At 47.9% G+C, this 143,041-nt stretch overlaps 1 protein-coding gene across 2 annotated transcripts; it reads left to right on the forward strand.

The window, feature by feature from the left end:
- Window positions 1-19,894: 19,894 nt before the first annotated feature.
- On the forward strand, window positions 19,895-92,468 carry NFATC2 (nuclear factor of activated T cells 2; the record flags this gene model as incomplete). 2 transcript variants are annotated; one of them, XM_082292575.1, is made up of 10 exons in its annotated part: window positions 19,895-20,051; window positions 27,735-28,761; window positions 30,038-30,206; window positions 40,749-40,951; window positions 42,934-43,106; window positions 52,468-52,608; window positions 63,725-63,780; window positions 64,744-64,870; window positions 66,407-67,099; window positions 92,413-92,468. In XM_082292575.1, 10 exons carry the CDS (start codon window positions 19,895-19,897, stop codon window positions 92,466-92,468), a joined length of 2,802 nt encoding a protein of 933 aa, XP_082148701.1. The 2 variants fall into 2 exon arrangements, with proteins under 2 accessions (XP_082148701.1, XP_082148702.1); XM_082292576.1 differs by lacking the exons at window positions 19,895-20,051; window positions 92,413-92,468 and adding an exon at window positions 88,444-88,506 and having other exon boundaries at window positions 28,265-28,761.
- Between the last annotated feature and the right edge of the window lie 50,573 nt (window positions 92,469-143,041).

Here is a 143,041-nt window from a genome sequence, read left to right on the forward strand (position 1 = left end):
CTGGAGAATCTGAGCGTGTCTGAGATTTTCCTTCCGTTGAAATGTGGTCACCCCAGTGATTTTGGAGGTATCCAGCCATTGATAAAGACAGAGAAGTGGTAGTTCTAAACGAGAGAATTTGGTTTTGTTTAGCTGTTGTGCTTCCTGTTAAAAGGAGCCGGTGATACAATAGTTTTACTCTGTATTTATTTGGGTAGGAGAAAATTATCTAAACTAAAGCAAATCCTCTTTGGAACAGAACTTTGCAGTTGATCATCCTTGAAATGTGTCAACAACGTGAGAAGAGACTCGTACTGTTCTGCAGACAATGTGGCAGACGTGTCTTGAATCCTTGGAGACTGAAAGGAGAGGTCACAGAGCTGCTACTCCTCACAGCTCCATGAAATCTGTTTCCTGTTAGTGTGAAACTGTGAGGATGAGCTGCAAATAAGCAGAGGCACTCCTAGGTGGATGTTTTAATGACATGCTCCCTGCAGAGAGGCAGTTTTTGGAACCTTGCACTTGCTCTGCTCTAAAAACCAAGCCTGAATCCCAGGAATGGGTTCATACAAAGGCACTAGGCTCGTGTGCAGAGCAAATTTATGCGGTTTGGATTTTCAGAAATTAAACTCAATGAGTTCTGTTGTTGTAATAAACTTTGGTCCACATTATAATATCATGAGGAGAGCAACATGTGCTTGGGCTTCTCAGCAGAAGGACAGAGACTTACAGGGACCTTTTAGAGTTGGGTTGATGCATCAAACACGGATGAGCTTTTAGTGGCAGCCATCCTTGTCTAAAGGCTCTTTAGTCTGTGCTAAATTAGTTGCTTGCTGTCTTCTTCCCACATCAGAGAAACCACAGGCAGAGCTGGCACTGCTTGGCGCCGTTGTTCCTTGGCTGCACAGGAGGAAAAGAGCCCAGAGCCTGAGCCCCTGTCCCAAAGCAGAGCCTGAGCTCCCTTCTCCAATCTCACGGAAGCCCTTCCAGGTCAGGTCCACCACACTGGCAAGGTGCAGAAGCTCCTGGGTCATCTCTGTGCCACGCTGAAGCTCTTGAAAGGGCTGCCAGCTCCTGCTGCCATTGCTGCAGGAGTTCCTGTGGCAAACAGCACAGAAGGTCTGATGTGAAAATCCATGGAAAATGGGAGAGTCGTTTTAAAAGAGCCTGTGTTGGCCCACAGTGCTGTGTCCTGAATTTTCACCTCTGAGGTGGCTGTGCCTCGTGTGGTCAGTGTGTGGCAGTTGCTCCAGGGAACGTTTTGCACAACCTGACCTGCCTTCCTTGCTCTCAGTTCCCGTGAATAAATATCAAAGGGATGGGGGAGCAAGTTCCAGAAGTTTTAGAGAAAAATTGGATGTGCTTTGTACCACCTGTGGCTCGGGGTGAGAGGAAGGTGCAAGGCCATGTGACCTTGTTGTTTCATGTGGTGGAAACCCTCTTGATTTAGAAAATTAGGTTTCAAAATCCTTCAGGAATAAGGACAGCAAACACTCTTTTACTCACTGGTTTTATTTTGTGCCAGTTTTCTGATAGGCTTGGGTCTGAAGCCCTGGTATGGAGCAACTGCCTACAGAAACACCCTGCTGGCTAAGGGAAGCTAATTCTTAATATTCACCTTGTCATAATGGTTTGAAAATCTGGTTCTTTCCTTATGTTTTAATTTTTTTTTTCCTAAAAGTAGAATTAATCTACATTTCTACTTATTTGACATGTTGAACAAGGCTGTGAAAGTCCAGAGATTTGTCTTGTGGAGGAAAAGCAGTCCCTGAACAGCCTGTCTGGGGCTCACAGCCTTTTGTGAATTATGCTGTTTTGCCAGAAAGATCCTTAATATTGTCTTCATCATGACTGGAATGTCGGCCATGCCACTGTTCTGGAGTCCCCAGGCAGCATTTCATAGGATCATGGAATGGTTTGGGTTGGGAGGAACTTCAAAGCCCATCCAGTGCCACCCCTGCCATGGGCAGGGACACCTCCCACTGTCCCAGGCTGCTCCCAGCCCCAGTGTCCAGCCTGGCCTTGGGCACTGCCAGGGATCCAGGGGCAGCCCCAGCTGCTCTGGGCACCCTGTGCCAGGGCCTGCCCACCCTCCCAGGAAGGAATTTCATCCCAATATCCAATCTAATCTGCTTTCAGTAGGTTTAAGTACAAGAACCAAGAATTCTTTTGGCCCCCGGTGGTGACTGAGCCCCCCAGTCCCTCTGGGCTCTGGTGCCCAGCCCTGTCCCTCTCTGCTGTGTGTTGGTAGTTCAATGTCCTGCAACAGTGCCAAGCTACTGTGTGTAAATATTTGAGACATATATATGGTAGAATTCACTGTTTCCTCAAGTCAATACAGTTTACACTGAGTGGACCATATTTGCAAACTATTAGCATACACCAAGAAAGGGAGTGAACTGTGATTTCATTTATATTTATTGAATCATAAGTTTAGTAACATATTGAGTAGAGTTGATAGTGATCTGTAGCTGTGTTTTGGGGTGTGGATTATGTTCTTTGCAGCTCGTGTTTTTGCACAAGGTAGTAAATCCAGGAAGTAATTTCTGCCTGGATATACACTACATTTTTTTCAAAGCAGTCAGAGACTAAAAAACTGCCATCTAACAAACAGCAGGAAAGAGGAATACTTCTGTTGTTCAAGTTTAGCACTTTATGTTTGCAATCCATTTCTCTTAAGTTATTTAAAAATGTTTTTAAAAGCAGAATTTAATTCATGTGTTCATATTTACTGTACATTAAAATAAATGGATTATCTGCTGGAAATTTCATCTTTTCCTCTAGTATGCTCATAATTTGTACTTTTGGGGAGTGAAGCATTGCTTTCTTCTTCTGTGTTGTATCTTGTTTGTGGCCTTAGTGTTCCTCCTGTTCTTTTATGTGTGTGGGTTCTGTGCTGTAGCAGTTCATGCGTGACTTGTGTGCTTTGGGACTGCTCCAGGTGCTGCTCCTGGGTCCCAGTGTGAGTCCCTGTGAGTCCCACTGTGCTCCTGCTTCCTGTGGCTGCCAACACTCCGTGCTGAGCTGCTTCAGGGCGAGGTTCTGTGGCACACACTGTTCTCTTCTTGCACCTCTGCAGGAACTCCAGCTGTGTCACAGCCCTCTCTATCTCCTTAACTCTGGATGTGCCCCCTCCACAGAGCTTTTCCTGTTCATCTGTGCACACAATTGTTTTGCTCAGCTCGTGGTGCAGTGGAAACCCAACGTTGTGTTCAACAGCAGCAGCTTCAGTCTGTGCAGGGTCTGATCCGACCTGGCTGAGGGGTGGTCAGGGACATCCCAGGTGTCCCCTCGGGGTGAGAGCTCTGTGCTGGGAGCTGCAGTTGTGGCTGGGCAGCACCAGAGGTGTTGTCTGTGTTCCCTGAGCTGTCCCAGCCAGACCCCGGGACAGCCTCGGCCTCTGGAGCTGCTGAGGGAAGTTGTGCTGGAGTTGAGCTGGGTTTGGCAGGGAGCCCCAGGTCAGAGGGGGAATCCCTAAAGCTTCCCTTTAGGGTTTATATGTAAGAAAGCTGCTGCAGCCTCTGCTGCACCACAACCCCCTGGCTTGCACAAGCAGGGCTCTGACCCAGGGATGTGAACCCCTACCATGTGCAGCTCAGTGTCCCGAGCTGTTCCGGTGGGATTGGGCTCATCCCAGAGCGTCTGGGGCCAGTCCAGTGCCCACTGGAGGGGCTCCTTATTTATTATTAGTTATTTCATAAGTGTTAAACTCTATGATTTGCATGAAATCCTGTGGTTCACAGCTTTGCCAATATGGTCCATTACTACTGCCTACGACAACTTGTGTACTGATATGCCTTTGAGAACATTTTTAATTGTTAAAATTGTTTTTAAAATCAATGTTAAGTTAATTTAATTTTTAATGGGCAAATGGATTCTGGTGTCAAAATGGTATTTACTGTGATGCTGATGTTTTGTACCTGTCATCCAGCTAAACAACCTGTAAATACTCCTGAGTCAAAAGAAACATGAATGCCAATTATTTATTGTTCTGTGGAGTTACATGTCGCAGATGTGTAAGAACTGAAAAGGGAATGTTGTAAAACAAGGTGGACAAAATAAATTTTATGCAACTTCTTTACTTCATCCCTGTATGATGCACCTGGTTAGTGCAGGCACGATCAGTCCCAGCTGGGCTGGGAATTGCCAGGATGTGGGGAAGCTGTACTGTGGGTCCTTAGCCTGTGCATGGGAAATGCACATCCAAGGAAGGATCAGAGCTGCTTCCCTAAATTCTTTGTAGAAGCGGTTTTGGTGTTAACGGGGATGGTCACTGCTGCTGGCAGCCACTGCTGGCAGTGAGGAGGGGATCTTTCATTGGAACACAGATATATCCTGCCCTGGGACGAGCAGTGATGCAACAGCATTAGGAACAGCTATTTTGGGAATGTTCTCATCCCTTGGACATTTGATTCAGTGAGTGGCTCGGCACGAGAGCAGTCCCAGGGCCAGGGGTCAGAAACGGGGGGAGAGGCAGGGTCTAACACTGAGCATTCTCCACAGGGGAAACGTCAATCATGTTGAGTACAAACACAGTACAGCAATTTTCTACCAAAAATGTAATAGAGCCATAAACACTCCTAAAAGAAAAAAAATTTAACATGCAGTTGGATAAAGCAAATCTCTGACTTGGGAGACTGTTTAATGAAAGCAGAGATAAACTATCCCTCGGATCAGTGAACATCTATGGGAGTTTCTTTTGGATTCTATAGGACACGGATGCCCTTTTCAATAACTTGACTTCTTTTTGGCATAGTCTATGCAAATATTAAATAAAGCATTTTTGTGATGTTTGCACACATCAAATGAATGGTGTAGACTCCAGAAATCACAGGAACAGACTTTGCTCCCAAGTGTTACCAATTTCCCACTCTAAATGAGTTACATAAGCCCTGGTTAGTGGTTCCTTTAATTTATGGACAGTTTCTTTTTAATGGTGAAATGTGTAATTAAAAAAAGCTAGAAATAGTTTTTCTAAACTCACTCTGGAAGGGAAGGAGAATTTCAGTAATTTTTTTTTTAACCCAAACATTGCATAATAGTAGAAATGTCAAAGATTTCCATGGGGTTTCGTTTCATTCTTCATGTGGCTGTGGTCATACAAGAAGTTTGAACACTCCAGGGGCTGGCAGATTTTTGGAAGATCATGCATCCTGGGGTAAGTTTTCAGCCTAGGCTTTACCAAGGAATGCCAGTGGCCTTGTTTTTCAAATTGTGGTTGTATCATGCACTGGTGTGTCTTTGTTTTTCCTTTTTTATGAGAAGAAAGAGGAGGTGCTGGCTGTAATTGGGTGTCTCGCTCTGGCCCTGAGCCTGACGGAGCTATGGAGGCTTCCCTGCACCATAAACCATTGGAGAGAGGAAAACTTCGGAGACCTGCTCTGTCTTCACCTTCTGATGGCTCAAGTCACGACACCTGCACTGCCTCTTCTCCCCTGCACTGCTGTGGCATTAAATTTTGTCTTTAATCTTCACTAGAGGGAGGGAACTGCTCCCATTCCCCTTTCCCAGGTAGGAGATGGGGCCAGAGTGAACCAGTGGTCTGGGCTGGCCCTGCAGGCAGAGCACAGAAAGCAGAAAAATATTTTTGTTTTGATGATTAGACTTTCTCAGCACCTTAAACATGGGAGTCAATCCTACAGGAAAGTTCCTTCTTCCACAGAGTATTCAGATGTCTGGTTTTAAATGAGGAGTGTGATTGCAGGCTTTAAAAACCTGTCCTTCTGATTGGGAGTTGATAAACCCCAATCCAAACATTCCAGTGGATTCTTCTGTCTCCCACCTGGAGCTGCAGATCCCAATCACATCTGTGATAAATGTTACACGTGGGAGCCTGTGGGAGCTGTGAGACTCCGAGTGGGAGCAGCAGGAAAGGCACCACTGCAACTGCACAGGAAATCAGGGGAAACCTGGAGTGTGCCAGCACTTACCAACAGCACCAGTGCTGCTCCAGCACCTGTTCAAGGGCAGTTTCAAAGCTGATGCTGTGGCTTCCTTAGGCCATGAGCATTTGCTGGCCTTAAAACTCTCTGGATGCTGTGGGGCTCTCTAGGCTACGTGGTGGATCTCTGGAATTTTGCTGCTGTAACTGAAGTTAGAGGTGATGAGCCTCTTGCAGGATCTGGCCTTGAGAAGAATGTCCTTCCCTCGGCTGCTGTTCCTCCCTTTGTGGCCCAAGACCTGAGTGGGTTACAAAAAAGGGCTTTAAAAATCTCTGTGTTCCCACTTTGAAGCCTCCCGCTCTTGGCTGGCTGGAATTGTCCACGTAAGGCAGAATGTTGTCTGCTCTTCAGATTCGCTCTCAGAAAGGAGTAGTAACAAGAACAATCTGTGCAAAAGAATTTAACGCAGTAAAGATGGGGGTAATAGTCATTCTCATTTGTCCTTTTATGTGAAACAGATTTTATTTTAAACGTACACTCTGAGGAGCTTAACCATATCCAGAAAGTTGTTTACCAGGGTAAAAGTAGAGATACCCACAGGATAAATTGAGAGCATGAGTGGAGGTGAGTGGGCTGTACTGAGGGATTGTGCTCAGCCAGCTCAGGAGTCCCCTGGGGCACATCTTGGTGGCACTGGGACACAGGGATGCCCTGGCCTTGTGCTGTTGGCAGGCAGCAGATTGACTCCTGTGCTTCACATCTGCTCCAAAAGAGCTGTGCTGGAGGTGTTGCATTTCTGTGTCTGTCCTGTGCTGCCTCTGCTGGGTCTGAACCAGGTCCCCTCAGATTGGTTCCGTACAGCTGTCACCAACCTGTGACTTGTTAAAAAGTGATGCAAATTGCTATTGATCAGGACTCCTACTAAAAATAAGAATAGATCAAATGCCTAGTAATGGTCTCACGGAAGCATTTTCCTGCTCCAACAGCAAAGGTGTCACTGCCAGGGGGAGAAACAGCACTCAAAAACACTGTGGGAAAGGCAAGGGATGGGGCCCACAGAGGCAGAACTCCTCTGCACCTTTTGTAAATCCGAGATTAAAGTTTGGAATGAAAGGCACATTTATAAGGATCAGCATTCCCTCTGCCAGATTTTAATACCTGATCTTTCCTAGAGACACTCCAGAAAACAAATTCTCTGAGTGAAATCTCGATTTGCAGCACTAAGCCCTAAGGCGAGGACCTTCCCAAAGCAGGTGGAACGTGAGCACAGCGTTGGTGCCTCGATGGAAGACCCGGGGCTGGTGTAAAGAAACACCCACCCACCCCCTCACACAATCCTTGTGTTTTGTTCGAGCCCGAGTTGAATTCTTGCCAGTGCTCATTACTGAAGTGTGGAACTAATTCTTACAGGTGCCGTGTTCTCCATAAATTGCCTTCAAAAGAAAGAAACCTCTTGTATTTCACACGTGAGTGACAACCGTTTCCTGCAGCGTCCTTGTGATCTCTCCCCATCAGGAGCCCGGGCCAGCGCTGATTTACAGAGCTCCCACTCGTCCTTCCCTCAGCTCCTGCTGCCCTTCCAGCCCTGAAGAACGGAATGCCACAAAGCCCTCAGTAAAACCGGAGCCTGCAGGAAATATCAGGTGTTAACATCCAATAAAAAGCTGACACGCTTCAGTGAGCCGGGATTGCAGGGTCCGGCCCAGGCAAGGCCTGACCTAATGCAGAGGTTTATGGTGGTGGCAGGTAAGGACTAATTACAGACCCTGCACTCCATCACGGGCTGGCCTGTCAGGTTAACTTAGGGACTGAAGTGCCTACGGTCGCACTGGGGGCTCTCTGCCCCTCTGCATAACTGCGTGCAGTTGGCTCCTAAAGAAACGTGGGGAGTAAATCTGAGGTGCTGAAAGAAATACTGCAGCAGAAATTACACTGTGGGGAAGGGTTTATACGTGTTGGGGTGAATTAATGACCGGGTTTGGGGTTTTTGGAAAGAAAAAAACACAACAAACTTTGTGCACAAATACATAGTTTAAAATAGATTCTCTTTCAAACACCAGCTATTTTAACAACAGTGTAAATCAGATTTTACAGACCACATATTTCAAGTATGAAGTTCATTAAATGTGTGAAATTCTAGATTAGCTGCCGGGTGTGGCCAGAGCCCCAGTAATGAATTCTAAATTCTGTTCAGGATATAATATCAGATTCCTTTGCCCTGGCGCTGATATGAAAGGACTAAAGCACCTTTTCAAAACAGTCATAACCTTTCTTTATTATCTTTATTTAGTTTAGCCATCATATGATATAATGAATGACTGCATCAGTGTTTCCATCCTGACCCTAATGCACAGGTGTTTAACTTGATTAATTTGTGGGTTTATTATTATTATTAAACCAACCTATGTCTCAATGTAACTGAAATTAATGCTATCAATTTATACACATTTTTGCCAGTGCCCTGACAGTGGGTGGTTGGCTGTCTTTAGGTTCAAGAATATCACTCTGAACTACAATTCCCTCTGAATTTGTGTGGAAAAAATGGATTAATTAATGATGCTGTTCTCATTCCATAAACCCTTCCGTGAGCTGGGAGCAAGGTACAAAAGGAAACAGCTCTTTCCTTGTGCTGCTGTAGCCAGTGAAATTTAGGGACAGCTCTCTGTGGTGTCCAGCTCCACTGGACAGAGCAGGCAGGACAGAAATCCGGGTGTTCTGTGCCCCAGGGATGGGCACTGGCCAGAGCAGCTCCAGGGCTGCCATAGGCTGATCCAGCAGGTGCCTGTGGACCTGCACGGCCTGGCCTTGTTGTTTCTTCTGCTCCCTTTTCCTCTTGTGCTATCCAAAGGGAAGGGGGTTCACGAGCCAGTTCTACTCCTGATATAACCAATAATGGGAATTTTCCAGGTAGCTGGGGCTGAAAATCCAGGGCTAAGTAGAAGAATTGGTATTTCCGACTCATGGCTGTTGGTTGGAGACCTCTTTCCAAAGCAGAATTTTCAATGGTAGATGAAAAGCGAGTTCTCATTTGGGGAAAACTCACTCAGTTCTGCTTCCAGACCCGGAGAGCTCTGTGTGGGTGGATTCCCTGGGCCACGTGGAGCTCACTGCAAGATCAGACACTGTAACTTCATCAAGTGGGTGAATTTGGTCTTCAGACAAGTGCATCGGCAGCAGCGAGCCTGGAGTGGTCCCATGCAGTGAGGATGCTCCGGGGCTGCTCGGGAAGGGGAGGGAGGTGCCGGAGTGCAGGACCTGGGCACAGCTGGGGCCGTGCTGAGGCCCTGGGAGCCGGGAGGTGCAGTGAGGACACAGCCCGAGTGTGGGAATCCCTGCTCAGCACGGCAGGGCCGTGCGGAGGCTGCTCCGGGAGCCTCGTGTGCGAGGGCACACCGGGGAGAGCAGTATTTACTTTGGAAGGGCGAGCAGCTTTTGTCAAAAATACTTATTGTTGCTGTGAGACTGAAATACCTTTTGCAAGTGGAAAACAGAGATGTCTCCATGAAGTCTCTGATGATAAAATCCAGGCAGCTGCCCCAATGGCCTGAGAGCACATCCTCAGGAAGCCTTGATGCCTTATCTCCTGAAGAGCATGAGAAATAAAAATAATGCTAAATGCCTGCATGGAGCCGGGCAGGGAGGCTCATCCTCCGGCAGGGCAATGCTGTGGGCGGCTGCCAGGGGAAATCAGGGACCCCCCCGGGGCCGAGACCCCCGGGACCCGGCTCCCCAGACCCCCCGAGCCCCCCGGGCCCGCTGCCGCTCCCCCGGCCGCCTGCTCTGCTCTGCTCTGCCGGGCAGGGAGCTCCTTGCTCGGCCTCCTGGGCTGCGAGCCCGGCGGTGAGGGCCGGCCGGGCTGTTCCCGGGGACAAGTTCAGCTTCCAAATCCATCCCCCGAGCCAGGGAGCTGCTCGGGGTCAGCGCCAGCAGATGCACCTCTCCCCTGTCCCCAAAGCCAGGCATCCGCTGGGCACAGCCCAGAGGGTGCCATGGGCATGGGGGGGAGCTGGGTCTGTTTTTGGGGGGTAGGGATGCAGTCCAGAATGTGCCCCTAAAAGGAAGAGGAAGTATTCTCCTAAAGAGGGAATAAATAGCTAAAAATATTAGCTATTAATAGCTCCTTACCTCCAAAAATAAAATCCCTTAGTGATACCAAAATAAGAAAGCAAAGGAAAGTCGGAGGTATTTGGCCTTCCTTTGAAAAGGGAAGCTAAAAATAACTATATATATATAAAAATCTCTCGTTTCTAGGGAAAGTCTCTGCCCCCGCATCCAGCTTGCACAGTTATATAAGACTTGAACTACATCCCCCTCTCCTCCGCGGCCGCTCACAACGCGCTGGAGCCGCGGCCAGATGGAGAAAGGTTCCGTCAGGAAAGTTTAACTCAGCGGGGAAGCTGCAGCCAGTGGAGGACACGATTCTCTCGCTGAACTCTCCAAAAGCCTTGGAAATCTGACAGTTGTGTCATATGCTGGTTTGGGGAATGCTAGTCCGGAGGCAGCCGCCAGCCCTCTTTCACTTCTTTATTTATTTATTATTTTTTTTTCGCGTTGCACTGAGTTTAATTTGGGTAGCAGGATTCAGCAGTTTTAAGTTGGAAAAAACTTAGTGGAAGAAGATATTTTAGGAAAACCCTGTCATGTGAACTAGCGGGAGCCGATCAAACCGAGCTATTAAAAGAAAGACATTGTATTTTTAAACGGTGCAGCCCAGGGCAGCCAACCTGTGTGCCCAGAACCGCGGAGCCGGGGCTGCTCCCCCGCCGCAGCTCCGCGTGGGAGGAGGCCGAGCTTTCCGTCGGGGTGGCCCATTCTCCGCTCGCTCTGGGATTCCCTTGGCACGGCCAGGTGCCCTCGGCTCCCCCAGCCTGTGGGGCCCCCGCTGCACGCGGCTGCTCGCCCCCAGTTTGCCCCTTCCCGGCTCCCCCTCGCCTGAAGCCCCTGTCCCAGCTGTTCTCTGCTCTTCCCAGTGCAATTCCAACAGGGGATGCTGGGGCGACTGGTCAGAGCTGCAGTGAGGAGCTGGGGTGGTGAGGGTAGAAGTTGGGTTAATTACTTATTTCTCCCGACTAGAAATTAATTAAAATCGTTTTGCTCTCCTCGCAAAGCGGCGGCCTCGGTCTCCTTTAACCGTTTCCAAACAGGGATCAGGTGATTCCCATTTTGCCGATGCCGCTGGTGGATGCTCAGAGCCGGCGGGGAGCTCAGGTGCGGTACCTGGGGCCAGGGCCGCTGCCGAGCAGCGCCGGGGCTTGCGGGACCTCGCTCGGGGCTTCGCAGCTGCTCGTGGAGAGGGCTGAGAATGGGAAAAGCCTCCAGGTACGAGCCTGAGGGTCAGGTGCCACTTTTCGGTGCTTCCCCGCCATCCAGGGCTCAGGCAGGAATATCCTCACGGGAGATCGGCTCAGCCCTGGGGGACGGGGAGGAAAAGGCTCCCCGAGAGCCGAGGGGTGCCAGGGGGTCTCGCTGAGGGGTTCAGGGGGAGCTGCGGCCCCCGGGGTTCCCGGGCCGGGGCTGCCCCGCTCCCCGGGGGAAGCCGGTTGCATAACGGGCCCGCGGGGCTGGGGAAGGTATTTCCGCCCCGACGTGTCCAAAGATGACAAAGGATAGGAAAGTGAGGTGCGCTGAGTTTCCCCGGGCTGCCTGCAGTTGCTAGCCTGCAGGACAACAAACCCGAGCAGCAGAAAGTTTGATTGCGATACCTCCTTCGAGTCGATTTGGGGAGCGAGGGAGTGAAAAATGGAAATGCGGGGCGGGTGCCAGGCAGCCCTCCGCGCTCACCCGGCCAAGTCCGGCTGCCGTGACTCACCCGGGGCTCCGGCTGACCCCAGCAGCGCTCCCCGAGGGGCGGCAGAGCTCCCACCCTCCCCGGAGAGTCGTTTATATATATATGTGACTTCTTCATCCCTGCTGGGAAAACTTCTGTGCAAGTGCAGCCGTAGGGAGACACAGAGCCCAGCGCCGAAGCGAGAGGCAGATGCTCCTTACACATCAGTGAAAACCATACATTGTGAGACAGCCGCAGTTCATGACATCCCCGGCTTTATTTTCCTGTTTTCTTTTGCTTTATTTTCCTGTTTATACATAGGACATGTAAACACACGCGGGTTGTCTTGGTTTCGGAGGCTTCCTTGGCTATTTCATTCTTGCTAAGCTCCACGTGTATCAGTGGAAATCCATGGGGTTGCTCCTTTCCTAAATTGATCTAAAAATAGGAACAGAGAGAGGTCTGTGAAACACCACTAAACAAATTCACCGATTTTTAATTTTTCTTTTCGTCTTTGTATGAAGAATTGAGCCAATGGTAATTAGAAGCCAAAACCTGTGCCAGTAACAAGATGGGTATTAATAGGGTGCTGGTGAATTTAAAAGACATAAATATAAGCTGGGGACTTCGCTTTTCTGAATGATTTATTCAAAGGTAAAAGCAGCAGCAGCAGCAGCCTGAGCTTGTCTCTGCTGGGAAGAAGGAAAACTTCTGCACAGAAGCCCCGTTGCTTTGAAAGGCTTTGCAGTTCCTGCAAGTTTTGTTTAAAAAGCACACACTGGGATTTTTAACATCATCCATATTTCTTTCTTACTCGCTCTCTAACTTTCTGCTCAACAATTAAGTGCTTGTGCTGCAGACTGAGAAAGCCGCAGAGCTGCCTTGGCCCGGAGCTGGGAGACGTCATGGATTCCTGAGTGTGAAGTTGCAGGAAAGCCCTCAGTTTGGGAGATGGAGGCGATCCAGGGGTTTCCATGGCACTGGGATAAACAGGAGGAAACAGTGAGGGAATCCCGTTATTTTACAGCATTCAAAGACTATAAACACTCGGAGCAGGGAAGGAAGTGGCCTTTCCCTCTCTAGTAACCCTCATCTCAGAGCAGAGAACTGACTTCACTTCAGGAACAAGCTCAGCCCAGTTCGGATCCCTCTTTGCACCTCCAAACACTTACTGAGGAGGCGAGCAAGAGGGGTTCCCTCTGTCCGGGCGGCACTGGTTGAACATGGTTTAAAGGAGATTTTCTTTTCTTTTTTTTTTTTTTTTAATTTTTTTCTGCTTTTGATTTTTTTTTTTTTTTTAAATTCCTGATGCAGCGAGAAACTGCCTGCAGGCTGGTACACTACCACCACATCATGAGGTCTATGGATCAAGGTAGGGTGTGACTGCTGCCTTTCTGTGTGCTCTGTGTGTGTCCCTGTGTCGCTCCCCTCCCGGGCTCGGCAGGTCCCTCCCCGGCCCGGGGTCCGTCCCGCGGCTCCAGCCCGCTGGCAGGCGGGGTGGGCAGGAGGGGTTCACGGCGAGAAGGGCCCTCGGGGAAAGGACTGGGCTGCCTTTAGGTTTGGGTTGGTTTGAAGCGATCCGCCACGGCGATACTAATCTGTCTGGAGCAGCCTCCTTTAAACTCCAGCCAGAGGGACTCTCCTCTTCCAAGCCATCACCCCAGGAGTCTCGCTGACTAACCCGGCCGCTTAACCCTTGCACCGCCTGCCCAGGTCGGGGGCTCGGGGCGCCGCGGCGCTGCCCCGGGCCCGGCGGAGGCTGCGGCAGCGCGGGCCGGGCCGGGCCGGGGCTCGGCGGCCGCGGCGCTCGGGGGTGCCCGGGGGTCCCGTCGGGGCCGGTGCCCGCGGGGCGGGGGTGGGGGCGCGGCCGGGCCGTGCGGCGGGCGGGGGTCGGGGCTGGGGGCGGCTTGCGGGGCTCTGGAGGAGGCAAGAGTTAAGCGCGGCGAGAGGAGGAGCCTGCCCCGCTGTCAGCCCCGTGCGCGGCCGCCCCGGCCCGAGCCATCATCCCCTCCGCAGCGCGGGTGTCCCCGCTGCCGCCCGGGCACAGGGGCAGCCTTCGGGGGATGCTGCGGCTGTCTCGGGCATCCTCCGTCCCGCCCCGCCGGGCTGCGGGCCCGGGGCAGGGCAGGGCGCGGCGTGGGAGCGGCCGGCGTGCGGAGGCGGAGGGGGTCGGGCTCGCCCGGAGCGGGGCATGGGGCGGGGGGCTCCGGGCACAGCCGTGCGGGGCTCTCCGGGTCCGGGCGGAGGATGCTCGGCGCGAGGGAAGCCCTGGCCGCCCGCAGCCCCGCTCCTGCATCGCACCCGCGGACCAGCGAGCCCGGCTGCCCCCGCCGGGCCCCGCTCCCCCGGGCGCTCGGAGCGCTGCGCCGCCGGGAGGGCGGGCGGGGGGGTGAGCTCGGCTTTGACAGCGCTGCCGGTGCGGGGAGAAGCGGCAGGAGGTGCAGAAGGGAAGGGCTCTTCCGTCGGGCCGCTCCATCCTTGATTTCCCCGCCCGCGCTGGCGGCGCCGCTCGGCCGCTGAGTCAGAGCCGGGGCCGCGGAGGCTGAGCGGGCTCCGGGGGACGAGGGAGCGCGGCAGGGCTGCCTTTGAGGGGCCCTTAGTAGCGGCTGTTTGTTTTCTCCTGCCGCAGCGAGCTCCCCGGGCACCTGCCAAAACACACTCGTTAACACCTACACCCAAAGAGGATCATCCGAGAGCTTCGATTCTCGAACAAGCCAATGGAAAGACTCTTGAGTGGCTTTATACCGTAGCCTTAGGATCAGGCCATTGCCCTGCCTCGTGTCTCCTCGGCTTTCTCCAGACAAAACTCCCTGTCTCCTGAGCGCTCCAGCTGCTCTTAGTCACTCTCAGAACAGCCCGCGGAAGTTATTTTGCTGCAAAGAGCAGCAAAGGGAATGAGGAGACTTGATGCTCCTGTCAGTGATCCTGCTCTCACCTGCTGCAGGACAGCAGTGCAGCAAAGCACAGGGCAGATCTCCAGCGGCAGCACCACAACCCCTTCCAGTGCTGTGGAGCTCTGCTTTCCCCAGAGCCCTGCAGTCACAGCCCAGAATGAAAAGCACTAATTTATTTTTTTTATTTCTAGATCGAATATTTGAGACCACAGTAGGCAGTGTAGCAGTGCACTCAGCTGCACCACAGAGCCTTGAGATGCTCCAGAAGGAACATGCTCCCGGGCTCCAGAGTGCATTTTTGCCTTATGCAAATGCTTGCTCCTGTCAGGGGTGCAGGGGTGATTGGAGCAGTCTCTGCCCCCAGCTTGCCTTTGTGTCACAAGGCTGCTCCCAACGTTTCCACAAGGAAAAAGCAGCATGGAACTGCAAGGGGTTAATAGTGCATGGCACTTTTGGGATCAGTCTCTGCCTTTGGGAGGATTCCTGCACCCACAACAAAGTGTTAGAGTCTTACTAATGCAGGGTGTGTAAATGATGATGTGTTAATAATTTTAAGCCCTCATCCCCTTTTATGATTAGAGCAGGCTCAGAATGAGGAATGAAGGCTCTGCACAAACACCCTGCCAGCAAAAAGCTGCTTTGGCTTCAGCAAGTTTCAGCCACGGCAGAGATCTTCCCCAGGTGACCACGGTCCCCGTGTCATCCTGTGGTCCCACAGCTGTTAATTCTGCCACCTGACCTTTCTCTGGGCCAGCCTGTCCTGTGGGACGCAGTTACACCAGCTACAGTCAGCAAATGATTCCAGAGTCTTTCGTGCAGGGCAGGAATCACATTCACAGATGGGACACTGTCATAACTGGAGCATTCTTTTATAATATTCCAATAGATACTCTAAGTGAAATTTCATCACTCATTTTTTAAAAAATAGCCAAGGATAATAATATCCTAGAACTTCTTTTCCACTACTGGCTTAATCTATTTTTTTTTTTTAACTATGATATGTGCATTCCTTTGGTTTGCCCAGCAGACTTCAGAACTTAATGGGAACGTGGAGATATGAGCAATTTTTCCATTGTCCTTTCTTGCCAAACCACTTTAAGCTTGAAATTGGGGGGTAATATCTCTGACTCAACCTGACCCCAAAATTGAAAAGTAGTGTGTGTGCATGTGCCTCTCAAAGGAACTACCAGATATTTCTCCCTTCTCTCTCCCTCCTTTTTTTTTCTCTAATAACACTCCCCACACTCCAGACCAAGCAACCAGTCACTCACAGTCTGAGCTCATTTTAAAGAGCTTGGATTAAGTCCATGTGCAAGTTTTAGTTGCCTGTTAAATTTCTAATGCCTGCCACATACACCATTAGAACACTTCAATTTTTAAGACAGCATTGACTCATATTTTCTTTGGGTTTTAGCAGCTAAATAGACATGCAGCTTTCTTAATCCACTTTTCTCTCCCTCTTTTTCTTTTAAAAAGTTTAACGTGAAGGTATTGCAGTATTAGAGATCCCGTGTAAATTATGTGTCGTGTGGGTCAAATAATAATTAGCACAGACACCCCATTTCTGAGAGCAAATAAAGTTTCTTCATCTCGGAGCATCCTCTGATCCCTTGAATTAGTGAAGTTATTGGTCCAGGGAATACAGTGGGGCAGTATAAGTAGAAAGTGAAAATAGTAAATGAGAAGTTACATTGGCAATGCATTTAAACACTGAGAAATAGGTTAAGTACTTCCTAACTCACAGTTTGTATTACACTAGAAGGGCTCTTTTTAGCTTTGTTTTTGGATTCCCCGTCCCCCAGTACCTAGGTAGTCCAGCATTCACATACTTTTAAAGTTTTATTAAGGTCCAGCCCTGCCAAAGGCCAGCACGGGTCCAACTATGTGGAAAAGGACTCCTTCCATTCTGCAGTTCCCTGAAATGGCAGCACAGTGTATTTCCAGTTCTGCTCTGTGTGGAGCCTGCTGCAAGCATACGTGGCTGCAATTTTTGTTAATGCTGCCAAGGACAGACTTTGCTTCAGCTCTTGAAACACCTTTTTGGCTCATGAAAACAGCTTTATAGAAAAAACCCCCGAGTTAATGCTGACTCCCAGATCTCAGTGTGGGTGCTGAGAGCCCAGGCAGAGCTGGCACCAGTCTCCATGATCCTGGATACAGGAGAAATGCATGGAGGATCCTTGGAGGAAGGAAGGGTCTGATGTGAGAAAGATTGAGATTTAGGAAAACCAACCAGTGTTTCTGTTTTTTGGACACTCTATTCCAGCCTTTCATTCCAGCCCTAATGGAAATTAAGCTTTGGGAAGCGTTTGTGACATTGTTTGGGTTATTTCTTTGATTTGGATGATGTTTCTGAGTGTATATATCGGGCTGAAGAGCCCACAGTCTACTTAAGTCTTCCCTGCCTTCCTTCATCCCTGGTTATTAATGACAGACCGTGGGCAGTACTTGTCAGTTATGTAGTTATTAACAGCTAAAACTTAAACAATTTAAAATGTTTTATTTTCATTGTGGGCTCAAGAGCCTGGTTTGGGTCTAAACTAAACTCCACTCAGCCTTTGGAAGGCTCCACAAACTACAGCTGTCACTTGAGCTCAATTCTGCAGCTGCCTGCACCTAGCAATGGCTTCATGCCTCTAATATTTAGGCCAGATCTGTATTTTGTGCATTTGCAACATTTCTGCTCTAAATAACACACTGGTAGGTTCAAACCCAGCCCACAGAGCGCTCGAACTCACATCTCCATGCACTCAGAGCATGTGGAAAATCTTATTCCTATAGGTTCTGAGTAGTGATCATATGGGACCGGTGTCCTCACTTGCCCTGAGAGCTGCAGGAGGGAGCACGAGGGACACACTCGATTAATGCCTGGTGGCTCTTGCTCCTTGACATCTGTCAAGTTGTCTGCTGGGCAAAAAACCCCGAATCCTATAAGCTGAGCTAATTCCTACATTTCTCTAACACTTATCTCATTGCTGTCTTGTCACCCTCACTCCTGGTCAGAGTCAGAACTGATGATTACACGTGTTAGCAGCGAAACTCTTTCGTATGACACGGTCCTCTTGGAAAGCAAAAGGTACATTTTCCACTTGTGGAGTACTACTAATCCTAGGAGTAGCTGAGGATAATTTTGTAACTTCAGATGCCTAATGGATTGCAGGCAAGCTGGGAAGTAAAGGATGGGACAGAGATTTAGCAGAAGTCAGGGTCGTCTCCCCCTGCCCTCCTGCCAATCACCCATATCTCACTTAAAAAGCCCAATGTTTTTGTTTGTGTCATTTCTTTCTGTGGCTAATACAATTGATGCTCTCCAATCATGCTCCGTGTCGTGTTAGCTGGGAGGATGACAGCTCTCTTTAGTGCTAAGCCAAGATCAGCAAGTATATTTTGTTTTTCTAATGAATTTTAAATAGAAGAGCCAACGATAAAAGGCCAGTGCTCAGCAAATGGTAAGGATCACTGGAGAACAGACATAAACAATCCAATTTAATAGATGTTTAAACAATTCAGAATAAACCAGGCCCTCGGAGAGAGCAGCACGGGTTCCCCAAGGGGCTGGCAGCCTCAGTAAATACCTCAGGGAACACCCTGGCACATCCTGTCTGCAGGATCACCTGCCCTCTCTGACGGCCACTTTTCCCTATCCCCTGGCACTTTCCAGTTCCAATTTAATGTCACAAGGCCTCATTCCATTGTGACTGCTGCCCACCTGGCCTGATGCAGCCTCGCAGCAGGTCTGGCTGCTCCCTGACTGCCCTTTCAGCCCCAGCCCTTGTGTGGTGTTTCTGCTCACCCAGAGGTGTCCCTGATGCACGCCAGGAGCTGTAGGGGAACCAGCCAGTACTGGGCTTCTTCAGAAACTCAGTGTAGAACCAGATTGCAAAGTGTAGGGAAAGTCTGAGTTCTTGTCCTCTGACTAGCAAAGGATGGAGCAAAAGGGTGTGATGAGAAGGCAATTTGTCATTGCTTGGCTGGACACATTAATGAGAAAGGCAGCAGGTTATAAGCCCAATTGCAGAGATTCTGGTTCATGTGTGCTTTAAAACAGCCTTTCTGTGGCCTTAGACAAGTAATGTAGGGTGGGATTTGTCTTGCAGTTAATGCCGTCGTGGTGACAGGCTTAGCAAATAAAAACAAGCTGAAGTAAACACCAAAGTACTTTTTTAATGATCTTGGTCCCTCTGCCTTTGCCTCCCTGACCTGTCTACAGTCTAGGAGCATTTTTCAAACTCACAGACCTGATGACAGCCATCTGCACACTCATAAAGGGCACCATACAAACAGGTAAGCGAGGGAGCAGCCTTCTGACCACAGATGCTCTGAGCACACAAACTCAGGGGCTCCAGTTACCCACGAGTAAAGTCACTGCTGGTTGTAGCAGCCATCCCAGGGGTAGGAGGCTGTCGGGAGGCAGTGACCAGCACCCTGTGCAGGGCCAGGGGAAGGTGGGATGAATGGAGTCAATGTGGTGGAGGTGGCTGGGGGGACCTGGGGAAGCTGGCAGCACCCAGCTGTGGTCAGCAGGGAACGTGGCGAGCGCCCATGCTCTGAAACGCTGTTTGTGAGAGAGGCAGGAGGAGAACAGAGGCCTTGTGCACGATGAACCTGATGCCTCTAAAGGTGCTCCAGCTGGGGGAGGCTGTCCTGTGCTTACAGACACCCGCCTGCTGCCGCAGCCTGCCACAGGAGCGAGAGCACATGGCGTGGGATGTGTGAAGCCTGGAGAAGGCAAGGGCAGCACCTGCGCTGCCGGGAGCTGCTGGGACCCTGGAAACCTCAGCAGAGAGGGGCCGCGCTGCTGGGGAGAAGGCGGCTGCGTGCGAGACACCCGCTCATGCCCGACCTGGGGCAACAGGGCAGGGACGCTCGCCCAAAGGGGATCATTTCGGGAGGCTCCCGTGCCGGGGCAGGCCCGCCGTTCCCAGCTTTTCCCAGCCCCGCTTTTCCCAGCCCGGCCGGCGCTCTGCCCGGGCGCGGGGCCGGTGCGGTGCTGCCGGGCCGGTGCCGGCTCCTCCCCCGGGGCGGCCCCGGCGCAGGTGGCTGCGAGGAGCAGGAAGCTGCCCCGCTGCCGCTCGGCCCCTCGTGCCGTGCCGTGCCGGGCCGTGCCGTGCCGGGCCGTGCCGTGCCGTGCCGTGCCGTGCCGGGCCGGGCCGGGCCGGGCCGTGCCGGGCCGCCCGCACAGCTCTCGGGGCACCGCGCCCGCCGCACCCTCTCTGGCCGGGGCATTTTCGGTGTTTCCTCGCTTTATTCCCTCCGTTGTCCCTGCCCTGTGAGTGCCCGGCACTCGCTGTCGGAGGCACCGCCGGGTCGCGGCCGCGGCACTCGGGGCTCCCCCGGCCCCGGGCGGGCCCCGCTCCGCCGCCGCCGCCGCCATGAGCGCTGCGGGCCCCGCGCCCGGGCCCGACCCCGACCCCGGCCCGCAGGAGGGGGACCTGGGGCACGGCCCGGGCACGGCCCGGCCGGGCAGCCCGCAGGAGGAGTTTGACTTCTCCATCCTCTTCGACTACGACTACCTGAAGCCGATCGAAGGTTGGTGAGGAGCCGCCGAGGAGCAGCGGCGGGGCCGCCCGGGCGCGGCGGAGCCCCCGGGCAGCTCCTCGGGGCACGGCGGGCACCGCCCGGGGCAGCCCGGCAGGCGGGGCCGGGCCGCTCGCGTTTGCGGGGCCGCTGTGGCGGCAGGTGCCTGCCGAGGGGCACTGCGGACGAGTGGCTCGGTCTCCGTGCCGGGATGGGGTGTCCGGGAGCGGCTGGGGGACATCGCTGCTGTCCCCAGAGTTGGGCAGCCGGGAATGGGCGCGGCTGGAAGGGCGAAGCGGAGGAGCTCAGCTCAGCTCAGCTCGGTCAGGCACTTGCTGCCCGTCAGCATCTGGCAGAGCGTGCTCTGGGAGGCTCGAAGGCAGCTGGAGCACTGGGGCGTGGAGCCCGAGGAGCTGCTGCCTGCCGTGAGCCCGAGCCTCCTGCGGGGATGGCAGCGAGCTCGGCACAGCTGGCTCCGGGAAGGGGACAAAGCCGTGAGCTTAAGTTGAAATTGAGGAAAAAAAGAAAGATTTGCAGACTGTTCTGCTTTTCTGAGCTGATGCTGTGATACTTAAAAGCGCAGTGACAAGTGTTCCCTGACTTTCTAAATGGTAATTCTGTCTGTTGGTGATACTAAACAGGGATACTTCCTATAAAATGTAGATTTGTGTAAACCGACAAAGCCAAAAGAAAAGGACCCAGAGGAATGATTTGTTGGGATATTGTCTCTAAGATACGTCGGTTTTGATTCTGCACAGTGGAGAGGTGGTGTTTCCCTGGGGCATCTCAGAGAGATGTTGTGTTCCTCTAAAGGAGGAGACCTTTGGGGCCTGAATCGTGGTGTCATTAGTGAAATGGAGAGTTGTTGCTGAGTTTTATTCCCTGTGTCCTTGTTTAAGTGTACAGATGTGCACCAGCATTGAAGCTGACTGAGGACGGTTCAAGCCATCAGATGGACAAAGCTGAATTTTCTTTCAAGGTTTCACGTAGATCAAACCATGCTAAAATAAATCCACAATGGGGAGGGGTTAATGTTTTTAATGAAAATACACTCAGTATTTTATTTAATGCAAAATCTCAGTGAAAGCTTCAGATGCTGGTTTGTTCACATCTTCACAGTAGACAACAATGCTGCTGTGAAGCCTTAAGTGGGAAGTTCTACAGAATATGATTGTACGTAGGTGGGGGGTAGAAAGTTTAATCTTCAAACCACATAAACGCAGAGCAGTGTGTGCTTGTTGTAGAAGTAACTTCCTTCTTGAGCCTGCTTTCTTTACTTTTGAGTGACTGGAAACCATAATTAGTAGTAATTTTGTTCCAAAGATGGAAATCATTAGCATAAAAAAAAAGAAAAAGATCATGACCATATATATGAGCATTGTAATCTGGAGAACATTCTCCCTGGCTTTGAAAAGGCACCAGCTCCAGTCTGTAAGCAATCCAGGATACATCCGTGACCTTTAATGTACAAAAGATTAAAGCATGTTTACATGAGAGCAGAAAATGTTCAAATTCTGAGGAAGGACTTTATCCTCATGCTGGTGGTAACTGATGCTCATTGTTCATGTGCAATTCTGCCCTCATCTGAACTGCAGTTGGGCAAACAAGTCCTGTGCAGAGGAGGAGTCAAAGTGGAACCAAAACCAAAGCAGTGGGTCCCAGCACTTCAGTCTGGTTCCTGCATTTGGAGTCCTCCCAGTCTGGTCTGCTCCACCCACTGCTCATGACAAGTCCCAGAATAACAAATCTATAAGCGCGCTAAAAGGGACTTTTTAAATGAAAAAAATATGGAAAAAGCGTAAATTTGGGGCTCTAGGAATGGATTGGGGTGAATGTTTATTCCTGATAAACAATTTTTTTAAAGGTTGGAATTGTGGAAACACAATCTAAGCTTGTGTTTTAAAAGTAGGACCTATATCACAACTTGTTGTCATGGGAATGCCAGAAATTTCCTTCCTGAAAGTGACTGACATTCAGTAGTGCTTGTGTGTGCCTGGGACAACAGGAACATGGACTGTTATAAAAGCAGCAGGGAAAAGAAGGGTCAATAAAAATCCTATCGTCAATATTATTAATATTAGATATTCCTCTTGAAGCCAACCAGGTCCAAAAGCAGCAGTGCTCTACAGAGTGCTTTTTACCTTTACTTGCCAGACTTTAATTAGCAATCTTCTCAGGATTTGCAAACAAGAAACATCTGCTGAACTCAGGGGCCTGCCCAGGTGAACAGGATTTGGGGAGTGTGGGCAAGGCACACACTGTGCTTTCAGGTTGAAGCTGTGATTTCATTTGGCCATGGAGGATGTTTCTGTGTCCTTTAAACAAAAAAGTGGTGGATGCATTCCCTGCAGGGTTCCTGTGCAGGTGTTGGCAGTGGTATGCCAAATTTTAACTTATTTTAAACTAAGGTGCTGCACGTCCTTGTTTCTTAGTGGAGAGGCTTGACAGAGAGTTAATGAGCATTTGCAAATGAGCTCCTACAAACAGCGCTCCCAGAGGAGTATGTTCTGATAACTACTCTGTGTGTTCTTTCCTAACACCTGTTGTTGGCTACTATGAGAGACAAAATAGCTGGAAATACCAAAATCCAGACAGTGCTCTGCTCCAGCAGCTCCCTTCGTGCAGGTTTATTGGGTGTTCACTGTGTGATGATCTGCTGAGAGGTAAAGCTGCCACATAATTTTTAATGTTTGAGGTCAACCCTTCTGGGAGCTCATCCTCTGAGGGTTGTTCTGCAAATCCAAACAAAACCCATGTTTAAATAAGATTCCAGACAAAATCCTGCCCTGAGACAACAGGTAAGAATGCAGATGGGAAAGAATATTTTCTCTAGGCTCAGGCTCTTTCTGTAGCTCATTAGACTCTCAGACTGCATCTGGTGATATGAATCTACAAGGTCTGTGTGTGTGTAGTGTGGAGAGGGGAAGCAGGGAGCATCCATAAATATTAATATTCCTCTAAATGCTTGTTTGTATGTAGACAGGCTCCCAGGGACATTGCCATGTCTTGTAGGTGTCAAGCCCTGAATAATTTGCCTCGTTCCTTTTTTTCTTCTCCCAGATGCAAAACTATTAAAAGGAAAAAAAACTGAAAGTGCATGCAGCTGGGTCCTGGGGCTGGCTCAGGAACACAGGAGGCAGTGTTCAGCCCTGCCGTAAAGAAACAAATATGCACATCTACCAGAGAATTCCAGATTTCACTCAGGAAACCAGCTCTCACTTGGAGCTTCCAAGCAGTTAGTGTAAATAACAGACAACTCAGCTTTTGAAAAATGCAAAGAAGCTCTGGACTGGCCCCTTCAAATGACAATAAGCAAGTTAATTAAAAAAGAAAATCGACGCTTTTACTTATGCAAATGAGGAGCTCCAGTTAAATCCTGGGAGCTGCAGCCAGCGGATGTGAGGTCAAAACCCAACTTGTACCCCTGCCCTCCCTGGCCTGCACAGGGCTATCTTTAGCTTTTCCTAGAGGATGGTTTGGATAAACCCAGCATGGAATGCAGCCACTCGGGTGAGCCTTTATTCCCTAATTTCATGCTAATTGGCACGGTCACATTTGGCCGACTGAATGGCTTTGAAGTAGCTGCCTTGTTTTAAAACAGCACAGGGTGGCCCTCGCCAAGCCACGTGTGCCCACACTGCTGTGGTCCTGGGCTTGGGGAACCTCGGGAGCCTTTTCCTTTTCCTTTCTGCCGTTCAGAGATGTGTGAAAAGGAGATTGGTAAATCAAGGGTTAAGTCCTTCGAACCCGAAATCCCTTGATCTCTTTCACCTGTGGTTCAACTCTCCCTGGGTTGTTAAGGGTACTCTTGAGGGCCTCCCCTCACCTGGGGAGGCTGCCCAGCTTCCAGCTGGTTGATGGAGCTCCCTGCACCCTTCCTGGGCCAGAGGAGCTGGTTTGGTGGTTATTTGCAGTATAGCAGCATCCAGAACCCTGCTTCATTTCCTGCCGTGGTAAGAGAGACAGGCGTGGGTAAAACCTGTGGAAGAAAGGGGGAATGAGAGCTGGCAGCTTGGGTGGGATCCTAGAGGGCTTGAGGGTCAGACTGCTCTAGGTAGGGGAGTTGAGTGCCAAAGCTGACTGAGAGCATGAGGAGGTGCCAGTGTTGCTTGGCTAAGAAACTTGCTTTCTTTTAACCCCCTGTCAAAGCAGAAGGATCTTTTGGTACTGAATCAGAGGGTGAATCAGCACTGAAACCTCAGGCTGGGAAATGCCTGAGTGCAGGGAGGGGAGGGGGGAAGTGCTGGAGCTGCCCGTGCTGAGGAGGTGTTTGTGAGATGTCCATGAGAAAAGCAGTGGAGAGGACAGTGCTTTGCTGGAATATCCCAGTCTGTGTTCTGGGATGCAGTATGTAGGAATTGACGAGCTCTTGAAGGTGGCACAGCCTTCAAGGATCAAAGCTGTATCTCTGGGTAACCGAGGTTTTCTGGTTGCTTCAGTCCTTGGAAAACACCTTTGCTGGGCTGATCCATCACATACCTGCTCTCTTGTAAGGGGTGCAGGGCTCTCACTCCTTGGGGAGCCCAGCTAGAGGGTGGCAGGGCTGTTCCCTGCCATCCCCGGTGTGGCAGAGGGCCGGCACTGTGAGCTTTGCTGCCCTGACCTCCTGGAGCCATTTCTGTGTCCTGGGCTCCGTGTTCCCACTGCTATCTGCAAGTGCAGAGAGAAAGCAGCTGAGCTGCTGGCGAGCATCCCCTGCTCCTCTGCCCCTCACAAAGGCAGGAGCTTGACGCTGTTTACAAAAGCGAGCTCCTGGTGGTGGTGATGCTCCTCCTCTCCTAGGGCTGCTGGCTCTTGTCTGTCCTTCCCTCGAGCAGACTCCTGACCCCAGCCTGTCTCAGCCAAGCTGGCCGGGAGCGAGTAGCCAGTCCCCTCCTGCTGAAGCAAAAAGCAGAATTTCTGCCGATTTCCGTGGAAGAGCCGTTTATTTCTGGGAGCAGCACTTGCTGCTTCACCCGTCTGGCCGCTTCCCTCCCCGGTGGGGTCAGACCTCGCGTTGGAGCATCCCCGGCGTTGCCGTGGGGACAGACCGCGACGTCACCGGCGTGGGCAGGAGCGGCCGGGACAGTGATCTCATTGTGCCTCTGCAGCTCTGCAGGGCCGGGAGAGCTCCCCAAAGCCCCAGGCCGGGCTCCTGACGAAGCCGTGCCGATGAGTCAGGGCTGCAGCCGCTCCCCTGGATCGCAGCTCAGCCCTGGGCACGGCCGGCGCTGTTCTGGGCACTCCTCAAGGCAGCCCAGCGTTTGTCTGCAGCCGTGCCCACGATCCCGCTTTACTGACAGTGGGGGGAAGTAAATATTGTTGCTGCACAGAAGCTGTGGGTGTTTTCTTGGCCAGGGGCTGCGGCCGGGGTGAGCTGTCCCGGTGCCCGCGGAGGCAGGGGCAGGCTGCGGCTTGCTGCGTGTCTGAGCCTTGTTATTCATACCTGGAACGTGGATCCTCCGGGAGCCCGAGTGCCAAGGGAGAAAGAGCTCTTTTAAACACCGTATTTCAGGGACAAGCAAAGAAAATGTGGGTTGTCTGAAGCCCAGTTTTTGATGGGCGGTCACTGTGGGTGGGGGGGTGTGTTTGTTATTCAGCACACTTTAAATGCTACACGTGCATGTACAGACACCTTTGCTTTTCCCATACCCCTCAACGTGAACCCACCCCCAGTGGATTTGCTGCTCGGTGTGGTGTGAGGAGTTTTGGTTCCGTACCTGTTGTCTGTATCTGGCACAGATAATTCAGTTTAACGTGTGTGGTGGGGCAGCTTTAGCTGCGGCTGTGCTGCATGGGGAACTGAAAGGGTCACCTGTTCCTTGATGTGAAGCTGTTCAGCCTGGAGAGGTTTTCTGCTCCTGCTGGTCCCTGCACAAATCCTGCCTCGAGCCTGGCATTCAGCCTGGCTCTGCTTGGTGCTGGTTTTGCTCCCTGGCATCAGCTGGAATCAGGGTGATTCTTCCGAAAGCGGAGGAAGCAATGTTTTGGGTCTGTGGGGGTGTGTTACTCTGCTCGTTCTGGAGACGTGACAAGGTCTGTTCAAAGTGAATCTCAGCAGCAATCTCGAGGCTTGATGTGTCAGACCTGAGTGATGGGGATGACACACTATTCCTGAGTGCCAAAGCTCTGAAATCAACGGTGCTAAAAATATGTTTGGCTTAAAATTCAGTGACTCGTTGCTGTTCTCCTATCCCCAAAGCAGCTGTGTGCTAGGATTAAAAGCCAGAGGGAACCTTAAGAAATGTGCAAGCTGGACTATCCTGTGCAGCTCCCCTCCTGCCCTAGACATTCTGTGTGTTGGTTTGTTTGCTTGGCTCTTGGGGTTTCCCACTAAACACAAAGGCTCAGCAGTTCCTAAAAATGAACAGAAATCCCCTGAAAATAAGTTAAAATCTCTCTGCATGTAAAAGCTTCACTAGGAACTTCCGCAACTTTTGCAGAAAGCAAAGTCAGCTCCTCCTGCCTGGCTTTCTGTATATTTTCTCAAGGGAATTGCTGCCTCATGTCATGTAGGAGTTAGAGAAAATGCTGGAACAGTAATTTAAATATTTAAATGAAACCCTCTTTGCCTGTGACATGCACTGATGTGTGCCCAGACCGAGCAGATGGTGTGAATTAATCCCAAATTGTGGAGTTGTTTTGGGTATTTCCTGCTGGATACACTGAAGTCTTTAAAAACATACACAGATCCTGGTAGTGTTTTGCATGTTTTTGTGTGATGACAAATATTCTTCAGCTCCCAGGCTGGGGCAGCTCCAGGAGCTGATGTCCGTGGGAATACCTGCCTTGACTTTGCTCTCTGGGATGCCACTGGCATTGCACACCCTCGGGATGCTGTGTTCCCCAGAAGCATCCCTTTGCTCTGCACCCTGGGGATAGTTTGCAGAATGGGAATCTTTGAAAATTGAGGATTTTTTTTGCACCAGCAGAGAGAGGGCTCTACTGAGCACTTACTTGTTGTTGTGTATTTTATAATCCCTCTCTGAAAATATTCCTTGGGCTGAAATTGGAATGTGATTGCCCTTAACCACAGAACTGGATTCTTTCTCCCTCTCTCTCTTTTCTGACAAATGTTTGTGAATGTGTTTGCTGACTCACATGAAACCTGTCACTAAACTTGCTGTCATGATACAGAGCCAAACAAATCATCACACAGAACTGACTTTTCAATTTAAGAGTTGGAGCTCAGCTTTGGTTCATGAAGCCTTTCCTGGCTGGGCTTGGCTGTGTAAGGAAGATGTTTTTCCCTTCACCAAAAGCTGTTCCTCGGCATTTGGTTTTAGGTAGATCTGTTTGGAAGCAATTCTGTGATGTGCTGGTCTCAGTCCAGCTCCTAGTTGACAAAATGTGACCAACATCACAGCCGCCGAGTTGTCACTAAGGGTGTCCTTGGCAGGAAGGGCAGCCCTGCCATGGACAGAGGGGCTGGGACGCTGCTGACCTGTCCAGGTGATCCCTCAGGTGAGGCTCAGGCAGCAGGAGCCCGGCTGGAGGTGTTTGCAGTCCTTCTGTCCATGCTGCACCTGCCCTGGGCACTTGAGCTTCCCTGGCTCTTAATCCAGTACTTTCACAAGCATTAATTGCAGTTAAAAAGAATTAAATAATAACCTAATATCAGATCACAATCAGTTTATAAATATGCATTTTTTAATCCATGATTGCTCAGCTTCTGTAACAATATTTACAGTCTTAAAGAGACCCTTCTTTTTCCAGAAGAACCGACTCCACATAAAACCAACAGCCCACCCTCTGGAGTTACATACGCTCATGATGTCTTGGACTGTGGCCTCAAGCCATGCCCCCTGCCTTTTTCTAGCCTTTCTGCAGATCCCATGGGCAGATATGGACAGCCAGATAGCATAGGGCCAACACCTACACACCCTGCCAACGCTGCAGGGGCCTCTGCTCCGAGCCCTAGGATTGAAATAACTCCATATCATGAACTGATTCATTCAGGGGGTCCCTTCCGCGGCAGAGACACAGATGTTCTTTTGGTAGAACATCAGTCAAACTCAGCCACCACTAGCCCGAGGGTTACCCTGCCTGTCCCTGGCTTTGAGGGCTACAGAGAACCACTGTGTCTGAGCCCAGCTAGTAGCGGCTCCTCTGCAAGTTTCATTTCAGAGACAAATGTATCTCCTTGCACATCACCATGTGTTTCACCAAATAATGGTCCTAGTGATGACCTTTGTCCACAGTTTCAAAACATCCATACTCATTATTCTCCTAGAACCTCTCCAATAATGTCACCACGAACAAGCATCACGGAGGAAACCTGCTTGGGACGCCATTCACCATCACCCTGTCCCAACTCAAGGTCTTCGTCACCAGGTGCAAAACGGAGGTACTCTTGCACTGAGCTCTACAGTACTCAGCTGCCTTCCACCTCTCCTCGGCAGTCACGGACCCCCTCTCCACAGCCCTCTCCTCGCATCCCCCTGAGAGAAGACACCTCTGCAGTTACTTACACGCAGTTGGCCAGCGCTCCCCTTTCCATGGATGCTATGAGCAGCCTTCCTACGGATCCTTCCTGTGGTGTCCCCACGAAAATTTGGAAAACCAGCCCTGATCCTTCATCCATGTCTTCCCACAAAAACAGCATTCCATGTCACGTCTTTCAGACTGTTGACTTCCACGGGCCTTGTGAGCAGGAGGACAGGAGAAACTCGGCCCCAGAATCCATTCTGTTGGTTCCTCCATCCTGGACAAAGCAGCTGGTGCCTGCAATACCCATCTGCAGGTATGTAACCCTTCTTGTGGCTGTGTTTTCCATGTTTTCATGTGGTGTGGTGTCCTCTGTTGTGGCTGGTGATCCCTAGGAGTGTTTTCTTGGGCAGGTTCTGCTGGAGACCAGAGCTGAGTGCTCAGGGACAGCATTGGTTAATGGAAGCCCAGTCCATTATGATTCCAAGGGATGAAGTCAGGGTTTTGAAGAAACATCACCAAAATGGTTCATTGATAGCACAGTGCAGTACAAATTCAATTTCCAAATGCTTTGTCTGAGCAGATTGCAGACAGCCTTTGACAAAGGCTGAACACTCTGGTGCCATCCTGCTGCTCTTAAGATGCTGGGATTGATTTGTAAAGTTGCTTACAAATTTCCATCAAGGATGAAAGGGCTTTAAATAATGCCTGGTTCAACACAGAGCTCACTGCTCCAGGTCAGACTGAGCTTTCGGTCAACTCCAGCGGCTTAGTGTCGGTTGTTAGTTTGTTAATTGTGCCTTAGCCCAAATCTCAGCCCTCCATTGTTTGGCCCTTTGGCATCTGCCAGGACCCAGAGTGCCAAGAGTTCGACTCAGCTCCCAGTCCCTGCTGGCACCCTGTCAGTGCCATCCTGCTGGGCAGTGAGGTTGTCCCCGCGCTGACGTTATCCCAGGCTGTTCCTGACCTGCTAAACACAAACTGTGAGTGAAAGAACACAAGCTGTGAGTTCCCTTGGCTTGTCAGACCGGTCTGGCAGCAGCCTGTACTCACAGAGTAAGAGTGGTTTAAAATCCAGTGCAAGCTTTAGTTGTACATCACAGTGTATTCATTTCACTCATAAACCCTTATGTATTTTCATAACAGGAAAGCTAGTACCAGGTAAGAATATTTCGCATTTTATTCACGTGCATTTTAATATTTCTGGAAATCATAACAATTGTTAATTTACACAACTGGTAGGTAATGGTAAATGAAGTTAATATTTCACAATATGTGTTCTGTGATCCAAGTTTGAGACACACAGCAACAGCTAGATAAAACAGGCATCTTTGCAAAAATGTAACTGCTACAGATATTTTTGTTTAAGAAATAGAAATATTCTCTTCTGCAAGGAGATGGGCCCACAGAAATTATCTTCTCAGCAGAGCTTGCAGTCAAATGTGAGCAGTTCAGCATAATCTCATGGGAATTCATAGCAGACCCCTAAATGTTTCAGGTGGGGCACTAGGAGAAAGGGGGGATCAGGGCTTTGAGAAGTCATATTCTCAGGAGTTTCCCTGGTGTTCTCTCTCTCTCTCTCTCTGTCCCAGTTTGCCTGTGCAGTCCCTCCCGCCCCTGGAGTGGCCCCTGTCCAGCCAGTCTGGCTCGTACGAGCTGCGGATCGAGGTGCAGCCCAAGCCCCACCACCGCGCGCACTACGAGACCGAGGGCAGCCGGGGCGCCGTCAAGGCTCCCACCGGGGGCCACCCCGTGGTCCAGGTAAGGCTCTGGGGACTCTCCCTGCAGGAAAAGTTCATTTCTGAAATGCTTGCTGGGGGCTGCCCCTGAAAGAGCAGCACCCTGTGAACCTGCTTGTGAAAGTGCTTAAAGGGTCTGAGCTGAGGTGTGGTGAAGTCCAGGACTTCAGGAAGGTTGGTTTGGATTGGCTTCTGAAAGCTCAGAAATGCGGGCCCTGTATTTGCTGCCTTTTCTGGGCTTGTGTGATCCTCTGTCACTTAGGACTCTGTCGTAAGGTGCCTGGGGAAGTCTCTGCTGAAACAAGGGAGCAAAATTCAGGCTGCCGGTGGTGGAGAGAACAAATCTGTCCCTTTGCTGACCTGAGAGGTGAATGAGCTGAACCCTTCTTCTGTTTGGAGTGTGAACAGCTTTTCCTTCACCTTTCAGAGGGTGGTATAAAATAGTGGCTGAGTAGCTGCAGTGTAGCCAAGTGGGGGCACATCAGTCATTTCCCTCATTTCCCCTGTTTTCAGCCCATGTTTCCTGAAGGAAAGCCAAAGCCAGGCTGGGGTCGGGGCTGTGCTGTGTCAGTGGGAATGATGTGTGGGAGCTGGACAGGTCAGCCACAGCTACAGCCTTCACTAAACAAAGTTGGGCTGCATCCTACAGATGTTCCTGACACACTCAGGACTTGCAGGAACCAGGAAAACATTAACATTTGTGTGTAATTTCAAGCATGTGATCAATACCACTAATTTCACTGGGTTGATTTGTGCTTGACTTCAAACATATGTTCAGTATTCCCCTGCAGGCTCACCCCCTTTTAAAATCAAGCCATAAATTGTTAAATCAATGAATTTGTTTGCTTTGATGGAGCTGGATGTACCTGTATGGACTGGGTAGTTGAGTAAAGGGTACAGGGTAATATTAAACAGCAATCAGTTTGCCATACCTCAGTAATGCGGGATTTTTGGTTTGAGTCTGACAAGCTCATAGCCTCCTGTGGTGTGTTTGAAGCTACAGAGATGCAGGAATGAAACCAATCAGCGCTTGCTTCTTTCTCAGTTTGCTTGCAACTACAGTATCATTTACCTTCCCAAAGTATTTCTATCAACAGGGTGCTTATTGCAATGAAGGAGTTTCTTGTGACATGGAGAAATAGAATTTGTTTCCTTCCTGTAATCAATATCAATCAAAGAGGCATTTCTATTTTCTGTTGAAGACAGGAACCAGTATTGCTAGTTTTATCATAATTTGCTATCAGGCTTCAGGATCTAAAACTATAAATTCAAATGTCCACATTAGTTCCCCAAGCAGATGTGCCTCTGCACAGCTGTGCCTGCATCTGGGGAAAATATGGACAGTTTCTTTCTGAAGGTTTATTGTAAAGCTGGGAGTATTTGTTGAATTTGTGTTCACTTGAACATAACCAGGTTCATATGCATGCCAGGCAATGAGATAGTTGCACCTGTATGGTTTATGACATCTGAATCTGGGGGAGGCTAATAAAATCCAAAGTTTTCATGTCATAAGTTATTTGCCTTCAAGGGATCTTTTTTTTCCCCCTCCTTCTTTCCCCTCAGTGAAGTTTAACTTTCGTGTTCTTGTCAGATGCAAACAGAGTATTTTTCTAAAATACCTCTTTTTAAACAAATATGATTTAAAAACCCCAAAACATTAAATTAACCCTCCATGTGACTAATTACCCAGCTGAACTTGCTGGCAGAAGAGATCTTGGCTGGTTTTTGCAGCGCAGTGTTGCCCTGCAATATTTATTTTTTGGAAAGTGCATTTTGCGTGCAGATTTCTTCTTTTGGGTGTTCTGAAGCTACAGACCAGCAGATCTCATATCCTCCAAGCCTTATCTTGTGGTTTATCTTTCTGATGCTGCTTCCTCTTCTTCACGTGTCAAGCCCTGAGAGTTTGTGCTCAAGGCTCTGCACCAGTTGTGTACTCCAAGCATGGCAGGAGAAGAGTTTGGGTAACCAAAACCTCTGGGAAGCTGGACCACGCGGAATAGGGCATTGGCTGTGTTTGCCAGGAGGAGGGGGAAGCTATGGATAACATGGAATGTTCACACACCTGATTTCAGGGCCACGGAGAAGCACAGGCTCCCCGCTCAGGTGTCTGAGTCACTCTTGGGATGAACCTACAGCTTGTGTTAACTGTAGAGGAACTCAGGTTTTAGGGATGAGTTGGATGTGAGTATCCCTTGGATGCTGAAGTGCTGAGAATAGTCAGATCTTTTGTAGCAAGGACAAAACTGAAGTTTCCGTGCTCCTTCCATCCTGCAGGTCCCCCCGGGCACTGCGACCACAGAGGAGGGGGAGGCACGTTTGGTTCCCAGCTTTTTTCCCAGAGTTGAAGGACAGCTGCTGATTCGTAGCCAGCTGCTCCAGTCAAGGCTGTGGAGGAGACTGTCCAGTAGGAAAGGCAGTGGCTGCTCCTGTGCAAAGAGCTTGTGGATGTGACTGGGATAGAGTGGCAGCCCAAACACAAACCTAGAGTGTAATGGTAGAGGTTAAATCCCTGAGCCAGCTGTTTGCCTTGGTACAACATCCAAATGCAGACCAGGGCTACAAAACCCCAGTGCTCAGGTGAGGGCAGAGGAAGGCACAGGGACCCCCAGCCCCCCACCCCTGTGTGTGCCAGGCTCCTCCTCACTTCTGCTCTGGAACAGGAAAGCTGTACAGAGAGGGGCTCCTGCTCAGCACAGCCAGCCCAGCTTTCCCCTGGGTTTTAACTTTTAAAATTGTGGCGACTTTTTATTTTTCTTATTAAAAAGAAGCTGGAATGGCAGAGTTGTTAGTGGAACTCACAGGAGCTGCTTTACAATAACAAATGTATGTTCCACTTTCCTTTTATATTTGAATTTTGCCGTCTGTGTTTTCTTGTGGTTTCGCAGTCAAAGGAGACATTGTTTCTTAGCCTGGGCTTCCCATGGGGCTCTGACTTTTAACTGTATGTGACTTCCAACATCCAGCTAATTCATTGGTGTGTTAGTGAAACCGGAGCCTTTGATGGAAACTCAAAACCCACTCACGGCTCCGTGGGGTGATTCACGCTCTGACACTCGGGGCCGGGCTGGAGCCACGCTCCTGCCGAAACCCCGACCAGCCCGCCCAGGGGGATTTGCTGCCGAGGGCACGTCCCAACAGTTGAGTTTGTCCTTTTCCCCACCTTCCCAAGGCCCCTGTGCAGGGAAGAGCAAGGCCAGGCTGTGCTGGACCCAGCTGGTGCTGCACAACATCTTTGTGCCACTCTCGGGGCCATCACTTCCCTGTTCTGGAGCTGGATTTTGGCTCCTGCAGGGATTTTTCCCCCAGCTCAGGAGCAGCATGTGACAAACCACCTGCACCTTTCACACCTGATTTACCTGCAGGACTACAGGGCTTGTTTGCACAATGGGATCGTTGTAGGGGCCTCTTGAGCTTTGAGCTCTCAGCCGTGGATTTATTGACTGCTGTTCCATGTGCTACTGCAGGGGTTGATGTGCAGTGGCCAAACCACAGACTGTAGCTGCATCTGGGAAATTCTCTTCAAAACTAATGTGCCATCAAATGTAAGGGTAGGTCAGCGGCCCTCATGCTGTGCTGCAAGCATGGCTGTACCTTTGAGTTAGAGGTGAATGAAAAGCTCTCACTGAAACTTTTGAGCCAAATTCAGAATATGTTGCTTTGATGGAGAGGAGTTTTGGCAGAGGTGAGGGGAAGCAGCATGTACCAGCTGGTTTGAGGGGGATGCCTGGGCTGTGCAGGTTATGTGGATTAGAAATACTCCCGGATGGGACACATGCAAGACTTAGGTTATTCTTCCCTGTAGGAACTGTGGATGGGGCAGTCAGTGTGCTGCAAAGCAAAGCTGGAATGTCTGGCTGTGTGCCATCAACGTGGACACTTCCAGCACAGAGCTCACCCCATTCAGGGCATGCTGCAGGATCTGCAGAGGAGTTCACACAGGGCAGACAGTGTCCTGTAAACACTAGGGCTCTCTGCTCACGGGTTTCCCTGCCCAGCTGGGGCTGGTTCCACAGTGCCTCTGACAGCTGGCAAGGGTCCAGCTTTGCTAACTGGCAGCAGAGCCCCATGCTGAGGAACTCCCTCAGCGTGGTCCTGTCAAAATCATCCAATTTACACCCTCTGATTTACTCGTGGCACAGCGAGTTCTGTCGTGCTGGGGAGGTTTAGATCTTTTGTCATGAGTGTGCATGGAAGTGCTTTAATGACACAGTTGGTTTCCTTAGCCAGCTGTGAAAATGAGATCTCCAAATCCTCCTCCCTGTACATGTGCACTGGATAGATGCATTGTGCCTCTTCTTTTAAACTGTCATCTGAGATAGTCAAAGCATCCTGAAAACAGGATCAGCTCTTCACAGGGCTAGGGAAACTGAAGCCCAGAGAGGAAACAACTTGCTTCCACTGCAGCGTGAGGTCAGTCAGGAGCAAACACTCCCCATTGCTTTCTCCCAAGAGCTGCTGTCTCTGTCCCAGACCTGTATTAACCCCATCTGAAAGCAGAAATCCCAGTAAGACACCGGGAGTCTGGTTGTCATTTACTGTAAGGAACAGCAGAGCAAGTGAGATTCAGTTCTTGGAATTTTGACAAAACTGTCATCAAAATAAGAAACACTTAAAATTGAGTATCATAAAAAATCATAATTTAGCAGAATCAGATGTTCAAAAGATTATCTTCAGAGGCCTTTTCAGACAGCTTTGGTAGGGAGCAAAAGGAACCAAGGCAGATATTTCCTTCTGGTTTGCGTTCCTTTGCTGTGTCCCAAGTACATTAAATTGAACAAAAACATGTGAGAAGATTCAACTTTGTTGCTCAATGTCAGCTCTAACTGAAGCAGGCCGAGGAGCTGCTACATGATACAGTGGCTGGACGAGGTCTTTGTTGAATTCCTGACAGCTATTGATAGGCCACTCTGCCTGAGACAATGCGGTGACATTTTCCCTCTTGGTACAAGTATTGTTGAGCAAAGACCTCCCCAAAAAAGCTCTTGACATTGTTGCAATCAGCGGCTATTAATGATGGGGATTAATGATCAAATCCAAGGCTGAAGCTGCTTGCAGCAGGAAGGAGGGGCAGAATCGGGGCTGTTCTGCCCAGAACATCTCCTGTGTGCAGCAGAGGTTGTGAAAGGCTGCTGGCATGGAAAGCGGCGCAGGGCCCGGTGCAGGGGCTGGAGCAGGGCCCGGTGCAGGGGCTGGAGCAGGGCCCGGTGCAGGGGCTGGAGCAGGGCCCGGTGCAGGGGCTGGTGCAGGGCCCGAGCAGGGGCTGGTGCAGGGCCCGAGCAGGGGCTGGTGCAGGGCCCGAGCAGGGGCTGGAGCAGGGCCCGAGCAGGGGCTGGTGCAGGGGCTGGTGCAGGGGCTGGTGCAGGGCTGGTGCAGGGCCCGAGCAGGGGCTGGTGCAGGGCCCGAGCAGGGGCTGGTGCAGGGCCTGGTGCAGGGGCTGGTGCAGGGCCCGAGCAGGGGCTGGAGCAGGGCTGGTGCAGGGGCTGGTGCAGGGGCTGGTGCAGGGCTGGAGCAGGGGCCCGAGCAGGGGCTGGTGCAGGGCCCGAGCAGGGGCTGGTGCAGGGCCCGAGCAGGGGCTGGTGCAGGGCTGCTGTGCGGTCCGGAGGCTCCGGGAGGCGGCTCTGGCTCTGGCCGGAGCGGGGGAAGGTGGGCGGGGGGCAGCGCGGCTCCCGGGCAGCGCCGCTTATCTCCTGCAGAGCAGCAGGAAGGGGAGCCGCGGAGGAAGCGATTTCTCACGGCTTTGTGTTCGCTCCTCATTAAATGCTGCTCGCCGGGCTCTGTTTTCCCACTTCTCGCTGCCGGCCGGGATGATCCGTGTGAATCACCCGAGCTGACCACACACAGACACAGCCCGAGTGGCTTCCACGGGGACAGAGCCAGTGATGCACAGCTCATGCACCAAAGCCCGTGTTACCCTGAGCTCGGAGACCCAGGGAGCTGGGTGCTTTCGAGCAGATAAAATCCCCAAGCCTAGTGAATCGATTCCCGAAGTTTACATTTTCCTTCTGGCCACGGCTTGCGTTGTCTAGGCAGGAAGGTGCGTGCAATCAGCTTTAAAGATGCAGCTTTGTACATCCCAGGGAGAAAGAGCAAAGTGCCCGACAAGCAGGGCTCTGTGGGGATGAATGGGAAATAAATTACTGCCTTGTACTCACTAAGGCAGTCGGTCTCTCACAGGTTCTTACTGGGGCTATTCAAAGATGCCAGTAAGATTTGCAGATGCTGCTGCTTTTGTCTTGCAAAGCCCAGCACTGCACGGGGGATTTTGATGTGCAAGAGCTAAACTCGAAATCCCCAAGAAAACTTGGCTCTGTAACCCATCAGTGAAAAGGCAAAGCTTGCAGTGCTGCTGGGAGCTGAGGTGCTGCAGCTGCTGAGTGCTGCTGAAGTGCCTGTTTGGGCTGCTGGCAGGACAGGGTCAGCATTGCCTGCAGCAGGGCACAGGGCATGGGCACCATGGGTTTCTCACTGGGCTCTGGCTGCTCATCCCCTGCAGGACCTGGGAAATCACTGCCCCTCCATGGCCTGACTTCTGGGTAAGAATAAAAAAGTTATCTTATTTATTTCCTATGAATCTCTCTTTCTCCTGCTAATAATGTAATTCTACATAAAATACAATAATATTTAAATTCAAGAAAGCATATCCCAGATTGAAAGATCTAAATTTCAAAAGTTGCACTGAATTCTCCCTGTAGAGATAAGCTGTATCTATGGGTGACCACCTCCAGAATCTTTAAGGAATTTGCCTTGCTTTCTGACTCTGCTGGCAATTTATCCCTTGATTTTAGCACAAGTAAGCAGTGTTGCAGCCTCACCTGTGCAAAGAGATTTGCTCTTTGTGCAGCACAGCAAAGGTGACCCTTTCAGATGCCCCCAGCCAGGGTCACTGCCAGCTGGCGGGTGCAGGGTTTGGTTTGTCTCAGCACTGGGTAGGGAATGATGTGGATGGGAATTTTTAATTCTGGCTTTAAGTGCTGTGTATTTGGAGCTGGGGTCTCAGTTTGTGAGGTGACCTGAGTTTTGAAACAGTGCAGGAGAAGAAAAGTGTTTCATGTGCCTGATGTGTGCTGTCGATGCCTGTGGTTGTCGGGGCCGTCACAGGGGTTGTGTTGGGTGTGTAACTGAACAAACTTGGCAGCTAAAGGCACATCTGCTCATTTTTTGCATGCAGAATTACACAGGTGCCTTCCTGCAAATGGCACTCCAATCCCCCCCTTTCCCAAATTTGATTGGTATTGATCCATGGATGGACTGCAGAATGAATGATTTCTGCAGAGGTGACACGATGCTTTGAATCGTGCTACACATTTCTATTTTGTTTAGAAACCCAATCATAGCAGCAAACCAAACAAGAAAAGTCTCCTTGTTTTCTGAATGATGTTATTTGTTTATCTGCCAAAGTGCTTTGCATTTCCTCAGGTCACAGACCAGCCCATGTCTGGCTATGTTAATATTATAAGAGTTAGGCAAAAGCGAAGTTTAAGAAAAATCTTTCAACTGAAAGAAATAGGATCTTGAAGTCCCAAAATAGAGTATGGAAAGGTACACATCATGTCTGGCTTCTCTTTCCCCTTGTGGCAAATGTGACTCAAAGGAGTTGGGTTTTTTCCAGCTCGATCTGTATACAGTTTGGGGGAGTTTTATTGTGAATAGGTCACCTTACGATACACAAAAATATTTCCTCCCAGAGTTCTGTATTCATAAATCTTTCTTGATCCTCACTCTCTTGAAACTGAAATCCAGATGATTTCATTTTCTTCATGGAAAGGAGAGCGAGAAAGAGTGAAGGCACACCTTAGTGTGGGGCTGGTGCTCCCGTGGAAGGGCTTGGAGGGAGCAGCTCTGATGAGCAGAAGAGCAGCACTGAAAAACGGAGATTTTGCAGCAGCTTGGTTGTTGCTAAGGGAGGGAAAAATTAATTTCAAAGTTATTTTAAAAAGCATTTTAAATCTTCACTTCTCAAAGTTTGTGTAAGGGTCAAATTTATTCCTCCTTTGCTTCGCCAAAGAAAAGATCAGCGCTTTGGTTAAATGTTAAAGCAGCTGCCTGGCATAGTGGAGGTGACTGTTTATTGACAGTGGCACTCTTTAGTAGTTCAGTTTCAAGAAGAGCCATATCTCTGAAGCACAGCTCTGATGTGTCCTTTCATTCTAGCCCACAGTGAATTTTCTCTATAAAAAAGCAGCACAGATACTCTGTCCCTGCAGAGCAGGGTGAGCATCGCTGTTCCCTGGTGCACGTAAAGAGAGAGGCTGTGTGACATGACTGAAGCTGTGATAAATTGGTGGTGAAGCTGAGTGTAAAACTCTGATTTTAAAGCTCCTGGCTTGTTTCTGTGGGCTGTTCATCTCCACTGTTTGTTCCTAAGTCATTCTGCTGTGTTCATAGCAAGTGAAAGGTAGATGGAAACGCTTGTGGTAAATGATCACCTGTATTAGTCCTGAAAATGTAATCAATTAGCTCAAGATTAGGACAAACCCTTTTAAATAGGGACACTCGACTCTTTCACGTGTATTTTTTTCTCTTTGTATTTGTGTTTTATAATGCTATTCTGATTTTACAATTATGTCATCCTACAGCATTGCCATAATGCCATAAATTACCAAAAATATGTTACTTTCACTTTCTTCCACTGACCAAACAACTGATTTAAAATCTGGTCCTGTGGAGGATCAGGAGTTCTTTTACTGCGTTTTATGCCCCTGGGCCAGCAGATAATACAAACATTGCCATATGAACAGGGAATCAATTCCTGTCTTCTCTGTGTGCATTTGTGCAACACACACCCACAGACATGCACGTTATTGGATGGCTATGAACAGTTGTGTCTTGGGAACTCATTCTGTACATGAGCAAACACCACTTAAAATTACTTTTAAAGGTGGTCAGTATTAAACCCTGTGTATGTAGCCAGTTCTGTTACAGCTGCTACTGACTGTGCTCACTGGGGGCAGATTTTCTTCAGTAATTTGTTGTCTGTTTTCCTCCATTTCGGTCTCCCACCCATAACTCTGGGATTTTGTTCTGCCAGGACAGAGGGTAGAGCAAAAGCTGCTTTGCTGTCACTTTAATAACCCCTCCTGTCCAAAGGATCCTCTCGTTGTAGCTGGATCCACAAAGAATTACTCTGTCAGGCATGACAATAAACACACTCAGTAATTAAAAACTGCTCTTCCCCCTCGCCCCTTGTGAAGACAGCATGGCTTTTGGTGATACAATGGCTTTTCACTGAAGGCCAGGAAATGCTGGATTTTGAAAGTCCCATACTTAGGGTGAGTTTCCTGTGGCTCCCAGTGGATCTGGGCTGCGGATCAGGAGGGGCTGATTCCTCCATCAGTGCCTGTTCCCAGCAGATCTGTCATTTTGGTCTCTGTTGCCTTTCGTCTCCTATACGCTTTATCCATTCCTAAATCTGCCCGTGGCTGCTGCTGTATTTATCACATTCCTGGCCACGCTGCGTCTCCAGTCCCAACCCTGGCGCTCCAAGTCCGGCTCCCTGCTCCTCTCCTGGCTCCCAGAGCCAGCTGGCAGCTTTGCACAGAGCCTCCTGCCCATTCCCCTCCTCACCATCTCCCGAGGTATCGGAGGTGTCTGGGCTGGGCTCTGCAGTTTGGTCTCGCACAACCCCTGCCTAGGGCCTGGTGCCTTCAATGGAGCTATTCATGCAAGGAGAGGCTGCTCACTCGGGCCCTTGGCTGGAGGGGTCTCTGGGGCACAGCCCCTGTCTTTGTGTGCCTCCAAAATATGTGCTGGATGAGGAATGATAGCTCTGGAAGTGAGTGTCGCCTTACATTACCATGCTGGAGGAAGGCTGCCAGCACTGCATTGATGCTGCATGTGGTCCCCTTCCAGGGGGGAATTAATCCTTCTATGCAAAGATACCTCCTGCTGACTGGTGAAAAGAAAAGAAGGAAAAAACCCTGGTTTGGCCATGAATACCATTAGCTTAATCTTCCTTTTCTCTGATCTTCCAGTACTATTTGCTTTGTATGGCTTCATCAAGGTTTTGTATGTGGACAGAGTAATTGAAAACAAATTTAGCATGTCTCAGACCATAAAGTTCCCTTTCAGCTAGATCCCAGGCTATGCGGTAGATAAATGTCTGGTTCTCATTTTTGGTTATGTGAGAAATTCAGAATGGTTTGATTTGTAATTTTGAACGTTAATAAAGAAGGAGAAGTTTCCTTGTCTCCTGGCCTATGGAGGTGTTCTGGCTTTCTTGCAGCAAATGCTGTTTATAAAAATGTTACTTAGTACAGGAGAGTCAGTTTGTGTCCTTGAGGCCAAGAAACCCCAGGCTCTAAGGTCGACTGAGACATCCTTGTGCTGTTCAGTCCCAGACCCAAAATGCCATCTCTACCTGTACAGGCAGTGTTTTAATGCAGTGCAAGAGGAATTGCTGAAGGTGAACCAACAGCTTGGGGAAGGATGAGTTTCAAAGAGCGGTGAATCAATGCCAGAAATCTACATTTATCTATAGCTATAGATACATGTCTGCAAATCTCTTTGGTTTCCTGAAGGCATTGCAGGCCCAGTGTGTGATAGGAGATTTTTAATGTCTTGCCAGCTGCACGGGTACATGGAGAACAAGCCCCTGGGTCTGCAGATCTTCATTGGCACCGCGGACGAGCGCATCCTCAAACCCCATGCCTTCTACCAGGTCCATCGCATCACGGGCAAAACCGTCACCACCACCAGCTACGAGAAGATCATTGGCAACACCAAGGTTTTAGAGATCCCCCTGGAGCCCAAAAACAACATGAAAGCAACGTAAGTAGATTTCTTTTTATTAGCAAAGCTGAGGTGGATTAAGTTGGCACTGAAGTTCTTTCTCTTTGGAAAGGAGTCACTTAAAAGAATAATGATGCTCTGGAGGGACGCCCCTTTCCAGCACGCTGGGATGATTTATGAGTGCAAGACCCTTTTTACAAAACCAGCTATAAGCCCTTGGGTTAAAGCTGCTGGAAGAGTTCCCATTCATCAGGTGACCATGCAGGCACCCCTGCTCCCTATTCCAATTGCTGCAGTGACTCTGCTGTAATCACAGAATGGTTCACGTGGGAAGGGACCTTAAAGCTCACCCAGTGCCACCCCCTGCCATGGGCAGGGACACCTTCCACTATCCCAGGTTGCTCCAAGCCCTGTCCAGCCTGGCCTTGGACACTGCCAGGGATGGGGCATCCAGTGTCTCACTAATAATCCATCATCTTCACAGTCACAATGGGTTTGTAGTGCACTCAGGAAAAGAAGACTCGAATCTAAGTCCTTATGCTGCAGGGACAAGTGAGGAGCAGGGGCAGCAGACAGAGGAAAGGTGTATGATTAATTTTACAACATTTAATGGAATACAAAACATCTCTTCTGAACTCCATCAAGTGATCTGGCCATGAAATCTCCTCTTGTAATAGGTTAACAGAAAAGCAAGTACAGGCACATCTTGTCTGTATTACTCCTTCCAGTTTTATGGAGGCAGAGGGATGAAGTGGGCACCAGTCTGAAAACTTCAGGCTTGAATGTGTGCCAGGCAGCATGAGAGTGATTGCTCTGCAGAGGGAAGAGCTGTATCTCCATCCTTCAGAGGATCCTGACAAAATTGGCAGGGCAGTTGTATTTTTAGGCCCCCCTACTTCATCACAAAATCCACATTATTTCTTCATATTTTTTTAGAAAATATACCTCATTCCTAACAAGGAACCCTGGAGTAATAAACCTCTGCACATCTGCAAGGGCAAGGAACAGCGTGGGTGTAGGAAACAGCTTGGGGCTTATACCTCCCCAAACGTGATTTTAATTCCTATCAAAAGGAGAGAAATGATGTGTTTTTAGAACTGATATCAAAATGGGCTGGCAGTGCCTGCTTAGTAGCAGTGCTCACTGCCCGCTCTGAGAACTATTGCTGAGCTTGACAAATAATTGTCACATTTTCCTAACACAGGCATGTTTGCAAGGCTACCCTGGACTCTTGAGAAGCCAGCCTGCACTCACACTAAATACTAAGTTGCAGTGCTAATTTAAGCAATCCAAATCCTGTCATTGCTGCTCAGCCCCATCCTGCTCCCTGCACCCTCCCTTTGTGCAGGGACACAATGAACAGGACACAGTGAATGGGAGAATGAATATCTGCTCTGCCAGGCTCTTACCTTGTCTGGGAACATTGTCCCAGGGCTTTGGAGGATGACACCGTGACCTGGGCCAGGCTGCAGAGCCCAGCTGTAGCAGTAGCACCCACCCTGTGCAGAAGGAGGAGAGAGCAGTTTGGTTCCTGCTTTGGAGCTGAATTCCACATGCCTGGATGGTGCAGGCAGTGGGGATTCTGTAATCAGCTGCCTCAGCTGCTGTGATTCCCCACGGAGCTGAACTGACCTAAACCAACCTGCCCAGGTGTGGGAAGGGCTGCTGTGCAGTCCCTGGGAGCGGGGCTGTCGGGAGAGCTCCTGATGGAGGCTCCTGCCCCGGGGTGGGCTCTGCCTTAGCACAGGGGAGATAAGACTTGGAGCTATAATGCTTGGAGAGCAGCTTCTGCTGTTGCCAGAGAGTGGGGAGAGATCCAGCAGCATCCCTCATGTGCTGCATGTCTGGCATTTCTTCCCCTGTAGCCGCTGAAATGGGAATATCTGGATCCTAACCAGAGCAAGTACTTAGAGCTGTTCTTAACCCAGAGGCCGAAGCAAAAGAGCTTCATCCCCCTGAGTGTCCCCTGTCCCAGCTGCTGCGAGCAGGGGTTGAGCTCAGGGCCGTGTGTGTTGTTGCAGCATCGACTGCGCGGGGATCCTGAAGCTGCGCAACGCGGACATCGAGCTGCGCAAGGGCGAGACCGACATCGGCCGCAAGAACACGCGCGTACGCCTCGTCTTCCGCGTGCACATCCCCGAGCCCAGCGGCAGGATCGTGTCCCTGCAGGCGGCCTCCAACCCCATCGAGTGCTGTGAGTATCCCTGGGGCCTGCTCCTCTCCGTGCCGTGGCTCCAGGCTGGCACCGAGGGCAGACCCACCGTGCTCCGCTCCTCTGTGCCAGCCGTGGAGTGACCGCGGCTCTTCCCCGCACGTACTCCCTGTTCTGAAGGAGGCTTGGGGGGGCTGGTAGCTCTTCAAGGTGCTTGGAGCTTGTGAGGACAGCAAGCTCCAAGCTCCAAGTTTGGGGACTTCTGCAAAGTTTATCTGTTAGCATGTTGCTGTTGGATCCTGCTGCTGTCGGGTGCTCCCTGGGAGCAGGAGCAGTGTTGGGGGTGTGTGCAGGGACACACGTGCACTGTCCCTGTTGGAGCACAAGTGTGCAAGCTGCCTGCATTCCTGGCTTTGAGTGGAGGCACAATCAGAACTTGTCATCCACAAACTGGCGGTGGCTGGAGGTTTGAGTTCAGACTGAGCCGGCTCCAAGCACTGTGGCCAGTCCTGTGTGCCAGAGGAGTGACCAGAGTCCTCTCATCTGAGCTGTGGCAGGAACGCAGCTGAAATGGAGGGACAGGTTTGATGCTGAGGCTCAGGTGCATTCTGGTCATTGTTTTTTCTAGCTGTCAGTGCCAAGGGGTGCACAGCTCAGGAGGCTGAAGCAGGGAAAGCACAGGTTGTTCTGGTATTCCCCTGAGGGACAGAAGAAAACTGGCAGTTTTGATTTCTGAAGTGCAAATCCCATAAGTGTGTGAGCTCAGAAACCTGCACCTCCCACTCATTGTAACGGACTGGATCCTGAGAAAGAGAGTCCCCTGATGAGGTGCCCCCCGTGTCACAGTCATTTCTGGAAGGGCTCCGCCCACTTTGCTGGTTCCTGTGCATCCTGTGATGCTTTTTGTTGGTAAATGGTGCCTTTTTGGCGGTTTGGGGATTTCACAAATACAAAATGAACAATTTTCCTCTCCCTTTGTTGAATGACTCACCTTTTTAGCAGAACGTGTCTTGCTGTAAGTCAAGTGAAGGAAAGCCATTGAGTTTCTCATGTGTGAGTTTTATTTATCGAGATGCAGACTTTATTTAAATACAACTGCTTAGAATGAGAGGAGCCAGTTTTGGGTGGGAAATCAAAGTGGCTAGTGAATTATTGATGGCAACTCTTTAAAAAGCTGTACAAATGAGTAACCAAAGCAAGGCTGGGAGAGGATGATGGGTATGAATGATCTCTTGGCAATGTTTATGAGAAGATACCAACTGTCAGAGCATTTTAGCAGCTGAGTGAAGTCTCTGGGCACTGTGATGGGGAAGGGACAGTAGTGGGAGTAGCCAGCACCTCTGTCCGTAGGAAACCTTCCTGTTCCTCTGTGGGACCAGATGGCTGAAACAATAGTGGCCTCCACCCCAAACGTGTCCCTGCTGAAACAAAGGTCCATTTGCTAAAGGAAGCATTCAGTGAGGAGCTCCTTGGGTGGAGAAGCTCCAGGTGTTACTCCTACACCCTCTGGGCAGGAAAACAGCACCAGCCCAGGGCAGGAGGGGGCTGGTCCCTGGATCCTGCAGGGAGCCCCACAGATCACCCCCCACTTACTCAGATTCTCCTCAGGAAAAGCAAGTATGAGTTGGCCAGGCATTTCTGGGGCCCTTCCACAATGGCACATTGTATTTGTGCCCATCACCACAGAGTGTTCAGGCAGAAATCCGGGCACGGTTTCCAGAATAAGTCACATTTTTTTGAACTGTGTGCACACACCTAATTTGCCTGTGCAGTGAGGGCTGTGGCAGTGCCTTGGTTAAGATGTTGAGGCATTTATTCTGAGATGTCTTTGCATTGATGAGTCTTAGGGGCATAAAAAAGCCAAGAGTGGAGATACCAGTATAAGTGGCGTATTGTTAGTGGGGTTTTTTTATAATTAAAGTATTAAATTGTTGGCTGCATAGAAAGCAGCAAAGCTCTTACAAGAAAAAAAATGTATTTGGTCCCCAAGGAAATAAGGAAAGAAAGTTTTATTTTTGGAATAGTGGACAGATACACAGGCAGTTTGGAGAGACACGTTAAGGACTGTGCTTTTCTGAACTCATGGAAGCAGGGTATGAAGTGATCTGGAGGCATGAGCCTCTGCCATTTAGTGTGTATGTTGCATATTTAGCACTGTTTATGCATTTCAGTAGCGCTTCCTGATCTCAGCCCAGTTCTGGGAAGATGGTTAAAAACATCAGTGGGCTCAGCCAATATTAGTAATGCAGCCTAAATCTCACTAGAGATGGCAGCCTCAGTTTGTCCCAGACGATCTGCACACCTTGCAGAGCTCCCAGGCAGTCTCAGGTAAGCTCAGGTGCCCCGCCAACAAGGGGCACTGGGCTGGGCGATGTTTTCTTCTTGTCCCACCTTCTGTGCTGCTGGGATTCACTTTTTTCCCCTTTATTTTCTGGTTTGTTCGGGTTTTTTTGACCTGGCCACCTGAGAGCCCTTACCCTCAGGGAGTCTCCTCGGGATCCCTCCTGTCTGGCAGCAGTAATAATGTCCCTCTGGGAAGGCCCTAGAGAGCAGCAGCTCCAGGATCACGGCCCATCTCCCTTCCCGGGGCTCCCCCTGAGCACTGTTGCTACCAACAGAGTATCTGAGTGCTCTCCTCCCCAGAAGTTGATCCCGAGGAAGTCCCACCAGTGTCAGCAGATCATTAGCTGCAGTGAAGCAAGAGCTGTGAAATAGCTGCATTTCAGAGCGCTGTTTGGTTCCACCTCATCTGTGTCACATTCAGCACTTGACAGATTTTCGGAGGGGATTTCACAGGTTCAAAGCATCATCCGCAGCGAGTTCCTCCCCTGGCAGCTGTGTGGGAGCACTGAGGGGGTGATGTGTTGTTAAATGATCACTTGTGCCTTAAAATGGACCTCAGATCCAGACAAGCCTGCACATTCAGCAGCTTTTTCCTCCTGTTGCCTGTTGATTTATGCTGAAGCCACTGAGGAGGCAAAGGCATTTGAAATCCCTCTGATAATTGTAGCAACAGGCCATCACTCAGCCAGGTATAGGAAACCACTCTCTTGTAGGTGTGGTGCTGGAAAGGTGAGAAAAATCCCTTCTCGTGGTGTTGGTCCACGCTGAGTCAGTGAAATGACAGCGAGCCCCACAGGAGAGCCAAGTGTCCTGCTTGGCCTGGCTCCCTGCTCCCCTCAGCCCTGCTCAGGGCTGTGTGTGTCCAAATGTCCATCCCTGCTGGGACAGGTCAGTGCTTCAGGCAGGAACCAGCTCGTGTGGGCGAGTTCTTGCTGTACCAGCAGGGCTGTGACAGAGCTGCTGGTGACATTGCAGGTGAGGGGTTACTGAGTTCACTTGTCCCTTCAAACACAGACACTTGGCAAACCATCCCTGGAGAGGTCTGACATTTGCAGACCGTTGTTTTCAAGCCATGAGGACGATTTCTGTAACATCAGTTCCATTCCTTTGCCTGTCACCAAGAGCTGGAGCTCATTTCTCTGGGAGTGGGTGATCTTTGGTGTTACAGAAATTGTTGACCCTGGGCTCCCTCTCCAAGAGATAGGTTTGTCATGATCTCTGGGAGCTCAGGCTGGGTGCCCCAGCCTCTGCAGTTGTGTTTTCACTCCTCAGCTGAAGCATCCTGGAGCAGAGAAGGAGCAGGGTGGGAGTCCAGGGTAGTAGGGCAGCTTGTTTTGCTCAGGCTGACAGCAGCCAAAAACTGCTTCATGCAAATGTCTGAGTGTGAGGCTCAGGAGTGTCCCACACAGTGCCCCAGATTTTATTCTAAGGGATCCTGGTTAAACCTTCCCAAAGTCTGCCACAGTTCTTGCTTTGTAGAATCTGTGGTTGCTGATCCTGAGCTGTGCTCATGAATCCCTTAAAATGCAAACTTAAATTGCACTTGGCACGAGAAAAGGAGTCTAAAAATCTCGTTCTTATAATAGATGTTCCTAGGTGGTAAAAAACAAAACAAACAAAACTTATTGCTAAAGAACCGTGTGTCCATCTAGAGGAATTTAAATAGTTGCTATTATTGACCATATTTTGTTCCATTAAATTGGGTCAAATTTCTTATTTCCCTTTAATCAATTTCCCTGGAAGTTTCCTTTATTTTTCTCTCCTTCTAGTAGATTTTCCCATAATATTAGACAATCTGAGCCTATGATTTGTGACACATTAGTAACTACAGAGGAAAGAGCTAGTCATGTAAAAGAATGTTGTCTTGGCAAGCCAGTGAGAGCTTTTCCTCAGCTGGGAGTTGTGCTGGTTGGAACACAGCAGCAGGCAAGAAGGAGCCTAGCTTTATCCAGATAGAAAAGCAGAAACAAATGGTCTCTTTGCACGTGGGAGATACCTATTTGGAAGTTTAACTATAACCATGATTATTATGGGAGTATCATGGTTTCCAGTTGAGTTAAATGAATTTTTTCCCCCTTTCATTTCACCTTCAAGACAGTCTCGCAGTTGGCTGCAAGTACAGCTGACAGAAAAACTGGTGCTTTCTCTAAAGAGAACATTTTCTCTCTCGAAGCACAGAACGTAAAAGACAATTCTGACAACATCTGCCACTTTGAACGTGCAACCAAAATATCTCAGTCTTTGAGGTGTGAGTCAGAGCGAAGGGAAATGCCTGCCCCTTCTGCAGGCTGCCAGCCTTGCTCCAGGGGTAAACTCCTGGTTACTTCTGGTCTTTGCAGTGCTGCTGGTGGTAAAAGCAAACAGCCCAGCACACAGACTAGGGATTGCTGAGCAGAATTTCAGCTGAGCAGATGCCCTCCACAAGGGATTAAAGGGAAATGCTGTGCTTGCCCACAGAGCTGATTGACAGACAAGTGAACCGAGGCCATGGTTTTCCTGTCATTAATCACACACTGGCTTGGTGAGCTGGCTGCAGTTCATAGAAAGTATCACACTTATCTGACACTGCTGCCATCGGTGCTTGTCACTCCTCCTTTGCGAGGACATCATAAATTATGTGCAGAGGAGGAGGTGGAGAAAAGCTCTCTATTTTTGGTGCTTTTTGCTTGGATGGCTCTGCACAAACTGCTGATTAAGTCTTGCTGGCAGCAAATTAGAAACTGTTGTCAGTCATACTGCGTTCTTCTTCTCAGAGTGTTTCGACCACATTTTCAAGGTTTCCCCACGAGGGCTGGAAATTTGCTTTATTTACTTGATTCCTAAGTCTTCCACTGCTCCATACTCCTTCCAGGAGGTGAATTATCCCATCCCTCTGATCAGAAATTTGCTCATCTCTAGGGTGTCTTGCTGATGTCTCCCTGGTTGCTGGAGATGTCTCCTGCCCTTGGTCCTCCCATGGCTCTCCAGCCTTTGCCTCTCCTCCCACTGCAGAGCTCAGGATGCTTCAGGGAGTGGTGGAGGAGATCAAAGTCTCTCACGACATTAATGAGTTGGAGAAGTGTTGAGCACAGCAGCTCTGCTCCTATCAACCCTACCACAGGCAGCTCGTGGTAAATAAACCCAGTGTGACAGCAGGAATGAAATATTTACTTTGGCTCATTGAGGTTTGCACTGAGGTGGAAGAATTAATCCCATAACAAATTACACCTCTGCTATTGCTTCCAGGGGTCAGGGGTTTTTTAGCAGCAGACATCCAGCTCTATCTGCTCTTCTCAAACCCAACAGGAATCAGTGGCTGCTGGATGAAAAGCCTTTGGGGGTTTGGAGAGACATGTCAGGGGTGATGAGTCCCAGCTCAAAGTTGGGATGACCTGGGGCTGCTCTGGGCAGGGTAAGGACAGGGCTGTCCAAAGAGGGATCTGAATATTTGTTCTGGTGAGGCCACTGCACTAGGGTGTAAGCTGTGACCCCATCCCTCTTAAACAGCCACATTTTTTGGTTTACTTGGCTTGTGAGTCAATCAGAGGTAGCAGTGGCTTTGTCCTCACTAAGCTGCTCGTGAGCCTCAGTCCTGCTCCTCCTGATCAGATGTCTCTGACATCTCATTGTCAGCATGGGGACAACAGGGAACCTGTATCTGGAGTCAGTGCTGCAGGTGTTGGAGAGAGTGTGGAGGGGCTTCACTCTAGCAGGAATTCATCACAGAATTACAGAATGTCTTGGCTTGGAAGGGACCCTAAAGCCCATCCAGTGCCACCCCGTGCCATGGGCAGGGGCACCTTCCACTGTCCCAGGCTGCTCCAGCTGAGATTGTCCCTTGTCACCTCCCAGCAGCAATGGGTGACACTCTCATGGGGGAGATTGGGAGCTGCAACAGACTTCTCCAGGTAATCAGTTTTATCAAAATACCCCTTTTCCCCCTAAAAGCCAAATCTCTCCACTGCAAAAGGAGAGTTATCAATACTGTGGGCAGGTGAGGAAGCAAGAGCCACTTTTGCCTGCCTTGGCACAGTTCCTCGAGGTCAGCCTGCAGCCCGTGCATCCCATGGGAAGTGTTCAGCCTGCTGGCCCAGAGATTTAGGCCATCTTCACCTTTTGTCCAGCTGCTGGCATGGGGAGGGGGCTGAAGGCTGGAGCCCTGACAAACATGGGCTGCAGGGGAGCCTGGGTGGGCTGTGGGCAGCAGGGGCTGCTCCCTGCAGGCTGAGCTCACTGGAGGTGCTGCAGGGCTCTCAGACAGTGGCTCCCTTTCTGTCTGTGTCACTGCATGCATTGTATTTCTTGGCACCACCAATCCATGACATCTTGATTTGCAAACAGTCAAATAAAATAGAAAAATAATGTCCCCTGTTAATAGGTTGACACACTGCTTCAGGCCAAGCCTGAGTATTTCTATAGCATTTGCTTTGCTGCCTTATGTCAGTAACTGTTGCTATTGAAAGTAAACACCCCAACTGGTTAAATCAACAGTGTTTTGTTTATTCAAAGCTCATAAACTCCAGTAGCTGTAGGTCACTTTATGAAGTGCCAGCCCCTGGGGGAAGAGAAGGAATAGTGTGAAATTATTGCATGCAGTCCACCCATCATGAGCCTTAGAGGAAGGGGATTTATTAGCAATTAATATTTCTTGCAGAGGAAAAAAAAATAATCCTATTGAGGCAGCTCCACACTGAACCTTGAACCTCTGTACTGGTGGAAATGGGGAAGGGGGTGAAGCCTTCTTACAGGCTTGGGTGAAAAAAGGAGACTTTGGAAAATGAAAAGTAGCTGGGTTTTTATTATTAGGAAAGGATTTCAAAGCACCCAAAGGGAGGAGAAGAATTCAGGGGAAACAGGGCAGGGGAAATGCTTTAGTGTGGTATCTGCACTGGGGAGCTCAGCTGGAACTGAGCTGAGATGAACTCAGATGGGATTATTCTGCAGCCCATCTCAGGCAGGTGAGGTTTGCACACCTCCACCTGGCTCAGGGCAAGCACAGTTTTGGAGATGCCCAAAGTCATGCCAGGTGCAGCAGCTCCAAATGTAATTGAGATGAGTCAGAGTCACTTCCAGGCTAAAATTTGTCCTTCCTCACCCTGAAAAAGCCTTGGGAACCACTGATCTATGGGATGGCGGGTACCAAGCTCTCTATGAACACAATGAAGTTGGAAAGAGACATAAGTTAATCTGGAATTTGGATGAGTTAGGATGCTTTGGAAGTGAAATTTGGTGATTGAATAGGAATAAAGAGTGTCCAGGGCAATGCTTAAATATTTAAATGTTTTCTCAACTGTTGCAGACATGCTTTTTAATGATTTCTATTTACTCTTCAGCTTTTGAGGTTACAGATCTGTCTTTGTGATAAATCCAATTATGAACTCATCAAAAACGTTAGTATTTTGGGAAAGAAATTAATCTTACAGCCATGTGAAAGAAATTATCAACTTCTTTGCAAGTAATCTGAATATATATTCTTAACTGGCAGTATATTAGCCCAGATGTTGTTATATACTTGAAAAGAACAATGAGTCCTAAGGTAATTCTAAATAGATTTCAAAAACGCCTCTCAAACGGCATGAGAAAGTTCCAGCTATTGAATTACCTCTATTCTTTCATAAGAGCAAAGTCTCTGTCTCGTGACTGAAGGGTTCAGCAGAGCTAGAAAAGTTGCTATGAAAGGCTTACTGCTTGAGTTTTCTCACCAAATATTCCGACATTTTCTCCAGGTGACGAGAGAATTTCGCCTTTGCGAGGGTTGCAGAGCTGTAGAGCAGTGCCAGGTCAGGTCACAGACAGCCCAGCCTCGCCTGTGTGTGAGTCAGGGCCAGCCCTGAACATACAGGATCACATTTCCTCACTCTTGGCTCAGCAGCCAACGGTGTTCAGTGAAGACACAAGTGCTCAGGGTCTCTGTCAGGGAGAGCTAAAATCCAGCCAAGGCAGCTGGGAAAGAGATGAGCAGGATCCTCTGGAGGCCTTTCCAGTTGGGCTGGATGAATCTGGAGGAGTTTGAGTGCAGGTCATGAACTCGCAGTTCACCAGCCCCAAGCTGCTGCCCACCTGGTCTGGTCACAGGGAAGCTCCTGATGTTTTCCAGCTGTCTGTGTTGTAGGGAACAGTTCTCACATCTTCACTTTCTTCAGCTCCCGCTGCTTGATAGCAGTTGGGATGGCTCTGCAGGGATGGTGACCAGGGTTCTCCAAAGCTTTTCTCACCATGCAAGTGGCTGTTTCAATGGGATCAGAGGAAAGTAGGTGGAGAGATGGTGCTGTCCTGGTTTTCTGGCTGGGGAAAGAGAGAATAACTTGCTAAAGTCACGCTCTAAATTCGTGGCCAAGAACAGTAAAGACCTTAGAAAGCCTTGATGACGTCCGTGTCCATCTGGATCCCACCCTACCTTTTCTTCCCTTGCCTTTTATAATCAGACTCAGTCTGTGACACAGGGCCCTGCTCCTCAGATGTTCAGGCTTCTGCAGAACATGCTTGGAAAAACCCTGGGCTGCGGCAGTCCCAGTGTGACCCCTCGTGATGGCAGCTGGGGCTTCGTGGCTGCCCCTCCTGTGAGCCCAAGGCTCGGTGCCCACACATGGAGATGGAGCTGTTGTTGGCAACCCCCCTGTGCCAGGCCCTGTCCTGTGGGAGGCAGTGGGATTTTGGAGAAGAGGCTCTGGGGTTTTTTTTCCCCTCTGAAGGAATTCTGTTATTCAGTGGAATCCTCTGTGCAGGTGGAATTTTTGGGCTCTAGGGCTGTAGTGTGCCTGCACTTGAAAATTTGGCCGTTTTCTTGGAAACCGGCATGGGCAAGTTTCAGCCCATTCATCCAAGCTGTCCTTTCTCAAGGACAAGGAGCAGGGCCAGCACAGCTGAACCACTGCAGCCAACTCCTGAATGTTTCCAAATAAAATGCCTTGAGTAAGTTTATTTTTCCTTCTCAGACCTAAATTTAGCACCCTGGAGAAGCTGCTTTGGCGGTCAGCAGATGGTAACGATGACAAGATCGATCTGTGGATAGTTCTGGGAAGATTTGGAAAGTCCTGGTAAAACAGAGTTGGTTTCATTCATGTTTGCAATTTGTCCACAGCCCAAAGGTCTGCTCATGAGCTTCCAATGGTTGAAAGACAAGACATCGACAGCTGCCTGGTCTATGGAGGACAACAGATGATCCTCACTGGACAGAATTTCACAGCAGAGTCCAAAGTGGTGTTCACAGAAAAAACATCAGGTAAGGCAGGTTTTTCCTAACTTTACATAGTGGGATAAGGCAGATCTGTAGTGTCAAATCTCATAAAATTTGTGCTCATGATTACTCGAGTGAGTAATCCTGTTCATTTAGGTAAAACCATGTGAGTAAAATTAGACTTGAGAGCAACTGTTTGTGTTGTTGCTTCAAAAGAATCCAGGCACTGGGAATCAGCAGGGACAGGATCTGTTATCAGAGAAAGGAGATGAGCACTACATGTTCCTCTGTGCTTGTTCAATCTCATGTTTAGTGAATGCTATTGTAGAATTCATCACTGAAATGAACATTTTTTTATTGATGTGAACTACAGGCAAAGATTGTGTTTTCTTCCCTTTAGTAGTCTGTGGAGAAAAAACATACGTAATACATCTTTTTATATCAAATTATTTTTATACATGTAATGAGAGATGAGAATACATCACTTCTCCTTCCATATTTTTTATTGTAGACTTTGTGTTCCCCTTGTGCTGTTAAGAAAGCCTGTTGCTTGGAAGTTTTCTGTCGGTGAACTGAGGTAGAGGCATCTCAAGTGATATATCCAGTGACTTGCAAGGGATTTAGGAGATTGCATTGCCCTAGTGAACAGCATGTGCATGATCTATGGGGTAGTGCCATCGGGAAAAAGTGAGAATCAAGCCAGAAATGAATGTACATTCATGAACGTACATGAGCACCAGCTGGTGATGTGGGGGAAAACATTCTGTGGGTCCCAGTTCCCTCCCACACCAGCAGCAAGCCAGGCTGATTTTGCAGGTATGAAAGGCTCTGAAGAGCTGTGGAGGTTCAGATGAGCTTGTTGCAGTCAGAGGAATTCTTCTGGCACGCTCTGTTTCCTTTCAAGCCCATGTATTAATTCCTTCCCCCTGTGCTGCCACTGTTCCACCATGTCAGCGTTTTGAGAGGGTACACAGGAACATCTTGGCAGCCTGCAGTGCTACCTGTCCCAAGAATGTTTTGCAGTAACTACAGGAGATGATCCATTCAAAGGAGGTAGCTCTTAATGCCATTTCGAGGAAACATCCCAAATGCCCTGCCCCTCTTTCCATATAAGAGCAGAGAAGGCTCTGGCTGGACGAGATGTTAGAAAGTAAAAAGAACAACAATATTTTCCACACTAAATCTAAAGCTTTTCTGTGCTGCTGGGGAAACTGCAGGGATTTTTTCCTCTTTTTTTACCTCCTGGTATGGGGGAGACAGGATTTATCCCAGCAGCAGTGCCCAGTCTGGAGCAGGGATTTGCTTGCTGGTGTTCCATATCCTGCCTCCCCCCCAGCCCTTGGCCTCTGCAGGCAGTCTCACTCTGCTGGACTCTGAAAAAATGACTGGCAGAAGGAGAATTCAGAGGATGGGAGGTCCAGGTTCAAATCCTTGGGCTGAATCAGAAGTCTGTGTGGTTTGCAGTGGGTTATCTGGGGGACTCTGTGCCGAGCTGGTTCTCTGTGTGTCCATGTGCTGTTCCATAATGCAGCAGCACCTCTGCCAGAGGTGCCCTGGAGTGCTTTTAAATGAAGATTGCTTTATTTAATAGATGTATCTAAAGAAGCTGAGCTGGATACACAGATCATGCATGGCTGAGTGCAGCAAACTGAGAATTGCTTTGTGCCTGGGTTGTCAGAGGTTGATGAGTGTCCCAGCTCACCTGAAAATCAGGATCCTGTGTGCCTGGCACTTTCAGCTTCCCTCATTAGGCACTGTAGACAATTTTAAGGATCTCTACGATGTCTGTTTGTAGTTGCCATTGCCTCGGGCTGCGTGAGCCCAGAGCAAGGAGCCCCAGCTGTGCAGCCCCGGGTGTCAGTTCGAGCAGTGCCTGGGTGGAAGGAGGAGCAGCTCACCCACAGCTCCTCTGCCCTGCACAGCCCGTGCAGAAAGTGCTGATGAGCTGCTCAGGGGCAGAGTAAGCCACAGCCACCACCCTGGGGGTGGATAGCAGCACAGCTCTGCCTGACCCCAACTGCAGCAGGCTGTGTCTCTTCCAGAGCGCGCCGCTGCCCCGCAGCCTGTGAAAGAATCACACCTTTGTCAAGGCAGGAAGATGCAGCAAGCTCGCAGGGGAAGCTTGGTTTGCTTAGAGTTTCATTTTAACAGCTCACAAGCCTTGTCTGTGCTAGCAAGGGGTGCTGGATTTCCCACTTCTGCCACCAGTTTTAGCTGTGCTGGTAACAAGAAGGGTGAGAGCAGCAGTGTAGGTAACCATCCCACAGCTTTTGGCACGCCGTGCTCCACACAGCTCCTTGGCTTGTGTGTCCAGTGTTTTTAGGTGAGAGTAGCAAGGCTGTTTTTTCCCCAAGAACCTTTGTGCAAGTATCTTTGTGCAGCTAGATCTTTTCCTTTTATTGTTCCATAGACTCCAAACTCTGGGTGTCCCTTGGATCTGGGTGAAGCGGGTGCTGGGAAGGCATCAGTCACGTGCTTTGCAAAACTGAGGAAGCTGCTGTTGAGGATCACAATTGTACATTAGGTTTCATCCCTCAGAGGAACACTCAGAACCTCTTTCCATTTCCTCTGGATATTGTAGACAATTCTTCACCCACCATTAGCAACGCAGAGGAACATGGAACTGGTCACATTTGTGACAAAAATACGTGTCTCCATGAGCAGTAATGAGCAGGTTTTATTTGTCTTTTCATAGAGCTGCAGATATGTATATTTTTCCATAGCAATACCTGGAAAATAAGGACAGTTCCCTGAATTGTGGCGGGATGTCAGTGTGAAATGAGTGTCCTGTGGCACGCGAGCCGCAGGGAGCTCGCTGGGGACAGGGCTGGGACAGTGTCAGCTTCGGCTCACGGCAGGAAATGGCAGCAGGAAACGGAGTGAAGGGGCTGGAGCTCAGTGCTCTGAGGGGATAAAGTGCTTGTGTTTGAAATGCTGATGCCTAAATAGCATTATGTTTCTGAATGCTAAAATTTATCAACATGCAGGCCTTAGAGTTTTGAGTTCTTTCTGAGGTTCTCTCTTTCTGATGCAAGATCATAAAATGTAGCTGCTGTGAGCCAGGGGAACTTATGAATTCCCTAATCCCAGCACACAAAAGCAGAGTTTGGCTGAAGGAGTTTGAAGATCTGAACTTGGAGACACGTAACTGAGCCCAGCTAAATTAAAGTAGGTCAGGGGAAGCAACTATACTGGACTGTATTCTCTTAGTTTTGATCTGGAAGAGAGAGCTTGAAAAGCAGTCTTGGAGCTATCAAGGACTTGCAATATGGTGAAGGTCAAGGGTGTTAGTGCTTGGTTGGGGCCCAGATCTTGCAGTGCAGTTAAAAAAGAAAAGATTTGGAATTCCCCCTTTTATTTATTTTAATTGTCATGTAGTAATTTGCAAGTCAGATGCTGGGTGCATTGTGTTTACTCCCATTTGTGTACTGGTTACTGCTGCTCTGCTGTCAGTGATAGAGGCAGTTCGTGTTTCTCTGGGAGAAAAGTGCAAATGGACTGTGATTTCCCCTGCCAAACTCTTCTGGTGGCCACATGGACATCGTGAATCATCGCTAGGACAATGTGGGTGGTGGAGGAACAACCCAAACACAACGTCCATCCTTGGAGTGGCTCCACCATAAATCTCCCGGCTGCACCAGGCAGGCTAAGGAGAGGAGGTGCTGCTGTGCCCTTTGAACTGCTGCAGCTGCCAGGGCCCCCAAGTGTGGATGGTCACAGCCCCTGTGACAAAATAAATCTGTCCAGCTCTAGAGTCCAGCAGTGGTGCTTGAACACGCTTGGATGTGTCGTGGCTGCAGGAGAGCTCAGCCCAAGGCAGGATCAGGCTGTGGTGTTCGGTGTGGGGGTGCTGGTGTTGAGGCTTTTGTCTGCACAGTGCCCGAAATGCTGCACCCCACAAGCCATGGAATGTGTGCTGGGGGAGTGCAGCCCCCAGGAGCCATGCAGCCCCCAGGAGCCGTGCAGCCCCCAGGAGCCGTGCAGCCCCCAGGAGCCATGCAGCCCAGTGCTCCATAGGGCACCGGGTCGGCGTTAGGGCAGCTTTAATGGGGTGGAAGGTGGCTGGTGTGTTGGTTTGATGATAGGATCGTGCTCGTTGTGGCACAGGTGAAAGGAAATTTCAGCATTGTCTTAAGCAGTGTTCCCCTTTTCTGCTGTGTCAGTTCCTCACTGTGCTCCAAACAGGGAGCTCAATCCCTCTTTGTAGTCTGACAGTTTCATGAACGATCCAGAAATTCCTGGGGAGTGCAGAAAATAGCAACTATTTTCAGCAGTTAACTCTGTGAACTTAATAATGCAACAGTAATGATGCAATTTTCTCAGGCAAATTCAAGATAAAATGGACAAAAAGCTTTTTAAAAAACTTTCAGTGTTTTCCCAGGTTCATTCAAAAGAGATGTTTGCTACTTGAACAAATAAACAGCTTCAGATATTGAATGTGAGGGCTGAGCTCCAGTCACTTACTGGTTTTCTAAATTAATGAACTTAAAGTTTGAAGAACTGAGAGGAATGGGACTTATCTTAGGGCTAGGTCATAACTCAGTCACAGATGCCATTCACCACTGAGCATGAATTAAGTGTAGGTTTAAAAGGCATCTTATCCTGATACAAAATCCCAGAATCTGGGGAAAAAAACTACTGTTTGGATTTTTTAATGGGAAAGGACAGGAAAAAGAGCACAAATATCTAGGAATAGTTGCAGAGTTAGCAAAGCTGAAAGTGGTACTGTAATCTTAAATGGTTCCGTTTGTTTGCAATACGTGAGGTTGTACAGAAAGTGCATGAAATGAATTGGTTACCTTGCTATTTTCCTGCTAGTTTTCACAGAGCACATTCCCTGCTCTGTGCAGGCTGTGGCTGGGGGCCAGCATGTAAAGCTGGATGCAAATCCCCTCCTCCCTGAACCTGCAGAAGGCTGGGAGGAGAGGGGGGAATCAGTCAGAGCTGCCTCCGGGAGGCCCACCTGGATTCTGCATCAGCTGGAGGTGCTCGCCTTGCAGGGCCACCTCTCCTCCCGTGTGCCCCAGGGCAGGGCAGCAGCAAAGGGAGCTCAGGGCCTGCCTGGGCATCCCCCTCCAAAGAGGTGTCACTGGTGGGGAGATCTGGGAGGTTTTGGTCTCGTGGAGTGTCTGTTTTGTGTGTTCTGTCTACACGAAGCAGGAAGGTGTGTCAGCGGGTCCCACCATGTGTGAACACTGAGGAATAACAAGTATTCTTCAGGAGGATTGGTTTGCCTGGTTCTGCTGTGCAGATTAGAAAGTTTCAGGGTAAATGGGGCCCGTTCTGCTTCTCCTTGTTGCTGTAGCTGCTGACAGCCAGCAAACCTTTCTCCCCAGAGGTTTGTTTCCCCCTGGCTGGAATGCGCTGCGTGCCCCAGGTGTTCTTGTAATCCCACGGGGCAATCTGACCGGGAATCCCAGAAAAACACTGCAAAACAGGAAAAAATCTAAGGCTCACACACAGAAAAATGCAGAAGAGAGTGGCTGCAGAAACGGAGTTGCCATAGCTGTTACAGACTCAGCGAGACAGGGTGGAATCCAGTGTTTTGGAAGGTTTCCCCGTATGACACAAGATTTTGGAATTTTACAGCTGGTAAATCCTTATTAAACAGGCAGCCACTACTGGCCTGGATTCCCTGGCTCACTGTTCACTACGGGGGCGCCTGATGGAAGTGTGCCTGGTCCTGATTATTCAGCTTAATTGTTTAGGGAGAATATTAAAAAATAATAATAATTCTTGGCGTAAACAAAAGGCAGAGAGACAAGCTCCCATCACCTGTTGACAGAAAATTGATCATGAAGAAAGCTGGCATGGGGAGTGGAATTCCCTGTTCTCCCACTTAGTCATCGCATCCTGGTGTGACTCATTTTATTACATGGAGGTTCCCAGTGGTTTTATTTTGAGAGAAGCTTTTGTTTAATAATTTATACACACACACACAAACACACTTATAATCTTAAAAAAACAACAAATGTATTCTGATGAATTGGCATAAGGAATCATTTGGAAGAGCTCTGGAATGAAATACTGTTCCTGCTGCTTCACTGTTCAACTACTGTATTTATGTTTTATTTTAATGTGAATTGAATTCCTCAACAATAGATGGGGAGAAATCTCCTCTAGACTTGTTCTCACTGTGCAAAATGTCAGATTTGGGGCTGGGCTGGCTGGTGGATGACTAATCCATTGCCCTTTTACCTCCTAGACCTTGTATCTTTGGCCTTGGTGACTCAAACTTCTGTCCTCAGTGCAGTGAAGGCACTGGCCTCTGCTCATGACAAACAGAGCTCCATTAACTGCAGTGTGCAGTCTTGCTTCAGAAAGAAAAAGAAATCCATGAAAATGAAGCTCAGGAAAAAACTCTATAGTTCCACTTTCCGTGAGTTTTAAATACATTCATGCTGCGTTTAAAGTTTGAAAATCATTTTGAAGTAAGAACTTAGAATGAGGCAACTGCTCAGGACCAGATGCTGAGCAACCTTGTGCTGACTTGCACAAGTAACTTCCCAGCTGAAATCAGAATTTGTCCCTGAATTTGTCTGGAATTTGTCCAGAGCAGCAGAGATTCTGAGTGAGCATTCCCCATAAGGTTTCTGCTTCCCAGAGTGGTTTTGCCCTGCTGAAAACCATTCATTGCTCTCCCTTTGTTCTTGGGGTGGCTCTAAAAGCCCCTGTCTGTTTTCCAGAGATGTCTGTCATCTACTGATAAAAGCTGACAGAGATAACTGTTGTGCTTTTCTGGAAGACCTTCCAAGAAACACAATGAATGGGGACAATTCACTGCAGGCCCAGAGGGACTGTGCAGAAATGTGCAGTCAGGGCCCTGCCCCTCTGGTCACCAGGCTCGGTTTCTCTGGGGAACCAGCATGGTTTGCTGCCTGGCAGGAAGGTAACAGGTTGTTCATTAAGTAATTTGTGTAATGCTTGACTGAAAAGCAATGTACATTTGCAGGCCTAAAATCACGTGCAAGCGTGGAATCCCGTACAGGATCAGCACAATTGTATATTTAGTCTTCAGCTGCAGAGAACTGCAAAGAGCATTTCCTGAGCCTCTCAGTCCATCAGTCATGCTTGTTCAAATAAAGCAGTAGGTTTGTTTCTCTGCTAGTTACTGACCCCAAAGTCATGAGTAAGGGATCCTGAATAATGTGTAAAGGCTGTAACTGGTTCAGAAAACCTTTAATTGGCTAATTAAAAAAAGTCCTATGAGGGGCTGCGGAGAATCACCCAAAATGTTCCTAATGCAGACTGACGTTTTGATTTCCCCCAGTTTGAAGCAAGACTTTTGGTATGATCGCAGTTGGAGTTAGAAAGGGTAGAATTACTTTCTTCCAACAACTCATTCATTCCTCCAAAGAGTGCTGACACAATCAGATCTCTCATCGGGGTTTAATGCTACGTCTCATAGCCCTGAAGCAGCACAAAAATCTCTATTTCCTGAACATTTCACTGACCTGTGGTGTTAAAGACTTGCCAATGAAGACAAACCATTAAATGAGCAGGGAACCACAACAGTAAAAATACTGCATGAGGCAGCCATGGCTGGTAAGACCTCAGGGTCTAAATCCAAGAATATTTTATCATCTTGAGTGCAACTGCTGCCCTTTGCAGAGGCAGGGATTGAATTCCCTGTGGTGAAGGTACTGTTCAAAAGGCACCACACACGTGGGCCTGGCACTGGATTCCCGAGTGATCTTCTGCAGTTTTTGTACTCTCCATTGTTGGAGCAGTTTAATTATGTGCAATAAGCAGCTATCTGCATTTGTAGACTTTAGATTAAATTATTAATCAAGCTGGGGTTTAATCTTCTCGGTTTCCAGGCAGGAGCTGTTTGTCCCATTTGTGGCATGACAGAATTACAGGGTAATGAAGGCCAGAAGGGATCTCTGGAGGGTTGAGCACAACCTCCTGCTCAAAGCCAAACCCATTTCTGTTGCCCGGGCACCACCTGGGTTCCAGGGAAGGGCCTTTGGTGTGACAAGTTTTGTACTGGGGCTGTGCTCTGCTGTCACATCAGCATCAGGATTTTTAGTACATCCTTACAATAAGAATCCCACTTTTGTTGAGGACTTTCTCCAATCATCCACTTTCCTTTCCTCCTAAAAAAATTTGCATTTATGCACATTCTAAAGATGATAATCATGTGTTGACAGTTTGGTGCAGGTTTTCTCTGTTCAAAATTTCCTGAAATCATCCTGAGACTTCTCAGTTTATTCCTCCTGCTCTCCATTAGCTGCCAGAGTGTGCATAATCAAAAGTTTTCTTTTTGTTACCAGGAAAAAGAATAGGTTAAAGTAGAGAGAGACTTCTGAATGCAATTGTATTTCTCATTTTCCTCACAGCCTCCCTCATCCCTCTGCCAAAAGCTCCCCATAATGTGCATATCCAGAGCGGTTAAAGGAAAAGCAAATATTGATTGTCTCGAGCTAAAGTGAAGCCATGAGGCAGATGGAGCCACATCATCATATTTGAGCATAAAGGTCAGGGAGTGAACTGCAGAGTGGTTAAATTCAGCAGGACTTCAGTGCTCAAAGAACAGGGATTGCTGCTGCTGACAGATTTGTTAGAAACCTGTTTAGCTGCCACAAATATGAAATCTATCCAAACAGAAGCCTCTATCATTGTTGGAATGATAACCCCAAATACATTCATTTCTTGTTTGCTTATTCTCATTCTTACTTTTGACCCACACAGACTTTGGACTCAGCCTGAACATCATTTGATATTTATGGATGGTTTCATTAGCTTTTAGTGCAATTTCGGTGGCTCAGTTACTAAATCAAATCCCCTGTGGTTGTGGTTGCATGTGTTCCACAGGCTTCCTGAATGTGGCAGATGACTTGGAGGCCCATTTCTACTTTAGTTTATGCATTTTGGACCAACAAATCCTTTTGATTTCCACCTTCTTCGTGAAGTTAGTGCCGTTATTATCTGCACAGACTGTTTGAATTTAGCAGTACGGAAACAAAGATGAAAACATTCTGCCTGGAGCAAAACCAGTGTCAAATATTCCTGCTTGGCTGTCTCGTTGTTGTCAGGACATCTTCATATGGCATTGCTGAGACAGCTCTGATGTGTGTCTCTTACATTATGACATATTTTCTTTTTCCTTTTCCCTCCTCTTTTCCTCAGAGAACTCTAAAACTTTATCCTTTGGGGTTTTTCTGGAGTGTGGGGAGGTTCCTTAACACATACGGTGATGGTTTCTTTTCACAAATTTCACCTAGAAGAGGAATCCCCCCACTGAGCATTTGCTGCCTTGTCATCAGGCAAGGATTTCTGGATTAACCCCCCAGTATTTTGGCTTCCCCCTTCCCTGTTTGCTGTCTCAACAGCAGCAAGGAGTTGGCTGCATTCACAGGGTTATAGATTGAATATAGTAGTGGCCAGAGTGAGTGCTTATGTTAAATGACATTAAATAATGGAATATTTTCCATGCCTTTGTGCTGGTCCCTTGGGATGTGCTGGCTCCAGTGAGAGCTTTGCTGAGGCCATCCCAGCCCCAGCAGCCACTTAGCCCCACGTTAGAAAAGACAACTGACTCACGGGGGGAACGTAACACAAAAAAAAGAGACAAAACTCAGAGTTGTTCAGTGTTCCCTCCTTGCAGCGGGAGCAGCTGGAAGCCTGATCTCCTGATGGAGCCACACTTCCAGCTATTCCTTGGCTGTCTCCATTGCCCAGGGAAGGATTGGGGTGAGGGAGCCCATCCCGAGGGGAGGGAGGGATGTGGGCCATGACCTCCAGGAAAGGCTGCCTGTCCCCAGTGTGTGTGAGCAGGGCCCAGCAGGGCTGTCCCAGGGGTGGGGTGCTGGGCAGGTGAGGCTCTGTCCCACTGGGCTGAGGGGACACGGAGCTGGGGCACACAGGGACCCCGGGGCTGCGTCCTGGCCACGGAGCCCAGCTGGGGAAGGGCTGCCTGGAGAGCCTGGCACATCTGTCAGCTCATTGTCTGGGCCCAGCACAGAACAAAGAGCACAACAACAGAAAAAATGCAAAATGCATTTAAAAATACTCTTTCATTTCCCTTTTTGCCAGAAGCAGAAGTACTTAAATAACAGAGGACAAAAGCAGCTCTTGCAGAACTTCCAAGAGTTGGGAAAAATAAAAAGCCCTGTGAGAAGGACAGGGTTTGGGAGATTTTCCCCCTTGTCCTGCCTGGTCTGGGGAACCCCCTGAGCAGCCAGCACTGCTCCCCCTAAAGCAGACAGCAGCCTCCTGGCTGCAGCATTCCCAGTCCTGTCAGGTCCTTGGGATACGTGTCCCCTGGCCAGTTTAAAAGCAAGCTTTCAGAAAGGTATGAGGCAATCTTTTTCTGCCCATCAGTATTTTTCTTCTGCAAATTGCTTGGCTAAAAGGCTCAATGGAATATAAAAATCAAAGGGATAAAGATTAAAATCTAAAAAAAAATTAAGGAAAGCCCTGCAAAAAATGTTTCAAGATTTAAGGAATATTTATAAGCAGAGGAAGCACCCAGTCTATACATGAATGTCCTGTCACTGCTGATACACTCTTACAGCCCAGGGGTTACTTTGGTGATATTCCATACAGAGGGATCAAATTTTATTTTCCTCTGTAAATATAATTTTGTCTAACTCAGAATGGAGACAAGCTGCATGGATGTAATAATTAAGGGCAGGAAGGCTTGCAGTGGTTCAGGGTAGAGGCTGTCACACATGCAGTGAGGTGCTTTTGCACTGAGCACAGTGAATATTTGGTACTTTACCATGGCTTTAGGGCTGTCAGTGGCATTCTAGGAGAATGTTTGCTGAGCTGCTGACCCAGTGTGACCATGAACAAGTTATCTGACCTTCATGATGCCCTCCATCAGTCAGGCTGGCTGGACTCAGGCCTGGTAAAAAGCAGATGTTGCACCTGTGTTAAATATTTCATTCTTCAGTTTGGCTAATTTCTACATAAATATTTCATTTTAATATATATGTGAGCTCTTTCCTAGAGAGAGAAGTATTCAATGATGTGTTTAAATGAAATGCTGTTGCTTTTGGTTTGGACTGGGAAGGTGCTTGAAATTAAGCCCACTTTGAGAGCTTTGCTAACTTGATGCCCTAATTTGTCGCTTTTTTTTTTAAATTTTAATAAGTCAAGTTCTATGATGTAAAAAAAAAACCACAGAGGGGTTAATATTGTGATATTCTTCTAGATGGGCAGCAGATCTGGGAAATGGAGGCAACGGTGGACAAAGATAAGAGCCAGCCTGTAAGTATGCAAAGCACTGGGTGTCCTCTCGTGCACCTTCTGGGGAGCAAGTTGTGTTCAAGGGGGAGCTTCCAGAGAGCATCTCAAAAGCAGAAAGAGCAGCAATGGTGAACAAATGTCCAATGCTGCAGCAGTACATGTGCTGCAGAAAGAAACCATTCATGCAGCAGCAGCCCCCAGCAAACAGAGTCACTGCTGGATCTGTGTCCTGCAGACTCCACGGTGCCAGCCCAGGCTCTGCAGGATGCTGTCCTGCCTTCCCTGGCCCCTGGGTGCCAGCCCAGGCTCTGCAGGATGCTGTCCTGCTTTCCCTGGCCCCTGGGTGCCAGCCCAGGCTCTGCAGGATGCTGTCCTGCCTTCCCTGGCCCCTGGGTGCCGTGTCCTTTGCAGGACAGGGTTTGTCCTGCAGGAGTTCAGATGAACACTAATCTTTGGAGGCAATGAGCCTCTTTGTTCCCTTTGTTGCTGGGACCTTGCTGTGGGCAGGCAGATCTTTCAGGAGCCAGCAGTGACACTGCCATGGGCCGTGCCTGCCCCGCTGGCAGCAGGGAGCTGCCCAAGCACTGGGGTCTGGCTGTGTGTCAGTAGAAAGCCTATAGAATAATGGAGTTATTCTGACAAAAAGAGGGAATTCTGCAGTGCACACTCATTTATCAAGCACTGTGGGATTAGCAGTGCTTCTGCATTTATCACCATTTCATGTTTCATTTGTAGCTGAGACTTCTCTCTCCAAGTTCAGGACAGCACCAAGTTCCAGAGGGATACAGTCCCTAGAAACCAACTTGCCAGTACCAAAATCTTCTGATCTTTCACCATCTGCCCTTTTTTCTCATACCCTTCTTTATAGGGATGAATAGGGAGATTTCTCTTGTTATGCCTGCAGATATAGCAAGGGGAGCTGCACACAAAAATCCCTGCTCAGCCCCAGTAGGTGATTCCTTGTTGTCCCCTGCCTCATTTCAGAGCATGCTTTTTGTGGAGATTCCCGAGTACCGGAACAAGCACATCCGCACAGCCGTGAAGGTGAACTTCTATGTCATCAATGGCAAAAGAAAAAGAAGCCAACCCCAGCATTTCACCTATCACCCAGGTAATTCTCAGGGACAGAGCCACTTGTCTTATTTCATGAGCAAGATTTGATTTTCTGCTCTGTTGTTTTCTTGCTGTTCTTTGAGGAGCCAAACGTTGCTGATTTAGTTCAGCTCAGCACTCAACAGCTGCTTGGTTTAAAGGATGCCTGTGATTTATGATCAGGATTTCCATCACTTTGGGGTGGCAGCTATCTCAGTTATCTTGGCAATGGGCTGATGCTGCCCTATTCACTTGATGGAAGTTTGCCAGGAGCCTCAGTGGGAACAGGCTCAGTCTGGGACATGATGTGACCCTCAAAACCATGAGTGTTGCCTTCTCTGACGTGTCCAGCAATAAGAAAACACCAGATCTGGGAAAGGGCTTGGGATGGAGGAAGGCAAGCAATATATATTCTTTAGAATGAGACTACTTGAGAAAAATATGAATGCTTTTCTGATGTTCTTCCTCCGGGGATTGGTGAGCCATGTCACAATAAATGCAACAGGATTACGAAGGAGATTCCCAGAATTTCCCAGCTTTGGCTTGGAGAAAAATATTGTGAGAAAATCACAGTATTGTGTTTGTGGAAACCAGAAAGCACAAAATAACAGCACCAGGTTTTATGCAAGCTTCAAATGATGTCTTAATTTGACTTGTCTCTAAAGAGAGGCAAAACGTTTGTTCAGACTCTTTATTTTGGTCTCCTCCAGCCTGAAAATCTCTGGTTCTCTCCCTGAATTTATGAACTCTATAGGGTGTCACCAATGTGAAGGTTTTGTACAGTTGCTAAATTGTTCTGCTCTGGAATGGTATTGAGAAGCACACTTCCATCTCAATACAATCCCTAAAACAGACCACTTAGGAGAAGGAATCTTTACTTCCAAAAAGGAATGTTGCGTGACCACTTTATGGTTTCCATTGTGTGGTGTTTCTGTAGTGTTTTGGGAAAGATTTGACAAACAAAATCATTGGAAATGTAGAGGACCATCATTTACCCCACCAGGATTCACACAACTCTTACTAAATCATGGTCTTTTAAATGATGGTGTCAGACAGGTCTTCAGCTCTCTGCGCTGAGGAAACCTTGTGCAGTGGAGACAAAAGCTCTAGAATAGTTCAGCTCTGCCTTTGGTCACTCGTTAAATGTCTGACAGAAAGATGGGGAGTTGTTTATGTCCTGGGATTTATATTGGTTCAGTCTTCCTTTGAGATGGAAGTACTACATGTAACACCTATCTATGACTTCTTATTTTGTCTGTGTTCCAGAACAGCCCTTAAATGAATTAAAATAGGAGCTGGAGTGTTGAATTTTTCAATTTTAGCAATTTGTGGTTCGTTAGTACGTTAAAGATTTTTCAAGAAGCTCTTAGCACAGAGTGCTTTGAAGAATCTTTGCCATGGTTGCATGTGGGTGATTTATTAAACTCAGTGCTTGTGACGTGAATTTAGACACACAAATCTTGTAAAAGGCTTAAATCTCTTATTACTTCAAGGAAAACCTCTCTGTTTCTCCTCAGCTCGTTACGAATAATGTCCTTTGCATGCTTTATTCTAGTACCATCAATCAAAACAGAGCCCATTGATGACTATGATCCAGCCTTAATCTGCAATACAGTACACAGTGCTCTGGGGACAGTAACACAGCCTTACTATTCACAGCACACAATGGCCACCGAGTCCCCTTCCTGCCTCGTGGCCACTATGGCTCCTTGCCAGCAGCTGCGCTCAGGCCTTTCCTCTCCCGACTCGCGGTACCACCAGCAGAACCCAGCTGTGATTTACCAAAGGAGCAAGAGCCTGAGCCCCAGCCAGCTGGGCTACCAGCAGCCCAACCTGATGGCCACACCAGTTGCCATTGCAGATGCCCACAGGTCCGTGCTGGTGCACGCTGGTTCTCCAGCCCAAACATCAGCCGTGCTGCACCACTCCCCAGGCCACCAGCAGCCTTCTCCTGTGATCCACTACTCTCCAACCAACCAGCAGCTGAGGTGTGGAAGCCACCAGGAGTTCCAGCACATCATGTGCTGTGAAAATTTCACATCCAACGTGTCGAGATCCAGCCAGCCCCAGGCCAGCCAGGCCCAGAGGCTGAGCCCCAGTTCGTACCCCACCGTGATCCAGCAGCAGGCGGCCCCAGGCCAGCGGGCAGCCAAGAATGGGCCACCAGGGAGTGACCAGAAGGAGGTGCTGCCAGCAGGAGTGACCATCAAGCAGGAGCAGAACCTGGACCAGGCGTACCTGGATGATGGTAAGTGCTGTGTTTCTCTCTCGGGACGTTTGTTGGAGGGAGGGGGCAAGGTCAGAGTTCTCAATGCGCCTGTTCCTCGGCGTGGCCTCCTTTGATGGGTGTGGACATTTGCTGTGCATTCAGGCTGGATTTGGGTCTTTCATTAGGTGCATTTTTGGTAGAAGGCAAAGCACTTTGGCCACTCACCCACAGAAACCCTCTGCTTGCTCTGTGCCACAGGCTCAGCTGCCAGGTTGAGCTGGTCCCATTTTGTTTCCATTTGCCAAAGGTTCCATTGCCAGTTTGGAAGATGGCAGATCTGAAACGAAATGCACTTCTTAATTATTTTATTATATTTTTCATATCAAGGCAAAGTCCACTTTGTAAAATGCTCTGTACATTTTGTACCAGAAAAAAGCCCATTGAGCAGTCTATCAAGGCCTGTAATGAATGGGGTAGTGCTGCAGGCAAAACCATTGCAGATGTTCTAGATGAACAGTGGGACATTGATAAGTAAAACAATGCTGTTTCTTTGTTGTGAGCCAGCTGATTTAGCCTTTAGGAATGAACATAATTTAGAGTAAAGCTTTCTTTGAACATATCCTGCTTCTTCTTAGGTAGGCAGCTATTGGCAGTCTGGTTGATTGGTTCTTTTATTAAAGCACGTTCCTGGCAGGAGGAAATCAATGCAAAATTAATAGTGCAGCTGGACACTGCAATCACAGAGACCAGCAGCAAGCCCAACATTGATTTTAGTGGGGGCAGAGTGAGGCTGCTGGATATATTGCTGCAAATACAGGATGTACTTGTGCAGGAAGTACAGAGCTGATTGTCTCGTATGGGAACTCTGCTCTCCTCTCAGTCCAGGCAATTGCAGGCTTGGTCTCCTGGATGTGCACCAGGATGTGCTCTAAGCACCCATTAGCTTGGGATTCTTACTGCACTTAACTCACCTGGAGTTGTGAAATTGTGCCTGTGAAAGTTTGGCTTTCTTCAGCTGGGTCCTGGTGCTCTGTATCATGTGCAGCCTTCACTGCTGGGTTTGTGGGCAGAGTAGAGTTTGGATGGTTTCCTCTGTTAGCTGTGTTTGCAGAGCTGATGCAGCTTTGGTGCCATCGCAGTAACATCTGGAGAGTTTTTACTGGTTCCCTTCTCTGAGCAGGAGATTTAGGAGAACTATAACTGAGGAGATTCACTTTCCATTCAGGGAACTGGGCATGGTAACAAAGCAAGAGAATCTTTCTAACAGGAGAACTAAACACTGTCGTTTAAGGTAATTTTAATATGAGAAGCTGAGAGATTCTTCCACATTTCTAAAAATACTTGGCACACACCTTGTAAAAGAAAGAAAAAAGAATCTTGAAGTAAAAGCTAACTTCAAAGTCAGGCCAAAGTCCACTTAAAAGAATTCCCAAGATGGACTGCAAAATTAATTTTTTTAATCAGGCCAGTGACACCCACCTGCAGCCCAGCTCACCAAGGATGCGCTCACCCTCCCTGCTAAGAGGAGCCATTAGGCAGAGCAGCAGCAATTAATAATGAAATCCCAGGCTTTTCCTTGGCTGACTGGATCATCTTGAACTGATTTCAGCCAGAGATTAATTTATCAATCATGTCACCCAAATCAGGCCAGGCAGGATGGGTCACTTGCAGTCTCTTACTGACCTCAGTGAGTTTACATCAGCTGCAAGTGTGACTTGGAGAATTGTGATTTACTTTAGGGCTTTGCAAAGCATTTCATTCTGAAATGCTCAGGACTTGAATTGAAAAGCCACATTGTTTGCTGCTGGGGAAAAGTGACTCAGAACATAACAAAAGCCATGTTTTTCCTGACTAGAAAGTTTGGTTTTCTGCTTTATAGTATTAAAAGAAAGCAAACCCAAAGGATTATGGAGGCTTTTCCCTCGAATCCCTTTTATCCAGAAAGCTCTTCTGAGATAAAGTGAGCTGTTAAGTCTTGCTGTGATTTTCACAGACAAACACTGAGCTGGTGCTTCCCCAGGCAGGCTTGGCATGAGCCAAGTGCTGCTGCTGCTGCTGCTGCCCAGGCTCTTGGGCAATCACTGCTTGGTGTCTCTCGCTTCCCTTCCCCCATCTTCCTCCTCTCTCTTCCTTGTTCTCCTTTCTCCAGAGTTCTGCTGACAGTCCAGCTTTCATCCCTTTGCTGCTGTAGCCTCCTCTCATCAGCTCTTGCCCGCTGCCTTCATGGTTAACACACAGCCTTGGTGTTTTGGACTTTGTTTCTATTCTGAGCTTTGCCGCAAACTTCATGAGTGACCTGGACATGCCCCACGCTGTTGGTTCCTCATTCCTGGAGCTGGTGCCACTCAGAGTGGGCATGCTGAGAGTGCTGGGGCTGTCCTGGGTGTGACCAGAGCAGAGCATCCCATAGCTGACACCATTGTTACTTCTCTTCAGCTCTCTCAGCTTCCTGATGTCACTGCTGGCAGGACCACTCATTATTTTCTTCCCTTTCCTGCTGTAAAAAATATGTTATTTGTCCTTCTTCGGGCAACCATGGTTTGGTTTTGCTCAGAGCCTTCACTGCTCCACAGGGTTCATAATACTGGGAACTCAGCACACTTAACCTGCTCACCCCTGCCTTGAAAAGATAAGAGCTGTTCCCCCCTCTGCAGGAGGATTCCAGCCTGTGGGCTCTCGAGATTGAGTGCAGCCAAACCAGCCTGGGCCTCAAGGCAGGTGATGACAAATCTTTATCCATCTTCTCGGGTGGGTTTTGCCATGTGCCAGGAGCTCTTTGTGCAGAGCTGCACAGCTGGTACCACCCACAGCCCCCTGGTGATAACTTCAGCAGATCTGTAGCTGGTTTGTGACCCTACTGCAGGAGTCCAGACCTGCCATGTGCTTTCTTGGAAGAAGACACTGGCCCCTCTTCTCCTCTTGCTGGTGCAGCCTCAGAGAGGAGGTGCCCAGCCCAGCCTGTGCTGCCTTCTTGCAGCTTCCCAGCCTTCCCCTCCCAGACAGAATTACAAAACAGGGTTACTGGAAGGAAGGCTCCACTATCCAGTCAGAGAGGGTGGATTTGGATATGCACCCATCGCAAGTTCAACATTCCCACACATGACTGCCTTCATACACTTACTCCTCCATATTTCTCTGTAAAAAAAAAATATATCTGTAACTTTTTGTTATCACATAGTGTGAAGAATCTGCAGAGGAAGGGTCTGTTCCTGAAAAATTGACAGGGAAACCTTAGTTACACACCTCTGCCCCACAGATTCAGTACTGTTGGAATTACTTTAGGAGTGACGATCCCCTGCATGTCAGGAGATCCTTCAGGATGCATCAGGTGTGCAGGCTAGTGCTGGCAAGCAGGGATCACCTTCAAATGCAAGTGAAAGCCATAGGGTGACAGAGTGATAAGCTCGTTTCAGCCAAGGCTTCATCTTAATATTATTCATAACCAAACCGCCCACAATGGTAAAAGTTACCCAAACAACCACATAAATATGTTGACAAATAGAGCTTAGTTCCTCTAGCACCCTCAGAGCAATGAGATTAACTCTTTAAAGCACAAACCCAGTTAAAAATGTAATTCTTTGCAGCACTGTCTGCACCCCCTGGTGGGGCAGGATCGAGAGGGGGCTGGGGGCACTGATTGTGCTCCTCCTGCAGAGCCAGAGGGCTCCTGTGCAGCCCTGGGGAAGCAGCTCAGCTTCCAGGAACTGGTGGGCCAGTTCCCCATCTGGGACACAGACACAGGGCTCACTTCCATGCACAGATCATGCTGGTGTAGCTTGTCTTGAGTGTTATCAGCTTGCCAGCCCTAGATTGAGATCTCTTCGGTTCAGCTGTCAGGCTGAACTTTGCAAAGAAGAATGATTGTCATTATTCAAATAGTAACTGTCTAACCACATCTGACACTCTGAAGTGCCTGCTGGATACAGCAGCTCTAAATTATTTTTGGTGCACAGCAATCTCTTTTTGGGAGGAGAAGAGCAAGGCAGATGATGTGTAGTGGTTTATCAGGCTGCTGATCAGTGGAGATGTTTTATAGTGAGCTCAGGTATTTCGCAGAAAACTTCAGCCATGTCAGATATTTCTCAAGAAAATGGCTGTGCAGGATGTGCCGTGTGGTCCTTGCACATCACCCAGCACTTTGGATCACCTCCATGACAAGCAGTGTGCTCCTTTGTGCAGTTTTGCTCATCCAGCAGCACTCAGAGTGTGTTACATCCCTGCATTTCCTTTGTGTGTTCTTTCATTCAGCAACAATCCTTAGTCTGTCCCCATGGTACTGTGAAATGAAACTCAAATCCCTTCTTCGTGTTCAGGAGGAAGCTTTCTTTTCTGGCCAGCTCTGTTCTCCTTGGGCAGGGAGTACCTCCAGGAAACCCTGGCTCTCCTGGGACTGTCAGCCCAGAGTGCTGCTCCAGGACCGAGCTCCTTCCTGCCAGGGAGTCCTCAGGGCTCTGGCTGGATGCTGGCACGTCCTGAGCTCCCGCTGCCCTCCCCAGCCCTGCACGTGGATGGAGGGGGTGGCACGGAGCTCCTGCCAGCTGGGGGTTCCAGTGGGAAACCCTCTGAGCACTGGAGCTGCACTGGCAGGGCCAGGGGTCCTGCCTGCCTGGAGAGAAGCTGCTTTTCTCCCTAAACACTGTAGTGAGCCCATCCACAGAAAGCACAGAAGATGGTGGCTTTAGGGGCATCTTTTAGGTTGGTTTGTAGTTGTTTTCATCTTGTGTCCATGCACAGAGTTTAACAGCAAGACAGAGCAGAGGGGAAATGTTCTTGTTTCCTGGCATTTTAGACAGGAGCGAATTTGAATCCTTCAAATGGGCTGGGGTTCAGTTTCGAGCAACAATTTGCATCTAAAAAAGCCATGCTCTGTTTTTAATTAGAACTACTTTTCATAGAAGGTGTGGTCACTTCTGCTCAGGCAGAGTTTGACTAAGAGTGAAGCCTGTATGTTCTCCAAAACATTCTGCTCAAACACTCTAGCAAATCTATGTATTCATCAGACTCATTCCTGAAGCTCTGACTCACATTATTACAGATTTTCTGTTCTCTGCTGGGACCTTGCAGCACTCCCTGGGTACACTGCAGTTTTTTTTTTGGATCACTGCTCTTGTGGCTTTGTGTTGTGTTAGGATCTGCATGCCCCCATCCTATGGCAGAGTCTTGCTTTTCTAAAGGCAATATAAAAAGAGAACAAAAAGGTAGTTCTGCTCCCAAAACCCTGTAGTCTGTTGGCAGGAAGTAGAAAGATCAGTCTGTTAGAAGGAAGATCTGGGTTGAGTCTGAGCTTGGTCTTCAAGCAAAGTATTTAATTTCCCTGTACTTCAGTTTACCATTATTAAACAGTATCTTATCCTCCCCTCTAGTTAATTAATTAATTCATGTTAGTAACACACATGGATTCTCAGAAAAATCCCTACACTTGCATACCTGAATAAGAACTGAGTCTCTTCACTGTTATGGCAGGCTCCATCTGATCTTGCTCTTCACCTCTAGAAACAATTCATTATTAAAAAGTTCAGACACATCCAGCCCCATTTGAAGACTGCCCTTTCCCCAGCAGCCTTTTTGAGCAGCTGCCTCAAAGCATGCAAACCAAAACAAAGCGAGAAAAAGAAAAACCCATACATCCCAAATCAGCAGTAGAGGAAGGAAGAAAATGAATCAAGTGATTAAAACCATAGTTCCACTGGCACCTCTTTGTTCTCGAGCTCAGGAATCTTTAATTGGTGCAGTAAGTGCCCAGAGGCGAGTTGTGTCACAAAGCATTTCCTGTGCTGAGAACATGCAGAGCCCATTAGGAGCCCAGTGCTGCTCTGAGGGGCACATGGGCACTGCTGCCTCCTCCGTGGGCAGGGTCCCCCCAGGACCTGCTGCCCCAAGTCAATAAAGGCCCGTTCTAGGGATTTGGGGTGGAAGGCATGTCCCTGTTTTTGAGGGCTGACTGTTATCAGCTGAAAGCACTCAGTTTTCAGGAGGCATCAAGCAATTTTCAATGATAGTTTTGAAATACTGGCAAAGAGTTACTTGAAAAAAATAACTTGTTCGTGCAGTTGGGAATTGAAAGCTTCTAAACCACAATAAAGTCCTTTCCCAGACTTACTGTCCATTTACTCCAAGCTCATGGCATTCCTTAGTCAGTCTGAATCACAGGCAGCAGACAGCTCTTACAAAGGAGACCATAGACACCCATCTGTTGGAAGACATCTGCCAAAATGGACCATACATTTACTTTTATTCCCTCAATCCACTTTCAATTTAAAGGGATAATAACAATAACATTTTTCACTCCAGTGACACTATTCATCCAGCATAGGGAAATGGTCACGAATTAAAATTATTCCACTGCAGAAAGAGGCAGACAAGCTTTTCCCCAGCTCTCACAGATGGATGAAGCAGGATCAGAGCTTTTGAGGGACTTGGCTCCAGCTGAGGCAAAAAGTCAGTGGTAAAACCGTGACTTTCCTGGAGAATCCCAGACTTGCAGGTGCCCCCAGGTGTGCAGGAGCTGCTGCAGCACTGGCTGTGCTGTAGGTGGTTAAAACATGTTGCAGTAAAGGGAGGGACTGGCAGAGCTCCTCCCTCCTTTTCCTGCCTTTCCACAGGCTCACTCCTTTCATGCTGTATCCATCATAGAATTGTAGGTGCTTTCTAGCAGTGAGCGTTGATGGCTGGCAGGTCACTGTCCCTGGGGTCAGGTGTGTCTGCCAGAAACATTCTGATTTCTTGGGCAGAGTCTGGAGACAGAGCAAAGCTGTTGTGTGAGCAAGTGCAGGGTGCAAGGAGAAGGGGTCAGCAATCCTCCTGCAAGCTGGGAGTGATACTGGGTGCTTCGCACGGAAATTCTTTCAGTTCAGTCAAAATCATAACTGTTTTGACAAAGTTTTTAAAAACGGGGACTTTGGTGATGAGAAATGCGCAGCTAGAAAATGGTTTATAACAAAACTGTGCAAAGCAGGAAAGGGGATTAACTCATTCTAGCGTTAAATTCTCCGTTTTGCGTGGAACCAGAGAAGTGCTCTCTGGGAGCCTTGAACAGGGCTTGCTTTACACTCCAGCAGCTCACCACAGAACTGCGCTGGTTGAGGTGGTTGGGGTTTTTTTTAAGTTTTCTTTTGCTAACACAGCTATTATGGTAAAAAGCCTTGCAGAGACACAGCTCTGCCGGTGTAAAAACCCTGGAATCAGCACAGCTCAGGCCAAGTCAGGGAACCACCGGCAGCCCTTGCACTGAAGGGGCTGTACTGGGGTGAGTGTGCACGGGCAGGGCGTTTGTTCCAGCAGTGCCAGGGCTGCTCAGCTGGGGCAGCTGATAGAATGGATGTGAACATGAGGGGGAATAGAAGGGATCTTCCCATGACAGGAGTGGCACGAGCTCAGCCTGGTCTGTTGATCACCTTCAAATGAATCCCAGTAATTCCCAGCGAAGGTGATGCAATGAACTGGGTTCATTTATAGGAGCGGGCGTTGCTGATGGGGGTTGTAGCTGCAGCAAGGTGTGTATTTGCCCTCACAAATAGGGAGGGGGACAAAATCCTTTTAGCTCCCCTTCAGAATGAGCATGATGCAATTGAATATAATCAGTGACCTGGCTCACATCCACATGGCAGCTCAAGGCTTTTGCTAATTCTTTGCAATTTCATTGCAGTTCTTGGAATATTAATAGCAATTTAAAAGTTTCTGTGCAGGTAACTGTAGCAGAATATAGAGGGGTTTTTTTTTTTTCTCAATGATCTTTTCAGGTCTGATCCAAGAAAAAAACAGAACATTAAAAGTACAAACCTGGATGTTTTGGGCTTTCAAAATCCAGACAGACAAAAATGATGCTACTTTGGGGGCAGGAGGTTGATTGCATGATTTAAAAACCAATCTCATGATTGTTGGAGGCCTGACTCCTGAACCCTGAATGCCTGGGTTTGGCATTGCTGCTCTTCACAGTTTCATTTGGTACAAGTTGGGTTAATGTTAGGAATGTGCAAAGGTGGGGAAAGGGTCTTTTCTCCCCTTAAAGCTCAATGTAATAACTGGGAGGATTCAGCTCCTCCTGTAATGACTCTTGAAAAGGCAACTTGAGTCCTTTTTGAGCTGCACTTTGAAAGGTTGGGAGCAGCTGCACAGAGCCTTGCTGCTCGGAAAAGTTTGGAAAACATCTGCACATTTCTTTAACTATTGTGAAATAAAATGCCTGGCAAGAATAACCATCTTAAAGATCTACAGTCTTTTTATGGTGCAAACTGAAAGGCAGTTATAAAGCCTTCTACTGTAGAAAAATGCCTGGATTCTCAGCGTTATTCGCACAGGCAGAACTTTCTCAGCTCAGGTCACATCCTGCGAGGCAGCAGGGATAGTTGGTGGGGGACTTCTTGTTTGTATAGACCTTTTCTCTCACAAGAATGAAGATCTAAAATTGATTAACTTAAAGTCCATTTTTCTTCCACCTGTTTTTCATACTTTGTTATAAGTAACAATATAATTATTTATTCATAATCAACTATAAACCTATATATATAGTTATAAAATATAATCATTTATAATCAGTATTTATTTATAAATCTCTGGTCATTTTAAAATTAAAAATATGAGAATGAATCATCTGAATTTCCCATCCAAGTTAGTTTTCTTATGAGAACTCAGAGCAGTGAGAGCTGCTTTTCTGCCCAGCAGAAGCTGCTATGGCCTTACACTGCCCAACCATTTTATAGCTGTTTCCTCACCAGTTCCCAGAGACTCCTGTGCTCAGATTTGGATGCAGTGAGTGCTTAGAGGCATTTCGAAAGCAGACTGGACAAATGCACAAGAAGACAATGCTGCACTGGCTATGAGAGGTACTCAATGAGCTAACAGATCACTGCAGCTCCTCTGATGTGTAAAACAAGCAGTGCATCCGTAGCTGTGCCAGGGGGAGAGTCGGGGACTGGGGAAGAGCAAATACTTGGAGACCATAAAACTCCCTTCAGCACATTAGCTCCTAGTTTGGATTTTCAGTCAGGTGCTGGCTTTCATGCTCTTCCTCACTGTGTAATACAACTTTTTCTGTGTTTACCAGGAAGAAACCTAAAATGTATAAACAATGCAGTTGTGTCTGAATCATCACTCCAAGTCCCCATGCTTCAATTTTGCAAGCACAGAAATCTGGGCATACATCCAACTGGAAATTTCACAGATGACTCCTCGCTCTAAGAGGGGTCTGCACAAAAACCTGAAATCCAAGTATTCCCAACTTTGCAGGCTTTCATATTCTCCAATTTACGTGCACCTCTCCAAGGGATGCTGCAGTCTGTTTGGAATTAAAGCTCTGATCTCTCCAAATTTGCATGACTAATGGTCTGCAAATGACTTTGAAAACTTGGTCTTGAGTTGGATTTAACCCGTGTTAGGTATAAAAGAGTTAAATCTTCAGCTACTGTTGACTGGAGTCAAACCACTGAGGATCAAAGGGCTTCACCATGAGCAGCTCTTACTGACTCAGTGAGAAACAAGGCTCACACTCCCCATCTTCTTACAGGTTCTCCTAATCCACACAGTTCCCATTTTAATCAAGCCATGTCCTTTTGTGGATTTTTAATTTGGAAACTTTGCACTCCGAAATGTAAACTAAACTCTGCCTTCAGCTGAACAAACACTATTTCTTTCGAGTGAGATTGCAATTAAAACTATCTGTAGTGAGAAAAGTATTGCTGACTTCTGCCTGTGGATAGTGGAGTGATAGGCTTCCACCTGAGGGGGAATTTTTCCTCATGGATAATTGTCAGGTGTGGAAGTAAAGGTCAGAAGGGGCCGGCCCTTGCTCCCACCCAGCCGTGTTTGGCTCGCTGGGGGCCATGGGCTCTGGGAAGGGCTGGTTGTGCACCAAACACCAGAGACCCTGCACAAATAGTGGGGTGATGTCCCTGCAAAGTGCCAGCAGTGTGGTCCTTTCTCAGTGGTGACCTGCTCTGACTTTCTGCAAGGAGGCTGAAGCTCCACTCTCAACATGCAAGGAGTAACTTGGGCCAGGGCAAAAGCAGCAGTAAATTAGAGGAGTGTGAGTTTGCAATCATTCCCTCTGATCAGCTCTGCCAGGGGAGTCTAGTCAAAGATTCCCAAATTGTGGTGTGGTTTGGTTTGGTTTGGTTTGGGTTTCTTAATGAGGGATGACTTCATCACCCGTGAATGAATCGAGTCAAATGTAGGACAAATAGTGAGACACATGAATGACTCCTATGACATTTGCAGTGTCTCAATGGGTGCTGGTTTATTTAGGTGGTTTCTAAGTTTCTTTGGAAAAAGTGAGAATGACTAAAAGAAGGGGGAACCACTTCTTAAGTATGGCAGTCAATGGTGAAAGTATTGTGACAGTTAAACCTCCCTGGGTTCAATATCTGTCATTATGAGTAACACAGCGTCAGTTTTTTGGTAAGATCTCAGTTCCAGGAGACTCCACAGCCGCAAGACCAGAGGCCTGGATGATGTATCAGACACTGCATTCCTTTTGTGGTCAGATACCTCCCAGTGCTGGGTCTTCTTCAGCTGTCAGCCCATCAGTGGGCTTCCAGTTCTCCCCAGGAGGCAGCAGGGCTGTTCTCCTGAAGTGTCCCTGGTCACCAGCACAGGAACCTGTGCTTAGGGAAGTGCCCCTGTTCAAGTCACTGCAGATTAAGTCTTTATCATTTTGTACAAATTGATGTTTGCAAAGCCTGGAAATAGTCTGGACACACCAGGCGTCAGGCAGATCCAGGCTTAAGCTAGAACTGAGGCTAATTGGAGGGGGACTTTTAGCAGCTGCATTTTTTAATTCTATTTTGGGTTGTGTATCTTTCTTCCTTGAAATTGCACTACATTTTCTCTTATCTGGTTTCTTCTGCACCCTTGTTCATTTGCTTTGAGTTGGGTGCTGTCTCCTTCCTTGGAAAGCAGTCCAAGACTGCAGCATCTAGGACTCCAGCAGGCAGACCCTAAGTGAAGTTTTCAGTTGGGTAGGCTGGGTTACGTGAGGGCTCTTCTGAGGTCATCCTGCAGCTTCATACCCTCAGATAACTTAGTGGAGTTGTAACATGTGTTTCCTTTTTAAAAAAATGCCAGTGATTTTTATACAAGTTTTTCTTGAGGACAGTTTTCATAGGCTATTATTAAAACACAAAAGTAGTGCTATGTCTGTTTTAGAAATTAGTATCTCTGACCCTTTGTTTTGTACTTGGTTGCATTTCATAGCTCTTCAAAACTATTGCACATTCTAGATCAAGATTATAACTCCTCAGAATTTCAGGCTGTTCAGATAACAGTCTTGGTTTAGATGCAGCACTAAATGCTCCTCCAACTGTTTCTGTCATGCAGAAACACATTCTGTTTTCAAAACCCACTGCAGAGCGCCAGTGTCTCTGCAGGGGCTGGAAGGAGCCTCTGCCATGGGGGACATTCCAGTGCAGTCCTCGGGGACAGTACCCTGGCCAGTAATCTGGCCCTTAATCGCAGTCAGACTGCAGTATTTCCTTGGTTCCAGCAGTCTGTGTGAATAGCACAAGGCATTCATTTCCTCCTGAGCGGAGCACACGGTGGTGGCTGGGGTTTGCTGCCCACGTGGCTGCACTGCCCGAGGCCCAGCCTGGCAGGATCAGAGCCTGTGGGGTGAGGGGTTGGCAAAGGGCAGCCTCCCCCAAGCCCTCAGTGCCACAGCCAGCCTCTCGGGGATCTCTCTCCTCAAGACACCGCAGCGCTCGGATGCTCCAGTTATCTGGGGAGTCCCTGTCTGTGGCACGGAGGCAAAAATGCTTTGGCAGAGCAATAAGTGAGGAAATTAATTTTCTTGTCTTTCGAAAACAGCGTGACCATCACGCCTGGACAGATCGAATTTGTTATGATAGCAAAACAAATTCTATGGAAACCATTGTGAGCCCCGAGTGAGGCTGCCCAGGAGAGTTGGGGAAAGCCGCTTTTGTTTGTTGTGCTTGGCATCATTCTGCTCTGGATGAAGATGCTTTAATTTTGTGGGGAGACCCAAGAGAGCATTCCTCTTTTTCCATACCAGAAAGCCTTCCAAGCTGGCATAAGCGTCCCCTCTTTCCAGCTGCTCCTTTCCAAACACACTGTGCCTCCTAAAGATAGTCTTTACAGTGGCTGGGGCTGGTGGAAAACATGAAGCCTGCATGGATTAGCACAGGAATTCATTTGGGCTGACGAATTGGGTTTCCCTCTATAAACAGCAGTAGTGTTTTCATCTTCTGGACAGCACAGCCAACTTCACGTCCTCTGCTCCTCGCCCAGCCCTCTGCCTGTGTCCAGCCCAGCCGTGCTGAGAGCACAGCAAGGCCTCTTGTGGGGGATGGCAAACAGCACGTGTTCAGCGAGGTGTTTGCAGCTATCTCCCCTCTCAGACAGGTTTTTTCCAACCCTTAGAAGAGATGGTGGGGTTATTATTTGGTGGTTTGGGTTTTTTCCCCCAATTTATTTTTCTTTCCAGGTAAAAGGGAAATTAGAGTAGTCCCTTCTCCCTGGTCTAGTGGCCTTACAAGCAGCCCACACTACGTATTTGCTTTTTTACTTTGTTTAATTTCAAGTACAATGTGCTTATCATCTGCAGGAGTTAGGGATTCTCTAGGGAGGATTTTGCCTCCCTTTTTCCCCCCAGGGCCCTGCACAGCATCCCTGCCTCCAGGGCCACCCTGCCTCTGCCAGGGAAGCACCCCCAGCACAGCACTGCTCCAAATACACTTTCCTATCACTTATACTTCTTTTTATAGCTTACTTAGTAAATATAACCATGAGGGGTTATTAATCACCCCACATTGTTCCCATGGTTGCTCTGGAGGGGAAAGGTGTGAAGGCCAATTATGTGATCAGGCTGCATTGAATGGTGGTTTGTATTTATCTGACTGTTCAGTGATGGATGATTTTATCCATGTCCCTGAGTAACTGAGCATGGCTGTGGATAAAAATGGGGGATTTGGGATTCAGCTGTCAAATGGAAGAATTGTTAATGTAGTAAAGCTCTATCTGTTAACTTTATCTAATCACTGTGTTTTCACATAGATAACCCACACCCTGTTAAAGGTTTGTTCCTTGGAAATGAGTCTCAGCAAGCCCCCACCTCCTCATAACGCTGCAGTCTTCCCTGCCCTTTCAAGGCACTCTGATCCAGCCTGTTCTGTTTCTAAATCACAGCCTTTTTATAGATAACATTGATTTTACCCATCACAAGATGGGATTTTAAAAAACCAACTGCAAAAAAGCAGAAAACCTGAAATTGGGTAGCAATGCCATCATGGTTTGCAATTCTATTGATCAGTCCATATTTGTGCAGTTCCCAGTCTCCACACTCCCCTGGTGTGATTGAGTGGAGTTTAGCCCCATTCCCATCAGGGTGGTGGGGGCTGCCCAAGGGGAGCCCCAGGGTGCTCTCAGGACAGGCTTTCATGTTTAGGTCCTTCAAGCAAACTCGCTGGCTGCCAGGGGTTTGCAGCTGGAGCGTCAGCCACACAAGGCAAACAAAACCCAGCAGATTTCCAAAATGCTAACAGCTGGGTGCAGATGACACTCTTGAATTAAGAAAATAGAAAAGCCCAAAGCAGTTGTTCTCTGGCCCCTTCCCAGGCTGGGCACCTCATACCACTGGGAGAAAAAGAAAACAACTGGGGATGTTTCAGGACACCTAGAAATGACAAGGGGGGAGTCCTCACTGGCAACAGTCACCCTCCTGAGCCGCAGGAATTGCCTCTCTCTCTGGCCAGAAGGCTGCAGTCCTGTCTCTCCTGATGGTCATCCCGACCTCAGCCAGGGTCAGCAGTGACCAGACCCTCTGGAGACTCTGCTGGTTGTCTCCACTCACAGTGGTGTTTTCCCACTCAAAGATAAGCTCTGTGATTATTTTCAGTGTGGATTAGTCACGCTGAGGGGTTGCTTACAGTGCTCTTCAGGGGACCCCAGGGAAAGCCCCTGGTGTGACCCATGTGTGACACGGCCAGGGCAGAGCACGCTCCCAGCCCAACAGGATGTTGGCTGCTGACTTGGCCATGAGACATAACCCTGCTCTGCTTGAGGGGGCTCTTCCAAGGTCGCTGGTTGCTGTCAGGTCAAACGGGAAGTTTTCAGTTCTGTGATGCTCCTTCTGTCCTCTCCCAGCACCCACTGGAGCATGAACTTGCTGTGAAGTTACCAGGGCTTAGCCACCCACTTCAACTTGAGCAAATTTTAGCTTCTTGGCTGAAGAGCAGAAACACTCAGCCTCTGGGACAGTCTGTTTTATCCCGTCACTTCCATTTTTAGGTCTCCTCATGTGGCATTTTTGTAGTACCTGGGATAGTCCCTCGCCTTTACCAGGCCTGTTTTGCTGCCTCTGAGCTTGGCGATGCCATGGCCAGCAGGGAACTCCAGTGTGGTTGGAAGCGTGGCATGTGCTCACTGCCAGGCAGTCCTGCAGTGCCAGGGAACACCCAGAGCTGGCTGGGACGGGCTCTGCAGATGGACTGCAGCCCATGGCCAAGTGTCTGAGCCTCTCGAGTTGTGGGGGAGCACGGGTCAGGATGGACACGTCCTGGTGCTTTGTTTGGTTTCTCCCGTCCACTGAGCCTGTGGCAGAGTGCAGCAGCTGGTGGCACTCAGCCATCAGAGCTGTCCCCTTTTCCCAGAGCAGAGGTGGTGGCAGTGCTGTCACTCCTTGGTGGCGAGGTCCTGTCGCGGTGCTGCACGGCCACGCCAGGAGCCTTCCTCAGGTGATGCTGCGAGAGCACCCGAGGGGTCAGCACTGCCTCCCCACCATGAACCAGCCCTTACCAGTACAGAACCTTCCCCTCTCTGCCGGGCAGCCCAAAGGACATGCCCAGTCCCTGCTGCAGGGCATCTCTGTGGTGTTCCCAGCGCTCGTTCCGTCCATCTGTGCGGGAGGAGTTGGGCCCAGCCTGTGCCACATCCTGAGAGGTGACGTGTGCTTGTCTCTGGGTGTATTTGACGTTTGAAACGTGGCTGGATGTCTGACCCCAGTGATGCAGTTGAGAGTGAGCCACCCAAGTGCCTTTAGGAGTCTGGCCTTGCAGCAGGTACCCGGTGGCTCCGTGTGGTTCCCCTGCGCTGTGTGTGAGCCGGGGCATTTCGCTCTGTTGGCAGCCACTCTCCTTCCAGCACTGCTCACAGGGACTGCTGGGGATCTTGGCCTTCGCCCTTGCTGCTGCTGTGTGTTCCAGCTGTCTGTGGCTGGTTCCCCACTGCAGGACAAACAGTATTCCCATTGAATCCACGATGTGGCTGCAGGCACGGCCTGCCAACTGCTGCTGAATGTGTGCTGTGCTCCGATGAGATCATATCGAACGTAAGCAAGTTTTATCTTTATTTTAGGCAAGAGGGTGTTTTATCCTTGTGGTTCCAGAGCTGCCGTTGTTAGGTTGGAATTCTCCCAGGAAGTGTAGCAGTGCAAAGTAATAGGTTCAATATGAGCCACAGACACAGAGCTCTGAGCTGGCTGTGCAGGCTTGTGTTTAAAGGAGAACGTGGTTGCACAGCTGGTGAGAACTTGGGAGAGATCAGGATGGGCTTGCCAGGTATCCCAGACTTTGCAGCGTGCCCATGGGACACTGCCCTGAGCACAGGATTCACCTCCTGCCTGGGTTGCGTGGGGTCACACACAGCTCCCAGACCTCACAGCTGGAAAACTGGGGATGGCTCATCGTTAAATCCTGGGAAGGATTCCCTGAGGCAATCTCTTTGGGTGGTGGTTCCTACATCTTGATCTGGAATTGGGATGGGAGATCTGGAAATAATTGAGGGCTAATTTCTGAGCAAATGTAGGGTTATTGCTGTTGTGATGAAGTTGGGAATTGCCCAACCTCAATAGTATGGGCTGCACTTCAGCTAAAGGTGAACCTCCACTGGGCATGGAGGAGTTCATTCTGTTTCTGGTAATTGATATCCCTTCTTTTCTCTTCTCTTTTGTCTTTTTTCTTCTCTTTCATCTTTCTTCTCTCTCCTCTCTTCTTCTCTCTTCACATTGAGCACAAAAGTTTTCTCGTTCATGCCATTGACTCAGATTGAAAGTTTGAAGTCTCTGGGTGATGCAGATAACATTTTTCTTGTTCTCTCAAGCTGTTTACTGTCAGATGTTCCTGGCCTTCTTGAGGCAAGATGTAAAACTGGTTACAGTACCTGCTCCCCGTGGTCTTTTGCACTCCTTTTTCCAGTTATCCATGTCTCTTATAATTAGGTCTGTCTCGTGGTCTCTTATTTATACATACACCCTGTAGTATTATATAGTATTTTTATTAGTACATTATTTTATGTTAGAAACCCCAGCACTCTGATGTGGCAGACACTGCATTGATTCCAAAGTTAAAAAAAGCAGTTCCTCCCTCAAAGGAGTTCCAGACAAAGTGCAAAATAAGAGCAAACAGCTGGATGTGGGCAGACACACAGTATCTTGTATGTGGCACCTCCTTGACATTATTAGATGTGAATTGTAACACTCTGTCAATAACCAGTTAAATATTTAATGGTCTGGATCCTTTCCAGCTGACTTGGGAGGAGCAACTGCAGCCCCAAAGTGCTGGACTCCCATTGCCAGGACCTGCAGAGCTGGTGCCCATCTCTGCCCATGGCCTTGGAGGCAATTCCTGAAGGGGGGGAAGAATCTTCCCCCAAATTTGCTGAAGGATGTGGAGGCATGATAGAAAAACAGTCCGTGTGTTAAAGCAGTTTTGTGTGCTCCTCTGCTCAGTGTGGTGCCCACTGCCCGTAGTCCTGAAAATCAGCCACAGGGAAACAAATGCCTTGTGCAGGCTGGCTGGACTGGGGCTGCTTGGGAAAGCAGAGTAGTTGCAAGCAGAGGGAGATTTGCGTGTCTGGGCCAGAGGGGAGCTGGGTTTGCTTGGCAGAATTGCTCTCAGGCCACTTGTGCATCTTCCCTCTTACCTTGGGACAGGGATTTTCTGCTGTTTTCTCCCGAGAAGCAGGCTCAGGATTCAGTTCAGACATATGAGGAGGGAAACCTGGTTTGTGGAGAGGCCAGGGTTCTGCAGGAGTCCACAGGCCCTTCAGAGGGGATGTTGCAGAGTGAAGACACAGCACAAGATAAGATGCCAGAGAATTAGAGCCAGTGAATAGTTTTATGGATTAATAGACATAAGCACAAGAGCTCAAGGGAGGGAAACAGATTCCATTATTGACTGTTCATCCCCTGCAAAACTGCCTAGAGGGAAGGCTAATATGGTTTGTTTTCCCTTAATTAAATATTTGTTAAATGGTTTGTTTCCCCCTCAATTAAATATTTGTTCTGGCTGTTCCTTTGTGACAGAAATAAAAAAGCAGCAGCATCGCCTATCTTGTACTTTCAGCTAATCCTGACCATGCTGTAACTGTTCCTCTGTCCTACCCCCAATTATTTCCTGTAAAAAATAGCTTTCTCACATCCATGCTCTTCTCTCTCTGTTTTTCAGTCGCTTTGCTGAATGACTCATCCTGCCCCAGTAAACAGGTTAAATCTAGGAGAATGATGAAGCTGCACAGTGTCATGTGGACAAATAGAGCTGTTGCTCATGTGCTTTCCCTGCAGTTGCTGTTTTAGAGGTGTTGTGGTATCCAATACCAGTTTCATCAGCTTTTAAACCATGAGGTGCTGCTGGAGGGAAGAGTCATTACCAGCCTCCTTTGGTTTTGCTGGTTTTGAGCTAAAAGAAATATGTCTTAATACCAAATGGCACTGCTTATCTCAGCAGTTTTGGATCAAATTTGTAAGGTCCAAACCATGCACAATAAACCAGACACAAGCACAATTCACCCTTGTGCCTTGCAGCAGCAGCAACAGAGTTAAATCAAGAGTTAGCAGTGAGAAAATGAGGACTCTTGCCTTGTGTTTCTTAAGCTTCAGTCCATCAGCCTAATATTTCTGGATTGGTTTAGCCAAGTAATGTGGTTTATAAAATGAACTCCATCCCCTTCTGGTATAAGTTTTTGTGTATTTATTTATTATGTGCTCATTCTACTTGGAATATTTTACTTGGTCTCGTTGCATGTAAACTAAAGCTGAATACAAACTTCATCTTTTCTCAGTAACTCACTAACTATCAACTAGAGAGAGCCAACTCCATGACTCAGACACGTGTCCCTTCCCTTGCAGTTGCAGCCAAAACTCTCTGGCATCAGAGTGCTGCAGAATGAAAGTCATATCTAAATATATGTGAGCAGAAAGAAAGTCAGTTAAAAAAAGACTTTGTTATGGAAAGCTACTACAAACCAAATCCACGGTGGCCTGGAGTTCCTCATCACACCCAGGCTGATCTAGTTTTCCACTTTCAAGGTACTCTTCCCAGAGCAGCTGCTGACACTCGTGGAGGAGCTGCACAAAGCCAGCTCAGCTCGTTGCAGTCCCTTTCTGCCTCCTGTGTGGTGACTAAACAGACTTAAAGGGTTTATCTGATAAAGCACAGGATATTTATCATCATCCTAGCAAACAATAATACAAGAGCTTTTGTTTCATACTCATGTAGTTCTGGCAGTGCCAGCATTGATACTCAGAGCCTTGGTCAGGTAACCTGGGAAGGAGGTGGGCAGTGCCTGGCCCCAGGTGCCACCCTGAGCACCATCCTTGGGTTTGGTTTCAGTGTCTGCAGTGCTCTGGACTGGGCAGGAAAAGGGTGCAGAGAATGAGATTTAAAGAAACACCCCGGTTTGCTGGGGTGCCTCTCCCAACTCTGCTCCAAGGGCTGCCCACAGGGATTTGCTGAAGCCTGGTGGGGCAGGAGGAAAAGGGCATTAAATTGTTCCTGAAGGTGCCCTTTCTTCCTCCAGTTCACCTGTAGGCAGGGCTTGCACCTGTCTTAGAATCCTCTGATGAAAAAGGTGATGACTAAATACTGAAATCCATCAAGCAAACAGGAAAACATACTCCAGAGCAAAAATTGCTCTTTGTCTTTGCTGTTGCAGTCAACAGCCCAGGATGAGAAAGCCCAGGTGTGCCCTGCAAATATCACACAATTTCCTGGTTCATGGGAAAGGTGCCTCGAAAACTTGACTCATTGATTCCCAGTAGATTCAAACAGGGGTCAAATGGATTAAATAACTGAAAGCACCACAAAAGGCACCCAGTCTTAGAACTCTTCCCTTCAGCTCACTTTAGGGCAACCTTTGGCAGGAGAATGTGTCATCTGTGGTGCAATTCTCCTAGTGCCTGAGTGAGCTCAGCACCTCATGGTGCTGTGAGATCTAAAGGATCTGAAGTCCTACCTCAGGACTTTAAAACATCCCTGTAGGGACTCTTGGGAATGCTTGCTCTCTGCTACATCCACACACGTAGCACAGTGGATTTACTGTAGGGTGTAGCTCGTTCTGTGGAGGTCATCATCCTCTCAGGCTGTTTTCTCTTAGCTAAGCACGGATTATTTGAGTTCCATGAGTGTGACCTCACAGACTTTGTGCATTTTTCAGCCCAAAGCAGATCTGTAACAGGTCCAGTCCTTCAGGGATACTTTGGCCAGGGCCATATGGCAGGAAGATGACAGAGGTCCAAGCCCTGGACTCCCCCCATTCCCCTCTAGGTCACGCTTTTTCCTGCCAGTTTTGAGGCAGTTGTTTTGTAGTGGCTGTTGATCTTTTCTGGAAGTACATTGACAATAATGAAAGTGCTTAGAGAATCCTTAGCACTTCTGAGGTGGTGTCACAGACAGATTTGTGTTTTGAGTACTTCCTTCCTGCCAGTTTTGATCTACAATGTGTTTAGGGCATTGAATTTTTTTTAGCAGAAATGCTATCTTTATTTTCTGCTCTTTTCTTGCAGGCACACCCAGCTTCCTGTTACACATTTTGGGTAGGACAGTACCAGAGATACCAACTGTTTGATTTTTGCACCTCACTCTGGCATTGTACTGAAATATAGGGGAAGGATATTTAAATGTCATGAGTGCAATCCAGATCCTGTAAATCCAGAGCAGCTCAGATACTGATTTCAGTTGGGAAGGGCTTTAGCCAAAAATATGCATTTTATTTAGATTCTGGTTTCCATCAGATATCTTTATTATGTTGCTAAATTCATGGAAAGATGCCAATGGGTTTGGAGTCTACTGATAACTCTTACAGCAAAAATGCATCCTGGGACTTGAGTTGCCACTTAGTTTGAGGTCAGCAACTTCTTCCAAGAGTTTGCTTAATTAGTGGAGATGAGCTGATTGCTGTTGGGCTGGAAGGTGTTGAAGAGGTTCATAGTTCACGCAGACTCCACAGGCTGCAAGCAGGACAAGGCAGAAAAGTTGCAGGGTGCACCTCTTGGCATTATTTCGGTGAGGAGGAAACCCTGGGTTTGATACGTAATTAAAGCTTTACAGCTGAGAACATCTCAGTAGTTTTACATCCCCATTTTCCAGAAAAAAGCCTTTAATTGCTGATGATTTATTAAACAACCCCACAGACTCCCAGTACTTCTCCCCTGCACAGTTTGCTGGGTTTGGGCTCCTTGTGCCCGCTGCACCCAAACTGGTATTTCCCAGTCAATGAGTTGCTGTGCTCTCGTGTGCAAAAGCTGATTTTCCAGGATGCAGAATATAAAATAGGCTGTGTACTGAGTGGGAGGTTCCAGGGTATGATACGTGGCTGCACAATCCTTGGGAGCCAAGTAAAATACTTATTTTCTATATATAGTCACCTGAAATCCAGCAGCAAAAACACTTCTGAATCTTGCACTCAAAACTCAGTTTTTTAAGAAGCACTTTTTGCTCCTTAATATTGCAGTTCTTTTTTCTCATTTCCACATGGTTTTGCAGAAGTGCCAAATGCTTTCACTGTGAATTCTAAAGAAATCTAAAATATTAAGAAATTAGAAAAATAAAGGCAGAAAATTTTAAATACTGCCTTTTTCCTGAGAAAAATAATTCACCTTACTTGTGTGTGAAGCAAAGACTGTAACTTTCATCATTTGTTTGGCCAGATCTTTCCTGTTCTGTACAATTAAGGCAAAGTCTGATTTTGACAGCCACTGTGGTTGGATCTCTCAATTAAAAGGGACTGACTTTGGATCTGCCATAAATGTGTTGGATCTTATTTGAGCACTGAGGTGACGATAGAAGTGAATTTTGCAAAAGGCAGTGACAAGTCTTTGACCTGACTCAGAAGTTGCAGGGACCTCCTGTGCCTTTGGAGTCTCAGATCAAATTATGAGCGTTTCACGTTTTGTCACCAATTTAGGAGTGTAAGGTTTTGAATATTCATTTTTAGATAATATCAGTCGAGAAAAGAGGTGAAAAAAAGTAAAATCTAGTGCTGGATCTGTGCAGAAACAGAAAGGTCAGTGGTTAAGTTCTGCCTTGTGTGTTGTATATGCTAAAATGTCCTTTTATTAAATTAACCCAGAAAGAGTAGCTGAAAACTGTAACACTTGGCCCTGCAACATAGGTCAAAGGTTACCTTTTTTTCTCAAAAATGGTTTTGCAAATCTTTTTCAGAGCTGATAGATACACACCTTAGCTGGATACAAAACATTATATGAAAAAGAATGACTGTGATCTTTGATCCAAGCAATCAAAAAGAAAGGTAATTGGTATTTTTCTGCCTTTTCTCCAGCTGTGTGTTTCTCTTAACCTTTATTTATTTATTTTTTCAATTAAAAAGTCATGCCCCTTTTTATTTGGCTTAGAGGGTTTAAAATATTTGATTTTATTTAATGTAATTTTTTTTTCATTCTTTTTCTTCCCCACTTGTGTAGCACAGAGCTGTCCCGAGGTAGCTGGGGCCTGGTGGGCAGGGAAGGAGAGGTGGGGCTGTGCATGCTGGGCTGAAGCATCCCATCCTTCCCAGGCAGCTCAGGACCGTGCTGTGCCTGCCCAGCAAACCCAGGGCCAGCTTAGCTTTCCTCCCCAGCCCCTGGTGCTCCATCAGTTCCTGCCCATGGGTTTGCTTTGCATGGCACAGTTCCTCGTGGGCACAGCAGGACACGGAATATTGCAGGGAGGAGCCACTGGGGCTGAGCTTTTCCTTCTCTGAGGGCACACTCACTGCTGTAGGATCCTCAGAGGGTCACTGCCACGGGTGTGGGGCTGTGGCAGCACCCACAGCATCCCTGTTGTCCCGGGGGATGTGTGGGATGGCACAGGCAGAGCTGTCCTGGCCGTGTGTGCAGAGGGTGTGCAGGTGGCACCCTCTGGGGTGGCACTGCCAGCTCAGACAGGGGCTCCTTCTGTCTCTGGACTGCTTGGGACAAACCCAGTGTCACCCCACGGGAGCACACTCCACATTTCCAGCTGAGAGGATGTGAGGGAGTCTTGACTGTCTGTGGGGCCTGGAGCCCGGGGCAGACTGCCCATCAGGGGGACACAGACTCCCCCCATAATTCCAGCAGCCTCTGGGTCACTTCCCTGGGGATCTCCAAGGGCCACTGTCCCACTCCTACGACAGCAGGATGTGACAGAGGACACGCTGAAGGGGTTCAGGCCCAACCAGGCATTTCCTTGGCCTGGATGGCTGATGGCAGCTGTATTTCAGTATCTTCTTTTATGATTTAATCTTTCATTATCTCTGCATATGTGCTCGTGGCCCCATTTAATCAGTTCTCTCTCATTAACGGATCAATAGCAGTGTGCTCCGGAGCAGTCAGTGCCAGGCACCTTAAATAACAATGTTTTATTTATTAATCACATAATCTTCATTTCCTCTCAGCTAGAAATGAGCAAATAATGACAACCGATACTAGAGATACATTTTAATCATGATACCAATAAAAGCTGCGAGTTCGGAAGAGTGAGTTCAGCACATGCTCTCGGCTTCCTCTGAGGTTTAGACAGGGCTCAGCTTGCTGATTCTGTTCAACCTTCTGGTGAAACCCAGGTCTCCTGGGTTACACCTGGATCTGGGTCCACGTGCTCCCAAATCTGGAGCAGATCCCCAAAGATGTGTGATTTCACTAGGCTTGGTCTGGAGGTGATTTCAAGCTGGGAGAGCCATCCTCGCCTTGGGATCCATTCCTGTTAATTTACATATTCCCATATTTAGGGACTCTGGTTGTAGATCAGGACTTTGAGTGCTGGGACAAGCCCTGACACACATTAGTGATGCCCAGCTTAACCTGCACCTAACACTCCCCTCACCACTTGTATTTACCTGAAGTTTGGGGTGACTGTGGGACATTCAGGCCAGCTGATAACAGGGAGCTCTTGTCATTCAGGTGCTTACAAAAAAACCCCAATTTTCCCCAATTTTTCTTGGCAGGGAGCGATCTCAGGTGTACCTGTCTGTGGGGTTAATGCTTCAGACTGTTCCCCTGCAGCTTTTTAGCCCTATTCAGGCTGCAGCCCCCTGTAACCTCAGCCCACAGAACCCACTGCTGACCTCACACGAGGGAAAGTGAAGTTTGCAGGCTGAGTCAGCACTTCACCACAGCATCCAACCTGCCCAGAGCCAGCCCCGGGCAGGGAGCACCCAAATCTGGACCCCTCCAAGCCTCTTCAGTGAACTCCATTGAATTATCTGCTCATGTTTCACTTCATATTTAACCCTTCCTAGATGCAGATGACTGTTGGCTCTGATATTTCCATGACTGTATTAGATAAAAGGAAGCTCATCTACGGTATTTTCGGTGCGCTGGCAGCCCAAACAAATGTGTCAATAAATAAATTGCCTGCAGCCTCTGCCCACTTGTTTCTCGAAAGGAAATGACCCTGTAAGAATGAGTGCCCACTTCTTTTACCTCACTGCTATTTTTAGCTGAGGCTGTGAAAAGTTTCCATTGAAGACCTGCTCCTGTCATTTCCTGGGTAGAGCAAACAGGAAGCTCTGAGAGAGCGGGAGGAGGTTCTGGCCTCAGGCTGGACCAACCTCCCCTCCCTCTGGCTGCTCCCTTGCACTGCAGAGCAGCACACAGAGAGCACCCCCGTGGGATTTGTTTGCCACAGTTCGCCCCAAAGCCCGCAGGTGACAGTGGCAGGTAGGATGCTGTGCAGCAGGAGAGGGCAGGAGTTCTGCTTTGCTTGCCCACATCATCTCCAGGAGGCACCAGTCTGGTTGAAACCAGGCAGTTCCCAGCAGGAATTAGAAAGAGCTACACCATGGGCTGTTAATGGTGGGATTTTTGAGCGTGGAGTTCCTGGAGTACAGCCCCCCACAGCCAGTAACAACATGGGGCTTTGAAAAAACACAGATTTTACTTTCTCAGAGACAAATTCCCAGCATGCAAAGAGGAGGGAGATTTCAAACCATGAATCATAACTATTAAAAACTAATTCAAGTGTTCCCCTTCTCAGAGACTTGCCAGAGATTGGGCAGAAGATTTTTTTAGAAAAGGGGGTAGTGGTGAAATACTGTGTTAATTAATACTATGTTAATTCGTGGTTTTCATAAACATTTTTTAGAGATGGGATAGAGTATAGAGGAGTCTTACAGCTGCAAACCTGAGGATTAATCAGTCTTGGGTGAGGGTCTGCTTTGGTTTGAGTTAGTTGCTGTTTCAGCCCTCAAATATCAAAATCATTTAGATCTGGGGTCTGAAACTGAGAAAAATTGGCTTTCAGGTTGTAAGGCAACTTTGTCAAAGTATCTAAACAGTTTCCACACTATGATGAATACAGCACCAAGGAGCTGCAGGTGAAATGGAGCCCCCAAAAAGGCAGTTCTAGATGCTCAGGGTTTAGGTCTCTCCTAATTAAAGTTCAGAGATTTCTGCACTTAAATTCCAGAGAGAGAATTGTTCCAGGAGGTGCCAAAGGGTGCTTTAGGCAAGTGAGTTTGAAAAGTTGCCAGGAGACATTGGCTTTTGTAAAGGAAGTGATTTTGTTCTGACTTTTTAAACAGACAGCAAAGTTCTTCAGTGTCTTCTCTTGAGCTTTATTAAGAAGCCTGTCCCAGCCTCTCACATGGAAGTTGTTTGTGCTACAGTCTGCAAACAAATGATAATAAAAATGTAAAGCAGGTAGAGCCTAGAGTGGGATTAAAAACCCAAACATAAGCCACCCAAATGCAAACTTTTTCACCTGAATTGCAGTCTGTGTTTTCATCACTGTCCACTGTATTTCCTCCAAACCTGGCCTTTTTCTCTTCAAAAGATTCTTCCTTCGGCCTAGTGAAAATGTGAAAATTCTTAGACACTTAGAGATGTTTCTTTCTTTTTTCCCTGGGGTAAGGGCAGTGTCTGTGACAGAGGGAGGTGTGTGTGTGAGGGATGTGACAGGTCCTGGGCACGTGCTGCAGCCTCTATGTGTTTTATGGCACTTGAAGCACGGTGAAACCCCCTCTCTCCACTCCTTCCCCCTTGCCTTCCTAAAAGGTGTAGTCTGGGCAAACAGAACTATTTAGGTTTTAATAAAATTAAGTTATGAATGCAGAGGGGATGTTTTCAGCTTGACTGCCCAAGGATTGCTTTTACTTTTTACTTGTCGTGATGTTGGAAGTGCTCTAATGTTTCCTCCTCTTTCTTTATTTCCCAGTTAATGAAATTATCAGGAAGGAATTTTCTGGACTCCCTGCCAGAAATCAGACATAGAAGAAGAGATTTGTGAGACAGCTTTTACTGAATCCTTCCATAAGTGACCTCTTAGATCCTTCCAGTGCCCCTGCAACCTCCAGCTTCCTTTGCACTTCATCTCCAGGCAGCGACTCAGTGTGAGGAACAATGAATTGGCACCAAGTGACAGCCTTGACTGAGCAACTCGCCACCTCTGTCTGTAAACACCACGAAGGACACCCTTCCTTTCATCCAGAGATCACATTGTTCTCCTGGAACAGAGCATCTGTCTGAGGAAACACTTCAAGCCTGCTGCAAACCATCTGTCTGTGCATCCATCCTTCGCAGGGAGACAGGACCTGTCCCCTGAGCAGGGCACAGAGCCTGGGGGTGGACACTGGGGGTGGGGAAAGGGGAACAAAGAGTAATATATTCCATGAAAGAGTAACACCGTCCTGCAGGTCACTAACAATGATTTGTCCTCCAGGTTTCAAAGCCCTCCTGAGAAATTTTATTATTGTAGGAAACTGACCCAAGCTCGCTCAGCCTTCATCCAGTCTGGGATCAAAAGCCAGTTTTCTCTGAGCACTGTGATTGGTATTTCAGACAGGAGATGTCAGCTGAATCCAGGAGTTTTCTTCATTTTTCTTGTCAGACTGGATAGGAATTTGAAGGAGAGGGATTCTCATAGACAACCAGTGAAAAGAACAATTCAGCAGTTGCAACGCCTGTCCCAAGGTAAAATAAACCCAGGTAAAACAGAGATTAATATATAGGAGTCACAGTAAATCCAAAGATTTTATGATTGATCCTTATTAATATTTAGGCAGTGTAGGAACACAGATATTTTCTCTCTTACAAATTGTTGCTCTTTCTTGTCATGTAGAACCTGCTTTTGGCTAATAACTTGTCTCATTTAGCAGCTGGAACATTTACTCACCCAAGCTGCAGAGGAACATAATTGCATCTTACAGAAGCCATACATTCCAGAGAAAATATACACTTATTTATATTCACCTTGCCTCTTTAGCTTTGCAAAGCTACCAGCAATTCCTGGAAAGGTTTAATTTCCGTGTGAGTTAGTATTTTGTTACGTTTTGCTTCGTGTGTTAGAATATCCTGTCCTGACTCCTGCTTAGCACATTCCAGGTAACCACTGCCACCTGCAGTTGTACAGCTACAAGTTAGAACATTCAGGAGAGTCAGTGCCTCCTCAGTGGGATAAAAAGGCTTCCTGAGTGGGTGATCAGTGTACAGTAAAAGATAACCATAATATTTTAGGAGTTACATAGTAATCTTTCCTGGTCTTATAAATAAGGAATGCTGGTATTTTCAGGAATGCAGAGCCTGAGCTCTGCTCTGGAAAGCACAGTGAAACTAATCCAGTTTTCAGTTGTGTCACAGCAAACTTTGCAGAACACCAGCGTGTCCACTGCTCACAGCAGGAATTAGGTGATGGGAATACAGCAGAGCAGCCCCAAAATTGGTTCCCCAATGTCTCAAGAAAGATTTTACACAATCCCTGCAGAGCATGTGCTTGGTCCAACAAAAATCTCTTCAGGACTATCAGAAAGAACATCTTTTCTGCCACTAAACACTGGTGCTTAAACTCTGCAAGGTCTTGGGGTTTAGAGTGGGAGACAGAAGCATTAGGTTCTTCAGAACGCCTGACCTGGGTCTCAACTAAAATTTGGCCCTTAAACAGAAATCTGAATTTCACAAGAGCAGCTCTGAACTCCAGATTCAGCCCAGCTCAGATCCAGAACCAGAGCAGAGCACTGCACATCCCAGCCTGGCATTAATGGCACACCCTGGCTTCTGTTTCTACTTTGTGAGATTCAAATCTTTCATCCCAAAATGAGTCCCCTGTATCCCATCACCCAGAACTCCCAGGATGCCTCATTGTGGTGCTCTCATTGTGAGCTCTGCCCTGCAGCAGCACCCCTGGTGCCATGGCCAAGCCTCAGCCTGTACCTGCCAAGGTGAAAACGTCTTTTTTTTAATTGCTGACTTTCACAGAAACAAAACTGAGGCCCAGACTTGTGAACAGGGGAATTCCTGTTAGAGTGCACTCGGCAGGACTCTGACTGGCTCACACGCCTCAGAAAGCTATTTTGGATTGTTGTAAACTGTCAGTGGGCCAGAATCTGACACATATTAAGGGATTTTCATGCAGTCTGATGAATTAGATGATCCTGACATATTCTAAAGGCCAGAAGTTGCGTATCAGAAGTTCTTTGCTGCAGCTGAGTAAAAGAACAGACTAAATGCATCTCCCATTTTTGCACTTGGATGTATCAAACATTTTCCATCATCCAGCCAGTAAAGTACAGGAGAAATGTAAAAGACAACCCAAAAACCCATTCGCAGGAAAAAAAATCCTCAAATTACTGGCAGAACTTTCTCTCTTGCTGGATTTTAAATAGAAGCTCAAAGAAGCCCAGGAAGGTCTTTTCAGATCTGTGATGTGCTGATGCTGCTGCTCTGGTGATTGTCTGCAGCAACCACTCATCAATTTAGGAGTATAATTTTTTGTGTATTTATTTTTAGATAATAGTTTAGAAAAGAAGGGGAAACTAAAACGGTGCTGGATCTGAGCAAACAGCAAGGTCAGTGTTTAAGTTCTGCCTTATGGATTGTAGATGCTGAAATGTACTTTTAAACCCCAAAAGGAAAGAGTAGCTGGAACCTGTAACATCTGGCTTTAGACGTGGAGCAAAGGCTGTTCAGGGGCCAGAGGGACCCAGGCAGGCAAAGCCCTGCAGTGCTGCATGGAACTGCTCTGCAGGCTGCACCCAGAGACCTCTGCAACCAAAAGACACCAGATTTCCACTGTGCTGATGTGTTCTTCAGGCACTTTGCTATAGAGGGGGAGAGAGGGTTGGATTTTCAGTTGTTGGATTTTTTTGTGTGTGTTGGTTTTTGTTTGTTTGGTTTGGTTTTTGTTTTGTTTTTTGTTTGGTTTTTTATTTTGGTGTTTTTTTAGTTTTTTGGGGCTGATATTTTTTTGTTTGGGGTTTTTTTTGGGGGGGCGGGGGAGGAGTTTTCTTATGTGCTACAGGTGCTCTAGTCATGCTTACATTGACTGTATTCCTTCCTCATCTTTGATGCATAGGTATTAATCTGTGTACATATACATGTAATTTATAGAATACACCCACACAGAGAGGGACTATTTACAAGGGCTGGTAGGAGGACAAGGCAGGGAATGGCTTCAAATTGATAGAGGGTAGCTTTAAATCAGAAATCAAGATAAAAATTATCTGTGGGAGGGTGGTAAGGCCCTGGCACAGGGTGCCCAGAGCAGCTGGGGCTGCCCCTGGATCCCTGGCAGTGCCCAAGGCCAGGCTGGACATTGGGGCTGGGAGCAGCCTGGGACAGTGGGAGGTGTCCCTGCCATGGCAGGGCTGGCACTGGGTGTTGTTTAAGGTCCCTGCCAGCCCAGGCCATGCCCTGATCTCTGTGGGTGTATTTTATATTCATGATTAGAAAGGAACACCCTGTACAGAGCTGGGTCACTCCTGTGCTGGCTCCCAGCACCTGAGCAGCTCAGGGTGGAGGGTTCACCCCATGTATTCTCTAGACAACATTTTAGGGTTCAGTCACAGCTGCACGAGCTCAGGCTGTGCTGCCCCATCTGCTTTTCCATGCAACAGTAGTTAAATAATTCAGCTTCAACCAACTTTATATTTATTTCCAGAGAAAAGGAGCATCCTCAGACATAGTGTTGTGCATTGTTGTCTCTTTAAAAAGGAAGCTGATATGTTAAAATCATATAGCTAGGCTGAAGAATTTCAATATATACAGTACTAAATTATTTCCTGTTCTTGCTGAGCAGTGTTTTTCCAGTATTAATATTTTTGTTAATACAACTTTCTCTCTGTAGAAGCACAAGCTTAACCTTGGAAGAGTTAATAGCATTTTGTGAGCAATTTGTTCTCACTTCATCTGGAAGATAGCCATATTTGCACATGAGGAAGTTCTGTCTTTCCTCAGTTATCTGAATGTTTCACCACAGTGCCTTCCTGCCATTGTACCAAAGGCCTACAAATATCTTGTCTGCAGGGTGAACAACTCTAATGCATTTTCCATCAAAGTTGCACCATGAAGTTCATGGGGCTCATTGGAACTCAAAAGTTCATCTCTTTATTTGTGTTGTCTGTGTGTGTTTATTTTTTTTTTTAACTTCCATTTTTCCATCCAAGCTTTGGCTGCAAATACAGGAGGAGCTTCTATAAACTTCTGCATCAAATATACGTAGAATAAAATACCATCATTCATGATATGTAAACAGTCTGAGAGTGGAATGGGAGTGGGCAGATATCAGGAAGATTTTTTTTTGTCTGTTATGAGTGTTGGAAGTCGAGTTTGCCAGGAGAGCAATTGCTTGTGAAGATACTTGCAATGAAATATGAAGTCCTGTTTTTGTTTTTCTCCATGAGAATGAGCAAAATGTAAGATCTGAGCAACAGCAATGGAGTGAAAGTGTCTCATGTATGTTGTTTTTATTGGTAGAAAGAATGTAGAAGAGTCATGGGTTTTGCACTTGCTTTATTTGTATCCATGTAAATATGTATCCCTTCCATTCTCCCTGTAGGAATACAGCATTTCCTGAATGTAGAGTATTCCCAAAACCAGCACTATGTTATTCTGTATTGTATAAAAAGCTGCTGCTTCATAACATATCTAAACCGGTTCTCAAAGTAGCTAGCATGTTTTTTAAAGTGTATTTTGTAATCCATATCTTTACCAAAAAAAAAGTGACTGTGCTTTTTGTCTGACCAAATATGCAATAACTTTTGGATTAAGGTTAGTATTTATAAAGGATCAATTTTCATTTTCTGAATGCCTTACTTTTCTATGCAATTGTTGTTGAATTGTTGTTGTCCTAAAAAAAGATGTATTTGATAAATTTCCCAAAGACTTCAAAGACAGCTTTAAACGCTTGAGAAATATGTTTCTAAATATTTCAATCTGACTTTTTCCCCTGCATTTCTTTCCAAATTGCTACTTAATAGGGAACAATTTTCTGCCAGATGGGACTCAAGAAAATGACTGTCTTAATTTCAAATCTTAAACTGATTCAGATCCTCATCATTTTTGCACCACTTAAATCATCTGATGTTCCAGTTTAGCTGCAGTTCTGAGTGTTTGTTATTTATGTTCCATATTCCTGTGCAATAGGAAGAGATGCCACTGCTGGGTCTCGATGGGGTGAATTGTAAAATTCTCCAGAAATCAACTCTTCCTCATCATTTACATTGCAGTGGTTTCTTACCTGTGAGGCAGCACTCTGCCACCACACGTGGAAGGTTGTAATTCTTTATTCATCTCAGTTCAGAATGAATAATCCACCTTTGGGAACGTTTGACGTAAGATTGGCATCTGTATCTGTAGTACCTGCTGTGTTATAACTGCAGGGGTGACAGCTGATACCAACTTCTGTAACTGCCAGCCAGAATCAAACCCACTCTGGTCTGTTTAAGGTTTGTTTAGCCATTTTCATTGTTCCAGGGGTATAAAAATATAAATTAGTACCTGCACATTGCAATAAACTTCACCTGAAGGTGCTGATGCTGTAAAAGATGATCTTGACTGCAGAGAGTGGTTGCCTGGGGAAAAGGTGAGGGTGAGTTTCCTTCTGTAACGCATAAAATAGCAACACTGGGTAGAAAGCTCCAGAAGGACTGTGCCTCAGAAATGAATAATGTTTTTAAAACCCAGGAATCCCCAGCTGTGCTGTTGGAATCAGCAGTTATTGCAGGATTGCCCCTGCTCTGAGCAGGGCCTGCCCCAGTGTGCTGGTGACACCTGGGCACAGAGTCTGAACAGTGCTGGCCTGCCTGGCACTCAGGTTTTTGTCTGTAATTATGAAGTGATTCCCCCCAAAGTCCAGACCTGCCCTGGATGTTCAGGTAAAGCCATATTTTAACAGGCACACGAGTGAGTGAGTGTCACTCCCATCATCCTAACAGGTGTCTTTTGAATCAAATTGCTTGTTCAAAACCCTGACTCACAATTGAAAAGGGGTTTATATCATTCACATTCCTACAACAACGTTGTTAACCTCCAATGTAATGATTTTTTGCTATCTGTAAAGTATTTTTATATATTGCCTGTACTATGGTAGATTAGCAATAAATGAAAGGGCATCATCTACTGCAAGAGTGTTTGGTCTGTTCTTAAATACCTTTACTGCCTTTGATAAATGAATATCAACGGGCTGAGTCACCCACTTGTCTTCTTGTCCTTGTCACCCTCCTAAATGCTCAGGAATGGGATGTGCAAAAGGTGCAGAGTACAGAGCATTTCATCATCAATGAGCTGCTGAGCTCCTCTTTGTGTCAGGATCCCACCCAGGTTCTGTGGATGAGACTGAGCCACACTGAGACTTCTTCATTTTCTCTTAATGTCTGTTTTCCCTCTTTTAATTTTCTATTCCCACCATCCCAACAAAAAGCCCCAAACAATCCACATCAACAGCTACTGCAGAGTCTTGACCGTAATAAAGCAACAATTTCCAGCTATGTCAATGTCCTCCTGCATCATGCCTTTTTAGAGACTGGGGATGGACTCCACGTCACTTTTTTTCATCTAAATCTTAATTCTGCATTTCTCTACTGGAGACACTAAAAGAGACATTTTCATACTGCTGTGCTGGAGGGATGCCCAGAGCCCATTATGGCCCAGTGAGAGTCGAGTTTATACAGCATTCAATTAAAGACATTTACCTTAACAAAATCAATATTATCCTTTGCATTTAAAACCAGAGAATTCAAACCATATTCCATGCATTTGTTGGCCATGGAGCGAGTGCTGTGCTTTGCTTATTCACAAAAGCCTCAGAGCAAGGGCCATGTGGAAGTTCTTAACTCCCAAACCCTGTACAAAGGCTGGGAGCCTCACAAACCAGACAGGCTTCGCCAACAAAGAAGCTGTTACTGGCTAGGAGAGAACATTTTATGATGAGCAAATATATGGCATATAGGGTTTTAGCTTTATTCAGCAACAGGAAAATTTAAGTAACTTAACCTGGAAATTCCACAGCTACAGTCTGAGAACTTGAGCACCTGACCTGATCCTCTGGCTTTAATTTATGTCTTGGGGCTGAATTAAAGGACTACAACAGTACCCCAGATTTTTCGTCTTAACGGGAAATTTCCTGGATTTTGTAGACTTAACTCGCTCTTTTGTAACCCTTCAACACAGCTGACTTTTTTCCCAGTTTTCAGGGTAGCAGCAAGGAAGAAAAATCCATGTTTCTAATGAACATCTGGGTCTCGTATGAGCACTCGCGTGCTCCGCTGTGTAAATACGCGATTTACAGCTTCTTTTTCTTTTCTGAAATACAAATGTAATTCAGTCAATTTAAGAAGCTGCCTTTCAGCTTCAGAGCAGATTCTTTTCTAAATACATCATCACTGGCTTGCTCAGGTGGCCACGCTCAACTGGGCTGCACCAAGGGAAGAGGAGCTCCCACCCAACACCATCCTCATCCTCCCTGTCCCTGTGCCTTACTTGGACTGGCTGCTCCTCTGAATTCATCATCTCAGTGAACTCAGGGGCTTGAATTAATTTTATTTAGGGAAGGCAAAGCCACAGCAGAGGATTTGAGCTCCTACTGACCCAAAGGGCAAAACTGCACAGCAAAATTGCTGAGGTTGTGAGGGATCACTTGCCCTAAAAACCTGGGAAAGGGAGGTGGGAGAGGCTGGCAGGAGCCACCCTGCACACGAGTGGCCATAGCCAGGCACCTCTTTATTCCACAGACCAAATCACAGCCATATCAAGGAGGGCACAGAGGCAGCCACTAAAATAAAACATTATCTGTTGCACAGACATACACACAAACAGTAGAAGGCTGGATTTTTCTGAGCTTTGCAGTCTACCAGCTGTCTTAACTACCTGTGAGAGCTCGGCTCCGCCCAGGGATTTTGGATGCAATGGATTTCAGGCCAGGGATGGGGTGTGGGGAGCAGCCAACGTCCACCATGCCAGCCTTGTTTTCTTCAGGAACCCTTCCTCTGCCAGCTGCATCATTTCTGAACAGCTCTGGGGTTGAATGCCATTAAAGAAGTTCTTTCTAAATGTTATTAACTGTTTTAAGGGCTGGGCTCTGCCTTGGGCACTAGAGGGTAAGAAATAAGCAGTAACAAACTGCAGTTTAACTCCTCACACCCCTGGGCTTGACCTGCAGTTTTAGGTTGGCCTGAGTGTATTTTTCATGGACGCTTTATACAACATTATTGAAAGACAAGCAGTGCCATGAACGCCTCCTCAGCTGCCTGATACCCCCAGCACAAGCAGACCCCTGACATCAAAGCCCAACTGATGTTTAATTTCCAAGCTTTTCCATGATGGGCTTCACTAAAGGAAAAGCAGGGGGGGAAAGCTGAGACCTTTCCCTTTTCATTCTCCAGTGACCAGCTCAGCCAGGAACACCTTTCTCTCCTTTCCTTTATTCTCTTCCCCAGTTCCAAACTCAAACAGTTCCATAAATCAGGATTTGGTTGGCTTTTATAAAGGGCTCTTACAAGAAACCACATTGGCTCCATCCACCCTTATAAAGGCCAAACAGCATGAAGAATAAATGGAAGGAGTAAATGTAATGGGGCTGTGACCACGTAGCTCACACTGGCAGCGTTACATTAACAGCTGGAATCGGGGGATCCTAAAGGTCTTTTCCAGCCTAAATGATTGTCCGATTTTCTAGGCTTTGCTCTGGGAATGGGCCTCGCTTTGCCTCAGAACGTCACTGCTCCCTCTCAGCTGCAGGCTGGGGCTACAGCAAAGCTGACAGAAAATGTGCTCTTTACACTGCAGAGAGGGTTGAGTGGTTTTTTGCTTCCCCGAGCAAGGAGAAAGGCCGGGAGAGCGGCAGGGCAGGTTCCTCAGCACAGGATGGCAGTGCCATCTGCAGGGAGCTGAGCTCAGCGCCGGTCCCAGCCACAGCCCCAGGGCTGGGAGCCCACCTGGAGAGACCCCCGAGGGACCAGGGGGTGGCCTGGCCGTGGCAACCCCCGGGGCAGCAGCTGGCACTGGCCTTGGCGGGGTGAGCCCTCGGAACCTGCCCTGGCACTGGTGCAGAGCCATCGGGGACCTGCAGCCCATCACCGGCCCACGCAATCCCTTCTGTGTCTGGAGCGGGTTTAGGTTCTGAAGCTGCAGATTTGGAAGGAACCAGGACCTCTTTGGAAAGGCATTGGAGTCATCTGAGAGCCTCACACAAGGTCTGCAAAGAGCAGCCCCCGCCAGGGACTCCCTGGCTCTCAGGAGGAGGAGCAGAACCCCCTGAAGGTGATGAAGAGAACAATTCACTCTGCATCGATCTCATCTGTTGCATGTTCTATAAACAACAGAGCTGGAGGTTGCCCTGGAAGGAGCTGAAAATCAGATGTACTCACTCACCAGTCATGGCTTTACCCAGAGCATTTTCCAGCAGCACAAATAGGAAAGCACTGAAGTGGTGTTTGTTGCCTCACCAAGGAGAGCGTGGCTGCAGGTGAAGAGGCTTCCTTTGAGGAATCATGGTCAGACACAGGCTCAGGACAATCTAACAGGACAGTCCATCTGGTTACACTTCAGACATGGTGCTTTGCTGTCCAACAATTTCCTGCCTGTGCCACTGCATCCAGTTTTCCACCTGGGACTGGAGCGAGAGGACCCCCTACATTCACTGTCATTCACAGAGAAATCCAAACATTCCAAAGTTTAAACATTTAAAAATTACAAAATTCCTTGGGGTTATCCAGTGTGTTTTTTCACCCACACAGCACAAATGTCTCAAGGAAGTGTTATGACTTTGTTTGTACAGATGGTGAAACTGAGGCATGGGGAAGGGACTCATCCGAAGCCCCAGCTCCAGCAATGATAACTGGGGACAAACCCCTGTTGTCAACAGTCTGAGCCTGGATCAGTGTCCATGCTCCTGCTCCCCATCATTCATGGATCTGAGGTGGCTGCAGCTCCTCTGCACAAGGAATGACCCCGAGGTTCTGCCCATGAGCTGCTGTGCTCAGGTCCCATGGAATCCTCTGCCATGGAAACCACAGGACACCTGGACATTGCTGCTGTTGGCACAGCATTCCTGGTGCTCCAGGAGGAGAAACACCAGCCTGTTGTTCTGCTGTGCTTTGTTTCTGATTCATGGATCCCTCTGAAGCAGAAAGGTATTCACTTCATTTCTGGTATGTGGTAGAAAGTGGGATTTCAAGAATGGCCAAAATCCTGCTGCAAAGACAGCAAATTCCGTATTTATTCCTGCTTCAGTGGGTACAACATCTGCATACTCATCAGGCAGTCACTGAGAAGCTGTTATGGGCAGAAATACAAGGTATATTTTCTACCCTGTAATAAAAAGGCTTTATTAACCCCCATTCAAAGCCAGACCTCTCTGGTTTGGAGGCTGGGGTTACCCTCTGTGTGTCTGACATCATACCTGGGCCACTGAGCTGCTTCGCTTGTGTTCCCCTGTGTCAGTAATCCCAGGTGGCAGGAGGACTCCTGAAAGGAGAGTCCTGGCACGGCGTGGCTGCAGGAAGCTCTCACCTGGCTGTGGATCCAGGTGAAAATCTGCCAGCGCTGGAGGCAAACTGGATTTCATCCCCCTTGGGATCAGGGGCTGGGTCCAGCTGTGTTCCCTGTGGGAGGAGAGGAGGGACTGGGATGAGGTGACCCCACAGAGAGCAGCAGCAGCACTGGCAGTGCCAGCAGGGCGCTGGCACATCGCAGCCGTGCCTGGCTCTGCCCTGCCCAGTCCTGCCCCCAGCAGCCGTAAGGAAGCCACTGGCACATCCAGGTGCCAGACAAAGCTCTCTCCCTCTGGCCCCAGGACCCTCGCTGTGCTCTGCTCACCTGCAGTGCTGTTTAAAGCCTGGTTCATTCACTGCCCCGGTGTTCCCATTCATCTCTGTGCAATTTGAAATGTCCCTCTGTACAGCCCCGAGTCCCTGAGCTGTACGAACCCGGCTGGCAGTGAACAACCCTCACTCGAGGTGCTGCACACCACAGACCCAGAATGACCCCCTGAGAGCATCAGGCCAGTGTTTTCCCAAACCTTTTTTTTTTTAAATTTAGCTGTTAAAAGACAAAGGGGGGAATAGGGAGAGAAGTTCATCCCACGAAGTATATTTCTTGGTTGCTGAGAGACTTCAAATTTCCCTAATGAATAAACACAGCACACTTAATTTTGTTTATGAAAACAGACTTATTGTGATGGCAAAAAGCATGAGTCAGTGCCCTGGGTGAGGGGAGAGCAGCAGCTGGAGACACTCACCGAGAAGCAACGCCTCGGAAACCAGAGCAGCTCTCCTCTCCACCAGTGCCAAGAGATGCAATTTCTCCTCTAACACACACCACCAGCACACAGGGAGTGTGAGAAGGCTTCCTCATGACCTGGCAGTTGGCTGCTGAGCAAATATTGCCATGGAAAGCTGCAGATCTGTGAAGGAGCAGCAGACACTGCACACCCTGAGCCCAGCTCAGCCCAGCCCCAGGATGCTCCTGCTGGAGCTGGGCTGAGCCTGGCCTGGATTTGGGCTCCTGGGTAACAACCAGAGCTGCTGCTGGTCCCTCACTGAAACCCAGCAGAGTCACAGGGGAAGGTGAAGATCTGAGCCCCTCAAGGAGGAGGAATTGCTGACTCCACAAAGCACATTTCCCATTCATCCCTGCATCCCCTCTGATGCATTTGGCATTTATTTTGCTTGGAGAAAATGAGCCAAGAGGGGTCTGAACCTCTTCCCGTGGCTTCCTGGCCTGGTGAAGGTCCTGAGGCTTCACATAAGCAGGAGCAGCAGGAGCATTATTTCCTTTAACTGATTTTACTGTCCAAGAAATGTCTCACCATTGGACTCCCTTCCCACACGTCCTGTCCTCCAAAGGGGACTCCAGTGTCTGAGGAGCCCTGAGCTGTCACTGTGACATGTCACCGGCCACCAGCACCCTGCAGAGCCAGGCTGGCAGATCTTCCTCTGCTCCTCAGCACATCTTCATAAATAACCCCAGCCCTGCCTCACACCATGGGCCTGCTGTTCCCCTTCCTCAGCTTCACTGCTGTAAATCTGCCCTGGCTGCACGAGGGATGAAGGATCCTGAATAAGGACCCTCCCAGCCAACTCTCCCTGGACAGAGCCCCTTTGTGTGCTGGGGGGTAACACACAGGGCTCTGTTCAAACAGAACAGGCCAGACACAAGTTCAACGCTTTTCCTTCCTTCCTTAAAAAAGAATTAAAGAAAGGAACCCATTTTTGGAAGGCCAAGCATGGAGGCAGGAAAGAAATTTCAATTAAAAACCTTAAATTGCAATTAAGAACCCTAAATTTCAATTAAGAACCCTTAAAAAGCTAAAATTGCTCATCTTACATTGGTACTGCCCCCACGTACACCACAGGAGACAGGCCAAGCTATCCCAGCTCCCTAAAAATGCCCCACAAAGAGACTGAAACAAGTAGAGATGTAAAATTCTGTGTGTTCCACTTTCCACGAAAGGCAGAGAAGAACCTGTCCCTGGAGTTACAATCTTTGATGGCAAAAAGACAACGAGCCAGAAAGGAATTAGAGATTTTAGCTTGGGCTGTCAATTATTAAGGGACCTTTCAAGCTTTTGCCATACAGCAGAAAGAAGTGTGGGCTCCTGGAGGCTGGGCTTTGCTCTACAAGCACACAGTCATTATTTTCAGATATTTAAGCCACTTCTCTAACAAGTCAAACTATTGCTTGTCACACCTGCTGGCAGAGCAAGGCTGGGGCTCATGGATTTTCATCACTAAAGCCTGCACCTGTAGCCAAAAATCACCAGCTATAGAATAATAATCATATAACAAAAAGGAGTGTAACTTCTGCAGACTGAAAGATCACATTTATCCAATGGAGAGAAGGTGTCTGGGATCCCAGGAAGCACCCAGGGCTGTGTGGGTGCAGGGTGTGTAATACACAGGGTGACCAAGGGGGATTTTCACACTGATTTGCACTAACTCACATTAAAGTACAGGTACAAAGCACTGAGGTGTGGCTGGGAATGGTTCACAGTGCGACTGCTGTGCTCCATGGGCTGCTTTTACCTTTTGTGTTATTTCTTTGTCAGTGTGATTGATGCCCCCTGCCTCCCCCAGCCAGGGCTCCCCACACTCAGAGGAAGCTGTTGTTCCAGGGGTGATTGGTTCAGCAATTTCCAGCAGTACCTGTATGCTCCACTTGAAGAATGACTCTCAAATGGTGTTACATATCAAATGAAGCCTTGGCTAAATAAAGGCCAGCAAGCAATAGCAGAAGTCCTTCAGTGGCCTGTGTTAGTTACAGGCCAGTGCTTTCTGTTACTGCAGTCACAGAGAAATTGCCATAAAAGAATGAAAACCTCTGTGATCCAAGACCTTCTGTTCTTTTTCTTTTTGGTACCAGACTTGTCCCCTAAAGCTTAAGATGGTTGAATCATAGATGGATCCTTTTCCCGCTCCTTTGAAGTTCCTGATTAAACAGTGACTTTTCATGGATCTTCAGTACAAAGCCAATTCCTCATCTGCCACAACAGCACAAATGGAAGAGGATGTGACACCAGTCTGAACAAAGTGCCAGAAGTTTCATATAAAACCTGTGACCTCCTCTGGTTCTCACAGAAGTCAAACTTTTCAGGTTCCCTGGCTCCAGAAGATGGACAAGAGGCACCCTGTCCCCAGCAGCATCCCTGGTGCCGTGAGGACCATTGGATTTCCCATTTTGCTGTGCTCTGTGTTCCCCTGGTACAGGAAGGTCTTGGGCCTGCTTAACATATAGATACTGCTACAAACAAATAATGGAGAACAATAATTTCCCCGTAAGATGCATATGAAATACTCTATATCCAAAAGTACTTATCATTCAGGGGGAAAAATGTATTAAAAACCAATTCTGTGGTACTGAAACTGGCTCAACCAGCCCCTTTAAAACAAACAAAAAACCTCCCCGAGCACTGTAGATTAGTTGGCTTTTCACCAACCAACTCTGATTGAAAATCAAACGCAGATGTGGGGAGAGGAGCAGCAGTTCCAGCTCTCCCAGCAGCCGCCTGTTGCTGGCACGCTCCCGAAACTCTCCCAGCAAACTGGTACCGGCTGGGCCCCACGGAGCCGGCGTGGCAATTCCACAGCCAGGGCCTTGCTGCTGTCCCTGCTCACACAAACAGAGCTCGCTGCAGCTCACAGAGCAGGATTAAGGCAAAGGACTCACATGGGAAAGCTCAGTTTCCTTACATCCAAGGGGTCTGCATGCAGCTCAGCGTGAGGAGCCACGAAATTCATCCCTGCCTTGTCCTGGAGGATGGGGAGAGTCTTCCTGCACAGGGCAGAGGGGCTCCATCACCCCATAGTGGAGTCAGCAACCAGAGAATTGCAACAGGCTGGGCAAGGCAAGAGCACTGAGCAGCTTTAAACTCCTTTTAAAAAGAACTGAAGAAGAAAGAGAGAGTGTGATGATAAAAGAGGTTTTGTGCTGTGCTGGCAGAGGAGCAGAATTGATGATGTGATGAGTCAGTTCCCTCTCCAGCATTAACAACCCTCAACATCCCTCTTCCAAAAGCAGCCTCTGTTTGAGGTCCCTGGCTCCAACATCATCCTTGGGACAAGGATCTGTCTTCTCTCAAACTTAACTCTTCTTTTGGGGGAAGAGAAAACCACCATGGCACCACGACAAATGGTTCCAGGGCTGAGGAGCTGCCTGAGAGCTGCCTGGCCTCTGGGCAAGAGAGAACATTTTGTGTCAAAATACATCTCATGTGAATGATCCTATTTACGGCACAAATTTCAGCCTATTCTAGATTGTCCTACCCAGAAATATTAGGAGAATTAACCTTGAAAAATTAAAATCAGATCCACTTCCACATGCAGAGCTGAACTTCGCAGGATTCTCTTTTTTTTGGAAGTTCATACCACTGGGTACACTCCCCTGCACTCCCCGCCTTGTGCAGGTTGCCTGCAGTGCCTATCACACCAATGACACTTTGTCTCTTGGCAAAAGATGTGCAAAATGAGACTTGACTCAGAGACCTGCTCACCAACAGCAGTAAAAATTCCCCTTGAAATGTCCCACAAAAGCAGAGTGAGGAGGTAACCCTGTCTCTCAATGAATTCTCTTTGGAGAGTGAGAACTTGGAATATCTCTGCAATATTGGGCAGCAGTGTGTGAGCCTGTAATAACAGAGCCTCAGAAGCATTCATTTTATTCATTTTGTCCTTTTCTCTATAACAAAACAATCTGAGAATGACAATGCCACTAAAGCACAGAAGGTGGAAATAAGATCCTTGCATAGAAACCATTCACCACCATGGCCACAGATAGAAGATCAGCTCTGCTTCATGACTCATCTCTGAATCTATAACTATTTAAGTACTCAAGTACTTTGAATTTTATGTGGTCACAATAAATAGCAACAGGCAATTGAATTCACATCCTCAATGTGCAATACTTGCTTAAGGGAAGCTCTCCACCTCACCATCTGCTCTCTCTTCCCCCTTTCTCTTATTCCTGCATCTTCTTAGATTTCTACCTCCTTTTCCTCCCAAGAGAGCACAGAACCCTGAAAAGCACTCCCCACATTGCCAAACCATCTTGAAAGAAACGAGGAAATAGTCCATGAATTTTTACAGGAGCAGCTTTCATACTCTTTACACTCTTTCACCTGCACTCCTGCAGACTCTTTTCACCTGCAGACTCTGGGCACTGCAGGCAGGATCTCAGTGCAGTACAGTCCACATTGGTCCTTCTTCCAGCAAGGAACATGCTGGCTTCACTCAGTAACAACAATAAATAATAATAAATAAATAAGTAATAAAAATAACTGGTCTAACATTGCACAATAAGCACAATCCATGCTGGAAGATGGAACCCTTGCACGCACAGCCCTGCGTTTGTCTCATGGAGCCCAGCCTGGCTCTGCACAAAGACACCCATTTTGCTCCAACCCTTCCCTCAAGACAGAGCTGGAGCTGGACTTAAGCCCAGCAGAGCTTTCATGGGAACCAGCTGCTCACGGGCAGTCTGGGCTGGAAATGGGCTTGGACACACAGTCCGTTAATGGCTCAGCACATCCCAAAACCTGGGGAATGTGGCTCTCCTGAGCCTGATGGCTGCTGACCCTGAAACCTAAGGAACAACCATGACTTCAGTGGCAAGAACTTCAGCAGAGCCACCAGCTACTCCAGAGCTGGGTCTTCAGCCTTTCTCTTGTTGCCAGAAAGGGCTTTAGTGCTAAACCCAAAGCCTCGCAGGTCCTTTGGTGTGGAGCTCTGTCTGCACTGGGCCTGCCCGAGCCAGGAACTACTTACCAGCTCCTCCTGCACGGCTGGGGCCCCACCCAGGACACTGAGGTCCTTTTCTACAGCATCCACCAGTTCTTACTTGTTTTCTTCAGGACTCTGGGTACCCATGAAGTTCCACATCTCCACCATTTCCCTCCCACGTGTCCAAGTGTGCCTCCAGATGGAAGCACCTGCAGCATTCCCGATCCCGAGGCCACTGTGGGAGAACGTTTGTGGGAATTTGGATCAGACAGGGGCTGTTTCACCATTAGGCCTTACCAGTCACAACCACCCGGGTTCCATCCCTACCTCAGAGAGGGACACAACGTGCACGTTGTTCCCTGTGCTGTTCTCCAAGGGCTTCGGGACATCTGCAGTGCATTACAGCCTTCTCAAAGAAATGTTGTCTACATTAAGTACAAGTATTTAATTAGCACTTCATTTAGAGCATGTGGTACAGCTCACAGCTCCAATTTGGGCCAGAGATGATTTTCAGGGGTGGGTGGAAGCAGGGGGTGATGCCAGGAGAGCAGAGCAGCTCCCAGCAGCCGCTCACAGCTCACAGAGTCCGCAGGGAACCTGCCCGACCTGGAACCGGAGAGCAAACACAACTCACAGGAACCACTGGTACCAGTGTCATGTAGGAGAGGACATCTCTTCCCTGTTTGTCACCTGTGGGTACCCCCAGGCCCGTGGGAGGAGGCTGTTCCCGTTCCTGAGGTCCGGGGAGCTGGAAGCTGTTCCGTCCATCCCTGCCCGGACACGCGGCAGGGCCCCGAGCCCAGTCCTGCCTCGCCCCGGGGAAGCCCCGATGATTCAGACACCCCTGTGAGTCACCCTCCCTCCATCCCCCCTCTCTCCATCTCCGGGGAGAGGCTGATGAGCTGCTGGCCAAGGCCAGCACCATTCGGGCTGTGCAGTGTCCCGAGCCCAGCAGGAGCTCCCCTCCCAGGCACGCGGGTTCCCTGCTCTCCCCAAATCCCACCTGCACCGCCTGCTCCGGAGTATTCTAAAACAAACTCTCCAGTAACATTCAGTGGAACTTGCCCATGGTTCTATTGGTTCCTCAAGGACTGGGAGATTCCAGTGTCCGTATTGGCCTAAATATTCCCCCTTGGAAGGAGAGCCAAAGCCTCAAATGTGACTTTCTTGCCAAGGCTGAGAGCAAGTCAAAAGGCATCTCACAGACAGACGAGCAGAATCACTGCCCCAGAGCTGCTGCAGGGATCCAGCTCTGTGTTTCACACCTCGCAAGCTGAAGTCCTGATCTGGCCAGCCTTGGATTTTTGCATCTGTTTGAATCCCCAAATCCAGCTACTTTTGTAGTACCTACAAAAAATACAAACAAACAAATATCCCTTAGTACATACAGCAAATACACTGTAGTATTATCAGAATAAATCTCTACCAGACAGACCAAGAAGCTGTGGTTTTGTGGGATTTAACACACAAATGCACACACATCTATCTACTCATGGACATAGAGATCTATAAATACAGCTATTTGTATATATATGATAAAACCTCTTCCTTGGCAGTACCTAAAACTGCCATTAAAGCCAACATGACTGGGGGGGATAGACACATAAAATCACTGATTGTCACTTTTCTGGTTTATGTGCAGTGTCTCCACACTTTCCATACTGCAGCCATATCCTGTGCTATCTCTTTGCAAGAGTTCTCCCTGCTGCAAGGGGCACCAGGAATCTATTTTTCACATTTCATTCTGTTAGCGTATTTCTTTCAAGTGTCACACTCCACCAGAATACAGCCATTATCATCCAGTTATCACTGGGGACAGCAAAGGACACAGTTCAGGGACAAACAGCACTGCTGTCGTTTGATGTGAGAGACTCACACACAAAATTTAAATGTTACGTGGATAGAAGGCATTGCACATCTCTGGAGCAGATTTCTGAATGCCAAATACTGTCCTGTCACTCCTAGCCCTTGTAAACAGTCTCTTTCCATCTTTTTTGTGAGCTCCCTTCAGGTACTGGAAGGTCACAGCTGGGTCACCCCAGAGCTTCTCCTCTCCAGGCTGAGCAATCCCAGTTCTCCAGGACAGCTCTCCTGGGGTCTTGTTGAAAATTAAAAGGTTGGTCCCAGTATGAAAAAATGCAAATGCAAAAGACACTTGTCCTGCTCTCTGCAGTGACTGTGATACGTGTCTGCCACAGTAAGAGCAGCTGGAAAAGGCTGAATTTGCTTTTTAGCATGACCTAATTCACACTGTGTGCACGCTCTGGGGAGCAGCGCGGCTGCTCGGCTCCAGCTCGCAAGGCTGGGAGCTGGGGCTGAGCCTCAGCAGATGCAGGAGCAGCACTTCAGCACTGAGCACCTCTGGCTGCTCCCTTGCAACTGCAGGACACGGGGGAGCCGAGTGTTGGGGAGAGGCAGCACATGGAGCCTCTTCTGGGGGAAGCAAAGATGAGGAGAGTGAAAGGAAGGAGCAGGGGTCTCATGGGGAAGAAACTCTGATTTACATTGTCCAAAGGAATAGAAACAGGACATAATGAGGAGACAGGAAAGACATCTTGGGCTTTGATTCTGCTGGCTCCCCTTCTCCTCTCTGCATATTCCCTGGAAGTTTTCCTTGTGGCACAAACTGCTTCATGTGCATCTTGTTTACTTTTGGCCTGGATCACTTCCTTTGGAGCCAGCCCAGCCCCTGTTGGGAACATCAGATAAATCTGGATTCATTTGAAACTCCCTTTTGGAAGAGGCAGGGTTGTCCTTGTCAACATGTCAAATTAGGAATGCTCCATTTGGTTTAATGGGGCTGGCTTTTGGTTTAATCCAAAAGACTCCATAAACTTCCATTGTAATTTATGCTTAGAGTCTTCGGAACTCAGATTCCCCCCTCCTTTCCTTTCTGTGTTTTTTGGAGGTAGTGGCTCCTTTTTTGAGTTGTGTTCCTTTGCTGTACATCAGATCAATTGTATCCACCAGAGAGGCTCCATTTATTATTCTGGTGTAAGGAAGGGTTCTTATCAATCTGAAAACAATACAATTTTTATGATCTGCAATGTTTAGAAATGCATCAAAGAATGAAGGGAAACCAAGGAAAAGAATATTGCAGAAGGGTACCTGAAATCACTGCAGCATCGAGTGGGATCAGACTGATTTCTCCTAACACAGACTTCCCAGCTGTTGCTGGCAAGTGAATTCAGACACAATGGAACAGCAGCTTCTGAAAAGTCTCTGTAGTTGTTACTTTGCTGCTCTCTTACTTCATGGCTGGATGAACTCCCCCACTCCTAAAGGAGATAAAGAAGACAGTAAAAGGCATCTGTTACATTAGTAATTGTAGAGTTCTCAGAGGTATCTCTTTATGGCAGGCAAAGTGTTCTAAATACTGAATGAATCAGAGAGGTTCTTGGAGTTTTGAGAGGATGGATAGCTGTGAACTTAGTGCTGAGCTGGCACTCAGGACATCTGGGTTTAAATCCCATCTCTGGCATCTCCAGCATCTGGCACCCACACATCTATTGTGTGACTTTGAATGAGTAACTGCCTGCCATTCCCAGCCCATGGAACAGGGATAATGACACTTCCTCGTGCTCCCCTTTGGTCTGTCCAATCCACTTAGGTGAAAAATTAATCAGCTCAGAGCCTGTCCTTCCACAGCCACTGGAGCTGGTCAGCCTGGCACTCAGAGTCAGCCGGGTTTGGCCAACAGAAAGTTTTTCAGAGATGGTTCAACCCTTTTGGAGAAGCTCAAAGGTTGGAAGGGACCTTGTTCCAACCCCTTGCCATGACAGATCCACTATCCCAGATGGCTCCAAGCCCTGTCCAAGCTGGCCTCGGACTCTTCCAGGGATGGGGCAGAAAGGATGCTGAGAAAGCTCAGCACACTGAGGAAAACATTCCCCCATAACCCTCAGAGCTGGCACAAATAGAGCTGTCAGACATTTTTAATATTTCTCAGCTATTTAAAATGTGAATATTCATCATTCTTGCAAACCAGAGCCTAATTAGATTCATAAATTATTGCTTCAATGTAGAGCAGAACAGCAGCTTGTGTTCTGAAGCTCATTTCACCCAGAGGAGCCCCAGTTACACCTCGTGTGTCCCTGAGCACAGTAATGAGGCACCAAGCACAACGCAGGTCTGTTTGAATAGATCTGCTCAACACAGGGAAAAACAACGGGGTTTAGTTCCACAAAGTAATAATTAAAAATGAACAGTTCTACTGTAGGTGTCAGAGTACTGGGCCTACTACATCCCATTATAAATAACAGTAACAATGGTATTAATAATAACTTGAACATCGTAAGTTTTCCTCAATAGAAAAATCTAGAAATCAAAAAGACATTGTTTGTATTTGGATTTTCATTAGATAAAAGACTTCCCATTTTAGCCTGGTTTTTGGTATAAAAAATAGCACCAGGGTAAGAACCAAACTCTAAATCTGTTCTATTTGTGTTAACAACAGTTCTAATTTCAGACTGCCTCTTTCCTGCACTACATTTTTCTGTATTTCCTTTCACGAGTTGTCCAAGATCATAACCTTGAATCCAAAACTTTTACCATTTCTTTGTAGGTCCAGCATCAAATCTCAAGGATCATACTATTTCCTGGAATTTAAGTATCTCTACAATAGATCAAATACATATTTAAGAAAAAGCTCTTCAGATTATTTAAAATGCACGTTTCTTTTAAGAATATGCAAATTTAAAGAGGAAATCTGAAATAATAACAACTTAGAGTGAGGCATAAATTAAACACCAGCTATTTCAAATTTTATATAAACTATTATATATTCTCAAATAGTGCATCACTGCTGCTGATATTGTAGAGAAAGTCGAGGGAGTAATTCTGCAAGAAGCTGGACAGTTAAATGAGTAGATGAGCTTTACTTGGAGTAGGAACAGGGAGAAAAGCAAATTCGGTGTATTTGAGTTTCAGTACATCTGTGCTCAATGAGAGGTCTTTCAGCACTGAGAAACCAGTAAGGAGCTGAAAAAGCAAGAAAACTTCTCTTCTTCTTCCCATTTATCCACACAAATGAGGTGTGAGAGGCTGAGTCCTGTGAGCTCCAAACCTCTGACAGACACTTTGATGAGAAACAAGCACTTGGGTTTACTGACTTTTGGGAAAACTTTCCTTAGTCCATAAAAGCCTAATTTTAATTGTAACCCGTGCCTGTGTGAGCTTATGGCTTCTCTTCCTGATGCATCCAAAGCATTTCAAGACAACTTTTAACTAATAATTTTAAGCTGCTGTTTTTATGGCTTTTAAATTGAATTTCAGGAAACTGCTTTTGAATAGAACCTGAAAGTGAAATCAGGTGTCCCGTAAATAACAGATGCTTGTCAGCATTTCTAACCCAATAAAAATAGAAAACCTGCTCATCTGAATGAATGCCTTCTGATTTACAGAATGGATTGAACATTTATCTATCAGGCCACTCTGAGAGCGGACTTTATAGAGCAAAATAAATCCAACACATAAAAGTCAACATTTACTAAGAAAGTATTTTAAAAGAGCAAATGCAAAACAGCTTTAAATCTGTTCTTCTCCTCTAACGTTTCTGACTGTCGATACAGATCATGACTTTTAGTTGTCATTTAAATAACTTCAGTCAATTCCCCTCAGACATTTCCCTTTCCCTGGAGCAAACAGGGCAGAGGCTGCTAAACCCCTGCTGCAGCACAGCTGGCAGGGCTCCGTGCTGGGGTGGAGGACGGCTGGAATTCTATCACTTATTTCTGTTTCTCCGCAGCTCAGGAAGTGGAGAATACAGTGCAGAAAATGCCATTTTCCTTCGCAGCCACGAGAGGGGAGCCTTTTCCTTCTGTAACTTAGGGAAATCCCAAACTGCTCAGCACATGGAAAGCGTTGGGAGAGGGAAAGTCAGCTCCTTGGATTTAGCAGGGAAGTTTGGCATCACTTCAAAGTCAGTAAATACATACATCCAGTCAATTAAAAGCAATCCAGCCAGCTTATAACCACACTAATTATTTATATGTGTGTGCTGAAGACTCTTTGTTCCAGGGCTTTGACATGAAATATGAATTTATATAGGAGCCCTCCGTGCTTCTCCTCCCTCACACGAGGCCTGAGTGGAACCAGGATTGATTCCCTGGGGAATCCCGGGGCTTCTGCTGAAAGGCCACAGAGTCCCAAGTCAAACCTCCAGCCACAAAGGACAGGCTGGCTGTAGGCTGGGAGCTCATTAATTGTGGGCTCAAATGTCATGCCTGCTATTAAGGCTCAGCAGTGTATTGTGATGTTCTCGTTTACGTGGCCAGGTTCATTATCTGGTGATGAGATTTGCACCTGCAGGACGAGCAGGGGTTTTGCTCTTGCTGGGGGTTAATGAGTCAGGGCCAGATCTACACCCAGCAGGTGAGAGAAATCCCTGTGTTGGCTCAGGGGGCTTGGACCAGGCCTCCACTGGCCACCAGCACAGGGAGACTCCCGGAGCAAAGCCCCAGCACCACTGGAGGGGCCTTGGGGCTGTTTCTGGGGGCATTAACCAGCACATCCCTGTCCTGGAGCCCCAAAGGATGCTGAGGTGGCTCTCTGGAGAGGAGCTGGGTGGCAAAGGAAGGCTGATGTCCAACACCAAACACGCGGTGCTCTCCTCCACTCCCCGCCCTCTCCTGAAGCTGCAGACTCAGCAGCTCCCTTACTGTAACATTTGATAAGCTCAGTAAAAAATCAGAGCACCCACAGGCCCAGAAGGGACACAGTGGGATTTTCACCTCTGGCTCTGCTTTGAGCAAGGCTGTTATCCCCAGAGCACAGATCCAGCACCACAAGGGTCTCCACAAAAGCCTGAATGAAGCTGGGCGAGGTTTCAGGTGGTGCTGCCAGGGCTGGCTGATCCCGAGCCCGTTCCCTGCTCACACACACTTGCTGCAGAGCCCCAGGCACGGCTGCTGTGGTGGTGAAACAGATGAGATCTCAAGTTTTCACTGGCTCAAAGTTCAGGAGCATAAATCCTGCGCTTTTGTCCCGGCCAGCACCAGCTCAGCTGCTCCGCTGCTTTCCCAGCCCTCGCTGGGACTCGCGTGGCCCCCTCACCACGACAGCGTTTTCATGGAACACAGAGAGGCACATCCCGGCTGTCACTGCACGTGTACAACCCTCGGTGGGGTACGATCCAAGGCCCTGGGGAGCAGGAGACAAGCGCTGGTTCTGGCTTCTCACAATTCACGGATTAAAGCTCACCCAAGGGAAGGAGCACTTCTTACTGTCAACATATTTTGTTTTGAGAGGAGAAACTGCATGTAATAAAAAATCTTCGCTTGAAACAGGTCCTTAGAAGAGCAAAATAATTGAGATCATGCTCTTTATTTATCACCAGAAAGGGATGAGGTTTTAAAGCTGTTTTGTTCTTCTTTACAGTTGCTGTCAATTCTGACCTTTCCATGTAACTCATCAGCAGTCTCTTATTTCTCCTTCTTTAAATAAAGGGAAAGAAGTAATGAATTTTAACAAAGACTTCTTATGCCTCAGTGGTTCTCAGAAGTCTGAGTTAAAGTAGCACTAAGAAAACCCAAAGAGCTTCAAACTGTTTGAAAAAAAGTTCTCACCCTCACCATCGATCAGCCTTTATGTGCACAGTATTTCTTGCTTCATTACCCACAGGTTCTTCAGTCATCTGGGTAGAAAGGACCTGATATAAAAGTAAAACAGAAAATGAAAGAATTCAATACGTTAAAATGTTTGAGGCTTCTTTAAACAAGTGTCATGAAGTACTAATGACATAAAAAATTTCGCACACTTTTCACACCTTGTGGAGTTTCTCTCACCCGGAGAAATGCCTTTGCTGGGAATGACTGAACCGCTTCTCTTTTCAGTCCATTTTCAGTCCTTTTTCCCGGGACAAAGGCTCAGGCAGACGGAGGCGTTGTCATGTCCCAGCCCACGGGCAGAGGCTGTGACTCGCCGCTGTGTTGCCCTTGGAAAGGCAGGGAGGGGAGGGTGCGCTCAGCACAAACCGAGGTGCCAGGGGCTCCGGAGAGCTGAGTGCCCGGCAGCAGCAGGTACAGGCACTGCTCACTCACGGTTCTATTTCATTTGTCCTCAAGACACTTGGTCCTATTTATTCGAGCAGGTAACCAGGCCAGCAGCTGGTGTGGCAGAATCTCCCTAATTCACCTCTTTTGATCCATTTCCATATATTTAAATTTCCGTGATAAACTGGGTAGACACTGAAAACTTTATGTTTGTTTCTCCTACCCAAGTGAAGCAACCTCAGAACTTCGGTTTGTATAAATACCCACAAGCAAAGCCACCTGTCCTTCTTTGGTCACCTCAAAAAAAAACCCATCCCATTAAGGGCTCTGGTTTGTCACTTTTACTATCAGGTCAGAAATTCCTGTTTCTAACAGTATTTCACTGTATTTACCAGTTTCTGCCTGCAGCTCTAACTGGAACCAGGCACAAAATACACAAAACTCTTTGACACTTGCAGAGATTTGTGGGGTGGGAGAAACTGCCCACCCTCGGAGAGAAACAAAGGAAATCTCATTAATATCCATGTTTGCAGGGAGGCAGAGGATTCTGTTTCTTTGGATTTAGTCATTAATCTGTTTTTATTACTTTCATTAGTATTGTCATCCATGCTTCTGCTACTTTATACTTTACCAAGTTAATTAATGCTAAAGATTAAAATGCAGCTGCCTAAAACATCCTACCAGGATTCAAGCTGAAAACCCCCAGAATTCTAGAAATAAAGTTTTATGAAAGAACCAGCTCTGAAAGAACTGGTTGAGAAACTTTCTTGGCTGTCAGGAGCAGATCTTCAGCAAGGTCTGGGATCTCATCTCATTCTGAGGCAGATTAGGAAAAACAAAAAACAGATCTCCTTTTCTGCTCAAAAACCCCCTCAAAACTGTTTTAATAACATTTGCAATGTCCCAGAGTTGGAGATCTCCCTGCAATGAATGGTAAGGCTGCAAATATTTTGGGGCTTCTGAAAGCTTCTAAAACCACAGGTTTATAATCTTACTTAATACTGAAATCTCAGCCTTCAGAGATCAAAAATGGTGAGAGGAGTTGTTAAATGAGGATAAACCTCTATGCTGCACTTAAAAACCAGTTATTCACCTGGGAAGAGCCAGAAGAGAATTTATGAGGCTGCTCTGGAAGAATTCACCAGGTGTTTGAGCTGTTACTGAAACACAAAAACCCTGAGCTGTGATGGGGGAAAGAAGAAGAAGAAAATCAAAAATTCTGGGGGGAGTGCTAAATGCATAAATTGGCATGTTTGTACCTATTTCCATTCTTCCCATATTTCTGAATTCATTTAGTCTTCATTAAAATATAATGGCAGTCTCAGAGGGAGCTGCAGAGCATTTCAGGCCATGGCACAGAGCAGAATCATGGAATGGTTGGGGCTGGAAGGCACATTAAACATCATCCAGTGCCACCCCTGCCATGGGCAGGGACACCTCCCACTGTCTCAGGCTGCTCCCAGTCCCAATGTCCAGCCTGGCCTTGGGCACTGCCAGGGATCCAGGGGCAGCCCCAGCTGCTCTGGGCACCCTGTGCCAGGGCCTGCCCACCCTCCCAGGGAACAATTCCTTCCCAATCTCTGAACTAAACCTCCTCTCTGTCACACTGAAGCCATTCCCCTTGTCCTGTCACTGTGTTTCCTTAGTTTATAATTCCAAGCACGTTGGAGGGGCAGGGAGCTGTGGGTGGACTCGGGAGCCCGGCTGGCAGCGGGGCCTCTTCATTAGGAGAAGAGGGATGTGTAACGTCTGAGTACTTAACTCCAATTAACTGATTAGCTGGAGGTAAAATCCGAGCAAACACAAGGCTGTTTGACGTCTGGAAGTCAGAGACTGCCAGCTGTCTCTGTTTGGAGTACAGAGACCGTCTGGGCTTTCATTTTGGTGTTGAATTTGGGATGGCTGAGGGGGAGCTCCTGTGCTCAGCCTGGCCAGGGCACCGCATGCTCTGGAGCGGGGCCAGGGAAGCTGCGGCACAAAGTGGCAGCAGATCTGAGGTGCCAAATCCCCACCTTGGGGTGCCCTGTGTGCCATGGGGGGTACGTGACTCCAGGGAGAAGAGCTGGAAAAGGAAAACACGTGGCTGTTGGTGATAACTGATAGCGAGGGGTCGCTCTGGCAGGTAACTGATAACAATAAAAACACCACCAGCTCCCTGCTCAGAGATGAGGCTTTTCATCCACAGCTCCAACAGCTCCACACACTGCTCCCAATTATTACGGGTATTTTCAAGGAGTAGGACAATTTCACAGCTCCATGGAGTAATGTGCCTGTCAGGCTGCCAGCAGCAGAGTTAAAGGCAAAGCCCCAGCCTGGCACCAGCACACCACTGCCCTCCTTCGTGGGATGGGCTCCCAGCCACGGTCCCCCTGCGAGGGCACATCTGGCCTGCCTGGCACTGCTCCTGGCAGTGTTTTTCCTCCTCTCCCTCCTTTTTACCTTCCCCTCTTGCTGCTCCCCAGGTTATAGGGTTGACACAACGATCTCAGAGTTCTTTTCCTGTCGACGGTGGGAAGCAGTCGGTGAGTTTGGGGTGGGGCAGCCAGGCGAGCCCACGCCTGCCCAGGGGAGGCAGGAGCTGGGGCTCCCCAGGAGCTCCCCAGGAGCATCAGCCCAGGGCTCAGCAGGGAGAGGTGGGGACAGGGCTGGCAGCAAAGGGCAGTGACAGGCACCAGGGACTGTCACCTCTTGCCCAGGATCCGAGGGAAGACGTGGCTGCCTGCCACGGGAGCTCTGCTCTCAGAGCTCAGCATCGCACCTGAGCAGTGTTTTGAGCGGAGAGCCTGAGCCTGTCAGCACACAGAGCACTCCAAGGGCTCAGGAGCTGCCAAGAGCTTTCCTTCCCCTCACTGGCTCCTCTCAGGCTCCGCTGTGATCTGTGTCCTGCAGGAGGTTTGCAGCTGTTCTGATTAAATACTTAAACTCTCCATGTCTGCACCAGACCCGAGGCCTTGGCTGAGGCTGGGACTGTCAATTCTGATTCCTACATTTTTTAATTAAATTTACTGTCGTGTTTCACTGCTTTACCTCATATGACATTTTTGCTGTTCTTTCCCAGGGTTCTTTTAACAGCACTATTGATTCAAATGGATGCAATAAATAGTTTTCAAAGGAACATGTTCCTGTTTAAGATCAAATCAGAACTCTGAGCCAAGTAAATTGTCTTAAAAGGTGTGCTTAGGATCAGTGAAGAACAGTTTCTCTATTGGATCAGATTCTGATCACAGATTTAATGAGACTTGCATGGTTTGAGACAGTACAAATCTGGCCTTTAATATTTACAGTTCTCCAATAAATCTTAGCAATTAGTTTTTAAATAGCAGCAGCAATATGCACACTATTACTTACTGTGAAAGCTTCAAACATTTAACATAGGATAGTTTCCCTATAAAAATAACTTTTAAACTTTGATAGACAAAGACATAAATAAAACACTAAAAATACCTTTCTGCAGAGAACGTAAATGTTATTTACCCCAAGCCATCCTTTGTTCAAACCACATCATGTCCACATGCTTCAAAGTCAGGCAATTTCCATAGGTATTTCAAGGTTATATACAGGCTACATTAGATTGCCAGGTTGACAAGGATACAAGATGACCCTGTTGTAGAAAAAAGGCCAGAAGAGAGCCTATCCTGCCTCTAAGCAAATCACTTATACCAGGCAACACCCACTGCAGCGATGCAGCAAACACTGCTGGCAGGGAAAGGGACAACAATCCCAGGAAGATAAACAATTTCCAAAACATCCTGCTTAGTTGGGAAGCAAACCCATTCAGAGCTCAGAAAATGATGTTCTGACAACAGATGCAAACCTGTGAAACAGGGGCACTGCAAACTCACAAAGTGCTCTTGTGTTTCAATACCCTGTGCCAGGACAGCTCCTCGTTTTCCCTGACAGTCCCCAGAGGAAAGGCTTCTGAAGAGGCCAAGTCAGGGTTCAGAAAAATTGGTTTCAGAACATTCTTGTTGGCCAAAGTCATTAAACTTGCAAAAACCTGCCAGCACAGCCTCTGTCAAACAGTTCCAGTAGCACTTCCTTCGCTAAATACCTCTTCAAGCACAAAATCATGTTCATTACACCCCTCTCACCCCACACCAGGCTGGCACTGCAGTCACTCGGTGCAGTATTCCAGAATTAGGAAGCTGATCTGTTGCCAGCTGAAAGTACCCGGGAAGGCAGGTGTGTCAGACCTGTGTAACACATTTTCCTCTGTGCTGATGCTCCTGCAGCCTGGGAATCCCCCAGTCCCCCCTGGACAGGGACACAGAGCTCTCTGTCTGCCACCTGCTTATCAAACAACCAGGATTTAGGGAAATCTCACTCACAAAAAGCGCTGCTCCTTCAAGATTCCAGTGGCAGGAAGGTGCCCAGAAGGAAAGGAGGAATTTGATTTCCTAATTCAAAGAAAAAGCTTCTTAACAACTGCATTCCAGCTCAGCCCAGAAGCCATTGATAACCTGGCCCACACTGATTCACTGCCTTTGGGGCTGTCCCTGCAGGGAGCACAACACGCTGACTTGGGGCTGAAAATGTAAACACCTTTATTTTTCATCTGAAAGAGACAGAGGTTAAAGGGTGTTTGGAGAAAATATTCTCCTCTGCACTGGCAATGCAGTTCCCTGGCACACTGATACAGGGAGGGACAGGCAGGGTGGGATGCAGGGAGATCATTCTCCTTCCCCAGGCCTGCTTCACGCCCACCCCAGGGTGGCTGAATTACAAAACCTCCCATCCGTTATAAATTTCTAGCTCCTGGTTTCTCTGTGCCTCTCTGTAGTGCACAGGAGCATTTTAATGTGTGCAATCCTTAAATGTCAGTGTAATGGGAAGCAGATGAGTCTTTTATGACAGCAATTTTTCTTTCGTTTTTCCTGCTAAAACTATGAAGCGGGAATAAAAAAAGATTTAGATGGTGAAAAGTGTGGTTTAGATCAGACATCACAACAGTTCTGGCTTTAGCCACGTCAGGCATTAAGGCATCAGCCTCCTTCCAGAGTGCTCTGATGCAAACTGAACTCATGGAGCTGAATGAGAATTCCTCATTAGTGCTGCCCAGCCCTTCTGCTAATCAGGCTTTGTTATGGACTCAATTTTGGGCGGCTGTAGCTGCCTCAGCTCTCCTGGGCACTGCACCGGACACCAGAGCTGAGGGACAGTGCCTGCCCAGACAGCAGCACATCCCAGGCTGCAGCAGTGGGGAGGAAAAGCCATTTTTATCCTGTTCCTCCTCCTACCTCGCTTCCAGAATTTTGTACGTGGCACTTGCAGAGCCTACAGAAGGAGGCAGGGATTTAATGAGCATTTGAAAGTTAAATAATTTGTAGATGTGACTATTCTGAAGCCTCTGTTTGCAGAGAGCCAAAAAAAAGCGATGTCTCTGTACACAGAGGAAGTTGAACCACTCTACACTTACCCAAATATCTCTTCAGAAAGTCCTGGAAATGCCAATTGAACCAGACAGGCACCAGTTTGGGAAGGTTGCAGACTCAGGACATGTTCTTGTTACAGCTGCTGAAGGATGGAGATACCTGAAATCAACTGATACCAACTCCCTCCTGCACGAGTACATGAAATCGATTTTCTTTGCACCCTTTTGAAAACAACTTTTCGAACATTTATCACACTGTTATTCAGCTGCATCATAGTAAAGCCTTTAGGTGTTTCTCCTGTCAGGCTGAGGCAGCACAGAGCTCACACTTTAAAGCAAAATTATAAGTGATAGCATTAAAAGGAATAAACCCACAGAAGTAGTAGGGAAAAAACCAGGCAACATTTCAGCAGGCCATGCTGACTTGTGAGATCACCTGGGACGCTTTTCTTCTGCCTGGACTAAGGACCCACTCCTCTGGTGGAGAGGGGAACAACTCCCTGTGCTGAGGGCCACTGAAGAGAGTTCCAGCTGCACCTTTCTGCCCATCTCAGCAGGTGAGCTGCAGAAGGTGGAGCTGGCACCATTTCAGCACCTAAACTCCCATCCCTCTTTCAAAATGTGCCTTGAACAGTAACATTCCTTATCAGGAAAAGTGGGAACTGGCTCCTAAATCCTCAGTAACCTTTTCAAATTCAACTCTCAGACTAAGACAAAAGAGCCCCCAGGTGTCTGCCCTGATGGGCTCTCAGGGATTCCCAGCTGCTGAACACCAGCTCAGGCTCCAGAGCAAGGCTGCTTTGGCCAAGGACCACGAGCTCAGGCTGGATCTGAGCTTGGGGATATTGAACATCCATTAGAGCCAGACCCAACCTGGTAATGAGCTGCTCGGGCCTCGTCCTCCTGGGGCTCCTGTGGCTTTGATCAAAGGATCCCAGACTGGTGTCCGGGAGATGTCTGATCTGAGCAACAGAGGCAGCCAAAGTGTGTCTCCCAAACCTGCCGCTGGGGAGAAGCATCTCCCCAGGATTCACAGGGACACCTGCAATCCCACAGGAGGGCTGGGCTAGGTGCTCGGACCGGGTCACACCCACAGCTGCTCTTTGGGCAAGAAACCACCCACAAAGGGCTCCTGCTCCAGATTTCGTCTCTGCCACACCAACACTGCGTGCAGACGGATCCACAAACGCCTAGACAATACCACCTTCGGGTTTCCAACATGTCTGAAATAAAAGCAACAGGATCAGGATTTGATCCCGGGTTTCCATCCTGACTTTTCTCCCACGCTCACCTGAGATTTTGCCACACAGTTCAGTTTTGTTTCCAAGGCTCGCTGCCTTTCCAGCAGCAAAATGATCCAATAATTATCTTTAACTTTTCTACATGCCCAGAAAGAAATTGATCATGAAATTACAACTTTAGAGAAGGAGCAGACAGGAGCTGCTTTGTGCATGCACTGCACGAGGGAGAACCTGCTCCGAGCCTCAGCCTGGCAAAAACACTCCCTTTCTTATGCTCTGTCTACCCAAGAGAGCTCATGAACCACTTTAGGTGTTGGTTTAACCCCTCAGGTAATCTCTAAAGTAGTTGTAATTAAAAATCTGCCTAGAACTGAACAAATCAGCATCAATCCTTCAGACTCTGAGGGAGACCAGGACTCCTCTATGGCTTGATAATTTGAAGATGGCTGAAAAAGAAAAGTCACAAAGTTGAATAGAAGATCTGTTCAACATAGCATATTTTTAATTTACCCTGCCTTGTTTGTGACTAAGATCTTCACAGTGCTGAGCCACCTAAACTGCAGCATTAGTCACATGCACAATTGGAACAAAGCAGCAAACAGTTCAAATTAATTCTGTATAAAGCCAGAACAAATTGTATCATTTGCAATGCAAATATGATTTCAAGCTTCATTAACATCTTCTTTAGGGTCTGGTGCCTCAGTAGTAGGATAGAGTGATGCCTCCCCAGCTCCAAGACATGTGCCAAGCACCCCGCCACCCCTTAGTTCCTTCTGCCAGGGAAGGAAACAGAGGAACACAACAAGCAACAAAAGCCACCAGTGGTAACAGAACTTGCTTTGCTCCAGTTCGAAAGGTTAACTTTCATTTTAGTGGAATAAATTCCTGGTGCACCCAAACACTGCCATTTCTTCTGCCTTTGCTTAAATAACTTCAGATCACAGCAGTGAACAGGGATGAAAATGGGAATTAATTTTCTCAAAAACAACCAGACCCCGTGAGTTTCCTTTTACTCTCACGACTGCAAATGAAATCAGATTGTGAGATAAAACCTTTGTACAAATGGAGATGTGAGATAAGAACTCCAGGATTCTGCTTCCTCCTGTGCATCCCTGGTGCTTCCAGCAGAATCCAACTCTTGCTCCATGCTGTGGGAGAGCAGCAGGGAACGGGCAGTTATGGAACACCCAAATTCTATGGCAGGGTTGCCTGGACAGCTCCAGCCCTCTCAGAGCACACAGGTGGCTCCATGGGAGGTCACTGCTGGCTGTGTGATGTTTAAAACTGAGTAATTACATTTAATGGGAGATATGGGAACAAACACTGATGGACAGTTTGGAAACACAGCATTAGAGAGATTTAAAGGCTGCTTGCAGAGGAAGCTGATGTATAAACTGGTGACTGATGTATAAACTCTGTGTAACAGGGATATTCTCATGCAGTTTTTACACTTTTTAAACTTTGTGCGCTTTTATTTGCATAACTGGAGAAGCCTTCCCTTGCAAGCAAACCCCAGGGGAGGCTGAGTGGGGTCTGGGAATGCCAGATTTTGATGGAGTGGCCACGAGGGGTCCTGCTCAACTCAAAATGCTCTGAACCTCTCTCAGCTAAATGTGACAAAATGCAAATGAAAACATGCACACAGGCTGGGTACATAGATGCACACGCTAAATTTAGGGAATGCAAATACTCATCTGATTCATCTGCCCGGTGAGTGCCAGTGCAGGGATAAATCAGTTAATTGGCTCAGGCCACAGCAGCCCTGGGTCAGCCCAAACACCGACCGTGCCCAGCCACAGCAGCTGGGGCACAGCTGAGCAAACACCCTGATCCAAGCCGGCTCTGCGCTGCCGAGACAAAGCTGAATTCCTGCTGTGTTCTGCCTTCACCGGACTCTTCCCTGGGCTCGTGGCTTGCTCTGAAGGTGCAGCCAGGGCTGGGAGAGCCCCTCTGGCAGCCGAGAGCTCCGAGCCTCTGTCGGGAGCCAGGCTCTGCCCGCACAGAGGGCACAGACCCGGCCCTGCGGGCAGTGCCAGGGGACCTGGAGGCAGCAGAACGGTGCCAGCAGCTGCCCAGCTAAGGCAGAAGGCACCTGCACGGAGGCACCTGCAGCGGGGCTGAAGCTCTGCAGTGAGACATTGGTTGCACAGCCCACCAGGAGCTCTTCTGGGAGAACAAAATCCTGAATGGGGAAATAAACCCCAAGTTATATGCACAGATAAACATACACCTTTTCACGTGTCAGACTTGGAGCAGCAGGGCTGGAGTTCAGCCACTTTGGGAGCTGATGTGTCCCCTTTAGCCATCTGCTTTTCCAAAAAGTGACCCACGGTTTGTTTTCTCACAGCGAAAGCTGTCAAAACCCAAGCAGGTTGTGGGGGGATGAGTGGCAGAGCCCCGGGTGTGAGGGCGCTGTGAAGGCACAGCAGTCACTCACTGCTCCCTCCCAGCCCACTTGAAATCCTGCTCTGACAGGTAGAGCAGAACAGCCTTACTCAGCTCCTGTTTTGCTCCTTGAGTCATCTCTCTTTATTTTCCTGACAAAAGCAGCTTTTCCACCTTCTCAGCGCTGCAGAACCAGCCCAGGGAGCAGATCCCCCTGCGTGCATCACCGAGATGCAGCACAGCTCTCTCTGCCAGAAGCTTCTTCTGAAGAATGGCAGACAAATAAGAACCAGCTGGGAGAAAAATAAAGTCCTGATGTTTCATCTGAGACTCGACCTTTACCTTCTCATTTGAGATGTCTCCTTTAAATCAACATGAGGCCTTCCCAAATGCACACATGCCATTGCTCTAAAAACTTCTATAATCATATCTTGTGAACAAACATGAGTCATGAACAAAACTCTGAAAGCAAAAAAGACTTCAAAATTAATCTACGTAATCATCACATTATCCTCCGTGCTGTCTAAATTCTTCCTATAACTCACTTTGGCATTTTACTGATGAAGATAAGGGACATAAAGAGTCCAAGTGGCCAAGCTGCCTCAGGCTATGGGGAGATTATAGAAGGAGAAAAACAAACCATTACCGAGGGTCAGCTGAAAATGATCCAGTGACCTGTGGGCAGGGAGAGGTGGAGAAAGCAGGGAAAGCAAGGAAAACCTAATCCCTTTTTTTTCACCCAGAAAACGTTTGAAACTGAAGCATCCAGACCCGGGGGCTGCGGGAGGTGGGGCTGTGAGGAATCCAAAGTTCTGCCCCTGCCATTTTCCTGTCATTTATTTGCCCAAAGACGCCCAGGGTCTGCAGGCAGGAGACAAGGAAAGGATGGGGAATTGCTAATGCTGGAACCACAGCCCCCAGACCTGGTGGTGAGGGGGTGCAAGGCCTGCAGTGAATAGGGGGGAAATCTGACATTCAGGAGATGCTGCTGCAGCACAGACACCTTGCAGTGCTCTTCTGATAGAAACAAGGTCCCTCATCCATCACTTCTGACTTCCAGAAAGTGTCAATGTGAACACTCTCCAATCTCCATGAAGTCCCACGGAAAGAGGTCACCACTTTTTTGTCAGATTATACCTAAAAGGCATTATACATATATTTATTTCCATCTGTTTTATAGCCTTCATCACCATAGTAACTTACCCTCCTGGCAGTGCTGCACGATATCTCCCAGCACTCAGGAGAGGTAAAATAACTTCCCCTTATCGGCACTCAAGGTTACTGCACCATTTTCAGGAGTGATTTCAGGAGCACATCCTGGCTTGCCAAATCCCGTGCTGCTGGTGGTGCCTGCTGATTACCTGGGCCTGGGGCAGGGAGAGGGAGCTCTCCTCCAACAGGGCATCAGAAATGAGGCTGCACTGGAGTGCAGAAAAGAGCATTATTAATCCCTGCATTCAGCTCCCTCTCATGCCAAATCAACTGCTCTGAATATTGGATTCTTTTCTGATGCTTAAACTAAAAAAAAAAAAAAAAAAAAAAAAAAAGGCAAGATAGAGAATATGAGTCCAAAAAGAGGCTGCAGGCACCAGTTGCTGCATATAATCACTGAAAGCTGTAGCACTGTGAATATATTTCTGATTATGTTTCAGTTTTTCATTATTAAAAATGGGCTGCAGTTGATTCATAGTTTTGCTGCAATCAGCTGAAAGCCAATTACCACCACAGCACAAACCACTTCTGAGGCAGACTCTCAGGCTGCCAGGGAGAAATACCACTGTATTCCCAGAGCACTCCTTCTCCCCAGTGGCAAACAGCACATTTGTTTGGGAATTTTCTACAAGACTTTGTACAGAGGAAAACCTGCATCGTCTGGGCTACTCCATGGAGCTGGATTTTTCCTTCCCAGAGAACCTGGCCCCTGGCCATGGCCCTGTATCCCAGCATCACCAGAGCACTAATCCTTCCCTGGCAGGAGGCAGCTTTTCCTGGGCTCCTGCAGAAACACCCACGGCCCTGCCCACACCTCACTGAGCCAAGTCCTCCTCTCTCCTGCTTTTCTCTCCTCTTTCAAGTCAAACCCGTTCTCACAAGCTCACCAATTTTCATTAGAAACACCGTGGGGTATCAGCAGGGTGGGGAACAACGTTTATATTTTTGCCAGCCTTTCAGCAGGAGCAGCAGGAGCAATAATGGCTTGTCACTCTGCCCATCCCTTCTCCCTTCCCTCCCTCCAACCTGTCACTTTGCTTTGGGATTGCCCACGCAAAGAACCAGGAAATGACTTCCATTTTCCCTGAATATTAGACAATTTATCTGTGCTTGTACCTTTGGTGGATTCTTCCTACAGAATTACAGCCCAGAGGGTGTTGGTAAAGTCGTAAAAAGAGTGTGGCAAGAATCCACAAATCATGACACCAGTCCTGTGTTCTAGCTCTAATTAGAGGCAATTTGCATCTGCTACATGTTTATATTCATGCCAAAATGCAGCTCGGGTTCAGAAGGAAGATAGATCTGTGCATCAGTTCAAGTTCAGGATGCAGCAGGGGGATGAGGGAAGAGCAGAGAGGGGTTAGCAGGGAAGGGGCAGGAGAGAAATAGAGCCACACTTCATGTTCCTGTCCTTCTTCAGAGGTTGTCAGTGAAGTCATATCTCCATTGGCAACATCACAATCGTCTCCACAGCAACAAATGTGATGCTGCAGATCGCTGAAATATCTATTTTTGAAAAGGTAGGAGGAAAACACAAATGTGGAGCATGTAGGGGTTGAACAGCCACACAAGCCTAATGACTATAATGGGAGGTGCACAAAAATACTGAGAGAGGAGCGGAGCAAAATCACCCTCTGAAAATTTCTTCCTGGACCCTTCTTAACATCTCACAGGCAAAGATAGCAAAGAAGTCCCAGAGGCAGCCAAATTCCCTGTGATCCCCAAGACATCCCTGTCTCTCTGCTAGGTGCTCCTGGTCCCACAAAGCCAGGGGGAGGCAGGGGCAGGAGAGGAGCTGGGAATGAGATCCCTGTGTGACCCTCAGGGTGACAGGGACCAGATGAACAAAGGACAAGCCAGGGCTTTACACTGGGTTAAAGTGCAATTACTCCTGAGAAAAAGGACCTTAAAAGGACCTAAAAAAGGTTTGCATCCATAAAACATAAAGGGATTAAAGCAGAAGGAAATTTATTTTCCAAGTCTAATCTAGATGTAGCCAAAGGCTGTTAGCAGCACTGCCCTCAGGTTCCTTCAGCTGTTGCTAAAACTCCTAGGAAGTTTCTGCTATGATTTGTGCCATCCAAGGTTAAAAAACGCCTTCAGCTTAGCAGTTCTTGGAAATGCTTCTGACATTTTGGACAGAACCTCAAAGAACTCTTCAAATGCAAGGGGGTGTGAATCCAGAATCTTTTTTGACAGACCTTGAGCTAAACCTTCCTGCTCAGGTCAGGGCACTGAGCAGCTGAGACCCCATCAGCTTCTCCTCAGCAGAGAGTGGAACATTTGAAAGACCCCTTCTCTGCACCCTCGAGGAAATGGCCTCGTGCAGAACAGGAGCTGCCGGTGCCACGAATGAGCGTCGTGGTCGTGGAGGCTGCGGGAGCTGTGGCTGTGATGCAATTAATTCTTCACTTCTGAGACAAGTCTCCTGAAGAGCCATTTCCTCACAAGATGCAGGAGGGCTTCCCTCGAAGGGGGAGGTGGACTCACCCTCTGCTCCTCCATGCTCCCCTCTGCCATTCCTGGGCTTGGAATTCCGCAGCTCCAGGAGCATTTGGACAGTGCTCTCAGGGATGCACAGGGTGGGATTGTTGGGGTGTCTGTACAGGGTCAGGCTTGGATCAATGACCCCTGTGGGTCCCTTCCAAGTGGGGTATTCTGTGGTATTTACCAAAGTCCCCAAATGCTTGGAAAATGAGGGTGTGGGGTAAGAGCAGACTTGGGCAAATGAACAGACCTGGGATGCCTCCAAATCCCTTCCAGCACATTCCAGCCATCATTGCTATTCCCTGCCTTTGTGAACTGCAAATTGTAATAAAATTTATGCAAAACAGAACCCTAAAAAAATGAAAAAGTTGTGTTTAAACTTCATCTAGGAAGTACAGTGCTGTAAATATTTTTAATTGGTCCTGTGAGTTATGTTTTATGCTGCTTTTGCTGTGCCCTGCAGATGGTTGAGATCAGTAGTTTATCACTGGAGCTGGCTGATGGTTTCCACTGAATACACACTAACAAGAACCAGGATATGAGAGAACCATAAATAGTGTAGAATAAATGGGAATACTTTTCTCTCCACAAATAATGTATCTTTCTTCAAAATGAGTCTCTCTTCTCTGGCATGGCAACAGAATTTGATTGTTGTTGGTCTATTTGGAAAAAAAACCCAACCCTCAGAAAATGCCAATTTCTCAAAAAGCCAGAGTAATGTATCAAATTTTTAAAAGGGATCACCTGGAAACATTTTAAACCCGGGGAGGGATTTCAGAGAATTTAGGGATTGTGCCACCTCTGCTCTGCTGCCCAGGAGTGTCTGGACCCAGATCTAGACTCCTTCTCTCTCTGGATCAGCCTAGAGGGGTGCCCTCACTCTGGGAAGGTCCCTCAAAGCTTTGGAAGGCTTCAGCCTCACCTACAGCACAGCTCAAACATTTCTTATGCCACAGCAAAAGAGGTTTTTTGGGATGGGAAATCAATTTCCCTCCCAACTCCATTTTTAAAGAGCAAGTCAGAACAAACCCACCTACTGTTTCCTTCGTGCTCTTAGAGGCTTCTCTTCCCCTGCATCTTGTAAGAACTGCGATTCAGAGATGAACAAAAAATGAGCTGTACCAAGGACTGGCAGAGGACTGCTCTGCTCTCTCAGCTGCACGGGAAGGCAGCAGGGAGAGCTAAAGCACCCCAGTGCCCCTTCCAGAGAGCCCCAACAGCATTGACCCCTCCCAAACCAGGCCCACAGGCACTCCAGTGGGTGCCTGGCAGTGCCCCGGGCACCCCACAGGGGTGATCTCTGTGCCCAGAGCTGCCCGTCGCATTTTGGAAAACTTGCAAGCAGGAAAGTGGGGTCACCCCCTCAGTCAGCCCAGGGTGCAAAGAGATTCTCCCTTCCTGACAACAGATACTTAGAGATCTACATCCCTCCTGGCAACATTATTTTATCTCTTACTTTTATATTGATAACAGAACATTAGCATGCACAAGTGCAATTAATATTTTATTATTTTCCTATCTCATAAAATATAGAAATTTAAATCACCAAGGAATTAGAGGAATGAAAGCAGCATTATGTTCAAGCAGCTACATAATGTGGTTTGCATCATGTAATGGGACGTGTTTAATGCAGTTTTACACAGCAGCCTTTCACCATTTACATTTGCCTCTGGCTTAATAAACACTGCCATCCTGTTTAGGTTTGTTACCGTGGGATGTAAACGTTTCCCAGGCAGCATCCCCATGAATCACACCTGGAGCATGGAAATTGGCAGTCTGCATTTCCATACATCACTTGCATGCTTCTACCTCTCAGCCTTAAGGTTTAGGGTTTGATTTAGGAGTGTGCCAGGTGCTCAGTGAGAATGGCCAGGCAGGACAGCAGAGTGGGAGCTGCTGCGAGGTTTCAGCCTCGCTCGTAGTCCAGGAGTAAGCGTGCTGGGGAGCACACAGGGGCCCTGACACCTATCCTGTTGTTACTGGAACATCTAGAGTGTCTTTCTCTAAAGATAATGAAGTCAAAGACTCCAACAGAGCTGGGAACTCACCCCCAGCGTTCCAGGGACTTTGAGCATGGACAGCAGCAAAGAGCAGACTCCTGGCCATGGCTCAGCTGGGAGGTCACAATTCCGAGGGAACTCTTCCCTCTGGGCAAGACCCTCCAGGGCTGAGGAACCCCCCAAAGAGCCACATTTGAATGTCCATCAGAGCAGTTTCTCCTGGAGACAAGCAGGAGCTCAGCCCACGCTCAGCTCTGTTGACTCAATGTGTATTTTTAAGCCTACAACCCCAGGAAGATTTCGCAAGACAGGAATTTGCTGTACATATTAGGAAGCTGTCAAGGAACAGCCACCTTCACACAGCAGCTGCCCTTTGGGACGGTGGGGCTGTGGGAAGTGACAGAGCTGGGAGCAGGGAGTGTGGAAATGCTGTCTGGCCCTTTCCCGACCCCTTCCAGGGTCACTGTCTCTGGGGTTTCCAGCACAGGCACCCCGATTTAGTGCCCAGCAGCTGAGGCTCAGGGACAGCCAGGAAAGAGGCAGGAGCCTGGAGCTTCCCAGCCCCAAGGCCTGGAAGGGAGGGAGGTGCTGGGGAAGCTCCACGAGGAACAGGCAGGGCCAGGGCTCTTCCCAGGGGCATCACTAAGCACCGCTGATGGGGCAGTGAGGATCAAACAAACACTGCTTTTCCCAGCCTACAAGTGAGGAAAATGTGTCTGTACACATTTCTATGCCCCACTTTGGCTTCTTTGCTTCTTCAAACCTCGAGGGGTTTAAAGGATCACCGGTAGCTTTGGGGCCACCTGGAATCTGTGCAACTCCAGGTGCTCCGTGGGACCCCTGAGCAGCATCTCAGTGCTCAGACACAAATCACAGCCAGGCAGTGCTGCTCCAGCGGGAACAGGACACTGACCTGCCCCCAGCAAGGTGTGACAGTCACAAATGAAGACAGATGCCTTGAAAACCTCTCTTTTCCACTGTAAACATGAATTCAAGAGCATGCAGGGAGTATTAGGTTTAGTATCCAATAAAACAAGAGTAAACTTTATGGGGATTTCTTTAAAAATCACCTTTCACAGGCATTTTTATGCAGGCAGAGTCTCTAATGTACAGAGGTTCACTTTAAGAGACTGCAAGTACAGAGATCTCTGATCTCTTTCATCTTTTTTCATTAAAAATCAGCAGTTGTGCAGGGTTGAAAGTTCTCCAAGATTTTATTAAATTGGGCAATGCCAGAGGAGAAATAACAAATAATGTTCACAGGGATAAAGTTTTGCTCTCATTATAAACTTCGCACTCTCCTCTCAATGCTGGGTTTTCATTCTGCCCCTCTGGCACTTTCTGGCTCCTGTTCATTTTGATGTTCTTAGTCTTAATTTAAATCTAGATGCAGTGCAATCTTTGTTGGGCCATATCGTATACTAATCTTGTTTGGAACTTGATTTTTTTTTAATAGGCATGCCAAGGCATGGCTGTCATTAAATCTACCTAAAATGTTCTTCATCCTTAAATAACAGAGTTATGAAGTCAGCATAATGGTAGCAAAAGAGGGTAGAGGGAGGAAGAAAAAAAAGGAAATTAAACAGGTAATAAAAGAGATTTTCAGATGAGATTTGGAATCAAAAGCTGTGCCAGGAATGCATTTCAATGGAAGGGAACTACCCCATGTGTTAGGCACTGCAGAGGAGGAGGTTCTGGTATAAATCCTACAGCAGAGTAGAGGTGTGCAGGCAAATAATCACAAGCTCTACAGAAAAGCAGCAGGACCAGGGTAGTTTGGGGATGAAAGAAGAGCCTAGAGAAGGATGTGGCTGCATCCCTGTGGCAGGCCCATAATGGAAGGGGCACAAGGAGTGTGTGGAGAAAGGCCTGAGTTCTCAATTAGGCACCAAAACCCATGGCAGTGTCCTTAGGTACAAGTAAATCTCCATCCAGGATGTTATGGAGATGGACATTTAGGACAGGGGGATGTTCAGACTCGGAGCACTCCTGGCCAAGGAAAGGAAAGAAGTCAAGAATGGCAGCAAGAAATGGGCAGCCATAAAACTGTGCTTTTAGTCTAGTCACCCTCTGCAGGAGATTGCACTCAGCAATTGCAGGGATGGCTTCCATCCACAGCAAAGCTCATTTCATCCCAAATAATTATAAAAGATAAACCCCAGCTGCAGTATCAACCCAGGCACAGCTTCTCAGGGTATGAGAGGAAGGAGCCCAGAGAAAAGATGGTACTTGTGCAACACTCCTGCAATCACTGCAGTTAATCCCTGAGCCCCTTCATCAAAATTCATCAAGGAAACAGAGTTGATGAAATCAAAAGAAACATTGCCTAAGTAACTCTTGAGATGGGATTGGAGATTTTGCAGCATTATTAAAAATGCTGGGCAAATCCTGATCATCTAATAATATCAGGTGTAAGAACCCACATGGTTTTAGCCCTTAAAAAAACAACTTTTCAGCACCTGTAGGATTAAAAATTTCATACAATGGAAGAAGAAAATGGACACTGGCCCTACACAGAGGAGAATTCTCCTGGAAAGAAACTTTCTTACGGAATTTTAGGAGTTTTCTGCTTTCAGATGCATTGGGAGCACAGGTTTCTCTATGGTAAGAGAACCTCCACTTCCAGCCTGGGTAGGAACCAGGATTTACAGAGAAATGTGGAAATAATTAAAGTAGGGGAAAAAGCTACTCATGTTTTAATTTCATGCTTAGGTTCATTCAGAGTTTAAGATGAAGGGATGAGTCACCAGTTCTTATTTTACTCAAAGCCAGCCCCTGGAGAGTGTTAGATTACACGGAGTTACAGCCTGTGCTCTGGCAAGAACCAGTTTGGGATATTGGCTGCCATTTTTCTGATCCCTCATCTTTGTGATTTAGGCCAAAATGCAGCAGCCCCAAGCAGAGGCTGAGCCAGACTCAGCCCTTGGCAGCCACACTCTGCCCAAAGAATGGGCTCCAGAGGCTCCCAGCTCTGTCTGGGACATGCAGGGCTGCTCACAGAGCTCAGCCTTTAGGGTTATTGGTTGTGACAACCTGTAGGAAGCACTTCCAGCAGCACTTGATGGGAAAAGAAAGAGCTGCTTGTCTGCCTCACCAGGCCCCTTCCCCTCCCTTGGTGATGCTGGGGCCTCGGGGGAAACAGAAAACTGCTGGATGTTGCTTATAACAGGATTAACCACAACTTCTGAAGTTCAGAGAGTGACCTTTCCTAAAATCCATGATTTTCTGACAAAAGCACTTGTAAATGAGTAGGGGCTTGGCTGTGTTTAAAGGTTTTGGTCAGGGGGGACATTGGCCTTTTCCCTCGCTCTGCCTCAGAGACACTTCCCCAGTGCTGGGAATGAGCTCTGTTCCTGTGCACAGACTCCTGCAAACCTCATCTCTTTTCCTTTCATATGCTCCTTCAAAAGACTGTTTTTAAAATGCAGTGCAACCTGGGATCAGAAAACAGGAAAACAAAGCCAAAGTCCCCACTTTCAGTGGCTTTCATAGCCCAGTCGGAGCTTGTAACTGTCCTTTAAGAATGTGACTGGTTTTAATCCACTGCCCTCAACAAACACCCCCTGATGGTGGTGTGAGACCTTGTACCTCTCTGACCTCTTCAGACTTCCAGAGCCTTTATTCCTAATGTTTTAGTAATTAAAAATTTTACATGGCATAGACTCCATGCTTGATTTGTCTCTAACTTTGGTTAAGAAAGGAATGGTCTGACTCAGTGCCTTGGCCAAGTCTCTCCATCCTCACAATAAAATGAAGACTTAAAAATCACGGCCTGTTCAGTCCAGTCATTTAACCAAGGTAGGGGAAGCAGAAGAACAGCAAAAAAAGAAGCAGCCAAGAAAGAATGAAGAAGTGTGAAAAAAAAAGTCTCACACCTCGATGGTGGCTTTGTCAGCTCAGAAAGCGGCTGGTTTGTTTGTGTGTGCCCTGATCCCTGGACTTGCTAACAGCAATGTCACCACTGCTGCCCTGTGCTCCGGACAGGGAATCCCAGCAGCTCCTCCTCATGTTCCCCTCTTGCTCAGCAGCACAGCCAGCCCAGAGCATCGATCCACAGCAACAGCCGGGCTCCAATCGCTCATCGCGGCACGGAAAGCGCAGAGCTGATCCTGCAGCATTGTTCTTCCCATGGAGCCCGTTTATGAGATTCCTAAATGCCTTTTGAAACAAAGCTGTGAGGACATCTCCACGAATTACAAGAAACTAACCACTTTGAGGGGTAATTTGTGGTGGCTTTTGGGGAGGACTTGTGCTTTCTGTTGTGCTCCTGGGTCTTTTGAAGCTTCTGTTGAATAAGAATTTCAAACAATCCCTAGCAGAAACACAGCCCTCTCAGCCCACATGAAAGCTGGCAATTACACAGCTGCAGACAACACGAAAAACCTTTAAAAAATTGCACATCCACTTCAACAGCACCTCTGCCTTTGCCGGTGTCACACCAGGTGCTGTCCGCAAGCCCCGCTGCCGCAGGGCCGGAGCCAGGGAATGCCGAGGGAGCCGGGAGGGACCGCCGGGAGCAGGCGAGGGTGGCCGGGCTGCCCCTGCCCCAGCACCGCCTCCTGAAACTCCTTCCCTTCCCTTCCCCAGAAATCCAATCAGCCGGAGCGGCGGAGCCCTGCGAGAGCTCGGATCTGCGCGGCTCCCGTTAATTACCGCTCGTGATTTGCATTTACATCGGGCACAACTTGATTACAGCTTTGTTCCAGCACCAGGGGCCGCGTAATTCCCCGCTTCTGTGGCACAGAGCCGGGCTATCAGTGTCCGCTGAGCTGGATGCGATAATTCGGGGGCACTGTGGCACTTGTGTCAGATGTGACACAGGACTCTGAGTGCCCTGGGCCGTCCCTTTTCCCAGCAGCACGAAAAGCATCCAAGAAATTCGTGTTTCACTTGTTTTTTGTTTTTTTTTTTCCTTTCTCTCTTTTCCCCACTTCTCCCAGCTAAACATCCACATTCCCTCCTCCTTCCCAGTGTGTTCACACATGAAATAGTCCCATGATGTCTTCCCAACCCCAGCTTGCCATTCAGCAGAGACACTCTGCCTCTCCAGTTTAAAATCAGAAGCACAATAAGACAGGAATTAATTCTAATGTTTCCTAGAGGTCCTTGCCACTATTTTTGAGGCCATGGGATCATAGAATGGTTGGGTTTCAAAGGGACCTTAAGGATCGTGTGCTTCCAGCACCCAAATATCTTCTTTCCCTTTATTCTTCCACTTGACTGAGAGCCTTTAAGTTGTTTAATTCTTCAGTGCTGGACAGAGCTTTACCCTTAAACAGCAGAGTATTTTCTTCTGCTCATCTTGAAAGGATAGTTTTAACTTATTAACTCAGACATGCTCCAGAAAGAGGGTTTTTAAATTCAATTTTTACATGAACATCATGTTCACATTAGAAGCATCAATAACAGGGGGAAAAAAGGATGATTTCTCAATAATTATTAAAAAGACCAGAATTTCAATTAAATTCATGACCAGTAACAGGAAGGGTAAGAGAATCCAATTACAGCAACTCTTGCTTCCATCAGATGCGCCGTGGGGATAAAAATGACCACATGTGTGAGTAGAAATTGCAATCTGAGATCCCACAGGAGGATGTTGGCTCTCAACTGCAGCAAGCAGCTTTGATTTCCCTGCCCCTTTTCCTGACAAGCAATGTGCTTCCCCCACTAACTCACACAAAATGAGTATTTATCAACAAGGGCTCCTTTGGGTTAAGAGATACCAAGAACCCATTACAAGCATTTTGTTCTCCATCCTCTTAGCCTGCATTAGAGATCTGTGAATCTGCCATCAGCTCAGCTAGATCGTGATAAGTGGCAGCAGAATTGTGCCAGCCAATCTATAAATGGAATTTTCGAGACAGGAAAAAAAAAAAACCAACATGAAATGAACCAAACCCAAACAACAACTAAATCTGTGCTGTTTAACAGGATGAGAGATGGAGAAAACTCTTGACTGTCAGAACAATGGTTGTTGTTGTGGGGAGAAAAAGGATGGCTGTGCCCAGTGTCCCTTGGGCCCAAACACAAAGAAGAAAATAAATACTTCCCTTTCATATCTGTCTATTGCAAGGAAATCATCTCAGTGCCACAGTTTGGGAGTGACATCTGAGTTGCAAGCTGAGCCCCTTGCAGAGGGGAGCGCACACAGCTCCGAGCAATCCCGGCTGTGCAGTGACATTTACCTTAATATCCTGCCCAGGCAAGCAGGAAAGGCCAAGCTGGAGGAGCTCCTACAAAGTGAAAGGGGTGAAGTTTAAGAGGTTACAGCTTGAGAATCAGCTGCAATATGAATTTATAAGGCCTGTTTTCTGCAGCCTGCACCTTCGTGCTGTCACCTACGCTTCTCTGTCTTGGTAAAGATAAACTCCAACTCTTGCAGGCACAAGAGCAGTTGGAAAAAACTCTGCAGGGCTCAAATATCTGAGCTGGGACTCATCATCACCCAGCTGGGCTACTCCTGGTGTTCCCCACCCCTAGACCTGGCCTGAAGATGCTGTCACGAGTGGGCCAGGGCAGTTTGTCCCAGCCCCCACAGGCTGCCTCCACTGTGGGGTTCAGGGGACCCCACTTCCATCCCAGCCTCAGCAGTGGCACCCCACCCATCACACAGCTACAGAGGCAGGCAGGGCTGCTGCTGCTGCTCTGCGGGATCTGAGAGGCTCCACACGAGGAGACAGCCAAGACTGATCCCGTTTTTTAAGATATTTAAAATCCCGCTGTTCAACTCCCAGGTGCTAAAATAGCATCACTATTAAAGCCTAAACACTGGAACATCAAGAATAACCTTTTTCTGCAGGAAAACATAGAGGAATATTAACCAGACAGAACTGGTTCACTCTGGAATTTTACCACGATGAGATTGACGCTCTGTGCAAAAACAGCCCCCCCTCCCCTCACAGAGATTTCACCTGCAAGGGCCACATTGGATTTCCTGCACAGAGATAATGGACACACTCTTGAAATGGCACCTTTTGAATGTTACATTTCCAATATGACAAAAACTTTAATTCACCCTCTATTTATAAAAATGTCCAGCAACTTTCTGAGAATGTGGCTACGCTGAAATAATGGTGCCATTATACTCATATTTAATTTATGATGAAAGCCAAAAAAGCCACTTTTGCTCCTTGAATTCCCAGTACTTCTGTGACTTGCTGTAAGCCAGGCCACAGAGAGACAGGGGTTGTTTCTGCTGTTTCAGAAAGCAACATAATCAACCAACTAATCTCACCCAGCCTGTGACAGCAGAGACACATCTCAGCACTGACTGGAAAAGAAAAGCCATTGACCACAAAAAACAAAAGCCATAGTTTTTTTAAAAAGGGAATATTTGTTTCTTAATAAGAACAGGTAACTTTATAGAAAAGGAGAAAATTATTAATTTTGTTTGACCCCAAATGATCCCCTGCAGCTGCAACAAGACCTCAATGGAATTTAAAACATCAGACAGAGCCTTTTACCTCCAGCCCAGTGGAAGTAACTGAGCCTAAGCAACACAAATAGAGATGCTCAGATGTTGCTGTCCTCACTTTAACTCAGCACACGCTGTCAGAGGGAGAACATGCTTTTGGAAATGGTGGGGGGTTTCCCAAGGACAAACACACTTCAAAGGAAAATATCTAGTGCCTTTTTTTTTAAGTGTTAAAATGGATTTTTAGACAAATAATGGCACTGTACAATTACTGTCCTCATTTTCTCCTAGAGGTTCTCCCACTGCTGCTAGGGCTCGGGAAATAAATAGCTGGAGAAAAGAGTCACAAATCAGCAGTGGAAGGGAAGGGAGATAGCAAAAAACTATTACCTGACAGCAGATAGCTCCAGAGCTCAGCATTTTTATCAGTGCTTGAGTAATGGAACTTCCAAACTGTGCCCAGCAGGGAGGGAAGCAGGTCAGGGCCAAACACTGACACTGAAAAGGATGCTGTGACAAACCACGGAGCTGCCAGACACTCGTGGCCCCCAGACACTCAGAAGCGCCTGGCTGGGGCACCTTGTTGCTCTCAGTTCCACACTGCACCCAGGGCCTGGCCAAAATTCAGAGAAACCAAACCAAAATCCATGTTGTGCTTTGATATACAAAACACACATCCAGGTTTTAGTCTCTGCTCCAAGAACCAGCAGCACTCATGGTTATTAAGTGCCTGGTTGGTTTTGTACAGAATATCAACCCTCACCTTCAGAGGAGAAAGCCCAGGGGTGACAGTGATGGGACAGCTCCTCAGGAGCCTGGGTACCACTGACAGAGGCAGCACGAGGCAGCTGTGGGCCAGGAGGGCAAGTTTTGGCTTGTGAGAAACAATACTTTCTATTCTTAAACCACATCAATCCAAGTGCTGTGATAGCACTGCCAAAGAACCTCTTACCCACCACTATTCCCCTCCTGGGCTCTCCATCCCTAAATTGGTGTGACTGGGGAGTTTAGGATGCTTCTGAAATGCTTTGATTGTCGTTGGTTTTCCATTTTCTTCCCTCATGCAGCTCTTCCCTCGTACTGAGTCAATAGAATAATGAGGATGCTGTTCCTAGGTTTAAAGCTGAGTAAGTGACATTTCTATCCATTATTTATTTGCCTTGAAATTCTCATGAATACCACCAGTGATAATCACCTAATTTCTATCAATTTATTTCTAGATCACCATCACACATGAAGTGTACTGCAGGTAGCAGCTCAATCCAATATTTATGAAGTGATTTTTCTTTCAATGAATATAGAGAGCCTCAGTGTGGTTACAACTGCAGCTGTTCTTTGAAATTCCAGGCTGGGGACACAGTGAATAGAAACCCAGCTCAGCTTGCTGGCACTCACACAATCGCTGGGAAATGCCAGAACCCTCCGAGAGAGCTGCAGTGGATGTACTCACGTTGTGCTACACCGAGTTAGCTCTACATAAAGGTTACTCCCTCTGGTAAGTTCTGCTGTTCTGGTGAGCAGCACCAAGCATTGCTGAGGGCTCTGTGACCTCTCTGACAGCCCCAGGCAGAGATTTTGGAGGTGAGTGCAGAGAGCTGGAGCAGCCTGTGCTGGTGGTGGCAAACCACGGGCAGTGTCCAGCCTCTGATGGAATCAGACCCTGCTGGGGAGCTTTGCCATGGGCACCCATGGGGCACTTCCCTGCTGCTCCCAAAACACTGCAGGCACAGGGAGTTCATTCACAGCACTGCCACAAAAGCCTGGGGAATCCCTGCAATTCAGGGGTGTTAAAGCTTCCAGTAAAAATTAGGAAGACAGGGATGTCTGTCCATGCTGGATTTTTATCCTGGATTACTCCACCACGTTCAGCAACTTTTAGCCATAGAACTTCATGGCCTTTGTATTGTTTTTTTCACAGGACTCTGTTACAGGTCATTGAACAACCACACACAATTTGGGATATCCTGGTAACTATGACTTGCATTTTAGACTGCAGTTGCTGATAAAGGATGATAATGAATGAATAAAATACAACTCTTTTGTACAGATAACATAGGAAAAAATAGTGCAAATCCAAATGCAGAGCAGCATTTAATGACTGCCATGACAACAAGCTATACATTTTGCTCAAAGACAAGCAATTGCATGTGACTGCAGACTGAAAACCAAATCCTATTTCTCACTACAGCCTCTGCCAATTCCACGGGTGTGTATAAGCCATATTTTTTTCCCACTTTTTAAGAACCATCACAGATTTTTGTAGGAGGTTGGAGGTCACAGTGCACCTCCCTATCCTGGCTCCTGTTAGACAGAAACCTCAAAGCCTTTCAGTTCCAAACAGGGGCCAAAGCCAAGACCTTTGAAATCTGCTGGATTTCTCTGAATGTTTTGACTTGCAGCCTTTGACACCAACATCATTCATGATTCAACACCACCATCCATCCCAACCCCACTGTTTTCATCTTCTGAATCTGCAAGAAGAAGCCAAAAGAATCTTGTTAAGACTAAAGGATTTCAGGGCAGCTCACACTGAAATTGTGCAACAGGATTTATGAAGGTTTTAGTGCCATCGAATTTGAACTCGCCCTCAGAGGTGAAGCAAAAGCTGCTGTGTCTCTGAGTGCCAGCAGCTCTCCCCTACAATACATCTGCCTTCTCCCTGCCCCAGCTCTTCCCAGCTGCTCCCTGAGCCACTGCCCTGCAGCAATCAGCAGCAGGCCCAGGCAGTTGTGAGTTATTTTCCTCGGAATCTGACAAACTTCACTCTGACTCAGCCTGATCCCCATTCCAAAATAGGGAAGAGGAAAACAGCCAAGCTGAGGAGAGGAGGAGTAGGAAAGGGAGGAGCAGGCAGTTGATCTGTTTTTAGAAAGAAGAGCAAAAGGAAGCTCAGATATCCCTGAATCCCAAGCAGAAGTAGTATTCCAGTTTTGATCTTTTCTTCCCCATTGAATTAAAGACTCACATGGGCCTTGGGATCAGAGTGGAGCGGAAGGAATGGGCGCAGCATGCCACTGGCATGGATGCAGAACTAGTGGGTAATTACACTAAAGATGTTTTTGGCACACTCAGCCACCACCCATGAAGAGGATGATCAGAAATCCTGGCAAATGGCACAGGAAAAGATCTAAAGGGGAAAATTTCACACTAAGGATGCCCCCCAGCCAGTGTCAGGATCAGATGGAAGAGGCACTGTAGTCCTTATTTGATCACTTGCTTTTTTCTCTCCCCCTCTGAGCACATTACAAGAGTAAATCCTCCCTCCCTCAGAGTCATTTGTCGAAGAAAATCTCCGTGCCCTGCTCTGCAGTCCCTCAACATCAAAACCTGGGACTGCTGTGAGCTGGCTCTCGGACTGGCTGGAATCTGGGACCTATTAGCAAGAGAAATTAACTAGAAAATATCTGTAATAAGCACATGACTGAAAATAACACATCAAAATGAGAATCCATCCGTCCCCATAGGAAGGCAGCCATGAAACACAGTGTGTGCTCCTCAAAAACCCCGCAGCAGGCCCAGGGCTTGCTCCCTGGAGCTCTGCATTAAGGGAACGCCAGGAAAACAGAGCAAAGGTTTGGAGTTTGGCTCTTGTTCCATGCCCACCACTCACTCCCCCTGTCCCTGCACAGACACCAACCAGGCCCTTTACAAAACCCTTTAGAGACTCAAAACACATTTTTTTTTGTCTAAATGCCGGAGCTACTGCTCATGTTCAGCACTTGCTTCCTTAGGACCAGCTCCTCCAGGGACCAGGTGCCCTCAGCCTTTCCAGGGCTGTTACATTCCATAAAAGGGGCATGGAAAAGTCTCCCTTGTCCCCTTTCTCCTTGTGGGACCACAGGAAGTGTTTGTGAGGCAGCTGAGACCTTCCTCTCCAGGGAAAGCTGTTCCCACCAGAGCTACACAAATTCACCTGTGTAGGTCTGGTGGTCGCAGGGCCAGCAGCTGAGTGGGTGGGATTGGATTTGGGGTCAGTGCTTTCCAGTAGGATGGGTGGTAGAAAACAACTGGACAGAGGAAGGGAAAATGAAGAAAGGACTATCCCAGGAAAATCCCTGGGCAGGGAACAGAGTCAGGAAGGCAATATTGAGATGAAGAGAGGAACATCAGTGCAGACCTTGGAACTGGTGGTGGAATGCGAGGCCATGGTCAGGCGCTGGAGATGGATCTCAGGAAAGCACAAAAAATTACATTTCCTACTCCTCTAGTGTGTAAGTACAAGTAAGCCCCACTCCAACACAGCTCATGCCCAAAGGCCCAA

This window comes from Coloeus monedula (genome assembly GCF_965178545.1).
Source record: "Coloeus monedula genome assembly, chromosome: 17".
Taxonomy (NCBI): Eukaryota; Metazoa; Chordata; class Aves; order Passeriformes; family Corvidae; genus Coloeus; species Coloeus monedula.